General features: G+C 42.0%; 3 protein-coding genes and 1 long non-coding RNA gene across 5 annotated transcripts; 1 reads left to right on the top strand and 3 right to left on the bottom strand.

Annotated features, from left to right (window-relative positions):
* Positions 1 to 10114: 10114 nt before the first annotated feature.
* Positions 10115 to 14704, bottom strand: LOC119561849. The gene is made up of 3 exons (XM_037875331.1): positions 14620 to 14704; positions 10320 to 10464; positions 10115 to 10199 (listed from the first exon to the last, which is right to left on the bottom strand). The coding sequence occupies exons 1-3, from the start codon at positions 14702 to 14704 to the stop codon at positions 10115 to 10117; spliced, it is 315 nt and encodes a 104-aa protein (XP_037731259.1).
* A 21286-nt stretch (positions 14705 to 35990) lies between these two features.
* Positions 35991 to 89583, bottom strand: LOC119561851 (NADPH--cytochrome P450 reductase). Its single transcript, XM_037875333.1, has 7 exons — positions 89533 to 89583; positions 79629 to 79810; positions 69702 to 70044; positions 46607 to 46731; positions 45937 to 46538; positions 36567 to 37215; positions 35991 to 36503 (listed from the first exon to the last, which is right to left on the bottom strand). The coding sequence occupies exons 2-7, from the start codon at positions 79793 to 79795 to the stop codon at positions 36359 to 36361; spliced, it is 2031 nt and encodes a 676-aa protein (XP_037731261.1). The 5' UTR covers positions 79796 to 79810; positions 89533 to 89583; the 3' UTR covers positions 35991 to 36358.
* Positions 89584 to 91405: 1822 nt separating this feature from the next.
* Positions 91406 to 91648, top strand: LOC119561852. Its single transcript, XR_005221471.1, has 2 exons — positions 91406 to 91468; positions 91530 to 91648. It is a non-coding gene; the product is annotated as an uncharacterized LOC119561852 (long non-coding RNA).
* A 23204-nt stretch (positions 91649 to 114852) lies between these two features.
* On the bottom strand, positions 114853 to 116198 carry LOC119561857. 2 transcript variants are annotated; one of them, XR_005221473.1, is made up of 5 exons: positions 116074 to 116198; positions 115791 to 116019; positions 115666 to 115727; positions 115275 to 115606; positions 114853 to 115159 (listed from the first exon to the last, which is right to left on the bottom strand). XR_005221473.1 is itself a non-coding variant. In XM_037875338.1 (4 exons), exons 3-4 carry the CDS (start codon positions 115578 to 115580, stop codon positions 115145 to 115147), a joined length of 321 nt encoding a protein of 106 aa, XP_037731266.1. In that variant the 5' UTR covers positions 115581 to 115727; positions 115791 to 116019; positions 116074 to 116198; the 3' UTR covers positions 114853 to 115144. The 2 variants fall into 2 exon arrangements, 1 of the variants encoding a protein (XP_037731266.1); XM_037875338.1 differs by having other exon boundaries at positions 115275 to 115727.
* Positions 116199 to 144179: the final 27981 nt, after the last annotated feature.

The raw sequence follows: 144179 nt of genomic DNA, 5'->3' as shown, positions 1-144179 counted from the left end.
TCCACCATCGACCTATTTATGGCACGCGGTACATGGTAGAAACTATCAAGAACTTCCAAGTGAGCAGTAAAATATTCTCTGACCATCTTCCGTTGGAAGTTACAGTCATTCAAAAACGGACGCAAGCACAGCGCAGCTTGGACTTCTACCAAGTTTGATTTGGCGAAATCGAAAGAGTGAAAACTATAGGACAAAGTTGGACCGAAACCTGGCAACAAATTGTGTGGCAGAGACTTTAAGCAAGAGTGGTACACGGAGCAGTCTGAGGCAGCTCGAATACTTTCTTTCAACTTGCTAGGGCAGGCCAAATCAACAAACGTAGCAAGTGCAGTGGTAATGTATCATGAAGCAAACGCCGCATACAAGTTAACTTGTCAAAACGCTCGGAAGCAATTTTACATTAACCTAGCGAGATCATTGGATTCCATAGCAGATAGCAGGGCATATTGAAGTACTATTAGGAAACTCAATGGAAACTCATTTGTAAAATCAAAGGAAGTTAATGCAGATGTTCTACGAAAACATTTCCGTGATCTTCTAGCGCCTCCAGACTGGACGCTATCGCTGCACTTTGCAATGCCGTTGGTAAAGAATCATTCTTTAGATGGATGTGTGACAGTACTAGAAGTGGCAAATGTACTTCCAATGTTAAAAGAAAGAAAAGTACCCGGGCCTGACAGGATACCATCGGAATTCATAAAGTACGCTACTCCTCAATTTAAAGCCAGCCTTGTCACTGCTTTCAACAAGTTCTTGGGATCGGAAACAGTCCCAAAGAGCTTTCAAAAAGCTACACCCAAAAAAAAAAACAAAAGTATACACTTAATAAGCGTTGTGTTAAAAGTATACTAAAGTTAGTATAAAAATGTAAATATTAACTCAACACTTATTAGTTTCAACTGTATACTTTGTAGTGTAAGTGCTCTACCAAAGAGTATAAAGCGGAAACCTGTAGTGTTATTTTTAAACTAGTCATATTTGACTATTTGGTTTATAATTTATACTTTTGGTTTCAACAAAAACTTGATGTAGTATAAAGAAAATGTAGTTTCAAGTTATTACAAAATAGTTTCATGCCAACACTTTATAGTATTAAGCTTATACTAATTAATATATGAGTGAGACTCAGTAGCATAAATAGTATACTGAACATTAAATAGTTTTTCATGGTGTGAAACTAGGACAATAGCGATTATTCGAACATATATTTTGGTGTAAAACCTGGACAATAGCGAGTATACGAACACAGAAAATGCTACCGGAGTTGGCGTTGTTTGACGCGTTAATGATGACGCGTTATGATATATATCGGTGAGTTTGGTCCAGCATTCATGTGAAATTTGTGCCGAGTCAAGATGTAAGTAAAATATTTATTCTAAAATTAAAACGTTAAATATTATATTGTCCCTGTTGGTAAATATTGTGTGTATTGTGTATTTTCAGATGCAAGTGCTTTGCGCACGCGTACAGATGCATACTGCGAAGGAGCTAACGAACTCGACGTACCGCCTTTGTGCTGTCAGAACAGCGAGTGCCTTCCGGACGATCTCGGACGACGCAGCGCTCGTCATTGCAGGCCAAGTTCCCCTATGTGAACTGGTGCGGGAGCCAAGAACCAAGAGGAGTGCCAGGATGCAGAGCGTCGACAACTGGCAGGCAGCCTGGGACAACTCCAGCAAGGGACGCTGGACGCTGGACGCAAGGGATAAATAGGAAGCACGGACAGGTAGATTTCTACCTCACGCAGGCGCTGAGTGGACATGGTTGCTTCCGAAGCTTCCTTAAGCGCTTCGGACACGACACGGAGAACGGTTGTCCAGAGTGCGGCAGTGGGATTGTTGAGGACGATCAGTATGTCCTATTTTAATGTCACCGCTTCGGGTCTGATCGCCAAATGCTGATGAAGACCACCGGGGCAAGAGTTCGGCCAGCGACGGCAGCCTACGCAGCGAGGGTACTGCGAACGCTGCGTCGCATCGAGAAGGAGAGGAGAGAAGCTACAGCCTAGGTGGCTACCATTGCGCTAAGCAATATATACGTGTTAGGTAAAGGAATATAAAAAAAAAACACGATGGAGCTAAAAACATGTGTTATGTGTGTTGCGCAAAATATGAATATTTATGAAATAATAACAAAATAATATGTGAAATAGTAATAAAAGAAAAACAACATACAACTTGATTTTATTGGGTTTGGGATACCACGAAAAACAAAATAGTAAAAATTTTATACTACAGGCAACGGTGAAATCGTATAAGTTTTGTACGAAATAGGATAAAATGTGTACTAATGATTTCAATAAATAGCTTAAAAAGTATACTACGGCCCTCTAGATTAGTATAATATGTATACGAAATCGTATAAAACGGAGACTACATAGGATAGCTTTTATACTAAATAGTATAAAAAGTAAACTATCAGCATAAATTTCAGCACACTGAGTGAGTATAAATTGTATACTCCTTAGTGTAACTTTGATAACTTCGAAAGTTTCAGTTTAATACTTTGGGTGTCATAGGGTTAATACGCATCTTATCAAGACATTTTTGACACTCAATAGTTTAGTTTTAATGTACGAATAGTTTAGTTTCTATGATCATTTTTTTGGGTGTACCATTTTTCCCAACTTTAAGAAAGGCGACCCGAAAGTGACATCTAACTACAGAGGAATCTCTTTTCAAAATGCGTTAGCTAAAGTCTTCTCTGCGATGCTACTAGAGCGGCTAAAAAACTGGGTAAAAACTACAATATTCTTACTGAATTCCAAGCCGGTTTTAGAAAAGGATATTCGACAGTAGACAACATTTTCAGTCTTACAAGTATAGCAAGGTCATATATCGACGGCGGGAAAAGTTATACGCGTTCTTTGTAGATTTCAGAGCTGCCCTTGACTCTATAGACAGGAGAACCCTAACCTACAAGCTCAGCAATATCGGCATATCAACGACATTTTTAAACGTCCTACAAAGCTTGTACACGGATAACCTGGCGGCAGTATGGGATGGAGAACAACTATCCGAGTGGTTTACCACGGAAGCTGGAGTAAAGCAAGGATATCTACTCAGTCCCCTCCTGTTTTCCCTTTTTTTAAACGACATAACGGATAGCCTGCCTTGCAGTATTCAAATATGCGGATGGGCGATCAAGGCTTTGCTGTATGCAGATGACATTGTGATCCTCGCCGAATCCCCCGTTGAACTGCAAACAATGATTAATGCTCTGCACAAATACTGTTTGTTATGGGGATTGTTAGTAAAACACCGAGAAGTCGAAAGTTCTGATTTTCAAGAGGCATTGGAGAAGGCTAGCACAAAACGAAAAGTGGAATTTAGGGTCTACATATTCAGCTAGAAATTGTCAAGTCGTATAAGGATCTGGGAGTCTGGATTTACCACAACGGTCGTTTCAACAACCATTTACAGGAGAAACTTCGAGAAGCAAAACTAGCCATAAATTGCACATGGAAATCGCTGCTAGGAAAAAAGGACGTTCCAATGAGTAGCAAGTACAAGCTGTTTAGTGCAGCAATGCGGTCAATCCTTTGTTACGGCGTGCAGGTCTGGGGCATCTCACCTTATGAAGAAGTTGAAAGCCTTCTAAGATTGTTCTTAAAAAAAATATTTCGTCTACCCAGATTTACTCCGAACAGGATGCTATATCTTGAAACATGACTGTCGCCGCTGCATATCTTTACAGCTGAAATGCATTTCAGGTATATCCAGAAAGTGGTAACCATGCCCGAACATAGGCTGCAACGAATTCTAGCGAACTTTTTGGTGCAGGAGCGTAAGCAATGGGTCAATGCCGAGACCTACGGAGAAAGGCTACAGTCACAATGGTCGCAATGGGCGAAAAGTATTTTAGTACATATGGACGAAACCTATAGGACTCAGTTCAAAACGGAATCAAGGAGAAGCACAACTCGGTGACTCATAGGTCCCTTAATTATGATCTGAGACTTGATAACTATTTTACTGACGCTTTCACCGTTGAGAAGATCCGTACCATTTTCATGGCCAGGGGAGAAATCCTCCCACTAAGCTATATCCCAAACGTGACAGCCAGCGACACTGTGTGCCCGATCTTCATAGGACGCTGCCCCATTCTACGGGAGATACGCCTGCTGCATTTTGGTTAGGCACAGCTGCAACTGCGGGATGGGCAATGTTGGTCAACTCTCTACAGCTACATCAACCAGGCTCTAAAGTACCGAAACAACATTTTAACGGAAAGCTTTTAAACACTTCATATTATAAACCCAACACGTAACTCAGCTCACCTAGTTGTTAAACTGATTGGTAGAACGATCTGATATCTGGGAAAGACCCGGGAAGTCAGGTGTAGTACACTTTGCAGTTTTGACACTGGGAAAGCGGAGATCGACAGACGGTTAAAACAACCAAGTCGATATATTTCATTTCCTTTTTTAATTCTTGTTTATATAAAAATTTGTGAATCCTTTTAATTGTACACTTGAAATGCCGTTTGTTCAATGTTTTTTTTATAAATAAAGAATACTACTACTACTACTACTATTACTACTACTAATACTGACTACCAACTTACCCTAGCCGTCGTATACTGCCCTCCTCGCTTCACTATAGCTGAAGATGAGTTTATGCAGTTTTTCAACTCACTATGAGACTACTTCTACTACTAGCAGCAGGAGACTACAATGCCAAGCACACACACTGGGGATCTCGTCTCGTGACTCCAAAAGGAAAGCAGCTCTATAATGCAATTATAAAAGCCAAGAACAAGATCGACTATGTTTCTTCTGGCAGACCAACATTCTGGCCGGCAGACCTAAAGAAACTACCCGATTTAATAGGCTTTGTTGTTACCAAATACATTCCTAAAAATCTGATAAGCGCCGAATGCCTTTCGGATCTTTCATCTGATCCCTCGCCTGTCCTGTTAATTCTACTTCGACATCCAGGAACCTTGGAACAATCGTTAAAATATACTTCACAGAAAACCAATTGGGTTAAAAACAGGAAATATATTAGCTAACACATTGAGCTAAGTCCTCATCTCAACGATGAAGCCAACGTGGACAGCTTTATTAATACACTGGAGTCTGGGTCTCGAATCTCTGCAGCTTGAGTTTCAACACCTCAAACTACAAATACACAATGCAACCAAAAGAAGACAAATCTAAAGTCGAACAGCTCGACCTCGAGAGTGGCAATTCCACAGAACGCCACCTGCTAGGCAAAGCTTAAGACATGCCAGCAAGAACAAGCATATGCCCAGCGCCGCTACATACAGCAATTGTCAACATCTAGTACTAAATACTCACTATGGAGAGCTCACCCAACTCTAGGATCACCAAAAGAAACTGTGATGCCTCTTAGAAATCCCACTGGCGGCTGGGCGCGCAGCGATGCATACAGAGCCAGAGTCTTCCAACCAAATCCTCCCACTAGCGAGTTCACTTTACCGACTTTGCCATATAAGCCTCAGCTTCAACATGAGCCAATAGAGTTTCACCCAAACGAAATCGTTACCATCATCAAAAATCAGATTGTAAGATTGGTATTGACGAGACTAATACATTTCACTTAGAATTTTGTATCTAGCATGAAAATTGTGGGCGCCACAGGCTTAGGTGGTTTGTGGGCGTTAGAGTATGCGTGGCATATTCGCGTAACGAACTTGCGCTGCGTACAAGGCTACGGAATCTAAATCTGAGATCCCAATTCTCTATCTTTGATAGTTTCCGAGATATCCATGCTCATGCTTTCGATTTTTTGAAGATTGTGGGCGTTAAAGTGGGCGTGGCAATCGATAGGTATTGATGAGAACAATACATTTCAGTTAAAATATTTATTCTAGCATCAAAACTGTAGGAGCCACAGATTTGGGCGGTTCATGGGCGTTAGAGTGGGCGTGGCACTCTGCTGAAACAAACTTGCGCTGCGTAAGAAGCTCAGGAATCTGCACGCCAAATCTCAAAAGCCTAGCTCTTATAGTTTCCGAGATCTCAGGGTTCATCCGGACGGACAGACAGACGGACAGACGGACATGGCTATTTTGACTTGGCTAGTGATCCTGATCAAGAGTATATATACTTTATGGGGGGAAACGCTTCCTTCTGCCTGTTACATACTTTCCGACGAATCTAGTATACCCTTTTACTCTACGAGTAACGGGTATAATAAATTGCTTAAATGAACATGGGCATGTCCTAGGGTTCATTAGTGCTCAATATCTAGCACGCATTGAGCGCTTTTTTGAGCACCCTTTTGAGAGCTTTTTTGAGCAGCAGAAAAAGCACACGTTCACTACATTTTCAGAGCTTGTTTAAGCAGCAAAAAAGCACATGTTAAGCACCTTTTCATTGCGAAGCAGAAAATATATTTACACTTTTATTAATTTCTATATTTTTTAATTTATTTATTTCATAATTTAAAAATGTTGGCTCGGGGGTTCCCGGTTCTATCGGAGTCGTTGGCACCTCCTCGCCAGCATCTGGGGTCTTCGTTGCCTTCTGTTAAGTGCAGCTTAGATTCTTTACGCACCGCATTGGGGAGGCTCAGAGGCATCTAGTATTAGAAAAAAAATTTGTTTTAAAAATAGAACGAGACAAGAATAAAAACGAGTGAAAGTAATTGTTATTTGTAAGTTTTATTTATAATAAAAAATATGTTACTTTTGGCATTTAAAATAAAAATTCCATATGTCTTTTAAAAATTAAGCTTTCAAATAATAGTTACTTTCGACCCGAATTAAAACTTTGTAAGGCGTGGCCGAAATTTGGGTAGACCTCCAGCTTTTTAGGCTCTGGAACAAGTTCATCGGATAATATGCTTAAAATGGAACGATTTATGATTCCTTTTTTAATGGACTTACCATCAGCTTTGCCAAAAAATATAAGAAAAAAACTTTAAAAACAAGAGAAGAAATTCTGAATTTTTTGTTTTCGGTCACTTGATTTTTTTTTTTTTTTAATTAACATATAAAAAAAACCACACGATGTAAATATATTTTTGTATTATTTATTAAAAATTTTTTTATTTCGCAGTTGCGGGAAATCTAACACTTTACCATGGACTTAAAGTGGAGATTTCTATTTAAATAGCCATGTTTGTTTACGTATACAAAAGTACAAATTGTGGTAAATTGTTATTAATATTCACTTGTAACGAATTTTAACAACAAACAAAGGTTATAAAAACAAACATCTCTTATTTTTGGTGCCAAGACAGTTTGCAGTCAATAAGATTTTTAAATTCTTTCATTTCTTTTATACCCGTTACTCGTAGAGTAACGTCTGTCCGTCTGTCTGTCCGTCCGGATGAACGCTGAGATCTCGGAAACTATAAGAGCTAGGTTTGAGAGATTTGGCGTGCAGATTCCTGAGCTTCTTACGCAGCGCAAGTTTGTTTCAGCAGAGTGCCACGCCCACTCTAACGCCCACAAACCGGCCAAAAACTGTGGCTCCTACAGTTTTGATGCTAGAATAAAAATTTGAACTGAAATTTATTGTTCTCATCAATACCTATCGATTGGCCCAAAAAAAAATTGCCACGCCCATTTTAACGCCCACAAGCCGCCCACAAACTTCAAAAAATCGTAAATATGAACGCGGATATCTCGGAAAATATAAAAGATAGAGAAATGGGATTTCAGATTTAGATTCCGTAGGCTTGAGCGCAGCGCCCACTCTAACGCCCACAAACCGCCCAAGCCTGTGGCGCCCACAATTTTCATGCTAGATAAAAAATGTATTAGCCTCGTCAATACCTATCGACGCCCACAACGCTTAAATCTGTTTACCGCCGGTAGGTGGCGCATTTCAATCTCGCTTTGCTGCTTGCATATCTCCATTTTCCTTTGGTCCCTTTAGCTGAGTAACGGGTATCTGATAGTCGAGGTACTCGACTATAGCGTTCTTCCTTGTTTTATATGCACCATTTGTTGTTTTTTTTTAATTGGTTGTCCTAACATTTACCAAAAAATGTCGCATTATTTAAAAGCCAAGGGTGCCCAAAAGTATAGCTATTTTAATTGCAGGGCCTCCCTGCCTTCACCCGCATTTTTCCAGCTGAGACATGGCGAGAGAGGGAGAGACCAAAAGTACTTTTGGTGCGGTCTCTTTGCCGCCGTTGCGCTCAGCTCTGTCGGCGTCGCTGGCTGCTCTGCCGAGGTCGCAGTCGACTTCGTGATGATTGGGCGCTTATACTCAATTGCGGAACTGCAGGGTACGCACAAAAATACGGCATGTCAAATACACAATTTTTCGGATGCCTCAAATAATGCATTTCAATGTTGCATGTACATCCGCGTCAAACATCTACATGGTGCGGAAGTTAAATTGCTCACTGCAAAATCGAGAGTGTCAAAGAAGTTGGTACCAAGACTGGGACTTTGCGCGGCACATATATATATTTATATATGTGTGTTCTCTAAAGTCTTCAACATACTTCCACACTTGCTAGAAGTAACTTATAAAAATTTAGTTTCACTTGAACCTTTTGTGTAAGGAATCTCTAATCTTAGTCCCAAGAATATACGGACAGACAGATGGATATGGCTAAATCTATGCGGCTAGTGATCTTTTTATTATCTAAGCAATTATGCGGATATTCCACGGCGACACAAATATATATGACATTTACTGGGATAGGGCCGGTTTCTCGAGTCAAAGTCCCTGGTAGCTATCTGTCCGAAAAACTTAAAGACTAGATAAAGTGGTCGTAAAAGCAAATCGCTTTTCTCGACGCCTTTAATTTTTCTGAACGAGAAACAATTACAGAGTGCTGTTGAACATAAAATTGTGCTGTTTAGTGAAAAGCATGGTTGCATTGACTCCTGCACCAGTTGTTTACGTTTAGCATCAGCTCATTTGTTTATGTTTGGTTTGTAAAACTTTGAAAAATGTCCAGAAAGGAAATTTTGTGGTAAAAACGTTTCATTGTTCGAGCAGCATATCCTCATTGATCTTGTGGACAGTGTAAAGCACATTTTGGAAAATAAAAAGAGTGATGCCGTAACATGGATGGAGAAAGCAGGTGCCTAGGAACGTCTTGCTGAGAAATTCGCTGCCCAATCTGGAATAGAACGGACGTGGAAAAATTTTAGGGACAAATATGACCATCTAAAAAAGAGAACCCGAAGTGAATTTGCCGCCGAGAAACTTGAAGGACACCGAACGGATGGGTGAGTCGCACCCTCCACTTCTGTTTCCGCAATCTCCAAAAGGATAGGCAGCATTATCCAAACTTCCGCCACTGGGTTGAAAAATATGTTGGAGGGTAATGGCAAGTATGATGGATGGTTTAAATAACGTTTAGAATATCTTTCTAATCCGCAATATATATTTGTTCGATCGACGATAAGGATAAAAAACCACCTGCTTTGAACGCCGCTAACAGTAATTGCAGCTTTACGATACCAGTTTACTACAGGTTGTAAAACTGAAGTACATTTTTAAATATAAACTATTGTGTTTACATACCTTAATAATTTTACGAATATCCCGAGCTGCAAGTGGATATGCCGCGTAAGGAAGTGGTGTTTCAAGGATGGAATCAAACAAAGCTAAAGGATAAGAAGGAACTGTGTGTCTCTCGAAAGAGAGGAGCAGAAGAAGACAGACTTGCTTAAGCTTCAGCAAGAATACTATAGGATTGAGAACGAGCGAGCTGCAGAGAAACACTCCAGTGTGTGAAAAGAAGAAAAACAGCTGGCTTAACTCCGAAACATAAGCTTAAAAAACGATCTGCTTGAAATGGAGATAGAACAGACAGAAGCAAGGAAGATATTCAAGTTTGCTGATTAATATTTTTTCTTTATTTTTTACTAATACTGATACTTTGTGATACTGAAATCCGAAAAGACTGAATTCATAGTATGAAATAAGTTATAATCATTATTATTGATAATAAAACAAAAAAAAATCGTACGTTGCGAAGTATTCACGAATCAAAATTTGCCTATGTCTTCCGGTAACATCGTTCTTGTTTTCCTTTACCGTTTCATCAATATTGGCAGTTTCTTCTTGGTTTATATCTTCCTCATCAGATATGGGGCTATTTGCCAATTGTGCAAATATTGTGCAAAACTCCGCATGCGACTACTACTGCATTGCCGTGTTTAAAGAAATCCGCTATCTTTTCAGAACCCCAAAGCAGAGTTCGATTGTATTTCGAGGTCGTATTTCTGACTCATTGTATAGTCTCTCAGCTTCAGTTCTAGGATTTAGAATGGGAGTCATCATATATTAAGTGGTTTTTTATCCTCCATCTCCTAAAATATAATGGTTTTTAAATTCGCCGTTGTCGAAACGATACTTAAGGCGACGTTGTTAAAACTGGTGCTGTCGTGAGAAGATCCGAACACTCAATGAAAAGTATAATTTTCTGTTTCGAAACAATTCTCCGTTGTCTCCACCCGGGGATTGTATACGGACATGCGTGCAATCTATTGCACCAAGAACATTGGGAAACTTTGCTATGTCTTAAAAGTCCATCGCTGTGTCTTCCTTGCTCATCAATTCCATATTAATAAATTCCTGGCCCAGCATTGCAATCGCTTCTGATACTTCTTTGACCGCTAGGGATGCAGAGGGAACTCTGAAACCACAGAAGTCTCCTGCTGTAATTAGGAAGCTGCAGCTTGCTTAGAGTCGTAGAGCCTGTTACGTGGGCATATTAGTGCCCGAGTCCTGACAAGGACTTGGGCCGAGGGAGAGGCGTCCGATATTCTGGCACCATTTGCCGGCATAAGCTACGTCGTATTCGGGTCGTGGGATCTTGGTCAGCCTCTCTTCTCTCCAACATAACGAGAATAAATATTAAAAGTGCCTGGAAAATATTATTAGTTCATAAAGTTCGTCAGTCGTCAGTCCACACTGCCCCACAAGCTTAGCTGTCGCTTGATCGCAATACGATCGGGCTGTGTTTTGGCCATATTCCCTCCCCTTCACACGTTCGTGTGCCAATGGATCGTCGCGGGCCGCGCAATACGATCCCATATTGTCAAGGTTGTCCGTCAAAAGTTATGTCATTGTTCTTGACCTACTCCACTTCTCGCGTCAGCACACCCCTTTAATAAAGCTTTAGCACACCATGATTTCGAATACTTTTTCACATTACAACTTTATTAAATAATATTTAGGTCGGCGTGTGCCGGTGTTGAGTAACATGATATTGGCTATTTCATATGGGGGTTAAATTAATTGACAATTATTGTTTTAGCGGAGAGTATCGATTTTACCACCTGTTAAGGTGCACACATCAGCACAATGCTGACTATTCACGACTACAAACGTCACTCAGAGGGCTCTTGCAATTGTCATACAATTACAAGGCTGATACTCGCCGCTGAAAAATTAGCATTTAATTATTATATATAAAAATGGTAAAATGTATAAAAAGAGGAAAGTATATCTAAATGATTATATATATGAAATAATTATTGGATATGGCTACTATTATATGAACTCCTAAAAGATTAATTCTTTGTCTTAACTAGGAAAGTATTAACATTGCCGAAAAACAAATTCTTATCTAAACGGGAAAGGACAATGACCGTTGGTACGGTGGAGATAATAATTGCCTTTTCGGTTTTATTACAATGGGCAAGTGGTGAAAAATCTAGTCGGAAGGTCTCAATATATAAGTACTCTAATTCACTCACTGTTATTGGCAGTTTGGCTTTGGATAACAAGTATAGAATTCTTACGTTAAACTGTGGATCGTTGTTTATAGTCTTGGCTAAAGCTTCTGAAGTGATCATGGTGCACGGATATATATATATATTAATTATAAGAAAGGAACCGTGTTCCGACGAACTTACCCTCCTTTTAATCCTGGGCGATGAGATCTCGACGCTCCGGATCCTGGGCTTTGGGAGATTTTAGAATTGGTTTATACATATATATGCGTGCAAGACTTGATGGTGGTTTACAAAAACAAAACACAAAAATTACGTTACACAAAAAAATAACACTATCGCTGTATAGGTATGTATGTATGTATGCATCGTATGAGAGTTCCACTGCGGCGCACGTCAGTTCCAATGCTCGACCTGGGGCTGGTCGGTGCAGCTTCAATTTCTTGTTCGGCGTGTTTAATTGGGGGTTCTGCTTACACTTGCATTCAGAAATGCATGTACTCGCAAATTGTTTTTGATTGTTTTTGGCAATTCACTTTTTTGTTTATAGTATTTGAGTGCAATTTCTTTATTAATATTTTATTGTTTCTATTGTCTTTTTGCTGCTTCATTCACTGTATCTGCTCGGCTTATGCTCCGATGTGGGTCACCACTTTCTCCAGGGTGTGATGTTGGTCGCGGCGTCTCTGAACAGACCACTTTAAGGATCACTATAACCAGTAGTAGTCCAGCTATGAGCTTCAGGGTCTTGTTGACATCTTGAATATCATCCCTGTGGTCAACGATCTCTACGTGATTAATCACATTGGCGGTGCTGTCGGCCACTTTGGAAGTTTCGCCGTCCATCTTGGGGTCCTTAGGCCATTCACTTGGTTCACTAGTTCATTTCGTCCTTCGGGATTTTGCTGGTTGACTTCCTCCAGATTGTGGTCGATCGCACGACCGGTTATCGGGACTTTCTCGTGGAGCTTTAGCTAGCCCCCCATATTGGATGAATTAACTAGGTGTTCCCACCTAGGGGTACTGTTTCTCTATTTCCCCTATTTTAGGAGTCAACGGCCGGCTGGTGCACTTTGCCACCTTACTGGAGTTCGGTTACGAGCAGGTCGATCGTGGTCGTTGTTCTGGCCACGCGACACCCATGAGTTGTCGAATTGTTACTGCTGTTTTGCCCTTATCAATCGGAGCGTTAGTCATTAGGGGCCCCTATCCTCAACTTATGGCAGTTGTTTTGCCGGGGTTAATCTTGGTATGGGGGAGGGCGAACGTAACAGGCTCGAAGTGATCGATGCGGCTACGCATGGAATGACTTCGCAAAAGAAATCTTCGAACGGCCATCTCTTTAGATCTCCTTCTTCTCCTTTGTTCTTTTCTTAGGCGCCCATTTACGTGTGGCTTCGACCCACTACTTGATGAGCTAGTCGGGCTTATTACTTTATTATTTTATTATTGTACTTGTTTATTATGTTATTATTATATATGCTGAAAAAGAAAAGATTTCCGGCCTCGCACGGAAACATACATACATACATACATATTTATACCTGTAAATAAAAACATGGCTCATAATAAAATATATAATATAATATATAATTTAACGAAAAATAATATATAAATATATAAAAAAAAAATTAGAAGTAAGTAAAAGCAGTGTTTGCAATTACTACTCCGTAGCAGCGAGATGAATACAAATACTGCTATGCTATTTCTATCGCTCCCTTTTTGACGAGAGCCGTAGCAGAGCCATAGCAGGACAACGAGAAAGTATGTGCTCTGCTCTGGTAGCAGTTTTGTCGCTTGAGAAACTGTAGCAATAGCGGTAGCAGAAAATAAAGTTCTGTGCTCTGCGTAGCAGTAACGGTAGCAAAAAAATTGGTAGCGAGATGAGAGCAGAGCACATGCTATTTTTTCATGTGCTACGGCTCTCGCTTGTGTTTTTTTTTTTTTATTTTCTGCACCTTTCTTATGCACCGATTTTCTTTTACTCGTCACTTTGTTGTTTAAAGAAAATAATTTGGCACTTTTGAGTTTTGATTGACTGCGTAAACATGATACCGGCAAAAAAAGTATCAACATTTTAAAATATTACGAGGAGATAGATTCCGACCACGTTAAATGCAAAACATGTTTCCGAGTTATAAAAAACGACCGTGTTTTTAATTTAAAGAAACATTTACAATTGCATGACATCCGACCTGAGCAGCAAGAAAATGATTCTGGTTGCATGCAGACCAAAAAAAACCGTGGAACCTCAAGTAATTAAAGTTAAAATCAATAAAAAAAATTTAATACATTGGTCTTGTCGGAATCTATCTCCTTGTAATATTTTAAAATGTTGATACTTTTCTTTGCCGGTATCATGTTTACGCAGTCAATCAAAACTCAAAAGTGCCAAATTATTTTCTTTAAACAACAAAGTGACGAGTAAAAGAAAATCGGTGCATAAGAAAGGTGCAGAAAATAAAAAAAAAAAAAACACAAGCGAGAGCCGTAGCACATGAAAAAATAGCATGTGCTCTGCTCTCATCTCGCTACCAATTTTTTTGCTACCGTTACTGCTACGCAGAGCACAGAACTTTATTTTCTGCTACCGCTATTGCTACAGTTTCTCAAGCGACAAAACTGCTACCAGAGCAGAGCACATACTTTCTCGTTGTCCTGCTATGGCTCTGCTACGGCTCTCGTCAAAAAGGGAGCGATAGCAATAGCAAAACGAAATACTACGAGAGTAGCGTAGCTTTTCAAACGCTGAGTAAAAGCTAAAAAGTTCAGAATACAATTGCTGAGTGTGTCATAACCATGGTTTTTGACCGGGGGCTACTCAGCTGAAAAGTGAAAAGTTTTGCCAATTCCCGAAGAAAAATATATTAAAAGTATAAGAATTTTTTTTTTTTTTGTTTTGTTTGTTTTTATTATTATTTTTTTATTTGTTTAACATTTTATATTAATTACAATGTTTTAATCTAAGTTTAGCGGCTCTTTCATGATGGCTGCTACTTCTCGCCTCGCCTGGATACCAAGTTGAGGGCTTCGACTGTAAAGTCTTCTGACCGCGCGGTTCATGCGCCGGCTCATTTTCCATGTTTCCCGTTGTATCCGGGCGATGTGTGTTTGGCTCCTTTGTAGTTGCTCCTGGACTCGGAGCAACTGGTTCTGGTCCTCCTCCTGATCTCGGCTCCGGTGTTTTTATCGGAAAGGGTTGGTCCTGGTCCGCCCGGCTATCCCGGTCTTGCCTGACGGACTCCGCGCAAAAGCCGCTTGGTTAGCATCTGCATCTGTCCCGACTTTCTCGCAGAACCTGCAGGTGGCATCGTGGAATTTGATCGGGCAGGATTCTTCCTTCGAAGGATGCTTCCTGTAGAAGTCTGCTTCTTTGCCACACTTATAACCAGCGCGTGTAATGGGCCTCGGCATCCTTGTCCATTCTCGTAACGCCCTCGCGTATCTTTCCGCTGCCGGTTGAATTCTTCCACCGTGACCGCGTCCGGCAAGTCCTCCAGTGTCTGGAATTCCTCTATTTCGTTGACTGCAGCTCGACTGCGCATGTTTCTTCCAGTATTTCTTAACCAGCGATCCACTCTGAGACCCTCTCTTTTGAGCTCCGCTAATGAGGTTATTGGGGATGTTAGCAGCAATCCCCCCATCTGGGAGTTCATGTTGTCCTTTAAGAGCTCAACGAATTCATCTTCAGCGATTTTGTGCTTGAGCTTGAAATGCAAGTTATGCATATCCGAGACATAATCGCTAAAGGTTTCGTGTGGCCCTTGCTTCCTTTCCATCAGTTCCTTGACTTTCACAAGGTCACTCCCGGTAGTGGAAAATGCCCGTCTCATTTCTTGGGTCAATGAGTAGTAGTCAAAATCGTAATCTTCTGCCTTGTCCTCCATTAACTGCCAATACCATTTCGTGGCTGCACCTGCCAACAGAAGATGGAACTCACGAAAGACTTGTTGGCGACTGAGGTCGTACAATTCTTGCAATCGGTCTACGCGGAACAGGAAACTTTCAACTGTCATGCCGCGACCGCTTCCGTCGAACTTCAGGTTCCATCTGTCTAATCAGACGTCTTTTGGTCTTGGTCCCTGAAACGATGAGTTCCGATCGATCTCTGGGTGCAGTTGGTGACTCGTCTCCCTCTCGTTTGTTCTGGACTGCATGTGGGACGGGGTGTCCATCCGCCTGGGTGTTCTTAACCGGTGCATCTGGCTATCGAGCATGTCCTGCGTTACCGGTTCCAGAGGCGGAGTCTCTTGGTATCTCAAGAAGCTGTCCGTTGGATTCGGAACAGTTCGGGACGGCGAAGGCAGTCCCTTCTGTTCGGGTCTCCTGGGTGTCGGAGACTGAAATTCTGTTATTTGTGCTTTCAGCGCTTCTATCTGGGCACTCATTCCACGCTGCATTTCGTTGCTCTGCCTTAAGAGCTCCATCAACCTTTGTTCACGTCGCTCGGCAGCCTCTAAGTTGTCCTCCTCGTGCCTCTGAAATTGGGGAAGCATACTTGATCTCCCTTTCGGCGGTCCTAGGGGTAGATTCTCCCCACCGGCGGCTCCTTCCATTTCAGTGTATTGGTCCAAATTGTTTTCTTCGGACAGGGTATCTACCTGTCCTGGCTGATTCTGTGCGAGCTACCACGGCTCGCTTTCAGATGAGTCTCCTAGCCTTGGCGCGCTTGCACTCCGGGGTTGGTGGTTGTCTCCGCGCGTTGTTGCTCGGGTCACTCTTCCGGTGCTGGGTTGGAATAAGACCTTCTTCTTGGCCCCCTTCATTTATATGATTGGACCTTCTTTAAAGGCCTCCGCTTTCTTTTTATAGATTGTCACTTTGTGCGGATTAATACACGCACTAAAATTTGTCTTCACTTTTTTGCGTTTTGGTATAAAAGGTTCACGTGATTCTTTTCAAAACACCCGGTCAGCGACGTATACGCTGAATAAGTCGACAATAAAAATGTTTATAAACTGGGGGTGCTTCTCTCTGCATCTCAAGTTTCTCTTCGGTCAAGAACCGTCCGATATTTAAGCCCCAAAAATAAAACAAAATAAATATCCCTAACTAGGGGTGTAGCCGCTTCTACACAACGCGGTTCCGCTAAGCTAACATGCCCTTACTTTCCCTTTTTTTAGACATCCAAATGTTCCAAGCGGAATGGCTGTGTCTAGATAAGGAATCTGTCCAAAAACCCCCTCCCGCCAGTCGTCGGAAAACAAGTTGTTTGACCGATCATTCTCGGGCTCCACAACCGTCTCCTATTTCTCTGGACTCGAACCAAGCAAATGACCTGACCAACTAGCCTAATACGTTGTGGGGCGTCGGCCAGAGAAACTAAAAATCGTCCACCGCCCAAATATGTCAAGGGAAACAGCAAAGACTCGAACCAAGCAAACGACCGGACAAATGCCTAGTACGTTGTAGGGCGTCGGCTTTGCGTTTCCTGTCAGTTCCCCCACCCCCATTCTATCCGGGATCGACAAACGAAAAGTAGACCCGCACCGCAACTGCTAAATGCGTTACCGTAATGCTTGCGCTCCTGCTCTTTCTGGACTCGAATCAATTCAAACGACCGAGCAAATGCCTATTACGTCGTGTGCCGTCGGCCAGAAAGCACCTATAAATTGTATTTACGTTAGTTTCAACAAATAGTCGTTCAGCACGTGGTTTTAAAGTATTATAAAAAGGATAACTCATAGTTCTTGGTTTAAGGAAATTCCGGTAAATTTGTCCATGAACAAAACAGGGAATTCTACGATTGTAAAAGACAAAAATTAAAACATCCTAAAGTCAAGCCACTATCCTGAGACGAAGTTCTGATTGAGCGGCCGCTCAACACTGACAGTCACAGAAGTTGGGGACTTTAGAGTTACTAGCTCGACAAATAAGTAGGTACGCGTATATTTAAAATTATTTAATCTCCCTGCTCTATAAAACAGTCAAATTACCTAGGGCAAAAAAAAAATGAAAGCTTTGCCATACTTAGGTGCATCCACTCCGATACCGCAGGCATCGAGATGGTTGACCCCAATAATATTCCTTAAGGAATATGAAAAATCCTATCGTTGGGCGCCAATTCTGTTACGTGGGCATATTAGTGCCCGAATCCTGACAAGGACTTGGGCCGAGGGAGAGGCGTCCGATATTCTGGCACCATTTGCCGGCATAAGCTACGTCGTATTCGTCGTGTGCCAATGGATCGTCGTGGGCCGTTAGTTATGTCATTGTTCTTGACCTACTCCACTTCTCGCGTCAGCACACCCCTTTAATAAAGCTTTAGCACACCATGATTTCGAATACTTTTTCACATTACAACTTTATTAAATAATATTTAGGTCGGCGTGTGCCGGTGTTGAGTAACATAATATTGGCTATTTCATATGGGGGTTAAATTAATTGACAATTATTGTTTTAGCGGAGAGTATCGATTTTACCACCTGTTAAGGTGCACACATCAGCACAATGCTGACTATTCACGACTACAAACGTCGCTCAGAGGGCTCTTGCAATTGTCATACAATTACAAGGCTGATACTCGCCGCTGAAAAATTAGCATTTAATTATTATATATAAAAATGGTAAAATGTATAAAAAGAGAAAAGTATATCTAAATGATTATATATATGAAATAATTATTGGATATGGCTACTATTATATGAACTCCTAAAAGATTAATTCTTTGTCTTAACTAGGAAAGTATTAACATTGCCGAAAAACAAATTCTTATCTAAACGGGAAAGGACAATGACCGTTGGTACGTTGGAGATAATAATTGCCTTTTCGGTTTTATTACAATGGGCAAGTGGTGAAAAATCTAGACGGAAGGTCTCAATATATAAGTATTAATTATTATATATAAAAATGGTAAAATGTATAAAAAGAGGAAAGTATATCTAAATGATTATATATATAAAATAATTATTGGATACGGCTACTATTATATGAACTCCTAAAAGATTAATTCTTTGTCTTAACTAGGAAAGTATTAACATTGCCGAAAAACAAATTCTTATCTAAACGGGAAAGGACAATGACCGTTGGTACGGTGGAGATAATAATTGCCTTTTCGGTTTTATTACAATGGGCAAGTGGTGAAAAATCTAGACGGAAGGTCTCAATATATAAGTACTCTAATTCACTCACTGTTATTGGCAGTTTGGCTTTGGATAACAAGTATAGAATTCTTACGTTAAACTGTGGATCGTTGTTTATAGTCTTGGCTAAAGCTTCTGAAGTGATCATGGTGCACGGATATATATATATATTAATTATAAGAAAGGAACCGTGTTCCGACGAACTTACCCTCCTTTTAATCCTGGGCGATGAGATCTCGACGCTCCGGATCCTGGGCTTTGGGAGATTTTAGAATTGGTTTATACATATATATACGTGCAAGACTTGATGGCGGTTTACAAAAACAAAACACAAAAATTACGTTACACAAAAAAATAACACTATCGCTGTATAGATATGTATGTATGTATGCATCGTATGAGAGTTCCACTGCGGCGCACGGCAGTTCCAATGCTCGAGCTGGGGCTGGTCGGTGCAGCTTCAATTTCTTGTTCAGGGTATGTAATTGGGGATTCTGTTTACACTTGCATTCAGAAATGCATGTACTCGCAAATTGTTTTTGATTGTTTTTGGCAATTCACTTTTTTGTTTATAGTATTGGAGTGCAATTTATTTATTATTATTTTATTGTTTCTATTGTCTTTTTGCTGCTTCACTTCACTGTATCTGCTCGGCTTATGCTCCGATGTGGGTCACCACTTTCTCCAGGGTGTGATGTTGGTCGCGGCGTCTCTGAACAGAGCGCTTGTACATCTTGACCACTTTAAGGATCACTATAACCAGTAGTAGTCCAGCTATGAGCTTCAGGGTTTTTTTGACATCTTGAATATCATCCCTGTGGTCAACGATCTCTACGTGATTAATCACATTGGCGGTGCTGTCGGCCACTTTGGAAGTTTCGCCGCCCATCTTGGGGTCCTTAGGCCATTCACTTGGTTCACTAGTTCTTTTCGTCCTTCGGGATTTTGCTGGTTGACTTCCTCCAGATTGTGGTCGATCGCAGGACCGGTTATCGAGACTTTCTCGTGGGTGAAGTTGATCCTAGGGAAACGTCAAGACATCCTTCTGGACACCAGCCTTCTTCCAGTCGTGGTCTGTGTTGATGGGAATTGTACTTCTAGACCACTGTCAGGGAGAGATCAGAGCAATTTCTGTCTGACTTCTCTATTTGGCTGGGGTCTTTTATACCGGACTAGAGCTTTCGCTAGCCCCCCATATTGGATGAATTAACTAGGTGTTCCCACCTAGGGGTACTGTTTCTCTATTTCCCCTATTTTAGGAGTCAACGGCCGGCTGGTGCACTTTGCCACCTTACTGGAGTTCGGTTACGAGCAGGTCGATCGTGGTCGTTGTTCTGGCCACGCGACACCCATCAGCTGTCGAATTGTTACTGCTGTTTTGCCCTTATCAATCGAAGCGTTAGTCATTAGGGGCCCCTACCCTCAACTTATGGCAGTTGTTTTCCCGGGGTTAATCTTGGTATGGGGGAGGGCGTACGTAACAAGCCAACAAGAATTTGGTATCTGATTTTAACGCACATGATCTAGTTAATATTTTGAATACATTATTTGGCTATTTTTACGTTATTTAAGGATATTACCGGTTAGTATTAGTGGATATTACGCTATTGACTTTCGCTAATACTTTTTTGCATGTACACCCAGAAAAAAAATCCATTCGAAACGTTCAAAAATCAAGCCCAAACGGAGTCAAAAAGTGCGTAAGCCCGTTTGTAGACAATTCATGAACGGTCGTTCATAAAATTTGACCGAATCTTTAGGGTTGGGTTCCGAACGAATAGTGTCAGTTTAAGAAAATTTCGGGCTTAACTTGAGAACATAAAAATCTAAAAAAAACGAGGCTTGTGTACATGATAGACTTCCTGGACGCCTGGTAGATATTTATTCAATTTCCCACCTTATGTTTTGTTATCGCTAGAATTTAATGTATTTTGGTTATTTTGCTGCTGACAAAGATAATTTATTTATTAATAGAAGTACATATAAACACTAGAAATAATATTTTAATAAAACTTAAAATTAACAACCGTCTTCTCGCGGACTCGAACCTGTGCTACCATGTGTCGAAGGCGAACGCTCTAGCAGCTAGACCACCGAGCGAATTTTTCGAGTGCGGACAATCGGGACACTAGACCTACATACACATACATGTTTTAAATGAACGGTGCTGATAATATAAGAACCGCGTTCTCCCCATTTCTGTCAAGACATTTTTCAGTGAAGCGTTCACAATTATACCTAAATATTCATGATTTGACCACGCGGCGTTCGTTTTTTATGAACGGATCTTAGCGAACGGATTGTTGTCAAATCATGAAAAATGTTCTTGATTTGCTTCGTTCTTTTTTTTCTGGGTGTAGCTTTATTCAATCGAAAACGTTTTATGAAGCTATCCTCGTCCAAGTCAGCAAACAAATCCTTTCTTTCCCTAAACACTCTATCATTATTAAAGTTGACATCATCGCCTTCACCTCCAAAATTAAGGTCCCTGTCCAAATTGAGCAAAACTCTATTCTTATTCATTATGGCTTATATTTTCAGCAAACGTAAAAACAGCTGTCCTATTTTGTCTACCTCTTTGTTGGCTTTGTGAAATCAGCTGTCACTTTATCGAGTTAAAAAAGACTTAACAGGGAGTCTGAGTCCCTATCAAAGTTAGCTCTCACATTGAGGCCCGAGAAATCCAAAATCGCTTAGCAGAGACTTTTTCTGTTCGAGAAATGTTAGCCGGCACCCAAGAAACAGGCCCTTACTAGTTGATTTTAATGTTCGAAGGTATAAAATTCTCGGCAGTTAGTAGAGTACTTTCGTAAAATCAGACACTTTAAATACGATTTCAAACTATTTTGGTACTGTACAAAGCTTGTCAATGTTTTTAAGTTTATCATCTCCGGCAGTTATTTCATCTAAAAGCCTTTGAATTTTATTTCTATCATATTTATTTATTTATTTATTTATATAAAGCTAACTAACAGTGTAAAACTATGAGCTAACTCATAATTAGAGTGCTATCAACTAAGGCTTTCGGCTCGTATACTATATCGACACATGATTCTAAAATGGTATGCGATAAATAGGTTTTACGAAGAAAGGAAAGGATTTGTTTATGTTGATGTTGGTAGGGTTTGCAATGGTGTTAATGGGGGTTTCCGTGTTAAACGTATCTCTTCTGTGTTGGGATGGTGAGGGGCAGCTGATTATTTTGTGGTTTAGGTCTATTAAGGGATCTATCGATATAGTGAGCATTTGTAAGTTTAGTGTGTCCTAGCCGGAGTCGGAGTATGAGTATTTGAGTTTTTCTAGTTTGGTTTGGAGATATGTGACATATGGTTTGCGGAGAAGATTAAAGTATTTGTTTGTACCAAGTAAAAACTCTGTTGTGCAAGTCAGTTTGTTTGGATTTGATGTGGTTTCTTAGGATGTGTAAGATGTCGTTGGCATTGTTGTTTGGGGTGTAGGTGAGCGGAAATTTATGTGCCTCCTTAGCTGTTTTATCAGCATTCTCATTTCCTACTATGCCGATGTGGCTGGGGATCCAAATTAGTTTAATTTTTGGGAAGTGGTTTGTGACGAGATTGTTAGAGGGGAGGGTGTCTTTTAAAGATTCGCTTGTTTTATTATAGTTGGATACTGTTGTGTTGGTGGCTTTAATTATAATTTCCATGTCGTATTTTTTATTATAGTAGTTTTTAATTTGTGTGAAGGGAAGGTTCAATTTCTTACAAAAGTAAATTGTTGGATATTTAAATTTCTTTTTAGATGCTTTAGTAAGGGTTTTAAGGTGAGAGTCAAATGAGTGTATGAGTTTTTTTGAGAGTTTGCCTGTTAGGAGTATTTTACTGTGGTCAAATGAGCTTATATTGGCTTCTATTAGCAGGTTGTTAGTTGGTGTAGTCCTAACCTTTTTAACCTTTTTGACTACTTTAACTCCAAATTTGTTCAGCAGTTTTCCCTTGGCATTTACTTATCATTGAGCTTTCTTGATGATAAGCAAAAAAAGTGTTGTGATCAATATTAATGCAATAAAAAGATTTAAGTTGTAATGACATTACTTTTTGTGTATACACATTTCCGTTAACTAGTTTGTGCTAAGACGGAACGGGCTTAAATAAAAACAAGGAAGAACCATATAGTCGAGTACCTTGACTATCAGATACCCGTTACTCAGCTAAAGGGACCAAAGGGAATGGAGATATGCAAGCAGCAATGCGAGATTGAAATGCGCCACCTACCCGCGATCTCAATATATGGTTATGTGGGTGGTATAGACAGATTTAAGCGTTATGAAAAACTTTTTTTTTGGGTCAATCGATATGTATTGACGAGACTAATACATTTCAGTTAAAATGTTTTAATCAAACATGGGCGTTAGAGTGGGCGCGGCATATTCGCGCAACAAACTTGCGCTGCGTACAAGGCTACGGAATTTAAATCTGAAATCCCAATTCTCTATCTTTGATAGTTTCCAAAATATCCGCGTTGATGCTTACGATTATTTGAAGATTGTGGGCATGGCACCCTGGTGAAACAAAACTTTCGCTGCGCAAGAAGCTTAGGAATCTGCATGCCAAATTCCAATAGCCTAGCTCTAATAATTTCTGAGATCTCAGCGTTCATACGGACGGACGTACAGACGGACATGGCTAGATCGACTCGGCTAGTGATCCTGATCAAGAATATATATACTTTTTGGGGTCGGAAACGCTTCTTTCTGCCTGTTACATACTTTCCGACGAATCTAGTATACCCGTTACTCAGCTTAAGGAAGTGCGAGGGGGATGGAGATATGCTTAAAGCAACTCGGTTTTTTTCAATATAGCCTACAGCGCCACCTATCTTCTTTTTCTATATTACCACTTCTCCTACAGCGCCAACTAGCCTACAGCGTCCCTAGCGGCTTGTTGGCGTATTAGTGAAAACAGCTTAGTTATATTCTGGATTGAATTCCAAAATATTGAATATCATTATAACATTTTAATGACTGGTCCGATTTTAATAGTTGTGCTTGTTTAGGTGTGCTTGTTTTATTATATTTGAATAGTGTTGTGTTGGTGGCTTTAGTTATAATTTCCATGTCGTATTTTTTATAATGGTCGTTTTTAATTGGTGTGAAGGCAAAGTGAAGTTCCTTACAATAGTCAACTGCGGCGTGTAGTGTTGTTTTTAACCTGAGTAAGGTGATTAGAAGCGTTCCCGTATATAGGCAGGCAGTAGTCAAGCTTGGAGATGAGGATGGATTTAATAATTTGGATAAGGGAGGATGTTTTGGTGTTGTATTTAGGAGAGAAATGGTGTTTTATAATGTTTAGGGGATTTCAGAGTTTAGTTTTCAATTTACTTATGTGTGCGGACCAGTAATATCTATTGTTTTAAGTGAGACCTACGATAGTTGTGTTGTTGGGTTTTGGGATGTTTACGGAGCTGGTTCGGATTTTGGATTTGCAATTGTGCTTGCGACAGATGTGTAGGCTTTGGCATTTTTGACTGATAAGGAGGCACTTGAGCAGGAGCTCCAGAGTTTTATTTCTTGGAAGAGGGAAGTGAGATCTTCTGTAGGGTTTTTATGTCTTTTGTGCTGGATGATAAGGGGAAAATCGTCGGCGTAAGAAGTAAATATGAATTGTGGGAATTGTGGTAGATTAGAAAAAGAATTACGAAAATGGGAGAGCCTTGTGGGATTCCGTTGCTGAAAGGAAAACTTTTGGACACATTTTAACCGTTTTTGACAATAATTATCCTACTTGTCATGAAATTCGCTACATATTTGATGATTTGATGACCTAGCTGCGATTCTTGGAGTGGTTGGATTACAGAGAAGATTCCTATTTTGTCAAACACCTTGGAAAAGCCCAGGGAAATAATCGACAGGTGGCGCTTTAAGGAGAGGGATCTTGTTGCTAGGTGGTCTACATATAGTAGACTGTCTAGAACAGATTTACCCCTGTTTAATCCAAACTGGTTGTTGTGAATGAGTTTGTTTTATGGTAACAAGCCACCGCAACCTTTTTGTCTAAGACTTGGCAAGACATGGGCTTAGGGTAATTGGTCTGTACGATTTAAGATCGTTTTGGGGTTTTTGAGGTTTGAGGATGGGAAGGGTGAGGCTGACTTTGAAGACTTGAGGGATGTGAGAATCTAGAATATTATTAAAATGATTGAGAACTTTGGAATATTATGGAATTGGAGATGCAGTCCATGCCAGGGTGGGAGTTTTAGGGAGTTGAGGGCGGATAGAAATTCAATTAAGGAAATGTCTTTTCCTATTTGATTGGCTGATTGACAAGGATGGTAATTTATATAAGTATTTGTGAGAAGTTTGTTTGTCCCAAATGAATCGGGAAAGTTGATATCTTCAGCTTCTTTTGACCTTCTGATTGAAATATAAAACTTCCAAATTAAACCGATGGCTGTGAAACTGGTCAGGAAATATACTAAGTCGACCAAGACCAACACTTTAATACTAACAAATTACCGGGTAACGCAAAACTTAAGAAGAAACAATCTTGATCAGAGCTGTTTTAAGGTCTTTCCAAAGAGTAATAAAAATAAAATATAGGTTTCAATAAGTCTTTAATTTAATAATTTAGTTACTTAATTTTACAAAAAGCTGTTTTGGTAGGGAGTAAGTCGGCATAAGATTTGTTATCATATCCGTTAATACTGATTTAAGTGCCAAAAAGGACATTTTTACACTTACCTGCATGGCAGGCACGCAGTGAACAACCCTAGCCAGTATATACAAGTTTGGGTAAACGAATTTTTTTCCTCCCAGTACACCATAATATGTCTCCCTAAATCGATTATCTTGGGGCTATAGTTTCTGTTTTCACTGCAATCTATTTTCAGGTCATCATTTCATCATCCCAGTTTTCGTCGTTCGAGTCAACTTCAATAGAATTAAGGAACTCGTTCAATACGATTTCTGAATTTGAAGCACTCCTTGATGATGTTGATGGTTCCTCCCTCGGAACAATTTTATTAGTCTGGGTATTCCCTAAACTGTTGAATTGCTGAATTGTTCAAAAATTCAACAGAAAATTTCAGCAATTAAGGGAATGACCCTAAAAGTTCCCTGTTGAATTTTCAATTTTAAGATGACAGCTGTTATATCAGCTGTTTGTCAGGTTGTCAAATTGCCAGTCTGTGTTTACCAAAGATTATGTATAAAATTAAGGAAAATGCCGAAAATAAGCCAAAAAACTAAAATATTAGAACTGCTAACAGGCAGCATCCCATTAGATATCATTTATATGCATATTTTATACGATTGCAATTCCTCCATGTTTACAAGTGACCACAGTTACACTTTTACTTTGAGTCGAGAACAGCGAAAACTCTGGTTTTCAGCAATCAAACAAAATTTTCAACAGCCCCGAGGCTGTTGAATTGCTGAAATTTCTGATAGTTGACTTTGTATGGAACAGCTGATTAACAGGTGATCAAAATTCAACAATTCAGCAATTCAACAGTTTAGGAAATACCCTGATTAATTTATTAAAGTATTTAGTTTTATTAAATTCGCATAACTTATTTATTGTTGTGTTGCTGTGAATAATTTTAATTTGATATTTAATTTATTTAAGCTGGATCCTTCTCGAATCCAAATAAATCGCTGATAGAACGGCTTTGTTCTCCAGCACTAGTTCTGCCATTTTGTACTTTTTCCGGAATGATCTGTGTTTATTTTAACTGCCTTAGCCGGAAAGCTATTTAATCCTTTCCGGAAATCGTTCCTTATGTTTGCAAATGCGTGCTCACATGATCATTAAAAAGTATGATCAAAACATCTACCATTTGCACAAACAAACCCACCTTAGCCAAAGGACAAAATTTGTATATACAATACAGTTCAATAGTACCAGTTGGACATTTGTCGGAAATATTTAAAAGTCATCTTGGAACAACGGAGGATGACGAAACTATTAACTTGGCCATCAAGTTAATATAGTTTCTGTGGTTTAAGTTATAATTAAAAATAATAAATACTCATAAATACTCATACTCAATTTTAGTAATGATCTACTTATGACCGTTTATTGTCCTTTTTTAAAATTTGTTGTCATTTTTTTTGCGTTTTTTTTTTTACTGATTTGTCCAGTTTGCAGGCTGAGTGCTTCCCTTGTCTGAAGGCAATCTTCAACAAGATGATATTGGGAGTAAACATTGTCCTAATAGACATTTTGAGCTCCAGCCTAAGTTTATAGAAATCTCCCATTAAAAGTTGCTCACTCTGAAGTTTCTTCGTGGCAGCGTAGACTGGCTCCAATATATCAACAATACTTTTCATTGCTTTACAGTCCGAATAGTCCAGATTTATAGGTATATTCTTTTCATGCAAACAAAATTGTTTCAACATCGTACAAGTTAAATTCCGACGAGTTGCTACATTAACTTCTGGTTGGGGACACCCTTTGCGAAAGTCATTAAACTATTAATACACGTGTAACAATAAAATAAGTGTACTTATTCATAAAAATATACCTATATTTAGGTGGGCTTAACGTTTTGATCACCTTTAAAGCATTGTCAATCACTTTGTGACAGCCAAGCCGCTTTTAAGAGGATTTTGCTTCTCATAGAAAATCGCTAAAGAGAACAGCGGATCGGCATAAGCAAACCATATCCGAAAGGAAGAAGACGGGCAAATTCAGTTGCACCGACAAAAAATACAATACAATACAAAATCAACGCAAAACTAAATACAATTTGAACAGCAGCATGTGGAATGTTTTTAGCGCCAAACGATTATTTTATTGCTATTATCAAATTGATCAAGGATAAATAAGGACTATTGTGGGCCAACAGTGACGCCTATAATGAACGTTTTGGTGCAACAGGTCTTGCCAAGAAGGATAGCAATATTTATTTTCAAGATGAGTTCCGAGTAGAGCTGTAAAACCATTGACGATAATATCGTTAACATCAATTAATTCCGGTCAACATCCGGAATATAAATCTTCTGGAGTCCATGTACAACAAATTACTACATTTTTGAGAGCGCCAGGCAATACGAAGCCCATTTAAAGCGAAAACTTGATTGGACAGTAGCAAAAATGATCGCCATAGACTATTATTAGTATCGTTGAAAACGAGTGCTTTGGATCCAAAGTACAGAGTACCCAGTCGATATCAGATTCTGGACTTTCATCTCCAGGTTGTTTTATTTTTTTCCTGTTTAATAACAACAGACGGATAAACATCGAAAGCGAACACAAATTATTTGACCCTAACTTGTCAATTTATAATTGATTTTGAACTAAAGTCCGTTCGATTGTCCACAATGCCACTGCTGGGTGAGAAAAATCACAGTGGTCATAGTATTGTAGCAAATTTGGAAGTTGTGTCGAAAGAGTAGAACATTTTGCAAAAAATAATTGCCATTGTGACAGACAACGCGGCTACAATGGTAAAGGTCGGCAAAAAACGCCATTTGGGATGATTTACACATATCATTAATCTTGTCCCTTCAGTTCTGCAGTAGGGACGCGGTGACATGGCTCAAGGCAAAAAGCTTTTTTGTTTTTTTTTTTGTGCCTAAAACGCTGTGCCGCTGTTGACGTCAGCAGAGCAGTCGGCGCAGCGTAGAAGACTGCCCACGAAAACGATCGTGCAACAAAGACAGGCAGATATTCGGATATTTCCCTCTCTTTCTTGTCTTATAATCTGCCTGCACTCCGCGCTCGCAGAGACAAATTTCGGCCGGTCCGTTATTTTTTTTTGCGTCTCTCCGTTATGTTCGGCTAGCGACTAATATTTCGGCGGAAAAATTTTCGTGGAGCAGCGACATGTGAATGCCCTAATATTTTAGGAGCATTATTGTGTATCGAAAATATACAACTTATATTGTTTTATAAAAGTAAATTATTTGATTATAGTAAAATTAAGTAATTTGGATTTACTTATAATGTTATGTTTACTTATTATACATTTTTATTACAATATATTTTTTTAGTGTAATTATAGAAAATTAGTCCGTTAAAATTGATTTCAATACTTAAAACCTTAGTAGTATTAGTATTAACATTTTTAAAAAATTCGTATTGTATTTTTTACTCAAGAAGTACAAATTATATAGTCGGATATATTTCGCCTTAAAAAGGGTATAAGTGCAGTGGCACGCGCCAACAGCGAAGAGAAAACAAAAGAAATCAAGTAAAGGGGTGAGAAGACTTGGTGCATTCTGTTTGAGTGATTGAAAGTGAGATTAAGTTTAAGATGTTGTGCATTGATCTTAGTTTAAAGTACGTAAATTTTGAAGGCATTCAATGGGTTCCGTTAGCCGAAAGTGGATGACGAAATGTTTTGTGCCAATAAAAATCCTGCAAAGTAACCCTTTGAACACAGCTATAAAAGGTAAATATACAATTAAACAAAGAAAACGCATTTTTTAAACATATGTTTTTTCAGGAGCGTTGGCCAAGATTTCAGAGGACCTTGACAAAGGTTTAAGAACGGCGATGACTAACGTTAAAAATAAGCTTACGAAGCAAAATAACAGAAACAATAATTGTACAATTTTTCACAAGTGATTCACTTGGGACGTGTCCCTTGCAAGTGATTTCACAAGTGAAAACTCAAGGAAAAATTCTGATTTTCCCAAGTGATTCACTTGGGACGAGTCACCGGCACGTGACAGGCCATACGAAAAATGAGTATAAGGAACAAGTGAAATCCCGTAGGACTTCGAAAAATTTTCATTTGAATTTTCACTTGTGAAAATGCGGACATCCCATACAATTTTCTATATGGAGCGTCACTTGTTCTTCACTCGTGCACGAGGACATGTCCCAGGTGATTCCCAAGGTGATTCACAAGTGAAACTTTTTTTTGGAACTGAAGGGGTAGTTCAAGACGTTCTTTCATATACAGTTGTAAAAACTGCACGTCTTAAGTGCAAAGCAATCGCGACTTTTTTTAAAAGCAGCATCACTGCTCATGCTAAATTAAGGACTGCGCAAGAAGACAACACATACAGTCTCATACAGGAATTGCACACCAGCTGGAACAGCTCCATCAGCATGGTTAAAAGATTTTTGCAACTGAAAAACAAAAAAGCATCAGTTTTTCTTAATACTCCAAAATCAGAGCAGATCCTCAGCGCAGACGAAATAAACGTGCTGAGTGATATATGCGAGATGCTAAACATTTTTGTCGATGCCACACATCTAGTGTCTGGCGACAAAAAGGTTACCGTTTCCCAAATAAACCAGTGGCCTGCGGACTATTTTCTGCACGAAATGCAACCAAAATACATACCGCAGAGGGAGTCCACATCTGTTTGTTAATGAATGCCAATCCAAAATAAGGATTAAGAGGGTGGACTCAATGCTGGCAGTACACTGAGAAGCCTAACGCTCAGCAATCCCTCTATCCCCATATATATTAGATGGTGATTACGTAATAAATAAAAAATATATTCAAAAATACAAAATAAAAAAATGTTTGCGGACTCACCTCTCGGATTTTTCGAATTTGGTAGAAATCGCTAGGCGGTACCTCTTCAACCCAGCGCCGTCTACGGAATCTGAAAGAATGTTTAGTAAGGCTGGCCAGATCCATTTAGAAAGAAGGAGCTCTTTAAGCCAAAGCATTTAAACACACTGCTGATGCTCAACAAAAAAGAGTGGCTTCTGTAGTAAATAAATTATTTTGTTTGCTTTCTATAACCAATTATTACCAACCAAAGAAAGATAATCTCTTTTGATTTTTAGTTTTTTATTTTGTTTTGTTTTTTAATAAACATTAATATTATAAAACTACAAACATCTTTTCTCTTTATTGTTCATTAATTAAATTCTTTTTTAAATACCTTAAAACAAGCAATCTTATTGTATCTTATTACGTTACGTTAAAAAAAAATATAAACAAAATAATTTGTTTGGCTCGATAGTATCGATGGTTCAGACTACCACCATCGAAAACATTCAGTAGGGGCACTATCAATGTTTTTAGAGCTCTAGTTCCGAGGCGTTGGAGGGCTCCTTGGTTCTGCTCCAACAACAATTTCTTTATAACGGCTCCAACGCAGTCCAAATGCATCCTTCGTAAGATCGTAAAAAATACTGAGTACAAACACTGAATCGATTTGCAAGTTCGTTCCCATTCTCCGCTGAAGCGAGATGTAGCGACTTTTCATGACTCTTTCTAGCACGTGTATTCGTATAGCCTAGTACTCACATCGACGAAAAGCGCGAGCTTACCATAGGAGTGAGCGAGAGGCAAACAGGCGGCTAAAGGTTATCGTCGGGTCTGTTTTTCAGCGTGGTACTCAGATGAGCTAAGGAAATACCAGAAAAAATACCAGATTTCGGGAGTGAATTTTCGATGAACGCCGTTAGCCGCGGCCCAAAGAATAAAAAATTTAATCTTTGGCGGTGTTCGTGCAGAAGCGGTGGGGAATTTAAAAATTTTAAATGGAAGAAAACCCCCAAAAACGGTTAAAGGAGGTCAGTGCAGATGGAAAAGGACGCCTAATCCAAGCTACTGCCCATTATTGTGGGATTTGACCGACAGGAAGCAATACCACAACAGGTGGAAATCCGCAGAGTAGTTGAAGTGCTGGAGGAGATCCACTAGAGAATCCCAGTGGGAAGGAACATGCCGAGTGGGACTTCGCTCTCTACATGGACATCCTGCCGGGCGTGTCCTGGCAAAGAAAGTAAGATCTAGCCAAAATAATTTGGTTGCGTTTTACTAATAGAAGTATCTTTTCAGCAGAACCACCAGAAATATGATCTCCGAAGACCTCTCCATTAGGACTCCGTGCACCATAACCACCAGCTACTTGGCAGCTTAAGCGGAGCTGGAGGACGCGCTGCCTTCGACAGGGAGGAGGAAAATAGGGTGCCCGCTAAGGAACAGTTGGAGAAGCCGTGTCCAGCCACTGCCAGGATGCTGGGGGATTCCTGCAGCATCAGCGGATCAACCCTGTTCCCAATCCGGCTCCCATTTCCTCAAGGTCCAATATGCCTATTGGGACTCGGAGCTGGACTGCGGTGGCGCGGGAAAGATGGCGAAGAATCCGTGGGACAGAAAGGAAGCTTTAAACAATTAATTTACATAAATAAAAACATTCGTTGAACATTCCATCTATTTTTAATTTAATTTCTTTGTGTACCAGCAGACTCCTCCTTTTTAAATTTCTCCAATTGTTTTGTTTTCCGTTTGGCAACAAACCCAGCTGCTTGGCAGTAAGACCATGCTACATGCATTGCGGGTGAACTTTGAAAACTTCGGTCACACTACAAATAAGATTTTTCGACTAGTGAAACTCTTAGCCGATCTGAGTACTAGGCTTATGGAAGAAAAAATGCCTGCCAAAATTGTTATTAAAAATGGATATAGACAAAGAACCGTATACAAAGGTGTTATAAATTCTAAAAAGGCGCCAAACGGTTCAAACTTTTGAAAATTCTCGTGGCATCACTGTTGGCCAACATTAGTTCCTATTCAATTTTAAACTACGCTTGCCTATATGAAAATCCTATCCTTGGTCAAATTGATAATAGCAATAAAACATACTTAGCGTTCAAATTGTATTTAGCTGTGCGTTGTTTCGCATTTTTAACAAGCAACTAAATTTGCACGTACTCTCCCTTCGGATACGGTTTGCTTATGCCGATCAGCTGTTCGCTTCAACGATTATTTATGTAAACAAGAATCCGCTTAAAATTTCAATAGCAATTTTAAGCGACTGTGTATAACAGAAGTATAACTAGAAACAGTGACTTAACCGATAGGTACTTCTGGTATTTAAGAATCGGTCGATAACCAAATTCATGCACCGATAAGTCAGATAAATCAAAATTGTATCTAAAAAGTCAAATTTTGATCGTACAAATAGGGTTGTTGGATTTTGAAAAAATATCGTATCGATGATATTTGCTGTTTGAAAAATATCACACGATGATATTAAGAAATATCATAGAAAAAAATCGATATATCGATTTTTTTGATATTTTTAATGTTCAGCAAAATTTGAAAAATGGTGTCCTGTTGCTGTACATTTGGGTTTTTATAAAAAATAATAAGAAAATAATAGCCAATCCCTCAAACTCAAGCTCCCGCAACATCATTAAGTTCCTAAAAAGTTCAAAAACAATGCACAAAATATAAATAAACATCAATGTAAATACAATTAGAATCTAAGGATCCCATAAATAGTATAATCTTGTAAATATGTATATAATCTCACAGTAAACCCACAACCAAAAAAAAAACCACTGTTAGCGCTTAGTTTAATACTATTTGTTAGCACTAGATAAATAAATAAATAAAATAACAACATTTTTAAGGATTTGGCACAGCCCATTGTTTTCAATTTTTTTTATAAAGATAATGATTACATGCATTTGAACTTATTGTTTTTAATTATAATTCATGAAATTACATACATTTGAACTTATTGTTTTTAATTATAATTCTTGAAATTACATACATTTGTACTTGTATTTAATTATAAATTTATGAAATTGCATAATTTCGCAAACAAATCTGTTTTTAATGTTTTAAGAAAAACTCGTTCGGTTACATGCTGGTCTGTCATACGACTACGGGAGTCACAAACAACACACTTTATGGCAGAAGCCAACCGTTCCGATGAAACCGAACTACCAGGCGTGATCAGGCAACTTAATGCCACCTTCGCTAGCATGGGCATAGTAGATTTTTGTGATATCCAGAAATCCAAAGGATTGGTATCCCAACTACAAAATACTAAAGAAAAGCTGCATTTCCTTTCTTTCGGAACTCTGGACTACAGAGTCTCGGAGCTCTCTGGTCCTGTTGTGCAGATCTAGAAAAGATTCCTGTATGCTTAAAGCGACCATGTCCTGTTCTCCGCAATCCATTTCTTCTACAGACGAAGGCAATATTTCTGATTGCTTTTTTCAACCATCTGCTTTATGATTTCATCAGTGACATTTTTTACGTGAAGAGGCATATCGAAATACATTTTTTTAAATCGAGGATCAAGCATTGTGGCTTTCATGAGTATGTTATTCTGCAGCAAACCACTCAATCGCTTTTGTGATATTTGTAGAAGGGTATCTTTTGTTAGAATGCCCTCAGCGGTAACCATATTAGCTTCTCTTAATTTTGTATTAATCATAGAAATCATAGGGATCACTAAGCTGACGGTCACGTAAGAATCGCCGCTCACATTATCAGTGGCTTCTTTAAAAGGTTGGAGAACATGGCAAAAATCGCGACAAATATTAAGCTCCTCCACTGAGAGCATTTCTGGTGAGTTGCCTGAGGTTCGTCTACTCAAAATAACGAATGCCACTTCGTCAGCTAGTGCAACGAACGCGTTTAGCATATCCAAGCACGAGTTCCACCGAGTGTCCACGCTTTGAACAATGTGCATTTCGCAGAAGTAGCATTTGATTCTGTATAAAAACCTTTAGACGCACTCATTTTCACATACACTTCTCACTTTGCTTTCTGGCTTAAGAGTGACCATACATAAAAAATCGGAAATATCATAAAAAAATATCGTAAAAATCGTCTTTTTTTGCCCAAAAAATATCGCGATGATATTTTTTTAAGAGAAAAATAGCGATATATCGATATTTTGATATATTTCCGACATCCCTACGTACAATAGAGCTGCAGTAAAAATTGGATCGAGCATAAAAAATAATTTTTTGTATTTTTGCTTAATTTTTCCAGCTTCTTGCGGCCAATTTAGTGATGCAAACAAATAAAAACAACAAAAGAAATATATGTAATAGTGTTTAAATTAGTCCGTTGCGTTGAAATATAGACAAAACTATATGATAGCAATCAAAAATAAAACTCGAAGTCTTTTTGAATACGTCACAACCGGAGATGATAAAATTAAAATCATTTACAAGCTTGGTTCAACGTCGAGCTCGGAGAGCCAATTTTCTCACGACTCTCCTGTGGCCAACTTCAGACTACCAAGCGCGATGGCCATGGACAGAAACAGTTGGAAATCACTTCTTGCGAGATCCGGACTATAAAGTGGATGCAAAAGAACCTCCCATCCGAGCTCCCGGAGCTTCTGGCGCGTCACCAAAGATATGTGTGGCCTGGCGATGTCCTGATGGAAGACAATTCGACCTCTGTCGATCAAAGATGGCCATAGGGGAGCAGCTCATAGTGGATGACTCCCTGCCAATCCCCCCAAACACACAGAAGAACTTTCCTGGCCGTCAATTCAGGCTTGGCCACCGTCTGGGCCGCTTCATCGCTTTTCGACCACGACCGTTTGCGCCTTACGTTGTCGTAAGTAACCCACTTTATACCGCCAGTAACAAGACGCTTCAAAAACGGGTCAATTTGTTTGGCACCCATACGAGCTTCGAGCTTCTTAGTGACTTTAAGCTTCTTCAAATGGTTAATAACGGTTTGATGACTCATGCCCAGCTCTTGACTGATGCTACGGCTGCTACTATGCCGATCTCTTTCGACCTATGCAGCGATTTTATCGGAATTTTCGACGACAAGCCTCCCGGTGCGTGGCGCATCTTCGACCACCTCTACACCAGAACGAAAACGTGGAAACCATCGTTGTGCGGTGGAAATGGAAACTGTATCGGGTCCATAAACTGCACACATTTTATTGGCGGCTTCAGATGTATTTTTGCCTTTATCGTAGCAGTACTGTAAAATATGCCGTACTTTCTCTTTATTTTGCTCCATGTTTGCGAAGCTATAACTCACGAACTACTAAAAAGAAACAACATTCAATCAAAGCGCGTGAAAATGGCTTTCCAAAAAGGTGTAGCATGACCAAATGTGATGAATAAAACTAGAACTACGTGATTGCAGCGACAACTAGCGAAAATACCGAAAGACGACAGCCTAATATATATTATGATGATCAGTACTTCTCATCTGCAGTGGTGCAATTGGGCGCCTGGTACTGTTCCAAACTTTGCTATTGCTTGATTTGTTGGGTGCTGGTATCGTTAAGTAACAATGCTTACGAACTTACACTATCTATTGCCGACAATGTTATACCTACTTAGAAGTTAATTTTAAAAGCTTCGAACACTAAAATCAGTTCGTTAAAGTTTTTTTAGTTATAAAGTTTAATGTTAACGTTCAAATGCTTAAGAGGCTATGCCTTCTTATCCAAACAAGTCCCAGTAAATGTCAAATATATTTGTCTCTTTCAAAGTCTCAATAGAATGCTTTAATGAATGACCCAAACAATGCAGTGGAATAACCGTATTATAAAGTGCTAATGTAGTGCTAATCCATTCTAATTTCGCCTGTTAACATTTTGTAGACAGTTCTCAATCAAACTCCGCTTTGTGGGTTATCCAGCCATAAGAAACTTCAACGGTATTTTTTTATTTATAAGTGTCATTTCTAAAATTGCACATGTTTTGTTTTTGTGTTGCAATCACCAAAAGGATACAAAATAAAATGCTCTTAAAATGGACTCAATCTAATCTGCACTTGTACAAAGCTACTTAAATCGATAACTTGTTACTTTGCTCATTTCGTTTCTTAGATTCGGTCATAGTTTGTCCCTCTAAGCAGAGTCATTTAAACTAGGTATATTTAATCATTCCTCATTTGATTGTTGAACTGCACAAAGCAGTTCCCAAACCAAAAATTACGCTTACATTTTACAATGAAATAGAAAACTACGAATTTCGATTGGCTTTTGGATCAGATTAGCTCCAGACATCGGCCGAGTAGCGCTTCTGAGCCTCCATCTTCTTTATATACTGCACGGCGTCAACCTCGCTCATGTTTCCTTTAGTGGACAGAATCTTCATTAAAATGTTTCTTACGTCCACCGCCATGTTCTTCGCATCACTGTATAGGAAGATAAATTTATAATATACTTTATGGATACATCTCTGCCTTAAAATAACCTACCCGCATATGTAGAAGTGCCCTTTGCTCTCGCCAATCACGTCCCATATTAAATCTGCATCCTGTTCAAGCAGGTGCTGTACATAAACCTTATTTGACTGGTCACGAGAAAAAGCGGCCCTCAAGTTAAGTGTACCCTTCTTAACCCACTCCTCCAACTCGGCTTCGTAGATGTAGTCCTCGCTGCGCTTACGACAGCCAAAGTAGAGGATCGACTCGCCGACGCTCTTGCCCTCATCGCGCAGGTACTGTCGTTCCTGAATGAAACCACGAAAAGGGGCCAAACCCGTGCCCGGTCCTACCATTATGATAGGCGTCTCAGGCTTCGTAGGTAGACGGAACTGCGACTTGCGAATAAATATCGGCACCTTTACTTTCTCGCCGCTCTGGGGTTGCTTATCCCTCAAATAAGTAGTGGCCACTCCCATATTGGTACGTCCTGTTGGAGTCTTATATTCTACTAGGACGGCTGTAACATGCACATCTGTGGGATGTAGTTTAGCAGAAGAGGAGATGGAATAGTAACGGGGCTGTAACCGGGGTAGCAGCTCGCAGACGTGGTCTATGGGAGGGCGGCAGGACTTGACATCTTCCAGAATGTGGATAACGTTGCGGCACGCGTCTTGGATCCAGCTTTGATACTTCTCCTTTCCTGCGGAATGTAAGTTTGTTTTACAGAAATAATAATATACAAAAAAGGAAGCTAGCTTCGGCAAGCCGAAGTTTCTCTTTCCCTGCAGAACGCTATATAACGACCTTGTATTATTACTTTTACATTAATTATCCGATCGCTCCTATGGCAGATACAAGTACATTATGAAGACGTCCGACTTTTTAAAAATTTTCTTCGAAATTCTGAAGTATTAAAAGAATGATATTCCCAAGAGTTTAAGTTAATATGTCAAAAAGTACTTATTTTATATTATAATTTTTTAGCATATTTTTTGGATCATTCCTATGGGAGCTATAGGATATAGTTGTCCGATCCGAAATAAGACTTTTGTTGAGCGACTAGTTTGCGTAGAAACAGACAGACGGACGGACAGACGGATAAGGCTAGCTCGACTCGTCTAGTGATGCTGATCAAGAATATATATACTTTATGGGGTTGGTAACGTCCCCTTTACTGCGTTGTAAACTTCTGACTGAAATCATCATACCCTCTGCAAGGGAATAACAAGAGGGAACGCTATAATCAATGCCATCGACTTAGGTTAGTTAGACTTAGGTGTGAGTTTTAAAAATGATTATATTATATTTACAATAAAACTCAGGCAATAATCATTATTGAGGAGTATAAAGAAAAAGAATCCATCTATAACGATTACTTAGAAATTTGAATTTATAAAACTGAAAATAGTACTCAAAAAGCCATTGCGGCCATTGTATTATGAATTTGAATATTTTTGCTCTTGTTGGTTTGTCCATGTAGTTTTAAATTTATGTAAAAAAAAAAACAAATTATTTTAACACTAAGTCCTTTTTTGTATTTAAAATTAAAAATTGAAATATTTGTAGGAATTTTGATCTTATAACATTTCTCAAACCAAGTTAAAGATGAATATCATCACACAACAGAACATTTAGTAGCTATATTAAGAGAGTATCTTGCACCTTACGCAACGGTAAGAATTTTTGTACCGTTTGTGTCCAACCGAAGTAGACACTGCTGGGTTACGCCGTGGGACGCTTTGATGGCAGAACGATGATCGCGTCACGTCGATGGTTACTGCGATGCCGGACCACAGGCGATGCGGGAACTGCGCTCAGGTTGAGCTAACGGAGGTTAGTTGCGTTGAGAACTGATTTATTATTGAATATATACATGTTTATATACTACTTGGATAACAAGGAATTTTAGTGTAAGCAATAGTGAAATGAGTTGTATTCTAGAGTAGGTCAGTGAATTTCGATTATGCTAACAGTTTGCGCTGAGGCTCTGCTGACACTGCAGAATGAGCTGACCGACAGATAAAGCTTTTCCGTGGAGACTGAAATTGTCCCCTCTTAGAAAGCATTAATATGGCATGTTTATAGTATGTAGAATTCCTGAAACAACGCTTAGATGTGTCTTGGTTAAATTTAAAAAGTCATTAAAACTTCAGAAATCCTGTAGTTGAGATGATCAGAATTTTTCTCGTTTATTATCTTGCATTTTTTTTTCAGCAAACTGCAAGGAACCATTTCTTGTAGCGGTTGATCTTCGTTCTGATGAGTCAGATTCGATACTTCTATTTTTGGATTTAACGAACTCAGCGTGGGTGAATCATAAAATAAAAGAGACAAAAGGTACAAGTCCTTTTGTCTCTTTTATTTTATGATTCACCCACGCTGAGTTCGTTAAATTATTCCTTTCTTCATCAAGAGAAATCTCAGTCATCCGTGTGCCTTTTTTGTTAGTTCGCAAGTTCTGTTATTTGTATTAACATCTTCTTCATCAAATTGGTTGTCATCAACCAGATTTTTATCTTTCGTTAGCTCACAAGCCGGATTGTGACTAGCTTGATCTTCTATTCCTTCTTCTAAAATAGTTTTTATTTATGTTTCAAAAGAGACTTCTTTCTTAAGAAAGTCCGAGACTACACAACCAAGCCTTGTGTATTGTGCAAGAGGTTGAGTCATAGTCTAAGAAATTTTCCAGTCATTAAGCAGGGATAAGCTCCATGCCCCAAGTTTAGGTCAATGGGTCCAGGTTGCCGAAAGTCAGGATCTGCTAGTGGCAGTCCGTCGAGAATATTGCAATCGGTAATGACGGTTGGTTTGTAATGACTGTAGGAATAATAAATACTTCTACTAGATTTTCAAAACATGATGAGAGCTTTAGTATTGATCTAATTGCTGTTGTTATTTTTCCTCCGATTCCAGATATTTTAATCGTTAACGACATTTTTGTAGTTGACCGGTTGGCCCTTGTAATGATACCTTGGCGGTCGCGAGCAAAGTATATCCTCTTGGATTGTCGTAGCCTGCAATGGTTGCTGCGCCGGCCACTGAATTGCTAGTCGGCCCTTGGTGTAGCAGTGAATGATGCCGTTGCTGGCAGACTCGACAAGTGGCCGGTGATCCACAGTTTTCAACCTTATGAGCTGTAGACAAACAATTTGTGCATGCTCCTACTTGAATAATGGCTTGGCATAGTGTTTTGGGGTCCACTTCCTGGAAACGGGTACATGACTGACTGATGGCTGAATGTTGCTGTAGGTTGAGCGCTTATGGGTTAAACGGCTACATGCTCTAAGATTATGTGGTCCTAGGTGCCAAATCTTACAGCTCTCTGATGACTGACTGATGGCGGAATGTTGCTGTACGTTGAGCGCTTATATACTACTTGGAACACGGAATAAGCTATGTTCTAAAGTAGGTCAGGGAATTATGATTATGGTAGCAGTTTGCGTAGTTGGATCGGCTGACACTGCAAAATGTGCTGACGGCATTGGAGGGTCAGTGTACCGTAGAGTCGGTGAGTTACTGAGACATATAATATGCTGATCAGCAATTATCATCAGCAGTGGGTGCTACTGAGCGCCAGGTTCTGTTTCCAACTTGGCTACTGCTTGATTTGTTGGGACTGGTCATGTTGAGCACCCTTGGGTACGAACATTCTCCCCCCATTGAGGGGTATCCTCAATTAAGGCGTGATGTCGGTCAGCCCTTTGCCGAATTGTAAAGAAAGCACCTAACAAATCACTGACCGTGGAGGATCCTTCCTTCAGCTGCGGAGGTTCATGTTTGTGATTCAGGTCCTTCATATCTTCTTGATGCTGCTTGACAATCCCCTTTGCGATAAAATTGACATTACCGTGGGGACTGAAATTGTGCCCTCGTAGAACCTTATCGTTTGGCACGTCTATGGTATGTGGACTTTCTGCAACAAAACTCAGATATTTCTTGGTTAAATTTAGAAATGTTGAACAAAAGTCAGACTTATTGTAGGTTTTATGATGAGAAGTCGGTTCTGTCAGCTTCAATGAACCATTATATGTTGCGGTTCATTTTATCTTTCGTTGGCTCACAAGCAGAGTTCGGTCCTGCAAGATCGTCTACGTCTTCTTCCAAATTAGGGTTGATTTCCGTATCAGATGAGGGTTCTTTATTGAGAAAGCCTGTGGCTACATTGCCTAGTCTAAGAAGTTCACCGGTCATTTAACAAGAAAATAAACCAACCCCTAAGTTTAGGTCAATGGGTCCACGTTGCCGAAAGTCAGGATCTGCTAGCGGCAGTCCCTCGGGAATATTAAGACCGTTTGTAATCGATAATGACGGTTGATTTGTAATGACATTGGCAATAATAAATACCTCTCTTAATGTTTCAAAATCGGATGTACATGACGATAGCTTTAGTATTGACCTAGTTGCTGTTGCTCCTTACCCTTCGATTCCAGATATTTCAAGAGAACGTGAAATTTCTTTAAGAAACAGCAGATCTGCCATCCGTCTTGAGATAAGACACACTTGTGATCCGGTAGCTATTACAGCGTTTTCCCTGGGATTGTCGTAGTCTGTGGTGGTTACTATGCGACACACTGGATTGCTTGTTGGTCCTTTATGTAACATTAAATGATGCCGTTGCTGGCAGACGCTACAAGAGGCCAGTAATCCACAGCTTTCAACCTTATGAGCTGTAGACAAGCAATATGTGCACTTGGGATCCATTTTCTGAAACCGGCTTCACGCCGGTGACAATTCTTGCAGTTTTTTTCGTTGTGGACTGATTGATTGCGGACTGTTGTTGTAGGTTTTGGGTCTATCGTCTAAAGCATGCAACGTCAGTACACCCCCTTCAATTTCCGTTGGTGTGTCCGCGGAATTTTCCAGTGTCGATAGGGTCTGTGGGGTGCAGTGTAAGTTTCGTATGGTAAGCCGCTTTCTGCTTTGATATTTCATGTTTAACCGGCGGTATGCGAAAATCCCTTTTGATGTTTTTGTTCCGATTATACCATGGTGGACCAGTGATTGTGAGCGTTGCTGTTGCTTGCGTTCCCCAAAGCTGGGAGCCGTAAGTCCAAATGGGCTTTAGAGTGGAATTGTAGAGCAGAACCTTGAAGTCCAGACACAGGGGTGATCGAGAAATTATAATCCAGTGTAATGTGATTCTCATTGTAGTCTTCTCCTGATATAAAGCGATCTCCGAGTGAATTGTAGACGTCCAAGAATTTCCCTTCCGTTATTGTTTCCTGATTATAATTAAATAGGTGTAGCTTGGAAATAATTTTTTGTTGTTGTTCGATCCGTTTCCTGACTAAGATTTCGAAGTATAACCTCTTATTTGGAAGTTGTATTTACTTGTAAGATGCGTTTCTGCCAGCAGCACGTCTACGTGGTTTTCAAAGAGAAATTAAGTTTTTTCAAGTTTTTGCCGTGAAACGCCGTTGGCATTTCACATTTATATTCGAAGGCAAGACAACGATTGTTTAGATTGTTGGGATGCGAGCATCTTTACTAGAATGTTTTGATTTTGCATGAAGTTTTGCATTGTTGTTTTCATGAAGAACATAAAGTCCATCATACTTTGTTGTAAGGTTAACTACACTGCTTCGATAATGTTTGGTATTTGTCCTATTGCTTGCTGAAGGGTTATTATATTCGGTTCGCAATCGAGCTTGTCGGATCAACGTCGGATTTATTAGTCCTATTTTCAGGGCACTGGCGTATGTCATTCCCCATTTGTGTTAAGGGGGCCAAATGATAATCTGGCTGCTTTCCAAAAGAAAACGTCAGCTGTGGTTTGAGTTTGCACGTACTCATTCTATTCGAGGTATTGTTTTTCTTAATGCTCTGATCTCTGGCTCCGATTCGACCTAAAAGAGTGGTTACGGATTTTATTTCTGTTTATTATATTTATAATATTTTTGACGAACAAGCCTTTTTCTTTCAAAGCCTTTTTCGTTTAAAGCCTCTACTATCTCAGTGGTGGATACGTCAGGCTCTATGCCTTTTAACACAGCTTGCAAGCCCTTCCTGTTCTTTATCTGATACGTTTAGTAGGGGTTTGTAGTCTCATCCAGGTAGATATTTGGTGATCTTCTGTCTTAGTTTAAAGCATTGTTTCGTGATTATTCCCTTTAACAAGAGAGGAGTAACATAAAAATTGTCATTCACGACCAGTGAACAATTTTCTTTACTAGGGCATCCGAGTTCTGTTCCCTTATGTGGAGTGAAAACTTTAAAGATTTTTTATTCGCGTTTATACAAGTATGCGAGGGAGTGTCAGCGAGCCCAGGACAGGGTTAAGCAGTTACGCCGTATACAGCCAACACCGGCCAAAAAAAAGGGGGTGGCAAGCGAGTCCGTCTCATGAAGGAGCAAGCCCGGATCATCGAGGGGAAATTACAAGAACGGCTCAAAGAGCTAAATACGTTACTCCATAGGTGGAAGAGCGGAAAAAGAAGTTAGTTCACCCCTGATTTTGTTGTAGCACTTGCAACGCGTTTACGCGGGGTGCGCACTTTTGGTGTAAAATAAATACAAGTAAATTTATTGTAACTTGTCGTTTGCGATGATGTAAACTGAAAATTGTGAATTTTTTAATTAACCAGCCTCATCCACATATATACATATCATATATGTCGTCTGCACATAATCCCATAATAATTATACCCGTTACTCGTACAGTAAAGGGGTATACTAGATTCGTTGGAAGGGATGTAACAGGTAAACGAAATGGTTTCCGACCCTTTATATATTCTTGATCAAGATCATTAGCCGAGTCGATCTAGCCATGTCCCTCTGTCCGTATGAACGCTGTGATCTCGAAAACTATAAGACGGCAATATTGGGAATAGGCATGCAGACATTAGTGTTCTTATCAATACCTATAGATTGACCCAAAAAAAGTTTGCCACGCCAAACTACGGAAACTATCAAAGATAGTGAATTGGGATTTCAGATTCAGATTCCGTAGCCTTGCACGCAGTGCAAGTTTGGTACGCGAAAATGGCACGCCCACTCTAACGCCCACAAACCGCCCAAACCCGCGGCGCCCACAATTTTCATGCTAGAAAAAAAATTTTAACTGAAATGTATGGGTCTCGTCAGTAACTATCGATTGACCCAAAAAAAGTTACCCTTGCCCACTCAAACTCCCAAAAACCGCCCAAAACTGAGGCGCCCTCAATTTTCATGCTAGAAAAAACTTTTTAACTGAAATGTATTAGTCTCGTCAATACCTATCGATTGACCCAAAAAGTTTGCCACTCCCACTCTAACGTCCATAACGCTTAAATCTGTCTGCCGCCCACATAACCATAAATTGAGATCGTGGGAAGGTGGCGCATTACAATCTCGATTTGCTGCTTGCATATCTGCATCTCCCTTTGGTCCCTTTAGCTAAGTAACGGGTATCTGATAGTCGAGGTACTCGACTATAGCGTTCTTAATTTTATTTAAAGTAATAATTTAGTTTTTAATTATTTTTATATATTTTATATACCACAACAGTCGAATAAAAAGTGCCTTAAACCGCAAACACGTGTGCCGAGCACAAAATTAAGAAAATAAACATAGATATAGAATAATTCAAAAATATACCTTCCTTATTTGCTCAATACCATCTTCGATTTTACTAAATATAAATATTAGAAAGCGTAGTGAAATAATGTCAAGAACACAAGTGAATATAGATTCAGTAGTTTTAGTCAAACTAGATATTTTCAACAGAACTCGGATTCTAGTTATCTCGAAAAAATAGACCTATACCAGTCTATGAATTCGAATACAAATATATTTCAAAATTCGGATTACCGTTTTCACTGTTAGTAAATTGCCATTCAACAGAAAAAGCAATTATATTAACAACAGTTCCCAGTGTGTGTGTCGTTTCCGTGATTGATAATAACCAATAGGAAAAATTATAAAATTTAATGAATAACAGATGATTCCAAAGACATAGTCAATGGTTCAAGATGGGAACTATTTTTTGCAATGCCGTCATGTATTGAGATCCTGTTCCATCAAATTATCATGTAATACTAAACAGGGTTCGTGGAAAATTTAGGCTGAGTACCTGTGTAAATAGAAATCTCAAATTTACTTCGCTGGTTGGGAGGGCATCGATTGTAAATTGCAAAAGAAATGACAGAATCATCTGTAGCAGCGTGCGATGAAATGCTGAACAGGGCAGTAAACCGATACGAAGAGAAGTAGGATTCGAAAAAGTGCCGATGGTGGCGTTAATGTCAGTGACGTCGACTGTTGGGGTTTTCTTTTATGAATCTTTAGATGGAGTAGATGTGCGCAATGGTTCTCCTTCTGAAAAATGAACAACCGTAGAGACCAAGTGGGGTTCGGATCTATCCTTTTGAATAAATTGGCACACTTCTACTGATTGTGACCTAAATTGATTATTAAAAACAGTTTGAGAACCCTGCTACGGTTAATATCAACGTATTTTTTTTTGTTATAGAATTGCAAGTTAATATTACATAAACGCTTATCTTTTCCGCCACATATATTTTGCCCATGTGCAGAGAACGTTTGTTTGGCAGAGCTTCGAATAGAACACAAGTGGAAGCCAAACCAATAATGTGCCTCTTCCTCTTTTTGTTGTTCTTGATTATTGTTGCCCTTCTTTTCAGTCACTTTCGTTTATATAACGGTATCAAGGTCGAAAAAAGGGTAGCTAGCTTGATCGGAAGTTGATTCACCTGGAACTGGATTTTGAGGTTTATCCACCCTTTTTCCGCTGATTGGTACTCACATTGGCCATAGCATCAGAAGATTCCGGGAAGGCTTTTGAAAATTTAGCAGTTCTACTTAAATAACTACTTTTAAGTTCACAGAGTTCGTTCATAATCTTATCTGTCTTGGAGTGAAAGTCATTGCTCACGACGCATCTGTCCAACTGCCAAATCTGATTATTTATAGTTGTTAAAAGTTTAATTGATTAACACAAGCGGTGTAGAACTTGCGGCGACAAAATGAAGTACAACGAACCGCCTTAAAGCCGCGAAGCTGTGCAGCTGTAACTTAAGCTTTGCCTTTCGCGCTCGAATTAGAAGACATAGTAGTATAGTCAAAACAAAAAATCTCTAATCTCTCTCTCTGCGGGAGCGGGCCCAATAAAAAATATTAAAGAAATTTATTTATTAAGTCTGATGTATAATCATTTTTAGTCACTAAGTTTGATATCAGAACTTTTGTGTGCTGAATGTGCAATCGCTGCGACATGTTACCTCGTTAAGAAGTGTATTTATTTGATCTGACTTGGACCTGGCTTGTAAATTTTTTTACTAAAAGTTCAGTCACTAAACACATTACAAAAAGCATTTTTTTGTGAAAAATATCTGAGAAATTAAACTGTCCCAATTTGCAGACCGTCCCAACTTATAGAGTAGTACTGGTCCAGCTCCTACAAGATTTATAAATATTTTCTTACCTTCCGGACTAATAGAGGCCATGTTGCGCAGCAGCTCCTTATCCTTCTCGTCTGTACAATACTCGGCAAGCTCCTTGAGAATGTGGGTTCTTGGTATGGCAGTAATTTCCAAATAATGTGTCAGAGCTGTGCGATAGGTAGTAGGACAAGGGAATGGGTGTTTCTTGCTGCTGTCCGTATCGGTGTTTATCAGCGAGAACACAGTGTCCAGATTGGCGCTGCACAGCTGACCGAGTATCTCCACCAAGCTCTTGTCGTTAACAGGGTACATAGCCACGTGATCGCCAGCGTCATACCGCATTTTGGAACCATCGATGCTCATTTCTATGTGCATGCAGGACCGTACGCCGCCCTTATGAAGCTCTCGGTTTACCTTGATGGGTGCCAGGAAGGGATTTTTGGCGTCGAAGGGCGGACGCTGGTTCTGCATAGAGTGCAGTCGGGCGATCTCTCCCTTGTAGATGCGGTCAGGCTGAACATCTGGTTGTTCAAGAAGACGGTATTGACGGATGAGCACTTCTTCGCCGCCGCCCTCGATGCCGAAATAATCGCACACTGCGGGCCAAAAACGGTCCTTCCACGTGATAAAGTCATCCTCGATGCTGTCGGGAATATAAAGCGTGAGCAAGGCTATCTATCCTATCTATATATCCACGACTTCTGTACTTACTTGGCATCATCGTCTCCCAGTCCTAGTTCAAAGACTTTATTGGCGCCCAGTTCCTCCAGCCGCTTATCCACATAGATAGCCACCTTGTTATAGTGCTCGTATGTCTTGTTTCCCAAGCCAAAGACCTTGGATAAAGAAATACATAGTCAGAAAAGCTAGGATATTTTTATATTCGCGCTCAAAGTTTAGCCCTTTTAGGGTATATTATGTTTAACCAGTATTCGATTGTAAGTATTAAATTGCTTATAGGATCATAAAGACATTTAACCAATTAAATTCATTTTAAGTGCCAACTAGGAAATAACAATAAAAATATAAACCCAAAATAATTGAGTTCTCTATTTTACTACTTTTTTTATTGCAAGCGCAAAGGCAAGAATTACTCAATATTTTATAGAAATCTATTTCCAACTACAGTTGAACTTCCATAACTGATAGAGGAGCCAAGTTCAAATTCCAAATTTTACGGGGGAGTCAATCTCTGGGCGCAATTAGGGGAAAACTTGTGTTGAAGGTTATGTAAATCTCCCAAAAGAAAAGCACTAGCGCCATCGCAGAAAGTAGACCTCACATACTCCTGAAAATGTTTCACAAGTGCATGCAGAATAAAATTTTCCCCGAGTAGTGTAAGGTTCAGAGGCTTGTCCTGATAAGCAAAGGAAAGGGAGACCCCACAACTCCATCAGCTTACCGACCTCTCTGTATGCTTAACACAACTGGAAAGCTACGTAAAAAACTGATTAAGTGGCGGCTAGGTGGTTTTATCAGTTTTTCACGTAGCTTTCCTGTTGTGTTTAGCATACAGAGTGCCCTTTCGAGAAGGTAATACGGCTTCCGCCCAGGCTGGTCCACAATCGGGGCAATTCAACCATTTTTCGAGACCCATTCTGCTTTTGGCGACATTAGATGTTAACAAGAAAGGAAGTTAACTTCGGCAAGCCGAAGCTTATATACCGTTGCAGCTATATTTATTAAATTTAAAAACACAAAAAATGATATTCCCAATAGTATAAGATAAGCTATAATTTGTTTCATATTTTTTTCCTACCAATTTTCCGATCGTTCCTATGGCAGCTATATGATATAGTCGTCCGATTTTGATAAAATTAAATTCGAAATTCAGAACTAATTTAAAAATGTTATTTCCAAGCGTAGGAGGTTATATGTTAAAAACACCGAAGCTATAATTTGTTTCATATTATTTTTCTACCAATTTTCCGATCGGTCCTATGGCAGCTATATGATATAGTCGTCCGATTTTGACAAAATTAAATTCGAAATTCAGAACTAATTAAAAAATGTTATTTCCAAGCGTTGGAGGTTATATGTTGAAAAACACCAAAGCTATAATTTGTTTCATATTATTTTTCTACCAATTTTCCGATCGTTCCTATAGCAGCTATATGATATAGTCGTCCGATTTTGATAAAATTTAATTAAAAATTCAAAACTAATTAAAAAATGTTATTTTCAAGCTTAGGAGGTTATATGCTAAAAAACACCAAAGATATAATTTTTTTTCCGATTATTCCTATGGGAGCTATAAGATATAGTTGTCCGATCCGGCTGGTTCCGACTTATATACTACCTGCAAAAGATATAAGGCTTTTGAGTAAGTTTCAGCCCGATAGCTTTAAAACTGAGAGACTAGTTTCCGTAGAAACGGACGGACAGACGGACATGGCTAGATCGACTCGTCTAGTCATGCTGATCAAGAATATATATACTTTATGGGGTCGGAAACGTCTCCTTCACTGCGTTGCAAACTTCTGACTGAAATCAATATACCCTCTGCAAGGGTATAAAAATACGTCAGATGGGTGGACATGATCGAAGCGCTAAATAGGCGCCTCCATATTCCCCAATACCTATCGCGTCTAATTCGGAGTATAGAATCGAAAATTAATTTATCGCTCAAAAACATGGGGAAATGTATGGACAACCCACGGGAGCAGCACAAGGATCTATTCCCGGGGCGGAACTGTGGAATATTAGCTACGACGATATCCTCAGTTCAGAAATGCCTGATAATGCATTTCTGGAAGGATACGCGGATGACATGGACTGCATTAGCTAATTTTAGTCACAAGAAATCAAACAGGGGCCAAACTGGACTCAAGCTCACGTTTGGGCCGCAAATTAATTACGTGAAAATAAAGGCTGCAGAGATAACTAGGTAACTGAGTAGACTGATGGAAGCAAACTGTTAGTGAACCTGATACTATTATATGGCTGCGAAGTATGGGCTGAAACACTGTAGACTAAATCCTTTATTGGTTACTCAGAGAACCTGTGCCATCCGAATATTAAGCCCCTATCGCACGATATCACCACTCGTCTTAGTGCCGATAGACGTATTAGCTAGAGAAGCAAGTGCCTGCACGAGCCTCTCAAGTGGGAGAAGCGTCATGACATTTCCAGGGGTCGCGAACGTACGTAATGAAAATAAACGTTTTCTGAATTTTTTTTGCTATTCGATAGCATTTTGTTAGCTCTTAGCTTAATGTAAATGATGGGATTTAATGAGCTATCATTTTCATAATATTGGCAAAAAACATGCGGTCGCGAACGTAATCTAGTGTAATGCTAATATCTGCGAATCGGGACGGAATATTCTAAAGTCATAACTTTATTTTAAAATGGATTCATGTAGCTTTCATTCGAGTCTGTTCCCAAGAAAATATCTCCATTTGTTTTTTTTTTTATTGAATTAAGTACCGATCGTACCGAACGTACAATTTTTCCATGTTGTTTTTTTTAACAGTTAATAGAAATTTTTTTGACCTTTTTGGATTTTTATCTTCTTATTAGATTGCAACAAAGAGATTTGCTAGAAAAAATTCAAACAAATCATATGTTTTCCTTGCGAAATATTTTATCATAAAAATGTCTTTAAAAGTGCTAGAAATAAAAAAAGGACATTTTTCAGTTTTCAGGGCAATTTCTTTAACAAAACAAATGAAATATGCTTTGGTTCCACTGTATTATGAAAATATGGCCATTTAATTGTAAAAATACGCAAAAAATACGATGATTATGAAGATTTTTTTACATAGTTTTTTAACATTTCAGCAAAGATTTACGGTGTGTTTTAGTTCTGGGGCTTGAATGGTTCCCATTATACCATTTAGCTTAAGGGTTTTGAAACTTTAGACGACTCTCTATCAGATTTTTTTGGTTTATAATCGTGGTAAAGCTTCCAAAATAAATTAATTTTGTATTTCGTATAAAATTGCATCATAATTTCTGAGCTATCAAAGTGAACACGTTGATCCTGTATGGGTTTACATTATGATATGGTACCATCGTTATAGTACGAGAATATGCCCATACCATGATACTTGCTTCACCATTATTATTCTTTGCAAATGTGAAATGGAAACTCAATTTTGGATTTGCAGGTGATCTGATGTGAATTTTAAGTCTTTTTCATCTAAACATAAGAAATTTTCAGCCGCCAGACCATAAAAGTGTTTCCCTTTTATTGTGGGCCTTATTTAAGACTCGTCCTTCAAAATCACTCATGCTCTGCAGTCTAGGGAGATTTTTTTTTTCGACGTCAAGCGCATACTTTTTGTTTATGTACATTATATCCAACTTTTTATGTACTTACATATATTTAAAATAAAATAATTCAACTTGATAGGCGGCTTAAACGGGACCTACTTGCATTCATGCACATGACTTTTTAAGAGTTGTTGGGTCATTGCGGCTTTCGCACTGCGTTCTTTTCTTTTGTGTTCTTGTTTAAGGTAACTACTAGTCATTATTTGAAAGAATTCGACGATTCAACTTAACTTATCTTTTGCATTGACTTTTTGAATGTCCTTCTATTTTTATCATTACAGTGCGCTTACTGAGCCATTGGGAACACTAACACTGTGAGCAAATGAAGTTTTAAACCGAAAACCGTTAATGGTGCTATTTTTGTTTTCGCATAATTTTGCACCTTTTTTGATAAATGTATCGAAGTTTTAAAAACAATCCGCATTGTGGGCGTAACCACTTTTATTTTAGCTTAAAGATATGTAACCCTACTTACCCTAACAAACATAATAAATATATTGCAAGAAATGACCATTTTGTAGTACAAAGAAGAATTGCCTACATATTGGTGCTACACTGTACATATATCGAATAACGATAGCATTTCTGCATTATGCGGCCTTACTATTTCTTTTATATAATTCTTTCCCTTTATACTTGGTTCCTTGAGTAATAAACACGCGTGTCTGCTAACTGCTAAAAGATCCGCAACAAAGTGTTTTTATTTGTTTTTACTGAAAACTACTGGAAATATACAAAGGAGAAATATCTGTGTTTCACTGTGTAAAGGATCTGCGGATTGATCTGATTTATTAAGATTTTCTACAGTTATCTAACCCCAAGCGATACAAAGAAGCTTTCCAACATAAAATAGATGACTTTGAAGACATAGCTCGGCATATGCATGGAAGCCTTATAGTAGCTGGTGACTTCAACTCTAGAGCAGAAGAATGGGGCATGCGCCAACGACCAACACCAGAGGCCAAAAAATACTTAATATGTCAGCAAGAGTTGGACTGGTAGTCGTTAACGTGGGCAGAGCTACGACGTTTCAGCGAATGGGTCAAATAAGCACAATACCGGATATTACGCTAGCATCTGAGAAATCTGTGCACAGAATATTAGACTGAAAAGTCTTAGACATCTACGATGGAAGCAATCACGAGTACATATCTTTCAGTACTGAAGAGCTCACCATGTATGAAATCAAGTACGAACTAGTCACCGATGGAACGTTAACCGACTAAAGACCCTCTTAATACGAGAAATGGACAGGAGCCAAATCGAAACCAATAAGAGAGCTAGCGCGGAGAGCGTGGTGAGAAGCACTATGTCCAGTATAGAAAGAGCTTGGGATGCTGCTATCGCAGAGAGCAGACTCGATGTACTATAAAATATGTACGTGTCTGTCTTGGTTGGTCTTGATAAGCTAAGGAAAGCAGTGTCAGATGGTCGGACATGATTGATTCGCTGAACAGACGTTTCCATATCCCAGAATACCTGATGCGGTTAATAGACAGCTATCTACGAAATCGATAACTGACCTATCTGACAAGAGGAGACGAAAAATTGATGGGAGCAGCTCAAGGATCCATACTCGGACCGGAACTGTGGAATATCAGTGATGACGATATCCTTAGCACAAAAATGCCTGACGACGCAGCACGCAATACTGAGTACGCCCAACGGGCACTGATTCGAGTAAACGAATGGATGGACTCTCGTAGTTTACAGCTGGCTTATGAAAAAACTGAGCTATTGCTAGTCACCAGAAAGCATATGCCACTGGAGATGGAAATAAGGCTCACCGAGACAACTATTTGGACACAGTAGTCAATAAAGTACCTTGGGGTCAGGCTGGACTCAAAACTGACCTTTGGATCACAAATTAATAACGCTAGAACCAAGGCTGCAGAAACAACAAGATCCCTTAGTAGACTTATGCCAACATCGGTGGACCAATATCATCTAGACGAAAGTTGTTAATGAATACGAACAACTCCATTATTCTGTATGGATGGGAAGTGTAGGCTGATTCGCCGAAAGCAAATTGCAGAATGAAGACTTTGTTGGCTATACAAAGAACCTCTGTGCTGCAGCACTCGTCTTAGCATGCGTGATCCCGATAGACTTGCTGGCCAAAGAACTCAAGAGCCTGTACGACCTCCTATAAGCTGGAGAAACATCTAGACAATCGATTTTGGACCCAAAAAGAGAGACCCTCAATATCTGGCAAGAAGGATGGGATCGCTAAGGCACTGGAAGATGGACAAAAAGACTTATCCCCGACCTTAAAAGCTGGGTGGAGAGACGACACGGTGATGTAGACTACTGCGTTACCGAAGTGTTAACAGGTCACGGCTACTTCAGTTTCTTTCTAAACAAGATGGGCAACGCTAAATCCGAGGCCGACAACGCAAAACACTGTGTGTTCTATTGTACGAAATTCGCCCAGCAACGACAAATTATGACTTTAGTCACCGACACGTGCGAAAGCGATGAGAACTGGAGGGCAGTAGCCGCTTTTATCGGGGACATTCTGCGCTCGAAGAAAAGGGCCCTTAATGAAAGGGTATAAAAAGGGCAGGTTGAACGCAAACCATCAGACGGGCTCTGGCCTCTCCTTGGGATGAATATCTACTGTGGTATATATTGGCATTCAAGTAGAGACGAGCCTTACAGCTATGTATGAGTAGATGATGAACGCACGACACAGGCCCCACTTTTAAGTAAGGCGAAAGCTTTTCCGAAATGGATAAAGGTCTGATAAGGGGGATTTTTTATTATTATTATTTGTATTATTACGAGGGCTTCTATTAAAGTTTCTAGTCTAGGTCATTTCTTGTTAGGACCAATTGACATTTTCCCAAAAAAGTTTGTGCTTTTATCGATTAAAGTTCCAAGCAACTTTTTCAGTTGTAACCTCGATCGATATCGATTAGCGATTAATCAAAAACTTACCTCGGCAGAAAAATGGAATTACCTCGTGAGCATATTCGTGCAATCATTTTTCACAACCTTCGACGATGAACTGAAATCTTTGTATGGCGATGAAGCACCATCCTATAGCATTGTGGTTCAAGGAATAATCGGGGCCGACGCTCGCTCGAAGACGAAAGACGAAGACTAAAATAATTATATCCCCTTTGGTACTCTTATAATTCGTGTTTCCCCAAAACCTTTTAAAATAACACGAGTTTAATAGTTTGCGGTAGACGAAAACACAAATATCAAACGATTTGTCAATGCATTTTTAATCATGAAAGCCAAAGGTAGACAATTACAAGGCTCCGAAAGGAAGATTATCTTAAAATCATATTTGGCGGAATCATAGGTCGTGTACACTGCAGAGTCATTAATAATTATATTACGACCGGTTCTATAAGTCCCAAGGTTCGTGAAGGCCGCCCATGCCGATTAACAAAAAGGGAAAAAAGAAAGTAATATTTATGGTGCAACACAATCCGAAATTGAATTTCCGAGAACTGCAGCAAGAGGTGGAAAGTCGCTTTTATAAAACCGTTTCATATTAGACTATGCGAAGGATTAAAAAAAAATCTGGATACACGATCTGCGTGGCTAGAAAAAAACCTTATATTTCTAAGATAAATCGAGAAAAAAAGAGTTCAATTTGAAAAGGACTATATTCCCAAGCCTCCAGAGTTCTGCAAGTCCGTAATTTTTTCACACGAAAGCAAGTTTTACATATTTGGAATGAAAGGTAAATTAATCTGGCACAAGAGCAAAGAAAGGCAAAACTTACTTCCAACTGTGATACATGGAGGAGGTGGAACTATGCGATGGGGGTGTATGGCTGCTAACGGCGTTGGAAATCTGCGCTTCATCGATGGTGTTATGGACCATAAGATATATATCCAACTGTTGAAGAATAATTTGATTCGAAGTGCAGCAAAGATTGGATTACTAACGAGATTTATTTCCCACAAGATAAGGATATTAAACATACAGCCCATACTATACCAAGGTTTTCATTGGCCGCCACGCAGAGAATAGCAAATTTAATCTTTCACCTTGTTTCTGTGCCGAAACAATAATTAAACAACAGAGACGCTGTATCGAGAACGCTAGAATGTTGGGCTTTCTGCACATCGAAACTTTGTTTCATGGGAGTGCACGCCCACGCTAACGCCCATAACGCTTAAACCTGTCAAGCGTTCACATATTGAAAAATGTGAGTCGTTGGAAAAGCCTTTTAGTTTTAAATGTAATCTGGTCAACATATTAAAAAAAAAAAAAGAAGGAAGAACGCTATAATCGATTACCTCGACTATCAGATACTCGTTACTCAGCTAACAGGACCAAAGGGAGATGCAGATATGCAAGCAGCAAAGAGAGACTGTAATGCGCCACCTACCCGCTATCTCAATATATGGTTATGTGGACGGCGGACAGATTTAAGCGTTATGAACGTTAGAGTGGGCGTGGCAAACTTTTTTTTGGTTCAATCGATAGGTATTGACGACAACAATACATTTCAGTTAAACATTTTTTCTTGCACAAAAACTTTAGGCACCACAATTTTGGGCAGTTTGGGGGCGTGGCACCCTGATGAAAAAAACGTGCGCTGCGCAAGAAGCTCAGGAATCTACATACCAAATCCCTTTCAAGCTTTTGTAGTTTCCGAGATCTCAGCGTTCATCCGGACGGACGGACAGACGGACATGGCTAGACGGACATGGCTATATACTTTATGGGGTCGGAAACGCTTCCTTCTACCTGTTACATACTTTCCGACGAATCTAGTATACCCTTTTACTCTACGAGTAACGGGTATAAAAATACAAAGTACCAAGAACTGTTGGTAAACATCTTATTAGTTTTTTTATATATTTATCTGACTTGGTTTTCCACGAATCTTTGCTCTGGCACTGCTGAAACATTTATGAAAGGTTATTAAAAAGGTATTTTGCTTTTACTCCACATTTTTAGTGAAAACAAGGAAGAACGCTATAGTCGAGTACCTCGACTATCAGATACCCGTTACTCAGCTAAAGGGACCAAAGGAAAATGGAGATATGCAAGCAGCAAAGTGAGATTGAAATGATCCACCTACCGGCGGTAGATAAATTTAAGCGATGTGGGCGTTAGAGTGGGCGTGGCAAATTTTTTTTGGATCAATCGATAGGAATTGACGAGACCAATACATTTCAGTTACAATTTTTTATCTAGCATGAAAATTGTGGGCGCCACAGGCTTGGGCGGTTTGTGGGTGTTAGAGTGGGCGTGGCATATTCAAATAACAAACTTGCGCTGCGTACAAGGCTACGGAATCTAAATGTGAAATCCCAATTCTCTATCTTTGATAGTTTCCGGGATATCCGCGTTCATACTTACGATTTTTTGAAGTTTGTGGGCGGTTTGTGGGCGATAAAGTGGGCGTGGCAAATTTTTTTTTAGGTCAATCGATAGGTATTGATGAGAGCAATACATTTCAGTTAAAATTTTTATTCTAGCATCAAAACTGTAGGAGCCACAGTTTTGGGCGGTTTGTGGGCGTAAAAGTGGGCGTGGCACTCTACTGAAACAAACTTGCGCTGCGTAAGAAGCTCAGGAATCTGCACGCCAAATCTCAATAGCCTAACTCTCATAGTTTCCAAGATCTCAGCGTTCATCCGGACAGACAGACAGACGGACAGACGGACAGACGGACATGGCTAGATCGACTCGGCTAGTGATCCTGATCAAGAATATATATACTTTATGGGGTCGGAAACGCTTCCTTCTGCCTGTTACATACTTTCCGACGAATCTAGTATACCCTTTTACTCTACGAGTAACGGGTATAACAAGGAAGAACGCTATAGTCGAGTACCTCGACTATCAGATACCCGTTACTCAGCTAAAGGGACCAAAGGAAAATGGAGATATGCAAGCAGCAAAGTGAGATTGAAATGATCCACCTACCGGCGGTAGATAAATTTAAGCGATGTGGGCGTTAGAGTGGGCGTGGCAAATTTTTTTTGGATCAATCGATAGGAATTGACGAGACCAATACATTTCAGTTACAATTTTTTATCTAGCATGAAAATTGTGGGGGCCACTGACTTGGGCGGTTTGTGGGCGTTAGAGTGGGCGTGGCACATGCGCTGCGCTCAAGCCTACGGAATCTAAATCTGAAATCCCATTTCTCTATCATTGATATTTTCCGAGATATCCGCGTTCATATTTAGGATTTTTTGAAGTTTGTGGGCGTTAGAGTGGGCGTGGCACTCTACTGAAACAAACTTGCGCTGCGTAAGAAGCACGCCAAATCTCAATAGCCTAGCTCTCATAGTTTCCGAGATCTCAGCGTTCATCCGGACAGACGGACATGGCTAGATCGACTCGGCTAGTGATCCTGATCAAGAATATATATACTTTATGGGGTCGGAAACGCTTCCTTCTGCCTGTTACATACTTTCCGACAAATCTAGTTTACCCTTTTACTCTACGAGTAACGGGTATAATTATCTCACGAACAAATTATGCGAATTCTTAAAAATATTATTGTAAAACCTACTTTAAGTGAAATCAACTACAATTATTAGGAATTTTGGCTCGTCACCTTACGCTACACTCCACTACGTAAGTCACAGCTTTCTCTCAGACCTGTCTTCATCCATAATTATAGAATTGAAAACTTTATAATAACGACGGATTGCAAGCAAGAACAAATTTGGAGTTTATATTTTGTTAAGAAAAACTTAAAATAACGTTTTTCAATTTTTAACAAAATTTGTCCCTTTCGATAATTTTTGAAAAAATTAAAAGGTAACCCTATTTCATTACGTAACAAGCCTGTGAGTAGAATTTTTGGACAACCATATTTGAAAAAGTAATACATTAAAATCCTGATCGAAAAATAAGTGTTATACATTAAAACTTATCGGATCGACATAGTTTTGTTTGTATTTTACTCATCGAATACACTTAATTTTAAAACAAAATAAATAGTATACGTGACCGCTCGGCAGACCAGTTTTAGCTACTTAATAGGATTTTGCGATGTACTGTTCTATATACATATTTCCGCAACCACTCGCCAGAACTGAAAGCGCACTATTTCCAGACAAGGTTAAACAGGTGCAGCCTAATATGTTTTTTGTATGCTTGATGATTGCAACGTCCGTGCTCTGGTCACTTCTACCGATGTCCTAGATCTGCTGAATATTGTTAACATTTTGCGTATCTCGCTTCCCTGGTTCTTCATTCTGCACATTCGTTAGTCTTTCTTAAAAATAGAAAACATAAAAATTACTGTAAAGTACAGCTCCTTTTTATTGACGCCCGAAATAATGTACTTTCCAATTTGAAGTAATCGGCCATCGGTTTTCATTTCATCTTCCCTGGTATCTTTCTTCTATGCTTCTGTCCTAGTAAAATCGTTCTTCTTGCTTGTCGCTATAGCCCCAGGGTTTAACGACGTTAAAGAAAATATGCTTTCAGTCAGAAGTTTGCAACGCATTGATGGAGACGTTTCCAACCCCATAAAGTATATATATTCTTGATCAGCATCACTAGACGAGTCGATCTAGCCATGTCCGTCTGTCCGTTCGCTTCTACGCAAGCTCTCAGTCTCTAGTCTCTCAGTTTTAAAGCTATCGGGCTGCAACTTTCCCAAAAGTCTTATTTCTATTGCAGGTGGTATAAAAGTCGTAACTAGCCGGATCGGACAACTGTATCCTATGGCTACCAAAAGAATGATCAAAACATATATATATTTTCAAAAATGTAAAAAAAAAGTATAATTTACATATTAATTTCTACTCTTGGGAATATCATTCTTTTAATATTTCCAAATTTTGAATAAAATTTAAATCAAATCGGTCGACTTCATCATTTATATAGCTGCCATAGGGTCGATCGGATAATTAATGTAAGAATAGTACACAGACCGTTACATTTCGTTTTCGGTAAACAAACATTATCTTAAAATGTGTGTAATTAGTTTTTAGTTTTCTAAAAATCGAAAAGCTCTGTACATATAACGCTCCTACGGAAACGATCTGCAAGGGTATAGAAACTTCGGGGTGCCGATTCTTAATTTCTTGATTTTAATAAAAATGCGTTTGGAAAAAGGATAATGGTTGCCACTGCAACTGCAGCATTGGGTATAGCAATCGGAAACACGTAACAATCAAAAAGGCCTGACTTTGTTTATAACTAAACTATTATCGATATTTCACTCATCGATACACGGCAGCAGCAATGTATCATGTTTAAAAGAAATACCTTACTATTATTACTGTCCCTTTTTACTAACCATGATGCAAGAACTTTTGCATTATGATCAGTAGTTAGAACGCGACCACCCAGTCGTAAGTTGCGGAACGTGTTTTAAAAAAACATAGTTCTGGGTCGTACCTTTTTTACGCAAAACAGCACGCATGCAAATTTTCCAAGGCAAATGTGCGTGCTGGGTGCATTCTATTGCGGTGCCTTCTAGAAGTGTTTCAGAATAATGCATCCAGAAGCATGCCCAAACACCCGATTCGGGAACGTATTCCGAAACAAATAGTTCTGGGTCGTATCTTTTTTACGCAAAACAGCACGTATGCAAATTTTCCAAGGCAAATGTGCGTGCTGGGTGCAGTCTTTTGGGTGCCATCTGGGTGTATTTCAATATAGTGCATCCAGAAGCATGCCCAAACGGTATTTCGGGAACCTAAAAATAGTTCTGGATCGTATCTTTTCTACGCAAAACAGCACGCATGCAAATTTAACTAGCAAATGTGCGTGCTGGGGGCAGTCTTTTGAGTGCCATCTGGGTGTATTTCAATATAGTGCATCGAGGTGTATTTTAGAGGGAATGGAAAAAAAAAACTCAAACCCGAAGGTTGCCGATGCCCATTTTTTTTACAATCGTCTTTTTTCGGTACTGTTTTCTTGACAAACAAATAATAAAGACAAAAGGGAACACGCAAGGAAGCGCGCGGTTTTTCTTGTCTCTTGCATTTCTCGTCAGTTGCATTTTTAGTTCTGAAAAGTGAAGTTCGTGCCTCGTGTTTTGAAAAAGTTTGTTGCTTTCTGCCACCAATTTTACATCAATATTTTCACAGGTAAGCAAAGTGTAGATAATCTAGTTCAATATGAGCACAACAGTACATTGAACATTCAAACTAATAACAAATTAAATTAATAAAATAATAATTATTTGAATGTAAATCGTACAAACAACAGTGTTAATGTGACAAAATAAATATATTGTATATTTGTAATATATATACACATGTTTAAAAATATATAATATTAAATTTCCCCTATATCTTTCAGAATCGCAACAAATGAATGGGCACACCAAGGACTGAACTGCGTAAATGATAAAAGTACATCAACAAGAAGGAAGCAGCAAAGCCCCGTACAGAAGGAGAGTGACTCCGATCAAAAATTAGTTGAGTTCTTGAGTATTGAAATAAAAAATAAATATGAAATTGAAATCCAGTCTTATGTATTCCTGGGGAAAACTTCCAGATATTTGATTTTTGAATGCTTCTAGGTGCATTCCTGGGTACATGTTACAGGTGCATTAAAAAAGAGTACACCCAGAAGGAGTTTAGTATGTTGCTTCCAGGTGCATTAAAAAAGAATACACCCAGAATGTGTTTAGTATGTTGCTTCCAGGTGCATTAAAAAAGAATACACCCAGAAGGTGTTTAGTATGTTGCTTCCAGGTGCATTAAAAAAGAGTACACCCAGAATGTGTTTAGTTTGTAACTTCCAGGTGCATTCCAGATATATGCTTCCAGAAGCATGCAACGGGTGCATTCTTTTTTGTCCCGCACCCGTGTAAAAAGAATGGACAGACTCATCACTTCCGGAACACCTTTTTGATGCCAGTTCATAATGAAAGAACGCATGCTGGAATGCTGTCATTTACGACTGGGCAATGTACCTTTATACTCATGTTACGGCCTTATTCCTTGTGGTGAAGCATGTTTTCAACTAATTCACAATAACTTTTAGTTTTATTATTTCCAAGAAAATTTAAAACTATACTTTTTAAAGAATTCTAAGCTTGAAATTCGGTTTCAGTCATTGAATTCATAAAGTTGAAGTCTTTTACCAGAGTTCTAAATTGTGGACCGTCGAAAATTCCAGCATTTAATTTTACCTTACTAAATTTGGGAAATTTGTTTGCAACATAAACAAGCCTTTGTTGTCCTAAAAGTTGTGCTCGCACTAACAAAACTGTATCGTTAACTTCTTTTAGTCTGGGTTTTTGGTGAGTCGCATCAAAACCTTTATCGTCATCGCAGGGTTTTTTTTATCAATATGGGTATTCTTAGGGATATTATTAAGTTGGTTATGCAAAGTTGGGTAAAGTACGTCGTGATGGAGCCATGGTCTTCATTGCTGGATTCACACTGGCATACGTGTTATTTCGGATTTATCTTGGTTGGGAAAAATAGCAGTCCTCGGTGTGATTATTTTGCTCGACCCAAATCATAGGTATCTCTAATCTCATATGCTTTGTTAGGTACCCATTGTTTATTTTCCTTTATTTTAAATTAAAATAATTGTTGGACGTTAATACATCAAGAGCAGTAAAAACAAGTGGATCAACGAAATGCGATAGAGCTCATATAGACTAAAATTAGTTGATTAATTGCGCGTTAGTCTAACAGAAATATAAAAGGTTAGACGATCAAAACACCTCTGATAAGATTATGCATAACAAGAAAGGAAGTTAACTTCGGCTTGCCGAAGTTTTGTTTACCCTTGCAGTTATAAAAAATAATCAGTGTTAGTAACACCATGTTAAATTTTTAAGGATTTTTGCTAGCTTCAGTGATATTTGTGTAAAATTAAATTCGTAATGCTGAAAAGTTAAAATATTCTATATCCCAGATAAAAAGAAAATACGATCAATATCAACAAAGCAAAGTTTTTTAAAAATAATTCTATTATTCTACGATTTACTAGAATAGGGAAATTAAGCAATAGTAATCTACTCGAGCAAGAAGACAACCTGCCGTTTTAAACGCATTTCAAACTACGTAAGCGGAAAAATGAAGAAATTGTTTTAATACCGATTTGTGGCAAATGTTTTGCGGAGTCCCGCTGGCGTTATTGTTTAGGGAAAAGGTGGGTGAGTATTTATGGGGCTATTTAGCTGTTTTATCAGCATTTTTTTTTTTCCTGATGCCGATGTGACCGGGGATTTAAATAAGTGTGATTTTTGTGTAGTAGTTTGTGATAAGGTTTCTGATGGCTGAGGGATATTGGGGATGGTTGTTGGAGTTTAGAGTCTGAGCAAATAGAATGTTTGACTGGGGTTTTTAATGCAAATTGGAATTCTTAAAAAATGGCAAATAGATCACTAGAGAGAACTGATTAGTATTGGGGGAGGAGTCTTAAATTGATTTCGTTGGTATCGCTGGAATCGCTAAAAGTTTTAGAGCTCGTAAGAAAAGGTCTCACTAGTGCCTACTGTTCGAAAAAAACCGCTCAAAAGCGTACTCCATGCAGAGCTGTCACCGAAAAACCCTAAAACTTCGATTGCCTTTGGCCTGCTCCTCGTTCAACCGATGAGAGATTCCCTCGGTACTCGTAAATACTCGGCAAAAGGTCTTTTGAGCTTGCATGTGTTTCTCGTATAGCTCGGTAAAACATTTTTTTGAGCAGCCCTAATGAAACGCAGGGGTCATCCCTTTTTCCACATTTCTGAATGGAATTTAGACTGTGCAGTCAAAATTTTCATTTGGTTACCATTAACGGCCAACATAAAGGATTTTTACGGCCACCTTAAATTTAGCCATCGCAATGCTACCCTGCAGTACTATTCACCGCTTTTTAGGCACTGTAGCACTGCTAAAACATCATCAGCGAGCACTTAATCAGCGCTGATTCATCACCGTCGTTTCGTTTCTGCTGACGTTGCGTTCCTTTCTGCCGGCGTCGAAGTCATCTGCGTGATGGTTTTCTGCCAGTGCTGAATTGTGGAAATGCATGGTACCTTAATCCCAAGTATCGGTGGACAGGTAATTTTCGTTGCCATGCATTTATAAATGGTTTCAATAATTTTGCTATACCATTTTATAAAAACAGAACTATCTTTTAAAATATATGAATACTAATTTAGTTTGGCTCCTGTCGTTTTTTTCCCATCGGCTATTAATGCACACGAGTATGCGTATTATGCACAAACAATAACGCTAACTTTGACTTGCCGAATACACTCAATGACTTTGAATTAGAATGCTAAAATAAAATATTTAACAGACAGTCAGGAGAACAGACTGATGCTGATCATAAATATATTACTTAATGTATAGCGTCGGAAACGTCTTCTTTAATACGTTGCAAATTTCTGCCTGAAATAATACTCTCACAAGGGTATAAAAAAGACCTATCACTTTCATTTTTTTTCTCGCTCTCTGTATCTCTCTCTTTATTTTTTTCTCACCCTTTAAAGATTTGCCTGTCATAAAATATCTGAGGCAACAACATAAGGCATCACAAAATCATAAATAACAGGAAAGAAAGTTAACTTCGGAAAGCCGAAAATTGTATACCCTTGCCGTTATAATTATTCAATTTAATTCGAAATTCTTACAAATACAAAATATGATATTCACAATAGTATAAGATATGTATATCAAAAAATACCGATGCTATAATTTGTTTCATATTATTTTTCCACCAATTTTCCGATCGTTCCTATGGTAGCTATATGATATAGTCGTCTGATTTTGATCAAATGAAATTCAGAACTAATTAAAAAATGTTATTTTCAAGCGTAGGAGGTCAAATGTTAAAAAACACCAAGACTATAATTTGTTTCATATCATTTTCCCACCAATTTTACGATCGTTCCTATGGCAGCTATATGATATAGTCGTCCGATTTTGACTAAAATAATTTCAAAATTCAGAACTAATTAAAAAATGTTATTTCCAAGCGTAGAAGGTTATATGTTAAAAAACACCAAAGATATAATTTTTTATAGTTTTTTTTTTCGATTATTTCTATGGGAGCTATAAGATATAGTTGTCCGATCCGGCTGTTCCGACTTATAAACTACCTGCAAAAGAAATAAGACTTTTGTGAAAGTTTCAGCCCGATAGCTTTAAAACTGAGAGACTAGTTCGCGTAAAAACGAACGGACAGACGGACATGGCTATATCGACTCGTCTAGTGATGCTGTTCAAGAATATATATACTTTATGGGGTTGGAAACGTCTCCTTCACTGCGTTTCAAACTTCTGACTGAAATCATAATACCCTCTCCAAGATATAAATACATTTAGGAAATGACATAACAAATGTACATTTAAAAGGATTGTAAACCCTTTCAATAAATAAGATAGGAATAAATTTATATCGACTTTGTTAATTAAAAAGTCTGTCGATCTCCGCTTTCCAAAAGTCAAACGTTGCAGTGTAATACACCTGAATTCCCTGGTCTTCCCAGATATCAGATCGTTTCACCAAGCAGGTGAGCTGAGTTCCGCGTATGAATAAGCGTTAGAGTATTTAAAATTCTCCCATCAAAAAATGTTGTTTCGGTACTTTAGTGCCTGGCTGATGTAGTTGTAAAAAGTCAACCAACATTGCCAATCCAGCGTGTTGTATACATCCCGCGGTTGCAAATTTTCCTTACTCAAATGCAGCAGGTGGATTTTCGTAATATGGGGCAGAGTAATATAAAGTGCACGATGTTATCCTGCTCCCTCATAATGCAGATAGGACACACAGTGTCGATGTCTGTCACTTTTGGGATAAAGATCAGTGGGAGAATTTTTCATCCGGACATAAAAATAGTGCGGATCTTCTCCAGTGAAAGCGTCAGTAACTTAGTTTGGTTTTGAACTGAGTCCTATACGTTTCTTCCATCTTTAATATAATATTTTTCGGCCATTGCTACCTTTGTGACCTGTCGCCCAACTGTAGCCTTTCTCCGTAGGTCTCTGCAGGCGTATCCATTCCATGACCCATTGCTCTTGTTCCGGCATCAAATAATTGGCTAGGATTCGCTGCTGCTTATATTCGGGCATGCTTAAAACTTTCTGGATATACCTGAAATTCATTTCAGCTGTAAAAATAATCTATTTAATGTAAATAGCATAATTTATTGTCTACGGCTCACGCAGAATCACAAAGTCATCTGCATACAACAGTGCCTTAATCGCCCATCCGCCTTTTTAAATAAAGAAATAAAGACCTTATTGGTCCTTTTGTTGTTTGGCTCTTTTACTGACGCTCAATACATGAATAACAACAAACGGTTTTATTGGAACCGAGCGGTCAGAAAAGGTCCAATTCATATGTTACGGTCTACTAAAAACAAGAGACTGAGAGCACGAACGAAACGAAAAAGTGGTTGTTGCTTAGACTCTGAGCGATTGAGTCGCAATTTTTAAGGTCTTTGTTAAAATACCGTAATCATTATAAGTTTTTTACAAAAAACTCAAGCTATAATGAATATATATGTTCTTAAATTTTTTTTTTTGCTTAAAAATATAACTTTTATAAGTTTTATTAATTATAATAATCAAAAAAATTTAATCAAAACGATTTTTGAAAAATATTTTTGCATTTAATATTAGTTTTGTTTGTAGAAACTTTTGGAATCAACAAAGTTTAGATTCAAGACGATAGAAAAACGTTTAAAAAGTTGATTTTTACAAAAATTCATCGTTTTTATAAAGTACTGAATGGGTTAAGAAAGCCCAATAAGCTTTTGTAACGATGTCTTCACCACTTTGGTGGATAAATTACCGTGGCATGACTACGCGGGATGGAGAATGTTTCAGCGAGTTTCTTATGCGATTGCGTCAGCAGGTGAGGAAGTGTAATTTTGGTACTTCCAAAACAGAAATAGATGAGACAGATAAGGATAAACTAATTGATTCTTGGGCACCAGCTGAGTTGAAGAAAAAGTTGCTGTCAACTGATTAGTTCTTGGATGGATTCATATCTGTTTGTCTAATTGAGGAACAGGTGAGCAAGCAGACGCAATCAATGTCATCAACGTCATCAAATAGATGCTAAATCTGTATGGTCAATAAGATAGCATCGCGCACGGCTAAGTGGAACAACACCAACGTGGAGAGCGGCATATGTGTCCGAAATGATCATGATTCAAATAGTTTGCTTTGTCCAGTGAAAAATGCAAATTGTAACAGATGTTTCAAAGTCAGGCACTTTGCTAAGGGATGTCGTACTACTGTAAAGAGATCAGGCGGAAATCATCGAGGAGATACAAAGCGGCGCTATAGAGATGAGGCACCATTCCGAGCAGTGAGTGGCGGTCAACAATTTCACAATCCCTATTTACTAGTTGCGAATAAATGTGACATGGGCGAAGTCATTTCTTGCCGAGTTGGTGGTTTACCAATTACCATGGTCATCGATTCCGGATCCAAGTATAACTTATTAAGTCAAGATGATTCTAACTATCTCTATATCTGAGTCGACAAATCAATTTCGGGCATATGGTGCCGATCAGTTGTTACAGATTTCATGTGTGTTTGAAGCACCGATTGCAGTTGGACGGAATGCTGAGTTTATTGCAACCTTTTATGTAATAAAAAAAAGGGTAGGCAATCGCTGCTTGGTCGGAAAACGGCCATAAAACTCAACGTGTTGAGACTGGGCATAGCTATAAATCGAGTCGAAAAGTTGGAACCTTTTCCAAAGTGAAATAATGTATCTATTATTGGGTGGGCAAGAAAGTCATGTCGTTTTTTTTAGTAATCGTTTTTAATCTAATTTATTTACGACTAATCGAGCACCAGGGTCACACTTTTTAGTATCGTTTTAAAGCTTATTGTCTTAGGTACTATCGACGAAAATTTGGTAATTATTCGATAACATTTGTGGAAGCTATAGCAAATTAAACATGGAGGACCAAAGTGAGCATTTTCGGCATATTTTGCTTTTTTACTTCCGAAAAGGAAAAAAAGCGGTCGAAGCTCGCGAAAAATTGTGCGAAGTGTATGGTAAAGATGCCATGAGTGATCGCCAATGTCAGCGCTGGTTTGCCAAATTCAGGCTTGGAGATTTTGGAGTTAAAGACGCCCCACGTTCTGGTCGACCATCGGCCGTTTTTGACGAACAAATTCAGGCTGTGCTGGATGAAAACCGGCGCTATTCAACGCGGGAGATGTCAGAGAAGCTCAGTGTGTCGCATACAACGGTTGAAAACCATTTGAAGAAACTTGGCTACGTAAGCAAGCTCGATGTTTGGGTTCCGCATAACTTAAAGGAAATTCACCTAACTAAGCGTATCAACATCTGCTATTCTCTGCTGCAACGGATTAAAAACGATCCTTTTTTGAAGCGGATCATTACTGGCGACGAAAAGTGGGTTGTTTACAATAATGTCCAACGAAAAAGATCATGGAGCAAGAAAGATGAGCCAGCCCAAGCCACATCAAAGGCCGATATCCATCAGAGGAAAGTTATGCTGTCTGTTTGGTGGAATTGGAAGGGTGTAGTGCACTTTGAGCTGCTGGGACGGAATGAAACCATCAATTCAGATGTGTATTGTCGCCAGCTATCCAATTTGGCGGAAAAAATTAAAGAAAAGGAGCCGGCACTAGCTAATCGCAAGGGTATAGTCTTTCACCATGACAACGCTAGGCCCCACACATCTTTGGTCACTCGGCAAAAATTAACGGAGCTGAATTGGGAAGTGCTACCACATCCACCTTATAGTCCGGACTTAGCACCTTCAGATTACCATTTGTTTCGCTCTCTTCAAAACTCTTTGAATGGTAAAAACTTTGATTCAGATGAGGCTGTCGAAAACCACTTGTCTCGATTCTTTGCTGGAAAAGACCAAAAGTTCTTCGAGCGCGGAATTATGCAGCTGCCCGAGAGATGGTCATTAGTGGTCGAACAAAACGGCCAATAGATAATTGATTAATTATAAGTCCTGATATAAATAAATCATCTTTGAAAATATTGAAAAAAAACGACATGACTTTCTTGCCAACCCAATAGTTTGTCAATTGATCCACATGTTAGGCTTGTGAAGCAACCAATGCGACGCATCCCAGCCGCCATTGAGGACAATGTAAAAGAAGAGCTAGAATTGGCTTTATCTTAAGATATCATAGAGCCAGTACATGGACCGAGTGATTGGATTTCTCCAATATTTATCGCAAACAAAGGTGATGAGAATATAAGGCTGTGTATTGATATGCGCCAAGCGAATAAAGCAATCCAACGGGAAAATTACCCATTACCAACATTCGAGTCGTTTTTAACGAATCTTGAGGACGCTAAGTATTTTTCTTGACTGGATTTGAAAAGTGCTTATCAATAACTCGAGTTGCATCCAAATAGCCGAGAAAATACTACATTTATAACACCACAAGGATTGTACTGATACAAGCGTCTACTCTGCGGTGTTAACTAAGCACATCAGACATTTCAAAAACTGCTGGAGGAACGATTAGCGAAATTCCCGAATGCATTAAATTATATTGATGATGTAATTGTCTTCGGGAGGTCATTGGAGGAACACGACAAAATGGTGGAGATAGTAGGAGTTATCTTCAAGGAAAACAAAATATTTCTCAACCAAGATCAATGCGTAAGGAAAACACAGCTACTTAAGTTCCTCGGGCATATATTATCTGACACAGGCATTTCTGCTGATCCAGAGAAAGTAGAAGTAATTAGGGCTTTCAGGTCGCCAAAGAAAAAAGAACTTCGGAGATTCTTAGGCCTGGTCACGTACGTGGCAAGGTTCTTGCCAGATTTGGCAGATACAACAGAACCGTTGAGAAATTTGCTCAAAGCGGATGAGAAATTTCTGTGGAACCAACTTGAACAGCAAGAATTTGACAAATTAAACTATTTTATTTTAATTTTAATGTTATTTTAAGTCAAAAACTGGTTTAATAGGTGATGCCAGTCCATTAGCGCTGGGAACGGTCTTAATACAGTTTGATGTAGAAGTTCTGATGTTGAGAAACGATATTTGCAAACGGAAAAGGAAAGTCTGGCATTGTTATGGAGCGTGGAAAAATGTCATTACTATGTTGCTGGTTTGGAATTCGAGTTGGTAACTCACCATAAGCCATTGGAAACGATTGATTGGAATGGAGAGGAAAACATATTCCATCTGATTTCAATTTATACTCCCACATCTTTAAATATGTATATCCGAGATTTCCGAAATAAGTACAAGAGACGAGGAAGTACTAGATGCCATGAATTGACTGCTGGAGCTCTGCAACTTTCGAGTATTGGTAGTATTCTATAAGGAGGAAGCCGTCTGATCATCCCCCAACAACTACAACAGAGAGTTTTAACACAAGCTCATGAGGGACATCCTGGAAAATCAGTAATGAAAAGGCAACTAAGATCAAAAGTATGGTGGCCAAAAATCGACAGGGATGCAGAAAAATTTGTCAAGGATTGTCGTGACTATATAATGGTATCTTTACCAGATAATCCAGTCCCAATGAGACGTCATTCATTTCCGAATAGCCCATGGGTATGGGTAGCCACTGATTAGTTAGGACCGTTCCCAAATAATGAGCACTTGCTAGGTCTCATCGATTACTATTCTAGATACATAGCAATACAATTTGTAAAATCAATAGAATAAAAGGTGCTTATTCAAGAGATGTCCGAAATTTTTAGTAGATTGGAGTGTCCAAAAAAGTTAAAAACAGACAATGGCAGGCAATATGTGAGTGTAGAGTTTAAACAAGAAAGAACGCTATAGTCGAGTACCTCGACTATCAGATACCCGTTACTCAGCTAAAGGGACCGAAGGGAAATGGAGATATGCAAGTAGCAAAGCGAGATTGAAATGCGCCACCTACCGGCGGTAGACAGATTTAAGCGTTATGGGCGTTAGAGTGTGCGTGGCAATATTTTTTTTGAATCAATCGATAGGTATTGACGAGACCAATACAGTTCAGTTAAAATTTTTTATCTAGCATGAAAATTGTGGGCGCCACAGGATTGGGCGGTTTGTGGGCGTTAGAGTGGGCGTGACATATTTGCGTAACAAACTTGCGCTGCGCACAAGGCTACGGAATCTAAATCTGAGATCCCAATTCTCTATCCTTGATTTGAAGTTCGTGGGCGATTAAGTGGGCGTGGCAAACTTTTTTTTTATCAATCGATAGGTATTGATAAGAACAATACATTTCAGCTAAATCCAGTTTTATTCAAGCATCAAAACTGTAGGAGCCACAGTTTTGGGCGGTTTGTGGGCGTTAGAGTGGGCTTAGCACTCTACTGAAACAAACTTGCGGTGCGTAAGAAGCTCAGGAATCTGCACGCCAAATCTCAATAGTCAAGCTCTCATAGTTTCCGAGATCTCAGCGTTCATCCGGACAGACGGACATGACTAGATCGACTCGGCTGGTGATCCTGATCAAGAATATATATACTTTATGGGGTCGGAAACGCTTCCTTTTGCCTGTTACATACTTTTCGACGAATCTAGTATACCCTTTATTTTACGAGTAACGGGTATAACAAAACCCGATACTCTGTTTCAAATATAAGGCCAAGAGCAAAATGCTCTTACGTTCGATTAGATAACGGTGATTCGATTGATATCGCTGGAACTCACTGCGTAATTTAGCCCGGTCAGGTCGACATCACCGTTTGTTATCCACTCGTAGAACTCCATGGCGTTATCCGTGGGATCTCCCTCGCCGTAGGTAGCTAGGCAGAAAACTGCCAAGGAATTAGAAATGTCTTTTAGCTGCAGCAGCTCCTCCATATCACATTCCTCAGGATCGGCAACCATGCCTTTGAGTCGATAACGAATACCCTCCTTAGCCAAGCGGCCGGCGAACTCTTCACCAGTTCCAGTCTGCGAGCCATAAAAAACGACTAGGCTGCGTTGGGAGGCTTTGAGTTTCTTGACGAATGAATTGTCAGCTGCACTGGTGGTGCACACTGTTGTTGGTCTAAAAAAAAATCATAGAAATACATTAAATAGTGCTCTTAGATACAAACACACTTAACTTGCCACTTAACTTCTCCAATAACCAGTCAAAAGTTATGCAATTTAAAAATATTCAGGGTTACTTGTACCTGTATACGTTCCTAGTCAACCTTTGTGTTCCATTTTTACCTTAAAAATTTTTACCTTAAAGAAAAAAACGGAACAATACCCGTTTGATATTTTCTCCTCAATTTTCACATATCACTTTAAGCATATCAAATTGATACGAATTCATAGCCATATGATTCAATACCATATCAATTACAAATGTTTATATGAATCCGTATCATATTGATATGAATTCGTATCAATTTGAAATGTTTATTATATCAAACGTAACATCGAAAAGTCTTCGAAAAAAAATGGCAGAGCCTTCGCATTTTTGTGCTTTTATGGTATTTATTATGGTATTACATATACTTTTTGACCGAATTGCCGCGGTCACTCTAACATTCGGCTTAATGTTTTTATATAAAAGTGGAACATTTTGCACTGTTTATTTTATTTTGCGAATGGTTAGTATCTCAAATCTAATTGTATTTAATTGATGTTAGTCTAATTCGAATTTCTTTACTACTTGGACAACGCAACATGCTTTTTGGTGGCTGGACTGCACTACAACAAAGTCAAATGGTTGGCCAGGATGCCTATCTGAGCAAGTTGGCGTCCGCCACTTCACTGGGAGTCATCTATCAAGGACAGGAGAAGGCTGTTCTAAACCTACATATATGAATGCTAAGTTTAATGTACCAGAAATAAATTAAAAATAAATAATTTGAACAAATTTAAAGGATTTTTTTTTATTTTTATAAAAGCTAAAAAGTTAAACCACAGCACGTTAATATAAATCTTACAACCATATCAACATGTTATGAAAAACGCTACAGTCGATGGCCTAGACTATTAGATTCCCGTTACTCAGATAAAGGGGGTGCGAGAGGGATGGAGATATGCTAAATGCACCCTTCAGTTCTGCAGTAGGGACGCGGTGACATGGCTCAAGGCAAAAAGCTTTTTTTGTTTTTTTTTTGTGCCTAAAACGCTGTGCCGCTGTTTAAGTCAGCAGAGAGCAGTCGGCGCAGCGTAGAAGACTGCCCACGAAAAGATCGTGCAACAAAGACAGGCAGATATTCGGATATTTCCCTCTCTTTCTTGTCTTATAATCTGCCTGCACTCCGCGCTCGCAGAGACAAATTTCGGCCGGTCCGTTATTTTTTTTTGCGTCTCTCCGTTATGTTCGGCTAGCGACTAATATTTCGGCGGAAAAATTTTCGTGGAGCAGCGACATGTGAATGCCCTAATATATAAGAAGCCTTATTGTATATCGAAAAAGACAACTAATATTGTTTTATAAAAGTAAACAATTTGATTATAGTAAAATTTAGTAAATTGAATTAACTTATAATGTTATGTTTACTTATTATACGTTTTTATTACAACATAATTTTATAGTGTAGTTATAGAAAATTATATATATAATATATATATATATATTAAAATTGATTTCAATATTTAAAACATTACTAGTATTAGTATTAACATTTTTAAAAAATTCGTATTTTATTTTTTACTTAAGAAGTACAAATTATATAGTCGGATATATTTCGCCTTAGAAAGGGTATAAGTGCAGTGGCACGCGCCAACAGCGAAGAGAAAACAAAAGAAATCAAGTAAAGGGGTGAGAAGACTTGATGCTTTCTGTTTGAGTGATTGAAGGGGAAGCATCCATTTTAATTGTGCGCAGCAGAGTTACTTTAATCGTTTAGTCAATATAATAAAGTCAGGTAAGTGCTACATTAAGTTTAAGATGTTGTGCATTGATCTTAGTTTAAAGTACGTATATTTTGAAGGTATTCAATGGGTTACGTTAGCCGAAAGTGGATGACGAAATGTTTTGTGGCAAAAAAAAATCCCGCAAAGGGTTTATACACAGCTCTAAAAGGTAAATATACAAATAAACAAGTAAAACGCATTAAACCGCTAACGGAACCCATAAAACACCTTTAAAATTTTCGTACTTTGAACTGAGATCAAAGCACAACATCTTAAACTTAATGCAACACTTACCTGACTTTATTATCTTCAAAAAATACCGCTTTAAATAAACACATAAATGTGTGTTTAACTCAAATAGCCTGCTCTTCTTCCTTCTCTTTTAATAACTCAAACAGAATTCACCAAATCTTCTTCTCACCCCTTTACTTAATTTCTTTTGTTTTTTCTTCGCTGTTGGCGCGTGCCACGTGCCACTACACCTATACCCTTCCTAAAGCAAAAACAATCTGACAATATTATTTTTACTCCTTGATTAAAAAATACTACGAATTTTTTTTTAAATTTTAATATTATAATGTTTTAAATATTTAAATTAAATTTATCGGACTAAGTTTCTTTAAAAAAAAAAATTTATATTGTAATAAAAATGTATAATAAGCGCTGCTGCACGAAATATTTCCGCCGAAATGTTAGTGCTAGCCGAACATAACGGAGAGACGCAAAAACAATAACGGATCGGCCGAAATTAGATTATAATCGGCAGATTATAAGACAAAGAAAGTGAGGGAACCACCGAATATCTGCCTCTCTTTGTTGCACGACCGTTTTCGTAGGCAGTCTTCCACGCTGCGCCGACTTCTCAGCTAACGTCAACCGCGGCAATGCCTGTGACGGTGTGCAATCGCATAACTGGTTATAACTTTTTAATTAATGGTCCGACTTGAATAATTTTTGGCATGCTAAATTAAATTTGTTAAAAATATAGTTATAGTCGTTTTTGGGCGTTAGAGTGGGCGTGGCACCCTGCTGAAACAAACTTGCGCTGCGCAGGAAGTTCAATAATATTTTATAGTTTCCGAGATCCAAGCGTTCATACGGAAATATATATATATATTATGGAAGCATAAGGGACGAAATTGATAGGAAAAGCACCCGATTGATGACCAGTTTTACGATTTTATTTTCTCTGTGTAGGTACGCATTTTTATAACGGCCCTGTTCCAGTTTTCACTTCCGAAAGATTTACACGGACTAAAATTTCCCACACGTTTTCCGAGACTTACTATCTGAAGAACTGCACGTATTCGAATTTACCTCTGTTAACTTTCAAAACATTTCTCACGTAAACTTTCAGACAAGAATTCGGATGGCGGACGCCAACACGAAAATTAGTTCTTAAAAAATAGTGCGATAACGAAACTTGATGTTTAATATTAATTATCGCGTCATCTAAAAACTAACTGATCCTAGTTAATAAAAAAAAATTGTTATCTAAAAATATTTCTTTCTTGGCAACTTTGCAGCACTATTGTGAACATTTTTTAATACTGCCACAAATCTTCCGCCTAAAATTTACAAATATATTTAGAATATTCCCTAAACTATTATATTTTGTTTAGCTTTTTATAAGCTGCTCCAAACAAATTTCAGCAACTCAAAAACCTCAAAACTGTTAACTTATTTCATTAAAAATCCATGGCAACTCTGTAACATTTTAGTATAACCAGAAAGAATAGTTATACCCGTTACTTGTAGAGTAAAAGGGTATACTAGATTCGTCGGAAAGTATGTAACAGGCAGAAGGAAGCGTTTCCGACCCCATAAAGTATATATATTCTTGATCAGGATCACTAGCCGAGTCGATCTAGCCATGTCCGTCTGTCCGTATGAACGCTGAGATCTCGGAAACTATAAGAGCTACAATACTGGGATTAGGCATGCAGATTCCTGAGATTCCTGCGCAGCGCAAGTTTGTTTCAGCAGAGTGCCACGCCCCCTCTAACGCCCACAAGCCGCCCAAAACGGTGGCTCCTACACTTTTGATGCTAGAATAAAAATTTTAACTAAAAAGTATTGTTCTCATTAATACCTATCGATTGACCAAAAAAAAAGTTTGCCACGCCCACTTTAACGCCCACAAAATTCAAAAAATCGTAAGTATGAACGTGGATATCTCGGAAACTATTGAAGATAGAGAATTGGGATCTAAGATTTAGATTCCGTAGCCTTGTACGCAGCGCAAGTTCGTTACGCGAATATGCCACGCCCACTCTAACACCCACAAACCGCCTAGGCCTGTGGCGCCCACAATTTTCATGCTCGATAAACAATTTTAACTGAAATGTATTGGTCTCGTCAGTACCTATCGATTGACTAAAATAAAACTATGCCACGCCCACTCTAACGCCCATAACGCTTAAATCTGTCTACCGCCGGTAGGTGGCGCATTTCAATCTCGCCTTGCTGCTTGCATATCTCCATTTCCCTTTGGTCCCTTTAGCTGAGTAACGGGTATCTGATAGTCGAGGTAATCGACTATAGCGTTCTTCCTTGTTTTTTCTATTATCACTGTGAACGGTAGTCCAAGTAGTGACAAAGGAGAGTGTGCAAAGGCGACTATTATACACGAGAAAATTAAAATCTACTCCGATCGTAACCATGATGCACTGATCGAAAGGTATTGCAAAAACTAAAAGGATTGCATACCAAGGCTTTCAGAAAATCAATTGGTTTGGGAGAAAGATCGGTGAAAGTGTAAAATTGAAAATATAGAAAATTTGATCTGTTGGGGATAAATGCTCAAGATTATTAGGCTAGTTGTATTCAAACTCAAAATACGCGTCGAGTGACACCTCATTTGCTTAAATCTGATGCACCGTTCAGATTTTGGAGGACTTCTAAAAATGAAAATTTTTTTTTTTTGTCAGTTTGGCAGTTTGTTTCAGAACGTTGTTATAGAGTCCTGAAATTTAAGATGATGTTACCCAGCTTAATAAAAGAAACTTTAGTTCTAGCACTTTTGGAAAAACTCGATATTTAGGCGAAAAAACCTGTAAAAAAAGCTAAATTTCGTACGCCCGTAACTTGTTAACTACTAACTCTGCAGGCGTGTGCTATATGTCTTTAAAAAGGTTTTTAAAATGCTTACCACGCTTTCCTCACGTGATTTGTCTAAATACCATAATTTAAACCTATTGTAACAATTTTGTTTACGATTTGTAAAGGTTTTTTTTTGATTATTTCTCAGAAACGACACAAAAAATTTTTGGTTTAACTAAACACAGTATAGCCCTTAATTTTCCTCAGCTTTCGATATATAACACATTGTTGTAAAGTCATGCTTGAATTATTAATCATCAAAAATGGCTACTTTAAACAGTTCAGAACAACTAACGATGCCTGAGCATTGAATTTTGTATATGCGGATCCAAACTATATTTTAGGTTCATGGAATCATTTAAATTGTTTTAACAGTTACATATATGAAACTTTAGTTCCACGACTTTTGGGAAAGTATGTCAATTATATGGATGATGCTTAAAACAAAAACTTCTGATATCAAACAGAAACACCTCTTAACTAGGAAAAGGGTCGTGACGATCACACCTTCAAGATACAAAACTACTGATATCAAAACGAAAAATTGTTATACATTTGACAATAAATACACTTCCTCAAATTTGCGCATTCGATACGCTGCAATAGAAAATGCCTGTGACGGCAAAAAGCTCCAATGGGTTTGGCATCCAATTTTATACCCTTGCAGAGGGTATATTGATTTCAGTCAGAAACTTGCAACGCAATGAAGGAGACGTTTCCGACCCCATAAAGTATATATATTCTTGATCAGCATGACTAGACGAATCGATCTAGCCATGTCCGTCTGTTCGTCCGTTTCTACGCAAACTAGTCTCTCAGTCTTAAAGCTATCGGGCTGAAACTTTCCCAAAAGTCTTATATTTTTTGCAGGTAGTATATAAGTCGGAACCAGCCTGATCGGACAACTATATCTTATAGCTCCCATAGGAATAATCGGAAAAAAAATTTTTAAAAATTATATCTTTGGTGTTTTATAGCATATAACCTCCTAAGCTTGGAAATAACATTTTTTAATTAGTTTTGAATTTCGAGTTAAATTTTATCGAAATTGGACGACTATATCATACAGCTGCCATAGGAACGATCGGAAAATTGGTGGACAAATAATATGAAACAAATTATAGCTTCGGTGTTTTATATATCATATAACCTCCTACGCTTTGAAATAACATTTTTTAATTAATTCTAAATTTCGAATTAAATTTTATCAAAATTGGACGACTATATCATATAGCTGCCATAGGAAAGATCGGAAAATTGGTGGGAAAATAATATGAAACAAATTATAGCTTCGGTGTTTTTTTTACGTATAACCTCCTACGCTTGGAAATAACATTTTTTAATTAGTTCTATATTTCGAATTTAATTTTATCAAAATCGGACGACTATATCATACAGCTGCCATAGGAACGATTGGAAAATTGGTAGGAAAATAATATAGCTTCGGTGTTTTTTGACATATTATCTTATACTATTGGGAATATCATTTTTAGTGTTTTTAAATTTAATAATTATAGCTGCAAGGGTATACAAGCTTCGGCTTGCCGAAGTTAACTTCCTTTCTTGTTATTTCTGCGATACCTTTTGATTGGTGTATCATATGTTATGATCGGACCATCGCAGCAGATTTTTAATTCGCCTCTCCCATACTGCGATAAAAAAATGAATGGGTGACATTATATTTGTAAACTAAAACATATGTTACCTGAAATGCAAAATTTGTTTTACGTTTATCGGTATATTACTGTTAAATTTGTAATACACTCCTAAAATTTTTTCAAAATACTAGAAAAATCGCCCTAAACATGAAATCGCCCTAACATTAGGAAAAATCGCCCTAGATATAGGCAAAATCGCCATAGAAAATATGTTTTAGGGTTAGTTTTCTAAAATGCCTTTTATTTATATATTATATTTCGTAGAACAAAAACTCATCTAAAATCGCCCTTGAAACTAGAAAATCGCCCTTGAAATTTGAAAATCGGTGGCCTAGCGGTCTAATGCGTTGAACTTCCAAAGTTATCTAATTGGCGTGAGTTCGAGCCCACAAAGAGTAAAATTTTTTTTTGTGCAAGTTTTTAGAATTGAATTCTTAAACAACTTTGTGTGCAATGGCAAACAAAATTTAGAACACGTAAAGCTAATAAACAACAAGAAAGGAAGTTAGCTTCGACAAGCCGAAGTTTGTATACCCTTGCAGTTATAATTATTAAATTTAAAAATACAAGAAATGATATTCCTAATAGTATAAGATAACATGTCAAAAAACACCGAAGCTATAATTTGTTTCATAATGTGTTCCCACCAATTTTCCGATCGTTCCTATGGAAGCTATGATATAGTCGTCCGATTTTGATCAAATTAAATTCGAAATTCAGAATTAATTAAAAAATGTTATTTCCAAGCGTAGGAGGTTATATTGTAAAAAACACCAAAGAATTTTTTTAGTTTTTTTTTTCGATTATTTCTATGGGAGCTATAAGATATAGTTGTCCGGTCCGGCTGTTCCGACTTACACTGATCGGCATAAGTATTTTCACAAAACAAAAGTTAAATATATTTAATGTAACATATTTAAGGTAATTTAATTCCCGTTTGAATGATACAATACATTTCTTAACCCATTCAGTACTTATTTAAAAGGGCAAATTTGGTTAAGCATCTACTTTTTAAACTTTAGTCCTCGACCTGAAAACTTAAATTTTTTGATGCAAGAAGTTTGCTCAAACAAAAATAATAACAGCAAAACAGAATTTTTCAAAATCATTTTGCTTATATTTTTTATGATTTTTTTTTAGCTTTAAAACTGTGAGACTAGTTTGCGTAGAAACGGACGGACAGGCGGACATGGTTAGATCGACTCGTCTAGTGATGCTGATCAAGAATATATACACTTTATGGGGTCGGCGGAAACGTCTCCTTCACTGCGTTTCAAACTTTTGACTGAAATCATAATACCCTCTGCAAGGGTATACAAATAATGTAAAGTACATTAAAATAATAGTTTTTTAATGTATTTAGTCCAACTGGGTAAAATAAAACATAATTTGTTGTCATTAGTAAGAATATTTCTTAGAATTAAATAGAGAATTTGTTCTTAGAACAAATTGAGATATGAACCCTTTTTGCGCGTCGCCTAGCGCGATGTGTCTGTGGTGCTGCGGTAGTGCTCTCAACTGCGAACCCAGCGGTCGTGAGTTCGATTCTCGCTGCGACCACGAAGATTTTTCTCGAGAAGTTGTTACATATTTACGTATGTTTTTTCTCTGATTCTGTTTAATGACTACTTTCAGTTCATATTACTCTAACTAGCAGTTTACCAACTTGCGTGGAGCGGCCAAGTAATAACCTTGCCTTTTCACCCTCTCAAATTATAGGAAGTCAAATGGTCCTAAAAAAAATTCATGGAAAAAGTGCCACAGATAATGTTTGCCAAGAACCAGCAAACATGTCCAAGCACGACTTTTTATAAAAAGTTGTTTTTATTTTTAGGGCACTTGCTCTTGTTTTTAAGGCGCTTTACCTTTAAAACAAGAAAAACAACATACATTCAAGAAAAGTTTTCTTCAATTTAGGGCAATTCACCATTAAAACAAGAAAGTCACCATAATCTCACAAAAATACCGCCGGTGATGCTTAAAATTTTTTTTTATGTTTAGGGTATTTACCTTTGAAAACAGAAAAATCGCCCTATATTTAAGAAAATTCATCTAAGAATTTTTTTTTATTTTTTTTACCCAGTCGTCATTGACACCCGTTTTAGGGCGATTTTACAGTAAAATTTATATGAGTGGAGTAAGCCTGGCACTTTGCTGAAGCAAACTGTGCAAGAGTCTCTAGAATCTTAATGCTTAATCCCAATTTTGTAGAATATATGTATATACCATGTGGGGTCGGAAACACTTCTTTCCACCTATTACAAATTTTTCGACGAATGCAAAATACCGTTTACTCTGCGAGTAACGCGTATAATATATTATCCACCATAATTTGGGGGCTAAATTTAAAATAGGTTTTTTTAATTTCAAAAATGTATACCGCTGCTCCGACCATGATTATTTTTTTTGTGAACGGTGCATATTATTTTCAAATACCATACAAAATAACAGACCTCCGGATTGAATTTTAATTAACGTTCGTTAGCCGCCACGCAAGGAATAACAAACTTAGTCTTTCACTGTGTGCCGAAACAACAATAAAGCAACATAGACGCTGTGTCGGGAACGCTAGAATGCAAGCAAATTCTTGGGCTTCCTGCACAGCGCAAGTTTGTTTCATCGGAGTGCCACGCCCACGCTATCGTCCAAAACGCTAAAACCTGTCTAGCACCCACGTTTTTAAAAAATGTGAGTCGTTTAAAGATCCTTTTAGATTAAATTGTAATTTGGTTAACATACTAACAAAAAAAACAACAACGGGAAACAAGTTTAATCCAACATAAATTGCTTACACTAACAAAAATATATATTTTTTTAAGTTTGAAGTACGCGCCTAAAACTACAGACCTCTCCCCTGAACATCGGATTATGGCGACTCCGTATCTGTTCTTACCAGATCGGTTTTATTACGTAACCTATTGAAAATGCCTCTAGGATTAGGCACCTTTTGGATACGGCATGTGCCGAGAGAAATGCATCGTATTCTGCATTTTCGAAATGACTTTATACTTACTGAATGGAATAGCTCCGAGACGGCTCCTCTTCCTTCTTGCGGCTGCGCAGGAAGTAAAATGCAGCTGCACCAATAAATACCACGAGTAGGGCCACGTCCAGTAGTCCCAGGAAAGGTTCGTTACCGCCGATTGCGGTTGCTTCGTCAATCGATTGCTCGCTGACCATGTTGGAAAGTGTATACTGTAAAAAGAGCACATGATTCACGCTTTAGTTTTCGCTTTGCATAACGTTTATTTAGCTCGATTTGCATGCCCGCACTTTGGACACGCACTCTAATGTATTCCACGTAAGCCAGAACCTACGAAGCATCGTCTGTAACGGTAATCAGCTTTCGCACTTATCTTAACACGATAACACCGAATGACATTGAATACGGGTTTTTACTCGAGTATACCTTGGGCGTCGTTGTTGTAGTTGCTGTTTTACTCCTAATTAATATCGCATATCAATCGCACATGGAGTTGTGAAATTACAACTAAAACCATGAATTAGATTCGCTGATATAGCAACGCAACGTCAACTTGGCTTCACAGAGCACTGCCTACTGACAGTTGCAAGCAACAGGTTTTATACATGGCGCTTTACAGATACAGTGTCCCACTAAAATCATGATACACCAGACGATTTTAAGCTTAATTGCGAAATACTTGTTTATTGAAGGATTAACAATATCACAAAAAATAACAATATCAACACTTCCATCCAGATAACTTAAAAAATAACATATTTGGTTTAATTTAACGATCACTTGTCTAATCTTTTTTGATATTTGTAACGGGACTTTTTATATCCGTTAATCGTCGAGTATAGGGGAATATTAGATTCGTCGGAAAGTATGTAACACGAAGAAAGAAGCGTTTCTAACCTTAACTTCTTTTAATTTTAAAATCTTGATCAGGATCACTAGTCGAGTCGATCTAGTCGATCTCCATGTCCGTCTGTCTGTCCGTCCGTAAAAACGCTGAGATCTCGGACACGGTAAAACCAAGACAGTTGGGACTTGGCATACGGATTCTTGAGGATCTTGCGCCACGCCTCCTAAAGCACACAAGCGCTCGTTACGCTTAGGCCTTTCTAGCGTCCACATTTTTAAAGATTTTGTAAAATTCGAAACTTATAGGCAAATAAAGAAATCGACACTAGATGGCGCTGTTGCGAGATATGCAATCTTGGGAACAGTTGCTTTGCTGCTTGCATATCTCCATTTCCCTTGCACACCTCTGAGCTGAGTAACGGGTGTCTGATATTGTTTCTTTTTCTTTGCAATGATTTATTTTGCATTGCAGCCGCTGTACAATTAACAAAAATGTAGTTTAAGCTAGTAAAATGCTGGGTAAAGCTCACGGTAGACGAACGGAAAACAAATTTAAGTTTACACATACACATAAAAGAAAGGAATTTCTATGCCGATGTTGCTATAATTATGTCCGATCTGATCTGATCTGAGTGGGAGAAAATGGACCCATCCTACTTGGCACCTTTTGTTTCATCTATGCCAAGACGACTTATGACACCATAAAAATGAAGGGATATCCCACGAAATGTTAAATTTAAATATATTCATTTGCGTATTTATACGTTTTCCCTTTTTTGTTTGTGATATTGTAAAAAAAAGGGGAAACAAACATACGTCATACTTAGTTTGTCCTTAATTAAAGGAGTAATTTGCAAATTTGCTTGAAATCGACTGGCGTATCCTGACATAAGTGGCACACTCTATGATGAAAGCGAGTAATTCTGGGAGGCTCCGGTTTTCTCTTTACTTTTAAGTTTTCAGAAAAACTTTTCGTTTTTGTTTTTACGTGCTCTCCGATGACAACATCGGAATGTTTCATTTTCTCACCGCTTCTTTCTGCTTAGACATCTGTTTGTGTATGTTAAGATACATTTATCGGCCTTCGTCAAAACGAAAGTTGTTGGTGATTATAAATATATTTATAATATAATATGCCACGAATGGCTACTGTGATGGTGGCAAATTAATGTAAATCAGTAATCCTTTTTTTATGCAACTAAGAACGAGTTTAGGTTAAAAAAAAAATTTGTCGTTTGCGTAAACCAAAGCACCAATTTTTAGTTTGAAAAATTAAAACGAAAACCGGAGTCCGGCTGATAATGATTAGTTATTTCCAAGCCGTTCCAAAGTTTAATATTGAGTACCAAAAATGTTTTTAAGTAACAAAACAACCCAAAATTCAATAAACTTTATATACATTTTCTTTGCATATTGGAAGGAAAAAGCATACAAATTTATAGATTTTAACTTGTATTTACTTATTGAGCTTTATAGAATATGCAGTCCCAGGGGATATTAATTGTTTGGATATTTTTATGGGATCTGGGTTTTAAAAGTATACAAATTTCAGCTTTAACTTGAATTTGACCTAACGATTTAATGTTGCTAATGCGTTTCTACGTGTGTGTACTTTGTATAGACTCGCGGTCATCAAATGGCAGAAAATAAATATTAAACACATGCCTAGCCAGGCGAGCGAACATGCGAAGTATATGCAAATCGACCGTAGTACCGTGGTTCGAATGAGGAAGTGACGTCACTGCAATGGACGAATGCGCAATAGCTTTTAAGGTTTTTAGGATTATTTTGCTGTAGACTTGATTTTGTTCTTTGACAGTTTTCTAAAAAGCACTGTTCCAGCTCTGAATTCGTTCATTAATTCGAAGCCCCTGGAAGCCAAATACTACTAAAAAAATCGTGATAGTCTAAACCACCATTTAATAGACTTTTATTTGCAAATTGTTTTAAGCTATCATTGCCATTAATCTTCAAATTTATAGATACAATCGCTATTTCATTGTGAAACCCACAAAGTTAATTGAAGACTTCTGCACACGTCATGTTAAAAGAGTAGACAACAAGATATTACTGTGGACGACTGTCCACGTAGTGACAAATTGCCCCAGAAGTGTGCTTACGGAGACTTTTATATGAAGCAGCAAAATTACAAACCTGCTACGATAGAAATAAGTAATATATTAATCAAGAGATATTGATATTTCCTTCCAATTTTGACGCTAAGGCATTCTAAAGTATATGGGCCCATAACGCAAAAGTCTGTCAAGCGCCCAAACTTGTTAAGGTCTTGCATGGTCATTAGTACCGCTACCATTTTTATTTCAGTCAGAAGTTTGCAACGCAGTGAAGGAGACGTTTCTGACACCGTAAAGTACATATATTCTTGATCAGCATCACTAGGCGAGTCGATTTAGTCATGTCCGTCTGACCGTTTCTACGCAAATTAGTCTCTCAGTTTAAGAGCTATCGGGACGAAACTTTCCCAAAGGTCTTATTTCTATTGCAGGTGGTATATAAGTCGGAACGAGCCAGATCAGATATTTCTACCCCATAACTGCCATTGGAATAATCAAAAAAATATTTTTTAAAAATGTAAAAAACTTCGTTGTTTTTTGATAAATTAATATCATTCTTTTAATATTTCAGAATTTCGAATACAACTTAAATGTATTATGCGATCTACTAAATGAATACAATTTCTTAATTTTTTTTACATTCGGCACGCTTTATCAAAATCGTACAGCTAAACCCAAGCATATTGAAAGCAATAATTGATTAAAAAGTGACTACTCAGATAAAAAATTAAACTTATTAAATAACGCTTAGACTAATACCATTCTTGGCACGCTGCTAGATATTAATCAACTTAATAAAATAAAAATTACACTAAAAACTCTTTGAAAATGTGGGCGCCTCAAGCTTTTAAGATTTATGGGTGTTAGAGTGGGTGTGCCATTCGTTTAAACCAAGCATGGACTACATAGACACTAACTAGTGCTATTTTTGTGTTTTCCATTTCGCAAACGGCGAAAACTGTTATCCCTATAACATGTTTATTAATGTTAAGATTTTAAAAAAGTTTAAAATGGGTATATGGGAAAAAAATAATATTTTAGAAATTTAATAATCGTTAAAAAATTGTATACCAGAACTTATGTACATATGTTGAATGTGTACCTTGTTAAGGTGTTTTTCTTTGATAAGAATGACAAGTAAAGTCCACAAAAAGTGAACATTTAAAGCATTAAAGGGTTTCAGGGTTTCAATTCTAGAAAAAACTATCATCAACGCCTTGAGAGCATTTTAATTGTAAACCAGAGGAATCAGATTAAAACAGAAAGAGAGCTAACTTCGACAAGCCCAAGGTTTTAATACCTGTACAGTTTTATGACTAAAAATATGATTAAAATAGAATAAATATTTAAATTTTAACATTTAACAACGAAATATAAAATACATTTTTTCTCCTGATCAGGGTATAGGTAAAATATCTCGATATCTAAAGTTTCATGTTGATAGCTTTAAAACCTTTAAAAATTTTTCAAAAATATAAAAACATGTTTTAGCCAATCGTCTGATCAGCACGCTCTTTTACACCGATAAAGGCATAAGAAGCATAAGCATAAGAAAAACACGATATAATTAAAAAATTTTTTTTTTGATTATTCCTATGGGAACTATAAGATCCGATCAGGCTGGTTTCGACTTATATACTACTTGCAAAAGAAAGAAGACTTTTGGGAAAGTTTCAGCCCGATAGCTTTAAAACTGAAAGATTAGTTTGCGTAGAAACGGACGGACATGGCTAGATCGACTCGTCTAGTGATGCTGATCAAGAATATATACACTTTATGGGGTCGGAAAGGTCGCCTTCACTGCGTTGCAAACTTCTGACTGAAATCATAATACCCTCTACAAGGGTATAAAAATACATAAAAATTGGTAAATACTTTTTAGGAGTGCTCTAAGTAAAACAATACATTGTATTTATTTGAATAATGGAACTCAACTCAAAGTTATCTTAGTTTTTAGCGCTTTATCATGTAATTAAAGTTTCCATTGTTTAATCAAAACTAACGCCCAGGTGATGACACCACACTTAAAACTCTGTGCGATAATGCTGAGAATCTCGCTTGCTAAATACGATTTCAAAATCCCTTTACCACAATGACAGTCACGAATTACTTAATTGGATCGACGGAGAACTTATACGGTAGGAATGACTTGACATTTTAAAGTCGCGCACTAGTATTTGTTCTTATCGTAAATTAAGCCTAGTAAACAGCCAGATTCCTTTGAATGCATTTAATTCTTCTTAGCAAACATCGATATTTATTAGTAAAGATACAGGTGTAAGGGAAATCCGGAATCTTGATATATATTTATGTATATTTCCGATGTGTATTGTCCGACTCACAACATTTCACTAAAAACATAAATATATTATATATTTATATGAAAATTAGTTATACATTTTAGAGAAAATGTGCATTTCTGTTTACGAAATTGAATTTATTGGGGGTGCCAATAAAATTAGCCTTAAAATATTGATGCACATAAGAAACTCGTTAAACGATTTTTGTGCCACGTCCGAGTATGTTATACAAATCAAAAAAGGTAGTTGGATTGAAATGTTTTTTGTGTATCCTCATAAAAATACACAATACAAACCGTGGGGATCGAAATTGAGTACATGTTTGCCATTATTGGCTGTTGTCCCGCCTAAAAAAGTTATTATCAATGCAATTGGACCCAAATTATTAGTTCTTAGCATATTAAATGTTATATAAAACCTAACAAAAAAAACTTATTCTTTTCATAAGAAAAACAAGGAAGAACGTGCCTCGACTATCAGATACCCGTTACTTAGCTAAGAGGACCAAGGGGAGATGGAGATATGCAAGCAGCAAAGCGAGATTGCAATGAGCTAGCTATCTGCATTCTCAATATATGGATATTTGGGCGGCAGACAGACTTAAGCGTTTTGGGCGTTGGATTGGGCGTGGCGAACTATTTTTGGGTCAATCGATATGTATAGACGAGACAAGTACATTTCAGTTAACATTTATTTTTAGCATGAAAACTATGAAACTTCTGTGCAGGAATCTCTAGAATCTGCCTGTCTAATCCCAGTATTGCAGCTTTTATAGTTCCCGAGATCAAAGCGTTCATACGGACATGGCTTGATCGACTCGGCTGTGATCCTGATCAAGAATATACTTTATGGGGTCGAAAACGCTTCCTTCTACCTGTTACATACTTTCCGACGAATCTAGTATACTCTTTCACTCTACAAGTAACGTAATAAAATAATAAAATTATTGGCTGATCCGACCAATATATGACTCCCTGCGTATATGACTCCCAAGTCGCATTTCTTATACAAGTTACGAAATATTGGTAAAGCTATTTAAAGAAATAAACATGTAAAAATTACAAACACTCACTGTTTAACACCATTTTCGGCATATGTATACATAAATGTTATTATTAATTTAATTCTTATATGTTTAAATAGTTTTTATCAATCACCGATAAATATTAATGATCAATTTTAACGACGTTAACAAAAAAAAACCAAAAACCAAAGTTTCGCAGCACTGCCCAAGGGAATAACATGAACCTGGTTACGTTGGTCAAATTCAAATTTCATGCTCAATTATGTTACCGGCCTAGCAGTTCAAAGCTATCATAAATAAAACGAGAGATATCGCTATAAGATACCCGTTACTCAGCTAAGTGTACTGGGAGCACTCAGGGAGTGTAAGGGAAATAGGGATATACAATTAGCAAAGCGCCTGTTCCCAAGATTGCACAATTTATTTGCTTATACTAACTCTTTAATGAATGGCCCGAATTGAACCAACTGTCGCAAGTAGTCGGACATTGATAATCAAAACAAATTCTCATCTAAATTTGTCGAAAATGTTAAAAAATGTGGGTGCAAGATGTATTGCACAGTCAACATATTATTTATTGGACTAATTTGTTTCCAATTGTAATCGATAAACATTTGTTTTTTCTAAAAATAACATATAATAGCAAAATTTTAAGGCCCATATTGATATAATGCAGGGGTCGGCAGCGGCCTATCTAGTGAGCATAGGGAAGTGTTCTGCCCATCCTCTGCTCGCTCACGTATAACTTAGATCAGTGGTCGGCACACACATACCATCACAGTTTGCCTTGCATTAGTGTAAGTGTAAAAAACACGAAGTTGGCGCGCAGCGCTCTGACGCCTGACGTTTCTCTGTTTTGCACTGAAATTCTCTGCCGCAGAAGCAAAAAAACACGCCGAAGCTGAGAAAAAAAAGACCCGAAGACTCATGCCGAAGTCATACGAACATCTACGTTATACGTGAGCGAGCAGAGGATGGGCAGAACACTATCCTATGCTCACTAGATAGGCCGCTGCCGACCACTGACTTAGATGTTCGTATGACGTCGGCAAGGGTCTTCGGATCTTTTTTCTATCAGCTTCGGCGCGCTTTTTTTTTGCTGCTGCGGCAAGGATTCTCAGTGCAAAACAGAGAAACGTCAGGCTTCAGAGCGCTGCGCGCCAACTTCGTGTTTTTACACTCACACTAACGCAAGGCAAACTTGTGATGGTACCCTGCAAGCAAAAGGGCGATATTTCTATCGCCTGTCGTCCAGAAGTCACTTCTTAGTAACTTCTGCGCGATAGAAACGCGATAGAACACATTTTACAAAAACAAAATATACATGTATCGCGAAGAAGTAACTTCCAAGTCACTTCTGGACGATAGAAAGGCGATAGTACACATTTTACAAAAACAAAAAGGGTCGGGATCGCGAAGAAGTAACTTCTGAGACACTTCTGCGCGATAGAAAGGCGATAGTAGTGAGTAAAACACGCGATAAAAAGAGGTCGCGGTAATTTTCCGTTACCCCTTTTTTTTCAGAAAATTTTTGGGTCTTCATTTTGACCCACGCCGTTATTTTTCGCCCGAGCGTCATTTCGTTGCGTGATATGTCTGTGGACAGTGCGGTTTTGTATCAAATTTGTGCGTTTTAAAAATATAGCTTTGTTTTTTTCTAAATGTTTTTAATTGTTTTTAATTGCGTGCGAAATTACGTGCTTATCGTGAGATGTACGAATATGTAAACCTTTATTCGGACAAGCTAGCTGTGGACATTACTTGGTGTGTAACTGCGGAGAAACCCAGCATCCAACGATTCTCAACATATTTCATTGTAAAAGGTAATGTCTTCTAGTTCATTTTTACTTAGAGTGAACAAAAAACAATTTTGGTTTCTGTTTCTTTTAGAAATGGTTATAAGTAAATTTCTTATGTCGACGGAGCTGGACCTAAATAACATTGTTCAGCAAAATTTCCTACATGCCATGGACCGTGTATACAAGCGGACAAAGCACGTATACAAAAAATAAATGCAAAATATTAAAAGTAAAAAAAAATATGTTTTTATTCAAGATTTTCCAATTGGGAAAGACTCTTCTAGGTATCTTCTACAAGCATATGTAAAGTCACTTTTGAGTGACTTCCATAAGTGACTTCGGCGACACTTCCAGAAGTTACTTCGGCGATATCGCATTCGGATCGCGGGAGTGACTCCCTTCGGGAAGAAATGTGCCACTTCGGCGACACTTCTAGGAGTGACTTCGGCGACACTTCCAGAAGTGACTTCGGCGATATCGCATTCGGATCGCGGAAGTGACTCCCGTCGGGAAGAAATGTGCCACTTCGGCGACACTTCTCGGAGTCACTTCGGCGTCACTTCCAGAAGTGACTTCGGCGACACTTCCAGAAGTGTCGCCGAAGTGGCACATTTCTTCCCGACGGGAGTCACTTCCGCGATCCGAATGCGATATCGCGGACGATCGTTTTCATCTTCTAGAAGTCACTTAATAGTGCCTTCCGCGATAGAAAATGCTTGCAGGGTATGTGTGCCGACCACTGATATAATGACATGTGCACCTAATTAGCACACATTGGATTTAAACTAGGAAATGTTACTTTGAAAATTTTTTTTATAAAAAAAAAGTGTTTGGATTCTTATTTATGAATAGTCTGGGCAAATGTGACTTGCCACAAAGTTCGAAGTCACCATCAAAGCTAAAACCAGTTTTAAAGCTTTAACGGTACAGTAACAGCTATTTTGGGCTTAAGATCCTTCAAAATGTCTTTGAAAAATGTTGATAAATATAGTTTGTTCATGAGATATCAAGTCGTTACCGCGGTAAAAAAAAATTAAGAAAAGTCGGGAAATATAATAAACCAAACTAAAGTTACCCGAGACATTTACTGTTAAAAGATAATAAAAAAAAATATGTTTTTCTTCTTTGTGTGATAGTAGATAAAACAAACAACAAAATGTTGTGTTTCATAAAGAACGGCCACCAACTTACCAAGATAGGCATAGCGACATTTTATTATTTATATAAAAGTAGTCTGTATAAATTTTTATGCAATTCATGATTTTTGCCAAGCCAATTCTGATTTTATTTTCATCACTATGTGTATCTTGGTAAGTTGTTAGCCGATCTTTATGAATTTGGACAGCTCTGTACATACAATGCTTTCACGGGAAAGACGTGCAAGGGAATAGAAACTTCGACTTGCCGAATCTAGCTTCCTTTCTTGTTAGTTATGCAGTTGCTCTACGACTCGTATTTAAACTAATACAAATTCAATTCTGCGTACATAAGGAAATCAATCTAAATTATACTCAGATGGGCGGGAGTAAGCTAGATATATATCACACAAAGCTTTGTGGCTGCCAGAGATAGAGACTGAGCAAGTTTAGCAACAGGTACTGAACTTTAAACTTGTGGGACTCAGATTGCTCTATCTGTCCTTGTCGCCGCAACCTTGACCGCCAATACAACGCTTGTAGCATTAAGATTATCTAAACATCAGTTAATTATGGATTACGGTGTTAATTTCGTGGTCTTGTGGCTTGGCTTCCCAACAAAAGTACTTATCGAAAACTTACAGACACTTGTTTTTACAAAGCGCCTCTTGTGGTCTTATTTTTTTTTAGTCCCTCTACCCGTTTTATGATTTTCACAGTTTAACTGCAGAGCGAAACCGCGGTCTTAACTTACATTAACTTTATTCAGATAATGCGGTGGTGAGATGTGAGAAGGGAAGTCACAATTAGAGGTGCAGAAACATCGATGGAAACATCGATTCATCGATGTTTTTCAAATTTCTAAAAACATCGATGTTTTTTTGGACCATCGGTTTTTCTAGGGCCCTCACAGTTCAAAGAAGAAGAAATACAAAAGCACGCTAAAGGTTTGTAATTGGTTACATTTTTCCTATTTTGTTAATAATAATGTTTAATTATTTACTTGCAACTATAGGAAGTAATATCGGTGGTGTAGGCGCGACGCTGCTTAAAATTTCAGCGATGGATAAGTTCTTAAATATCAGATCGCCGTACCCGGTATCGTTGACCAACTTATGTTTGTTAACAAAAATTATCAAAGCTTTACAAAGTAATCCTCTTGAATCTAAGATGATCTCAATGGACTGAACTTTTGTTTTTAATTTTATTTCTTAGCATATTACTTGATTAAATGAATTGTTTTTCTAGTCTTAATACAAATTCCATCAATATTTTTTAAATTATATTTTATAATACCATTACGGAAAACATCGATGTTTTTTGAAAAACATCGATGTCTGCAAACATCGATGTTTCTGCACCTCCAGTCACAATTATTAGATGTGGAGAAACATCGATGTTATAAAATTTTTTAAACACATCGATGTTTTTGTTACATCACCAATTTGAGAGAAACGGTGCGGAAGGTATGTAAGCGAAAAATGTGTTTATAAATTAAATTATTAGTTGTTTAACATATTTTTCGATTTTCCATGAATATATATTTTCGTAACTAAGCTATATATAATACTATAGTATGATCTCTTAGAATACTGATGATCTTTATTCCCGGTATACTAGATTCGTCGGAAAGTATGTAACTGGTTGTAGGAAGCGTTTCCGACCCCATAGCCATGTCAGTCTGTTCGTCCGTATTAACGTTGTGATCTCGGAAACTAAAAAAGCTAGAAAGTTGCCCTTCAGTTCTGCAGTAGGGACGCGGTGACATGGCTCAAGGCAAAAAGCTTTTTTTGTGCCTTAAACGCTGTGCCGCTGTTGACGTCGGCAGAGCAGTCGGCGCAGCGTAGAAGACTGCCCACGAAAACGATCGTGCAACAAAGAGAGGCAGATATTCGGATATTGTCTTCTCTTTCTTGTCTTATAATCTGCCTGCACTCCGCGCTCTCTGAGACAAATTTCGGCCGGTCCGTTATTTTTTTTTTGCGTCTCTCCGTTATGTTCGGCTAGCGACTAATATTTCGGCGGAAAAATTTTCGTTGAGCAGCGATATTGAATGCCCTAATATTTTAGGAGCATTATTGTGCATCGAAAATATACAACTTATATTGTTTTATAAAAGTAAATTATTTGATTATAGTAAAATTAAGTAATTTGGATTTACTTATAATGTTATGTTTACTTATTATACATTTTTATTACTATATATTTTTTTAGTGTAATTATAGAAAATTAGTCCGTTAAAATTGTTTTCAATATTTAAAACATTAGTAGTATTAGTATTAACATTTTTAAAAAATTCGTATTGTGTTTTTTACTTAAGAAGTACAATTTATATAGTCGGATATTTTTCGCTTTAGAAAGGGTATAGGTGCAGTGGCACGCGCCAACAGCGAAAAGAAAACAAAAGAAATCAAGTAAAGGGGTGAGAAGACTTGGTGCATTCTGTTTGAGTGATTGAAAGGGAAGCATCCATTTTAATTGTGCGCAGCAGAGTTACTTTAGTCGTCTCTTTAAGTTAATATAATAAAGTCAGGTAAGTGCTACGTTAAGTTTAAGATGTTGTGCGTTGATCTTAGTTTAAACTACGTATATATTGAAGGTATTCAATGGGTTCCGTTAGCCGAAAGTGGATGACGAAATGTTTTGTGGCAAAAAAAATCCCGCAAAGGGTTTATACACAGCTCTAAAAGGTAAATATACAAATAAACAAGTAAAACGCATTTTTTAATCATATCCCCATAAATTTTTAAGGAGCGTTGGTAATGGATTCGGAGGACCTGGACAAAGGTTTAAGGAAAGCGATGACCAATGTATAAAGCCAATAACGTAACATAAAACTAGGCTTACTATAATAATTGTCCTTTAACAGATAACCTAAATAACACTATTTAATTAAAATCATAAGTGAAAACTCATGGAAAAATTCTGATTTTCCCAAGTGATTTCACTTGGGACGTGTCACTTGCAAGCGATTTCACAAGTGAAAACTCATGGAAAAATTCTGATTTTCACAAGTGATTCACTTGGGACGTGTCACCGGCACGTAACAGGCCATGCGACAAATGAGTATAAGGAACAAGTGAAATCCCGTGGGACTTCGAAAAATGTTCATTTGAATTTTCACTTGTGAAAAAGCGGACATCCCATATAATTGTCTATAAGTTCTTGTACTTGTTCTTCACTTGTGCAAGAGGACATGTCCCACAGGATTCACAAAGTGATTCACAAGTGAAACTTTTTTTTTTGGAACTGAAGGGTGGCTATTGGGATTTGGCATGCAGATTCCTGAGCTTTGTTTCAGCAGGGTGCCACGCCCACTCTAACGCCCACAAACCACCCAAGACTGTGGCTCCTACAGTTTTGATGCTGGAATAAACATTTGAGCTGAAATGTAATTTTCTCATACATTCCTGTCGATTGACCTAAAAAAAGTTTGCCACGCCCAACTTAACGCCCACAAACTTCAAAAAATCGTAAGTATGAACTCTGATATCTCGGAAACTATCACGCAGCGCAATTTTGCTAAGCGAATATACCACGCCCACAAACCGCCCAAGCCTGTGGCGCCGACAATTTGCATGCTAGCAAAACAATGTTAACTGAAATGTGTTAGTATCGTCAATACCTATCGACTGACCCCAAATAACTGCCACGCCCACTCTAACGCCCATATAACAATGAGCTCAGTAACGGGTATCTGATATCCGAGCGTTCTTCTCCAAGGGAGAAGCGATTGAAAAAAACGTAGTATACGATATATTTCGGAAAAATAAATATTTATATCGTAATATTTTTTGTCAAATGTTGTGACAATCGATATTTTTATCTTATCTGCACACAGCCACATAAAAATCGTTCTTGCATTTTTAAGCGGATTTCTCTTCACATAGATAATCGCTTAAGCGAACAGATGATCTACATAAGCAGACCGTATTCGAAGGGGGAAGACGCTCCAATTTAAACGTTAGCATGTGGAATGTTTTTAGCGCTAAGTGATTATTTTATTGCTATTAGTAAATTGATCAAGGATCAGATTCCCATTTAGGCAAGTGAAATGTGAATTAGTGAAATGAATTTGGACTTTTGTGGGCCAATAGTGAGGTCACTAGATTTTTCAAAAGTAAGATCCGTTTGGGCCCTTTAAAAGTGAGGGCTCATTCGTGTGTGCATAAACACATTTTCATGAACTCAACCCCAAAGCGTGAAATTGTGACAATTAAACTTAAGTAACTCTATATAATTATCGTAGTTGTCTGATCGATAGAAACACATAAGTACGCCTTACTTCTAACATGTTGTTTTTTCATTCAGTTCATGTTTTATTTTGCCGAAAGAAAAAATGTTATACTGGCTTGCACACATGTTTACTTTAGAACTAGCAAGTTAATTACATGCAAAAGCCTAGTAATTAGATCCACTGAGAGTTTCACTAGTCGAAAAATCGTATTCTTTGTAGTGTGACCAACATTTTCAAAGTTCACCCGCAATGCGTCTGGCATGGTCTTACTGTTAAGCAGATGGGTTTGGTTTTTTTGACAAACGAAAAGTTGGAGCAAATAAAAAAAAATCGAATCTGCTGGGGCACAAAAAAGTAAAAATAAATTAAATGTTCAAAGGATGTTTTTTATTTAAGCTAGTTGGTAGCTTTAGGCTTCCTTCCCGTCCCATAGATGCGTTGCCATCTTCCCCGTGCCATCTTCAGTCCAGATCCGAATCCCAATATGCCAGCATGGAATTCGCCCAGCCTCCTGGCAATGGCGTAATGTCTCCTCCAGCTGTCCCTTAGTGGGCGCCTATATTTGCTCCTTTCTATAGAGGCCAGTGCGTTCTCCATCTTCGCTTTCCTGTGATTTCCCAATGGAGAGATCGGCGGAAATCGTTTTCGTGGTTCTGCCAAAAAGATACTTCTATTAGTACAATGTAACCAAATTCTTTTCGCCAGAACTTACTTTCTTTGCGAGGATACGCCCGGCAGGATGTTCATGTAGGGAACGAAGTCCCATTCGGCATGTTCCTTCCCACTGAAATTCTCTAATTGATCTCAACCAACTTTTATGCGGATTTTCCTTGTTGTGGTGCTTCCTGTTGGTGAAGTCCGACAATAATTTACAACAGCTTGGAGTAGTCGACGTTTTTCAAATGCACTGACCTCCTGTAGGGTTTTTTTTTTGAAGATTTTCTTCAATTTTTATATCCGTTACTCGTAGGGTAAAAGGGTATACTAGATTCGTAGGAAAGTATGTAACAGGCAGAAGGAAGCGTTTCCGACCCCATAAAGTATATATATTCTTGATCAGGATCACTAGCCGAGTCGCTTTTGCCATGTCCGTCTGTCCGTATGAACGCTGAGATCTCGGAAACTATAAAAGCTACAATACTGGGATTAGGCATGAAGATTCCTGAGATTCCTGCACAGCGCAAGATTGTTTCAGCAGGGTGCCAACGCTAAAAGGGAGCAAACTTTTCCTTATGTTTTCTCATTAGACTAGTCTAATTGTGTGCCGAAGCGGCTTTTATTTTTTTGGAATTTTACAAGTGTCTTCCAATTGTCAAGCGACCATCTAATTTAAATTTTAAAGCTGAGTTTTTTGATAGAGACACTCGACTAAAGCGTTCTCTCTTGTTTATTTATAAAAATTAGTAGAATATCGTCTGTTTTTTGCCTTGTTGTGGTACTTTAAGCTGACCAAGTCAGCTTGCTACGCTTCAGTTCTGCAGAAGGGACGCGGTGACATGGCTCAAGGCAATTAGTTTTTTTGTTTATTTTTTGTGCCTAAAACAGAGAAGTCGACGCAGCGTAGAAAACTGCCTTCGAAAACGGTCGTGCAACAAAGAGAGGCATTTAGTCGGCGACTAACATTTCGGCGGAAAAAATTTCCTGGAGCGACATGTGAATGCCCTAATATTTTAGGAGCATTATTGTCTATCGAAAAAAACAACTAATATTGTTTTATAAAAGTAAATTAAGTAAATTGATTTTACTTATAATGTTATGTTTACTTATTATACATTATTATTACAAAATAATTTTTTAAGTTAAGTTATAGAAATTTAGTCCGTTCAAATTGATTTATATATTTAAAACATTTTAATATTAACATTTAAAAAAACTTGTATTGTATTTTTGACTCAAGAAGTAAAAATTATACCGTCGGATATTTTTCGCCTTAGAAAGGGTGTAGGTGCAGTGGCACGCGCCAACAGCGAAGAGAAAACAAAAGAAATTAAGTAAAGGGGTGAGAAGAAGACTTAGTGCATTCTGTTTGAGTGATTGAAAGGGAAGCATCCATTTTAATTGTGCGCAGCAGAGTTACTTTAATCGTAACTTTAAGTTAATATAATAAAGTCAGGTAAGTGCTATATTAAGTTTAAGATGCTGTGCATTGAGGCGATGACGAACGTGAAAAACAAACTAACCAAACAAAAAAACAGAAATATTAACAATAATTGTCCCCTTATTGAAAATCTGAATAATACGATCTAATTATAATATATATTATAATATATATATAATATATATATATATATATATATTATAATTATAATATATATTATAATATATATTATAATAATAATATATATGAATAGCTTTATTAAAACTGCATAGCTTCCCTTCAGTTCCAAAAAAAAAAGTTTCACTTGTAAATCACGTGGGACATGTCCTCTTGCACAAGTGAAGAACAAGTGACGCTCCATATAGAAAATTGTATGGGATGTCCGCATTTTCACAAGTGAAAACTCAAATGAAAATTTTTCGAAGTCCTACGGGATTTAACTTGTTCCTTATACTCATTTTTCGTATGGCCTGTCACGTGCCGGTGACATGTCCCAAGTGAATCACTTGTGAAAATCAGAATTTTTCCATGAGTTTTCACTTGTGAAATCACTTGCAAGTGACACGTCCCAAGTGAAATCACTTGTGAAAATCAGAATTTTTCCTATGAAAATAAAGAATTTAAAATACATACATATTTAATTTCATTTTAATTAGATGGTATTACTTAAATTTTCAAAAATTGGACAATTATTGTTTCTGTTTTTTTGTTTCGTGAGCTTATTTTTAACAATAGTCATCGCCGTTCTTAAACCTTTGTCCGGGTCCTCTTTAAACATATGTTTAAAAATGCGTTTTATTTGTTTATTTGTATATTTACCTCTTATAGCTGTGTTTAACTGTTTGCAGGATTTTTATTGGCACAAAACATTTCATCATCCACTTTCGGCTAATGGAACCCATTGAATACCTTCAAAATTTACGTATTTTAAACTAAGATCAATGCACAACAACTTAAACTTAATGTAGCACTTACCTGACTTTATTATATTAACTTAAAGAAATGATTTAAGTAACTCTGCTGCGCACAATTAAAATGGATGCTTCCCTTCAATCACTCAAATAGACTGCATCAAGTCTTCTCACCCCTTTACTTGACTTCTTTTGTTTTCTCTTCGTTGTTGGCGCGTGCCACTGCACCTATACCCCTTCTAAGGCGAAAAATATCTGACTATATTACAACTATATATACAATATGAATTATTTGAAAATGTTAATACTAAAATGTTTTAAATAAAAAATCAATTTTCACGGACTACATTTCTATAACTTAACTAAGAAATTATATTGTAATAAAAATTTATAATAAGTTAACATAACATTATAAGTAAATGCAACTTACTTAATTTTACTATAATCAAATAATTTAATTTTATAAAAAATATTAGTTGTTTTTTTTCGATAAACCATAATGCTCCTAAAATATTAGGGCATTCACAAGACGTTGCTCCACGAAAATTTTTCCGCCGAAATGTTAGTCGCTAGCCGAACATAACAGAGAGACGCAAAAGAAATAACGGATCGGCCGAAATTTGTCTCTGCGATCGCGGAGTGCAGGCTGATTATGAGACAAAGAAAGAGAGGGAACCACCGAATATCTCTCCTCTCCTTGTTGCACGATCGTTTTCGTAGGCAGTCTTTTACGCTGCACCGACTTCTCTGCTGACGTCAAAACAAAAAAGCTTTTTGCCTTGAGCCATGTCACCGCGGCCCTACTGCAGAACTGAAGGATAAGAATACTGAAAAAAAGATATGCGTGTGTGCGTATATATATACCCTTCAGTTCCAAAAAAAAAGTTTCACTTGTGAATCACCTTGCGAATCACATGGGACATGTCCTCTTGCACAAGTGAAGAACAAGTGACGCTCTATATAGAAAATTGTATGGGATGTCCGAATTTTCACAAGTGAAAATTCAAATGAAAATTTTTCGAAGTCCTACGGGATTTAACTTGTTCCTTATACTCATTTTTCGTATGGCCTGTCACGTGCCGGTGACACGTCCCAAGTGAATCACTTGTGAAAATCAGAATTTTTCCACGAGTTTTCACTTGTGAAATCACTTGCAAGTGACACGTCCAAAGTGAAATCACTTGTGAAAATCAGAATTTTTCCTATGAGTTTTCAATTATGAAAGTAAAGAATTTAAAATACATACATATTTAATTTTATTTTAATTAGATGGTATTATTTAAATTTTGAAAAATTGGTCAATTATTGTTTCTGTTTTTTTGTTTCGTAAGCTTATTTTTAACGTTAGTCATCGCCGTTCTTCAAACCTTTGTCCGGGTCCTCTAAGTCCTTGGCCAACGCTCCTGAAAAAACATATGTTTAAAAATGCGTTTTATTTGTTTATTTGTATATTTATATTATAGCTGTGTCTAACCCTTTGCTGGATTTTTATTGGCACAAAACACTTCGTCATCCACTTTCGGCTAGCGAAACCCATTGAATACCTTCAAAATATACGTACTTTAAACTAAGATCAATGCACAACATCTTAAATTTAACGTAGCACTTACCTGACTTTATTATATTAACTTAAAGAGACGATTAAAGTAACTCTGCTGCGCACAATTAAAATGGATGCTTCCCTTTCAATCACTCAAACAGAATGCACCAAGTTTTCTTCTCACCCCTTTACTCGATTTCCTTTGTTTTCTCTTCGCTGTTGGCGCTGCCACTGCACCTATACCCTTTCTAATGCGAAAAATATCCGACGGTATAATTTTTACTTCTTGAGTAAAAAATACAAAATGAATTTTTAAAAAATGTTAATACTAAAATGTTTTTAAAATTGAAATCAATTTTGACGGACTAAATTTCTATAACTAAACTAAAAAATAATATTGTAATAAAAGTGTATAAGTGAACATAACATTATAAGTAAATTCAATTTACTTAATTTTACTATAATCAAATAATTTACTTTTATAAAACAATATTAAATGATTTTTATTTATATAAAATAATGTACCTAAAATATTAGGGCATTAACATGCCGCTGCTCCACGAAATTTTTCCGCCGAAATGTTAGTCGCTTTTTTTATATCGAATGTACTGTACTTAGGATTATGCACAATCTATATTACAAACACATTGCAGCACTAGGCCACAATGTTTAAATACAAATCCAAGACCTAAGCAGTTTTTCAGTTGAGTCGGCATGTCTGGCATGCGCGAAGGATCTTTCGCCATGTGAACATAGTACCTCCTCTTTGCCGCGGTGACTCTTCGTCGTCAATTACTTATAAATATAAATAGATAAGTGCTGACCGCTCTTTAGTGATCAAAATGTAAAAGAACCAAGAGATATTCAATAAACAAAAACCAAACCAATATGTTGAGGCTGTGTAAATCATAAAATGGAATCGGAGGCTAGATGGGTGCAGCTTAAATGGGGACCGTGACAGGGGGTCGAGGAATCAGGATCAGGAATGAGGATTGAATCAACACTAACACCAACCACATCCAAGGAAGATCAGCGGCTATCCACAAGAAGAAGAAGAACAAGAAATGAGAACTAATGAAGAAAATATTATAATGAAAAGTTTATATGAATACAAACAGTTAAGTAAATTTACAACACTTATTGATATATATGGTACGCCTGAAATGGGGTTAGTTGATACAAAAACAGTGGACTCCATTGCTAATTTCATTAATCAAACCGTATTAACAAATATTGATTCGAGTTTAAATAATATATTATTATATATTATTATTATTATGTATTATTCCGTCGTCGCTAAAGAAGAGCGGTGTCGTCGACTTGCGGTGGGAACGGGGCTTTCGGGCTGGTTTTGATGCTGTTGCAGCGGACTGCTGCTGGGGCCGGCTGTAGGGGAGAAACACTCGAAGACGCGAGCGCGAAAGACCCAAGTTCAAGAGAACGCACACGCGAAAGATCTTCGTAATAAAAATAGTTGGGTAATAGAACTATAACTAACTTAAGCTCTAGTGCGCAGTGGAGACTTCATGGCAGGGAGGTCGAAAAAGAGCGGGAGAGCGGTGAAATGGGATAGAAGGGGCTTGAACATTCCGCGACATTCCGACCTCCTTGCAATCGCTCGCGTTGCAAAAAAGGAGAGAGGCGCCAGAGAGCATCCACCCGAATACCATCTTTTGGTATACTGGCAGTCCCACGTCGACCATGTGGCTAAATGTCCTTGGGGTAAACATCACCGTCAAGGATCAGGGAGATGGTTGCTGGCCAATGGAACCGCTCATCCGCGAGCGGATTTCCCGAAACTTCTCGACTTCCCTCTCACTAAGCGCTCGGATGGGAGTCCAGATCCGCGCATTCGGCTCGTTTTTAAAGACCACCTTGAGTTTGATCGCCTAGTCTACCTTGGACCGAATTGTTGCCCCGCATATTCCTTCATCTCCCAGTTTGGTCGTCGGCAAGCGAAAAGCGAAGGCCAAGGATAAGTCGATTGAAGTCGTCGGTGTGCACGGGTCGATAAGTGCGGCGGTGTCGAATGTCTTCTCCCCGGTCTCGACGATAACCAAGGCAGTCGGGAGGGCGTTGACGTTCTGACGCTGGAGAAGTGCCGCGAGCGACGGAGCAGGTGCCAAGTATGCTGAGCGTGGTGGAGCGGCATGCATTTGGCGAGTTGGCGGATCTTGCTAGCGCGAACGCTGCTGAGCAGCGACCCGTTGCTGGGAGCCGGAATTTTTCCGAGAAGTGTGCTCAGGGACTTGGAGCCGCGTAATGCGTAGTACTTATTGATCAGAACTGCCCGCAGTCACTTCTCTTCTCCCAGCCTGAGGAACCTCTGACACTTCCGAAGAGGATGGATTCCACGACATACTTCGCATCGGTAGGATTGAGTACCTCGAGTATGTCTGCTATTCAATGCCTGACAATGAAAAAAATAAGCAAACAGAGCTGATTTAGACTGAAGTGGGTAATGGTTACGGACTTAGGATTTTGGGAAGCACGGTTCCTTACTAGGAAGTTTTGGAAGGCTCTCCTGGAAGTAGAACCACTAAGGTCACTGGACATTTGGCAATGCCGCGTGCCTTACGAATTTCGACTACACGGACGTTGCCATCGGCTCCCGGAAAATCTGAGTCTATTCTACCGAGTCGCCACTCATTTGAGGGCAGATTGTCGTCATTGATTTCGTCCTGATTTTCTGTGGAAAATTGCCACTTGTTGCGTTTGTGGAGCTCTTTAAGGTACTCATCCTTTCATCGAGCACGGAATTAAGGATGGAGAGCCTTTTACTTCGGGTTCTACTATGGACAGAAGAGGTCCGCCGACAAAAAAGTGTCCTGGTGTCAACGCTAGCAGATCGGTAGGATCCTCTGACATGGGAGATAGCGGTCTGGAGTTCAGACAAGCCTCGTTTTTTTTCTAGGAGGGTCGAAAGCTTTTCAAAAGTATATTTTCGCGTTGCTGTGAATTTGTAGAACAAAGTCTTCCACCTTCCCACAGGCCTACCAAATGGGGTGCCCCAGGCGGAATAAATTGCCAGTTGAGCTGCTGATGACCATACGCTGATGACTATTGCACGAAGTCTCGGGAAAGCACGGGCGCACCGCCGACGAAGGTCTTCCAAAAGTTGGAATAAACTTGGCGAGATCACCCTCTTCTGGATACGAACCGAGCGAAGGCGGCAAGAAATTTCTCAGTCGATAAGTCGGATGTCGGCTCTAGATGGATGGCCTTCGTAGAAAAGCAGACAAAAACCAACACATATCCCTTTGTGATGAAACGAGCTTTTTCGGTGTAATTGTTTATATCACCTGTACTTGTGTACGTGAATGGTCGAAAAAAAGACACTCTCTCTTTCTTCAAACTTCCCATCATCTACATTCATTCGTATGGTAGGATTATTGGATGTCGTTCATCATAACGCAAATTTTCGGAGGCCGTTACGCGGCCGTATGCCCTGACTAGACCTTTTAGATCTAAAAAGGGGTTCAAAGAGTTCAATTGACGTGGACACAGGACGCTTTTACAAAGGGTCATGAGACGTTCAGGCTGACTTCGGCCGTCTCGAACAACAGTAGAGCTCCACACAGCTCCAGCCTAGGAAGTGACAGCGTTTTGACTGGCGACACACGCGTCTTGGCCATGAGAAAGTGCACCACCGTCGTATCCCCCATCTCTATGCGTGGATAGATCGCAGCTCCGTATGCTTTTTGCGAGGCGTCACAGAATCCCGGATGCTCTACGTGGAACTCTGGATGGAGGAAAACCCACCTTGGAACTCGGACCTTATCTAGGACCGAATAGCTCTGAAGAAAGCTTTTCCATCTTTGGCACAGTTGAGTTGGAAGTTCATCATCCCAACCGATATCCTGAACCCAAATCTCTTGCATAAAGATTTTGGCACGCACAACAAATGAAAGCGAGCCAGACTGCTGGGTCAAGCAGCTTGGCTATTTGGGAAAGGACCTGGCGTTTCGTGGCGGAGATCTCCGTTGCAAAATCTAGTGGGATGAAAAAAAATTCATCGGACGTCGCTTTCTAACGTACCCCAAGAGTTTTGGCTGTGCTTTCCGTGTCCATCTCAAGGAAGTCTGTGGTCAGAAGATGATCGCTTTGGATATGAGCAAATGCTTCTTTGTGGTTGGAGGTTCGTTTTCTGAATCGGAAGACCGCGGAATCAAGAGAACTTTGTAGCTCAGAAAAAATGAGCCGAGTGTCCTCTGCGGAGTCAGCTCCCGAAGGACGCCGCCTACATACATGTGATGGCGAATGACGTTGCTCGCTCTTAAATGGCTGAGCTGCACCTCAGTCGAATCTAAAGGTACCGTCTGTAACTCAAAATCTCAAATAGAATAGGATGCGTCGGATCTACCCAGATCTGTCGATACAATTTCTTGATATCGGCGCTGCAGACGTATCGGAAATGTCGCCAGTTCAGGATCTGGATGGTAAGATCGGACTGTAAGACGGGGCCAGAATAAAGGATATCATTTAAGCTGACCCCTTTCTCTGAAAGGCTAGAGGCATTAAATACCACATGTAGTTTGGTGGTCGAACTTTCCGGCCTCAGCAGGGCAAATCTGATTTTGCCTTGGAGCAGGCACTGGTCCTGTTAGGATCCATCCGAAAATGCTTTCTCAACCAAGGAGAGAGCCAGAGATGTTCGGCCAGGTATCCCTTAGGAGTATCGGCCCCGATCACAATGTCTATTTGTGCGCTGAATCTGACAAGATGGGAGGTTTCCAGCTAATTCAAAGTAATTTTGGACTGTGGAATCCGTGGACACGGTAGCAGTGGCAACAAATCAATTGGAGCAATTTAAAAAAGAAGAGTCTGCTAGTGCACAACAATGAAATTTAAGCAAACATAAATGGAATGTTTAACGAATGTTTTAGTATAGGTAAATAAGTAGTTAAAAGCTTCCTTCTCGCCCCACGGATGCTTCGCCATCTGTAGTCCAGCTCCGAATCCCAATAGGCATATTGGACCTTGAGGAAGTGCGAGCCGGATTGGGAACGGGGGTTATCCATTGATGCTGCAGGAAGTCGCCCAGCACACTGGCAATGGCTGGTAATGGCTCCTCCAGCTGTCCCTTAGCGGGCGTCCTTTTTTCCTTTACCCTGTAAAGGCCTGCGCGTTCTCCATCTCCGCTTTAGTTGCCAAGTAGCTGTGGTGGTGGTGGAGTCCTGTGTTTCCCCAATAACGAGCTCGTCGGAGATCGTATCACTGGTGATTCTGCTAAGAAGTTACCTCTATTAGTACAACGAAACAAATTTCTTCTGGCCAGAACTTACTGTCTTTTCGAGGACACGCCCGGCAGGATGTCCATGTAGGGAGCGAAGTCCCACTCGGCATGTTCTTTTCACTGGGGTTCTCTAGTATACCTCCTCCAGCACTTCAACTATTCTGCGGATTTGCCCTGTCGGTAACTTCCCTTAATAATAGGCAAGTGCTTGTTTTCGGCGTCCTTTTTTATCTAAACTGACATCCTGCAGGCGCTTTTGGAGTTTTCCTTCCATTTTTAATTTTTTATATCCACACCGCTTTCTTACGAACACCACCAAAGATTAAATTTCTTATTCTTTGGGCCGCGCCTAATGGCGTTCATCGAAATTCACTCGGTAAATCTGGTATTTTTTCTGGTATTTCCTTAGCTCATCTGAGTACCGCGCTGAAAAACACACATGGCGAAAAGCGTTAGGGCGTATTTGCCTCTCGCTCACTCCTACGGTTAGCTCGCGGTTTTCGTCGATGTGAGTACTAGGCTTCTCTAATAATTTGAGGGGGAAATACCAAATATCCAAACAATTCCAAATGGATTGGTGGATAGTATTAATTACAATTACAATACTACTTGTCACCGGTGGAGTACTATTTTACTACTACTATTACTACTCTGGAATAATAATCTGTGGAGGAAAAATTACCAAATACCAAATAATTTTGTAGATGGTGGATAGTCTTTAATTCTTATTTATGCTCGGAATTTCGGAAACATGCGTAAAGCCTAGTACCCAGATCGGCTAAGCGTTTCACTAGTCGAAAAATCGTATTATTTGTAGGGTGACCGAAGTTCAAACGGAAAACAAATCAATTGAAACAATTTCAAAAAGAAGAGTTTTTAATTTTAATTTTTACGCAGTTTTTGAACGAACACTACCAAAGATTCAATTTCTTATTCTTTGTGCCGCGGCGAAAAATGGCGAAGTAATTTATAATTACCGTTGTCGGATTTAATCGATCTCGGATTTCAGACAAATCGTACAGAAAGTCAAGCGAATTGATTTTTCGAGTGGCTGGCTGACTGCAGACCAGCAATTAATACGATTTACTTATCTGGCCAAGGCTTCGGCTCGGTGGATCAAAATGTATAGAGGTGCGGGGGTGCGTTCCGTCGTCGCTGAAGAAGTGCGGCGTAGTCGACTTGCGATGGCAACGGTGCACTGTGGCTTGCTTCGATTGACAGCTGTAGGGGAGAAACACTTGAAGGCGCAAGCGCGATAGACCCAACCCTTCAGTTCTGCAGTAGGAACGCGGTGACATGGCTCAAGGCAAAAAGCTTTTGCTTTTTTTTTTGTGCCTGAAACGCAGTGCCGCTGTTGACGTCAGCAGAGAGCAGTCGGCGCAGCGTAGAAGACTGCCCACGAAAACGATCGTGCAACAAAGAGAGGCAGATATTCGGATGTTTCCCTCTCTTTCTTGTCTTATAATCTGCCTGCACTCCGCGCTCGCAGAGACAAATTTCGGCCGGTCCGTTATTTTTTTTGCGTCTCTCCGTTATGTTCGGCTAGCGACTAATATTTCGGCGGAAAAATTTTCGTGGAGCAGCGACATGTGATGCCCTAATATATAAGATGCCTTATTGTACATCGAAAAAGACAACTAATATTGTTTTATAAAAGTAAACAATTTGATTATAGTAAAATTTAGTAAATTGAATTAACTTATAATGTTATGTTTACTTATTAAACGTTTTTATTACAACATAATTTTATAGTGTAGTTATAGAAAATTATAATATATAAATAAAAACGAAAGAAATCAAGTAAAGGGCTGAGAAGACTTGATGCATTCTGTTTGAGTGATTGAAAGGGAAGCATCCATTTTAATTGTGCGCAGCAGAGTTACATTAATCGTTTAGTTAATATAATAAAGTCAGGTAAGTGCTACATTCAGTTTAAGATGTTGTGCATTGATCTTAGTTTAAAGTACGTATATTTTGAAGGTATTCAATGGGTTCCGTTAGCCGAAAGTGGATGAAGAAATGTTTTGTGCCAATAAAAATCCTGCAAAGGGTTAAACACAGCTATAAAAGGTAAATACACAAGTAAACAAATTAAACGTATTTTTTTAAAATATATTTTTTCAGGAGCGTTGACCAAGGATTCAGAGGACCCGGACAAAGTTTTAAGAACGGCGATGACATATGTTAAAAATAAGCTTACAAAAAAACCGAAACAATAATTGTCCATTAGTTGAAAATTTGAATAATACCATCTAATTAAAATGTATTTAAATATGTATTTACTTTAAATTCAATATTTTAATAATTGAAAACTCATAGGAAAAATTCTGATTTTCACAAGTGATTTCACTTGGGACGTGTCACTTGCAAGTGATTTCACAAGTGAAAACTGATGGAAAATTTCTCATTTTCACAAGTGATTTCACTTGGGGCATGTCACATGCCAGTGATTTCATAAGTGAAAACTCATGGAAAGTTTCTGATTTTCACAAGTGATTCACTTGGGACGTGTCACCGGCACGTGACAGGCCATACGAAAAATGAGTATAAGGAACAAGTGAAATCCCGTGGGACTTCGAAAAATTTTCATTTGAATTTTCACTTGTGAAAATGCGGACATCCCATACAATTTTCTATATGGAGCGTCACTTGTTCTTCACTTGTGCAAGAGGACATGTCCCACGTGATTCCCAAGGTGATTCACAAGTGAAACTTTTTTTTTGGAACTAAAGGGAAGTTGAACAGAATGCACACGCCCAAAAAATTCGTTATAAAAAAGTCGTGGAAACGACCGTGGTAAGATGAATACGAACAATTGTATCAGGAAAACAACTGAAAAGAACCATAATTTGAAAATAAGGTACTTTTAATAATTAGAATGTTGCAGTTGGAGTCAGATGGGAGGGACTTTATCGATAGGTTAGGTCGATAGGGCGATAGTTGCAGCAGCGGGATGAGTCTGGCGGGCGATCTGGCCATTTGAATTACTTTAAATGGACCATGTATCCAATGACCCAATTTTGAGATAGCCCATGTAATATGGCGGGGGGTATGAACGATGATCAGCAGATGTCGAGATAGTCGCGGCCATACTGTTCATCCAGGTAGACGCAGCTAGCAGCGTGATACTACGAATTTTTCTTTGTGCTTAAAATTAAATAGTGAGTGAAGTTAAAGTCATATAGTGGTTCAGTATTTAATATTTATCATTTATGAAGGCAGCCGGGGTCCCAATACAAAGGGCCCCGGAATATTTATTTGGAGTTCTGCTGACATATGCGCGACTTCACCATACCTGCCAGTCCGACTTGGCTGCCAAGCAAACTGTGTCCGTTCGACCGGTATCAACGACCAGCCAGGAAAGCCTTTCACAGTCGACGCCGACGACATCAAGAATTTCCCGATGAGTCCGTTCCGGTGTGCCGCGTCCTCCTCATCTCGGGAACTTCCAGCGGTCGCATCGCGGCGCTGAGAAGTATCGCCGTTTTGCCTGGCAGCCGAATCCCGGGCTGCCATTGCATAACTCACCGGAGAGCGCCGTTTTCCTGTGTGGAGATCCGTATCGCTGTTGGCCTCCGGCGAAAAGTCTTCCGCCCGGGCTATCATTGCCTCCAGGCCCGGCCCAATAGTGGCTGAAATTTAGAAAAATTAAATACACGTGAACCTTGATTATATGTATTGATATCTACTTCCCTGTTTGTGAATTTATCCGGAGTTAGTCCCGAGAGCCTTATTTGTCCTCGTTGTTTGCCTAAAATTTAAAAGGCCGCGAGCATTAGTTTTAAATGGTATAGCTTACAGTGCAGTTACGTACCTTTTTGGCCTGTCCCTTCTTTTCCCTTGGAGCTCCTCAGGATTAGGTGACCCATACACATACGCATCGCGTATGTTCCTTTGAGGGCCGCGTTTCCATGCGAGCTCTACCAATACATGACTGGTAGAGCATAGTTTCCGCGGCGCCTGTACCCTTTTCCAGCAAAACCAATCCTCTGCTTTGACCGCGTAAATATTGAAGACGGCGGCCAGGTTTCGGTCTTAAAGGCTGAGGAAGGATAGATCTGTTAAGAGGAGCATGTATATAAACGATTGTACTTACGATATTTATTAAACCTTTGTAATACACACAATGTGTGAGTAAATTTTCCCAGTGGGGGAGATGGAACCGCCGTAGTCGCGAGGAGGGGGCTCCTGCCGACAGAGAATGGGCGGCGCCCTGCAGCACCTCGAGGGCACCCATGGTTGGGTGGGAGCGCTTGGCTAGGTCAGCGATAGCCACCAAATGTAATCCATTTTTCCGTCAATATTTGTAGTTTTTTTTGGTTTGTTTACGTTTTTTGTCATTAGTGATGACCGATAGTTTAGTAATGTGAGACCGTGAAGTTATCGATATTTATGTTGCGAGCTGTGGAATTAGGGGTACTCTGCCCTGAGAAAAGACTGAGCTAGCGGCACTGCCACCGAAAAAAGCAGTTCGTAACATATTGGCGCCCAATTTAAACAAAATAAATTGTCGAGGCGATGACGTCTCGCTCATTTATGACCCTGACGCCCCCGCCATCACGACCTATGTCTTGTGATGGTGACGGGGAAGTCAGCTGTGTAGGGAAGTTGGAAGTAGAACGGGAGGCGGGTCGGCGCACATTGCCGACGATTTGCTCCTGGTCACAGGTTTACCAGTGAACCGGTGATGGCATCTTGGAGCAAACCAAGATTCGCATATCGGGATGCACTGAAGAAAATCTGTGATAGGGTAGATTTAAAGCTTGTATTGTGTTATTTATTTATTTTAAATGTTTTTTGTTAGGATGTTGGGTTCCTGGGTTTTTCTCCCCGTCCTGGATTTCTAATTTTATGTCGGTTGTAAACTTAATTGCGTAATCGTGACCCGTAGTAACCCTACGCGCTGCACGGTTACCTCGATAGAAAAAGAGGGTGGGAAAGAAAGGCCAACAGGAGCCAAACCAGCCGATGTCCTTAACTGGCGGCTATCACCACAGGTGATAGCTAGTCCAGTTGACGAACGGCTAGGCGGTGACGGGAAAATTGGAGTTTGGAGAAAGCGCAAGAAATTTAGGTCGGAAGCCCACCGGCGAGGGTCAGTTCCATCTCCGCAGGTCCAGAGTAGTAGAAAGAAAAAAATAATAAAAAAAATAGGACATTTTGAAAGGTGTTGGAAAGTGAGGAAGATTTGTTTATTGTTATTTATTTTTGCTATTAGTTATTTTCGTATCTATTTTGATATTTATTTTATTATTTATTATTGAATTTATTTGTTGTCTTATTTATTTATTTATTTATCATATTATTTATTATCATATTATTAGTTATTAAGTATTTATTTCAAAATTCTTGGGAAACATGTCCGAGGGTAAGGACGTCAGGGATAGGCACGGCCACCAGCTCAGGTCGATGGGTCCTCCGGGCGACGACAAGGACGATGTCTGGTCCACGGACGTAGAGGGTGCTGCGGAGTTGCCGCGGATGTCGCTGGCTGGGGCTTTACCCAGAACGCCGGTAGGCGGTAGTGCGGTGGATCGGATTAGGGATCAACCGGCGGACCTGGAGCACCATCGGTCGCCCAGGGTCCTTGATTTTAAGGCAATCTTCGAGGCTCAGGATCAACTTCTGGTTCCGGAGCAGACGGGTCCACAAAAGCTGAACATGGAACGGGATACTGCGGCGGAGTCGGCGATGAACGCAGCTCTCGCACAAGCGGCCCAAACCTATCGGGCATCGCAGGAGTTGGGAGTTAGCCAGGCGTTGAGGGAGGAGATCAAGAACGGATTCATGGACATGATGAAGTTGTTGAACGAAGTCCTTAGGTCAGGCGAAAGCAAACCGCAGCCACTCCAGGAGGGCGCGAGTCGCCAAGTATCGGTGGTGCCCACTCCGTCGTGTCCAGAAGGCGGCGCAAATGGCCCACCGGAAATTCAGCAGCGGCAGGAGAGAGGAGGATGCTACCGAAGGCCGCCGGAATCGCCTCCCAGGCAGCGACCTCTACCGCCGGTAAATGACTCTCCGGGGATAGACAGTAGCCTGAGCCAGGAACCGGAGTACCATCCGGCAGGCAGGAGTGATCGCCACGCACGGCCGTGGCGCATTGAGGACCGCAGGACGGCAGATTTCCGGGACGAGCAGCGGTTGTACGCCAACGCCGGAACCGGCAACGGAAACCGCTACATCCGAGTGAACCGCTGGAACCTCTCCTTCAGCAGCGAGGACGATGGCCATTACGTAGACGATTTCGTGTTCCGTCTAGAGTTCCTGCAGCGACAGAATCAGTGTCCGTGGAATGAAGTTCTGCGGAACTTCCACGTTCTCCTATCGGGCAGAGCAAAGGAGTGGTATTGGGAACACGTACGCCAATCCAGAGTGGGCACTTGGGCCCAGCTGCGCAGGGCTCTGATGGATCGGTTCCGTGGTCATCAGACGGAGCACGAAAGGATGCACGAGCTACGTCAGCGTAAACAACAGCCGGGAGAGAGCGCGGATGAATACATCCATTCAATGCAGCAACTCGCCTCACGCCTAAAAAAACCAATGCCAGAGCGGCAGTTGGTGAAGGTGGTGAAAAAGGGCTTGAGGAACCGCATCGCTAGGTACGTTTACGCGATGGACATACTCACGGTGGACGAACTTCGGGAGGAGTGCGTCGAAGGAGAGAAGAGTTTCGGTCGTCGAGGGCGTGCTGCTTACTTGCAGCAAAGCAAGGTACGGGTCAGCGAGGCGCTCATACCGGACGAAGTCGATGAGCAGTAACACCTCGAAGTGGATGAGCTCCGTGGACGCGTCCGAAAGCCATTTAGGCCAGGTTGCTGGAATTGCGGGGCTGCGGAGCACGGATTCCAGGATTGCGAGGCTACGGAGTGGAGGAGATTCTGTTTCCGGTGTGGCACACTGGGCGTGATTTCACCGAAATGTCCCGATTGCGCGGAAAACGGTCGGCTGGCAGTCCGAAAGCGGGAGGGACTCGCCCAGGTTGGAATCCCGCGAAGTAGTTCCGAAGAAAGAAGACGAAAACAAGAATATACATAGTCCGTCTAATAGTCATAAGTATTTGCTAAGATACCTGCCGGAGGATGAGAGGCTTCGCCGTTATATGGAGGCACGGAACCGGATCTTTGCGGAGCATCAGCTGAGCGGCATGCGTCTAGTCTCACTGAGAGTCCAGAAGGCAAGGGAGCGCTTCAGGATGAGGAGATCCAGACGACGAGAGGTGGTGGCGGCCGTTAAACGCATAGATTCCACCGATCCTCGGCCCTTCGCCGACGTGGAGACCTTGGGCAAGCAGCTCACCGGCTTGTTGGATACAGGCGCCAGCGTAAGTGTGCTGGGCAAAGGCTGTCGAGAGCTGGTGGAGACGCTGGGAGTTACCGTCCAACCGTATTTTTCGGTAGTCCGGACGGCTTCTGGCGAGGATCGATTCATCATCGGACGGTTGGAGCTGCCTGTGAGGTACAAAGGCGTAAGTAAGCCGGTCACGTTCTATCTGTGCCCATACCTGGAACAAACTGCGTACTTCGGAGTCGACTTCTGGCGAGCCTTCGGATTAGCTCCAGCCGTCGTAAAGAAGCCGGCGACAAGAGGCGTCAAGGCAGCGGAGGAAATTCATGCCAGCCAGATGGAGCACTATGCCGACCAGGAAGATGAGGACGAGGTAAGGGAGGAACCCGAATCCTGGAGCCTTTCTGCGGAGGAAAAGAAGCGTTAGGCAAGGTCAAGGAGGAGTTTCTTACCTTTGAAAGGGACGGTCTCGGAGTCACCAGCATGGAGAGGCATTCCATTGAGCTGATAGAAGGAGCTCGGGTCCTTAAGGATCGTCCGTATCCGATGTCTCCGGCGAAGCAGAATGTGGTCGAAGATGAAATCGACAAGATGTTGAAGCTGGGTGTCATCGAGGAGAGCAAAAGCCCGTGGAGCAATCGCACAACAGTGGTGTCGAAGCCAGGGAAAGACCGGTTCTGCCTGGATGCCCGGAAGTTGAACGCCTTGAATATTAAGGACGCATACCCTCTGCCCAGCATTGAGGGAATCCTCTCCAGAATAGATGAGACGCATTACATCTCCAGCGTTGACCTGAAGTTTGCGCTTTGGCAGATCGAACTGGATGAGAAAATCCATGAAGGAAGTACGTGCCTTCCTCGGCACAGCGGGATGGTATCGACGGTTCGTTAAGAACTTCGCTACGCTAGCCGCACCACTCTCCGAGTCCTTGAAGAAGGCTGGAAACACAAAGTTTTCCTTAAGTCCCAGCGCCACCCAGGCAGTGGATGACCTGAAGTTGGTCTTGACGAGCGCGCCGGTCCTGGTTCAAGCGGATTTCAAGAAGCATTTCTACATCCAGTGCGACGCATCCCACGTTGGCGTCGGCGCGGTATTGTTTCAGCGGAACCAGGACGGAGACGAGCAGCCCATCGCGTTCTTCTCGGCCAAGATGAACAAACACCAGTTGAATTATTCGGTCACGGAAAAGGAGTGTCTGGCGGCCATCCTAGCCATTCGGAAGTTCAGACCGTATGTGGAAGGGAAGCCGTACACTTGCATTACTGATCATGCCAGCCTAAAGTGGTTGATGACGATGAAGGATGAAAAGGACGACTCGCAAGGTGGTCTCTCCAGCTGCAGGGCTACGATTTCAGCATTGAACATCGCAAAGGCAGCGAGAACGTAGTCGCCGACACGCTATCCCGCATCATCGAGGAAGTCCGGATAGATCCAACGGAGTTACTGGGATTCGAGACGACCGAATTTGCTGCGGAGGACTACATGGAATTAGTGCAAGACGTGGAGTCCAACAGGGAGCACTTACCGGACCTCAAGGTGGACGACGGACTCATCTTCAAGCGCATGAGTAATCCCAAAATGGACGAGGAATTGGAAGGATCCGAATGGAAGCTGTGGATCCCGCAAGGCCTGACACACAGCTTGGTAGAGCGTGCTCATTCGGACCCCAAGGCTGGCCATGGTGGGATGACGAAGACCTTGGAGATCCTGCGACGCCAGTTCTATTGGCCAGGGATGACTATCCAGGTACGGGAATATGTCCGGCGTTGCGAGGTTTGCAACGAATCCAAAGCGCCAAACTTCCGGATGCAGGTCGGAATCGGAAGAAGGGTAGAGACGGAGAGGCCATTCCAGAAACTGTACATCGATTTCCTGGGCAAGTATCCGAGGTCCAAGAGTGGACACGCCTGGATATTCATCGTGGTGGACCACTTCTCCAAGTACAAGGCGATGAAGGAGGCGACGGCGTCGAACGTTGTAAATTTCCTGGTAAACGAGGTATTTTACAAGTTCGGGGTGCCTGAGACGATACATTCGGACAACGGCAAACAGTTCGTATCCAAGGCGTTTGAGGAGATGGTTGATGGCTTCGGCATCCAACACATGAAGACTTCAGTATATTCACCACAGAGCAATGCCGCGGAGAGGGTAAACCGAAATGTCTTGTTCGCAATTCGCAGCATCTTGGACGAAGATCACCGGGAATGGGATGCACATCTGCCAGAGATTGAGGTGGCCATCTGAAACTCTGTCCACTCAGCCACAGGGGAAGCGCCGTTCTTCACCGTATTCGGCCATCACATGTTCCTTAACGGTTCCAGCTACAAACTAGCCAGACGACTTAGGTCTCTGGTCGATCATGAAATGGCCGGAATGCAGACCAAGGACAAGCTTCGGGTAATCCACGCCAAGGTGCAGAAGCAACTGGGGGTGCATACCAGATGAGCCGGCAGCGCTACGATAAGCGAGCCCGTACGCTGCTCGCCAAGCCAGGCCAAGAAGTCTTCCGCCGCAACTTCGTGCTGAGTGATTTCAGCAAATCTTTTAACGCCAAATTTGCTCGCAAGTTCCTTAAAACCAGGGTGGTCAAATCCGTCGGCAGCAATGCATACTTGCTGGAGGACCTCCAAGGCCGCAGTCTGGGAGTGTATCACGCCAAAGACATCCGGTTGTGATCTGAAAGGACAAAACAAAGTATACGAGCATCGCGATCACATCTGCAATACTTCCCGTCATGCGTGGGCCCCGCGTTAGGCGCCGATCGAACTGCAGGATGATATCAGTGCCGTGTTGAATCCCATCGCATCTCCAAAGCTACCAATTATTTCATCGTTCTGCTGAAACTCCGGGCAGAGCCTCTCGATATCTTTGGTTGATGTTGCAGTTGGAGTCAGATGGGAGGGACTTTATCGATAGGTTAGGTCGATAGGGCGATAGTTGCAGCAGCGGGATGAGTCTGGCGGGCGATCTGGCCATTTGAAGATTAATCCCGGTTCGCTCTGGGATTACTTTAAATGGACCATGGATTGGATTACTTCCAATGACCCAATTTTGAGATAGCCCATGTAATATGGCGGGGGGTATGAACGATGATCAGCAGATGTCGAGATAGTCGCGGCCATACTGTTCATCCAGGTAGACGCAGCTAGCAGCGTGATACTACAAATTTTTCTTTGTGCTTAAAATTAAATAGTGAGTGAAGTTAAAGTCATATAGTGGTTCAGTACTTAATATTTATCATTTATGAAGGCAGCCGGGGTCCCAATACAAAGGGCCCCGGAATATTTATTTGGAGTTCTGCTGACATATGCGCGACTTCACCATACCTGCCAGTCCGACTTGGCTGCCCAGCAAACGGTGTCCGTTCGACCCGTATCAACGAGCAGCCAGGAAAGCCTTTCACAGTCGACGCCGACGACATCAAGAATTTCCCGGTGAGTCCGTTCCGGTTTGCCGCGTCCTCCTCATCTCGGGAACTTCCAGCGGTCGCATCGCGGCGCTGAGAAGTATCGCCATCTGGCAGCCGAATCCCGGGCTGCCATTGCATAACTTACCGGAGAGCGCCGTTTTCCTGTGTGGAGATCCGTATCGCTGTTGGCCTCCGGCGAAAAGTCTTCCGCCCGGGCTATCATTGCCTCCAGGCCCGGCCCAATAGTGGCTGAAATTTAGAAAAATTAAATACACGTGAACCTTGATTATATGTATTGGTATCTACTTCCCTGTTTGTGAATTTATCCGGAGTTAGTCCCGAGAGCCTTATTTGTCCTCGTTGTTTGCCTAAAATTTAAAAGGCCGCGAGCATTAGTTTTAAATGGTATAGCTTACAGTGCAGTTACGTACCTTTTTGGCCTGTCCCTTCTTTTCCCTTGGAGCTCCTCAGGATTAGGTGACCCATACACATACGCATCGCGTATGTTCCTTTGAGGGCCGCGTTTCCATGCGAGCTCTACCAATACATGACTGGTAGAGCATAGTTTCCGCGGCGCCTGTACCCTTTTCCAGCAAATCCAATCCTCTGCTTTGACCGCGTAAATATTGAAGACGGCGGCCAGGTCTCGGTTTTAAAGGCTGAGGAAGGATAGATCTGTTAAGAGGAGCATGTATATAAACGATTGTACTTACGATATTTATTAAACCTTTGTAATACACACAATGTGTGAGTAAATTTTCCCAGTGGGGAGATGGAACCGCCGTAGTCGCGAGGAGGGGGCTCCTGCCGACAGAGAATGGGCGGTGCCCTGCAGCACCTCGAGGGCACCCATGGTTGGGTGGGATCGCTTGGCTAGGTCAGCGATAGCCACCAAATGTAATCCATTTTTCCGTCAATATTTGTAGTTTTTTTTGGTTTGTTTACGTTTTTGTCATTAGTGATGACCGATAGTTTAGTAATGTGAGACCGTGAAGTTATCGATATTTATGTTGCGAGCTGTGGCACTAGGGGTACTCTGCCCTGAGAAAAGACTGAGCTAGCCACCGAAAAAGGCAGTTCGTAACAAGAAACATAGCAAAGCCCCTGTTAATTTATGATTTTGAAATTGAATATATAAAAAGGTTCGGCTTAGTATTTTCCCCACTTAAACTTGTCTACAAAATTGTAAAGTATTCTCAAAAGTAGACTAGCACCCATTGCTAGTAAATATTATTGTGAAATAAATTATGCACAAGAAATATTGATAAAAACGAAACAAGAAAGGAAGTTAGCTTCGGCAAGCCGAAGCTTGGATACCCTTGCAGCTATAATTATTAAATTTAAAAACACAAAAAAATGATATTCCCCATAATAGTAAAATATAATATGTCAAAAAACACCGAAGCTATAATTTGTTTGTTGCAATTGGAGTCGAGTGGGAGCGACGTTATCGATAGGTTAGGTCGATAGCTGCAGCAGCGGGATGAGTCTGGCGGGCGATCTGGCCATTTGAAGATTAATCCCGGTTCGCTCTGGGATTACTTCAAACGGCCCATGTATCCAATGACCCAATGCTGAGAGAGGCCATGTAATATGGCGGGGGGCGATGATCAGCAGATATCGTGATAGTCGCGGCCATACTGTCCAACAATCAAGGCAGATGCAGCTAGGAGTGACAGTATAAATTGTCTTTGTGCTTAAATTGATAACCGGGGTCCTAATACAAAGGGCCCCGGAATATTTATTGGAGATCTGCTGACACCTGCACGACTTCGCCATACCTGCGAGTCCGACTTGGCTGCCCAGCAAACGGTGTCCGTTCGACCCGTATCAGCGACCAGCAAGAGGAGCCTTTCCCAGTCGACGACGACGTCCACATTTCCCGGTGAGTCCGTTCCGGCGTACCGCGTCATCCTCCTCTCGGGAACTTCCAGCGGTCGCATTGCGGCGCTGAGAAGGATCGCCATTTGTCTGGCAGCCGAATCTCGGACTGCCATTGCATAACTCACCGGAGAGCGCCGTTTTCCCGTGTGGAGATCCGGATCACTGCTGGCCTCCGGCGAGAAGCCTTCCGCCCGGGCTGTCATTGCCTCCAGGCCCGGCCCAATAGTGGCTGAAATTTAGAAAAATTAAATACACGTGTACCTTGATTATATATATATTGATATCTACTTCCCTGTTTGTGAATTTATCCGGAGTTAGTCCCGAGAGCCTTATTTGTCCTCGTTGTTTGCCTAAAATTTAGAAGGTCGCGAGCATTAGTTTTTAATGGTATAGCTTACAGTGCAGTTACGTACCTTTTTGGCCTGTCCCTTCTTTTCCCTTGGACCTCCTCAGGATTAGGTGACCACACACACGCGCATCGCGTATGTTCCTTTGAGGGCCGCGTTTCCATGCGAGCTCTACCAATACATGACTGGTAGAGCATAGTTTCCGCGGCGCCTGTACCCTTTTCCAGCAAAACAAAAATCCTCTGCTTTGACCGCGTAAATGTTGAAGACGGCGGCCAGGTTTCGGTCTTAAAGGCTGAGGAAGGATAGATCTGTTAAGAGGAGCATGTATATAAACGATTGTACTTACGATATTTATTAAACCTTTGTAATACACACAATGTGTGAGTAAATTTTCCCAGTGGGGGAGATGGAACCGCCGTAGTCGCGAGGAGGGGGCTCCTGCCGACAGAGAATGGGCGGTGCCCTGCAGCACCTCGAGGGCACCCATGGTTGGGTGGGAGCGCTTGGCTAGGTCAGCGATAGCCACCAAATGTAATCCATTTTTCCGTCAATATTTGTAGTTTTTTTTGGTTTGTTTACGTTTTTTGTCATTAGTGATGACCGATAGTTTAGTAATGTGAGACCGTGAAGTTATCGATATTTATGTTGCGAGCTGTGGAATTAGGGGTACTCTGCCCTGAGAAAAGACTGAGCTAGCGGCACTGCCACCGAAAAAAGCAGTTCGTAACATATTGGCGCCCAATTTAAACAAAATAAATTGTCGAGGCGATGACGTCTCGCTCATTTATGACCCTGACGCCCCCGCCATCACGACCTATGTCTTGTGATGGTGACGGGGAAGTCAGCTGTGTAGGGAAGTTGGAAGTAGAACGGGAGGCGGGTCGGCGCACATTGCCGACGATTTGCTCCTGGTCACAGGTTTACCAGTGAACCGGTGATGGCATCTTGGAGCAAACCAAGATTCGCATATCGGGATGCACTGAAGAAAATCTGTGATAGGGTAGATTTAAAGCTTGTATTGTGTTATTTATTTATTTTAAATGTTTTTTGTTAGGATGTTGGGTTCCTGGGTTTTTCTCCCCGTCCTGGATTTCTAATTTTATGTCGGTTGTAAACTTAATTGCGTAATCGTGACCCGTAGTAACCCTACGCGCTGCACGGTTACCTCGATAGAAAAAGAGGGTGGGAAAGAAAGGCCAACAGGAGCCAAACCAGCCGATGTCCTTAACTGGCGGCTATCACCACAGGTGATAGCTAGTCCAGTTGACGAACGGCTAGGCGGTGACGGGAAAATTGGAGTTTGGAGAAAGCGCAAGAAAGTTAGGTCGGAAGCCCACCGGCGAGGGTCAGTTCCATCTCCGCAGGTCCAGAGTAGTAGAAAGAAAAAAATAATAAAAAAAAGGACATTTTGAAAGGTGTTGGAAAGTGAGGAAGATTTGTTTATTGTTATTTATTTTTGCTATTAGTTATTTTCGTATCTATTTTGATATTTATTTTATTATTTATTATTGAATTTATTTGTTGTCTTATTTATTTATTTATTTATCATATTATTTATTATCATATTATTAGTTATTAAGTATTTATTTCAAAATTCTTGGGAAACATGTCCGAGGGTAAGGACGTCAGGGATAGGCACGGCCACCAGCTCAGGTCGATGGGTCCTCCGGGCGACGACAAGGACGATGTCTGGTCCACGGACGTAGAGGGTGCTGCGGAGTTGCCGCGGATGTCGCTGGCTGGGGCTTTACCCAGAACGCCGGTAGGCGGTAGTGCGGTGGATCGGATTAGGGATCAACCGGCGGACCTGGAGCACCATCGGTCGCCCAGGGTCCTTGATTTTAAGGCAATCTTCGAGGCTCAGGATCAACTTCTGGTTCCGGAGCAGACGGGTCCACAAAAGCTGAACATGGATGGGGATACTGCGGCGGAGTCGGCGATGAACGCAGCTCTCGCACAAGCGGCCCAAACCTATCGGGCATCGCAGGAGTTGGGAGTTAGCCAGGCGTTGAGGGAGGAGATCAAGAACGGATTCATGGACATGATGAAGTTGTTGAACGAAGTCCTTAGGTCAGGCGAAAGCAAACCGCAGCCACTCCAGGAGGGCGCGAGTCGCCAAGTATCGGTGGTGCCCACTCCGTCGTGTCCAGAAGGCGGCGCAAATGGCCCACCGGAAATTCAGCAGCGGCAGGAGAGAGGAGGATGCTACCGAAGGCCGCCGGAATCGCCTCCCAGGCAGCGACCTCTACCGCCGGTAAATGACTCTCCGGGGATAGACAGTAGCCTGAGCCAGGAACCGGAGTACCATCCGGCAGGCAGGAGTGATCGCCACGCACGGCCGTGGCGCATTGAGGACCGCAGGACGGCAGATTTCCGGGACGAGCAGCGGTTGTACGCCAACGCCGGAACCGGCAACGGAAACCGCTACATCCGAGTGAACCGCTGGAACCTCTCCTTCAGCAGCGAGGACGATGGCCATTACGTAGACGATTTCGTGTTCCGTCTAGAGTTCCTGCAGCGACAGAATCAGTGTCCGTGGAATGAAGTTCTGCGGAACTTCCACGTTCTCCTATCGGGCAGAGCAAAGGAGTGGTATTGGGAACACGTACGCCAATCCAGAGTGGGCACTTGGGCCCAGCTGCGCAGGGCTCTGATGGATCGGTTCCGTGGTCATCAGACGGAGCACGAAAGGATGCACGAGCTACGTCAGCGTAAACAACAGCCGGGAGAGAGCGCGGATGAATACATCCATTCAATGCAGCAACTCGCCTCACGCCTAAAAAAACCAATGCCAGAGCGGCAGTTGGTGAAGGTGGTGAAAAAGGGCTTGAGGAACCGCATCGCTAGGTACGTTTACGCGATGGACATACTCACGGTGGACGAACTTCGGGAGGAGTGCGTCGAAGGAGAGAAGAGTTTCGGTCGTCGAGGGCATGCTGCTTACTTGCAGCAAAGCAAGGTACGGGTCAGCGAGGCGCTCATACCGGACGAAGTCGATGAGCAGTAACACCTCGAAGTGGATGAGCTCCGTGGACGCGTCCGAAAGCCATTTAGGCCAGGTTGCTGGAATTGCGGGGCTGCGGAGCACGGATTCCAGGATTGCGAGGCTACGGAGTGGAGGAGATTCTGTTTCCGGTGTGGCACACTGGGCGTGATTTCACCGAAATGTCCCGATTGCGCGGAAAACGGTCGGCTGGCAGTCCGAAAGCGGGAGGGACTCGCCCAGGTTGGAATCCCGCGAAGTAGTTCCGAAGAAAGAAGACGAAAACAAGAATATACATAGTCCGTCTAATAGTCATAAGTATTTGCTAAGATACCTGCCGGAGGATGAGAGGCTTCGCCGTTATATGGAGGCACGGAACCGGATCTTTGCGGAGCATCAGCTGAGCGGCATGCGTCTAGTCTCACTGAGAGTCCAGAAGGCAAGGGAGCGCTTCAGGATGAGGAGATCCAGACGACGAGAGGTGGTGGCGGCCGTTAAACGCATAGATTCCACCGATCCTCGGCCCTTCGCCGACGTGGAGACCTTGGGCAAGCAGCTCACCGGCTTGTTGGATACAGGCGCCAGCGTAAGTGTGCTGGGCAAAGGCTGTCGAGAGCTGGCGGAGACGCTGGGAGTTGCCGTCCAACCGTATTTTTCGGTAGTCCGGACGGCTTCTGGCGAGGATCGATTCATCATCGGACGGTTGGAGCTGCCTGTGAGGTACAAAGGCGTAAGTAAGCCGGTCACGTTCTATCTGTGCCCATACCTGGAACAAACTGCGTACTTCGGAGTCGACTTCTGGCGAGCCTTCGGATTAGCTCCAGCCGTCGTAAAGAAGCCGGTGACAAGAGGCGTCAAGGCAGCGGAGGAAATTCATGCCAGCCAGATGGAGCACTATGCCGACCAGGAAGATGAGGACGAGGTAAGGGAGGAACCCGAATCCTGGAGCCTTTCTGCGGAGGAAAAGCTGGCGTTAGGCAAGGTCAAGGAGGAGTTTCTTACCTTTGAAAGGGACGGTCTCGGAGTCACCAGCATGGAGAGGCATTCCATTGAGCTGATGGAAGGAGCTCGGGTCTTTAAGGATCGTCCGTATCCGATGTCTCCGGCGAAGCAGAAGGTGGTCGAAGATGAAATCGACAAGATGTTGAAGCTGGGTGTCATCGAGGAGAGCAAAAGCCCGTGGAGCAATCGCACAACAGTGGTGTCGAAGCCAGGGAAAGACCGGTTCTGCCTGGATGCCCGGAAGTTGAACGCCTTGAATATTAAGGACGCATACCCTCTGCCCAGCATTGAGGGAATCCTCTCCAGAATAGATCAGACGCATTACATCTCCAGCGTTGACCTGAAGTTTGCGTTTTGGCAGATCGAACTGGATGAGAAAATCCATGAAGGAAGTACGTGCCTTCCTCGGCACAGCGGGATGGTATCGACGGTTCGTTAAGAACTTCGCTACGCTAGCCGCACCACTCTCCGAGTCCTTGAAGAAGGCTGGAAACACAAAGTTTTCCTTAAGTCCCAGCGCCACCCAGGCAGTGGATGACCTGAAGTTGGTCTTGACGAGCGCGCCGGTCCTGGTTCATGCGGATTTCAAGAAGCATTTCTACATCCAGTGCGACGCATCCCACGTTGGCGTCGGCGCGGTATTGTTTCAGCGGAACCAGGACGGAGACGAGCAGCCCATCGCGTTCTTCTCGGCCAAGATGAACAAACACCAGTTGAATTATTCGGTCACGGAAAAGGAGTGTCTGGCGGCCATCCTAGCCATTCGGAAGTTCAGACCGTATGTGGAAGGGAAGCCGTACACTTGCATTACTGATCATGCCAGCCTAAAGTGGTTGATGACGATGAAGGATGAAAAGGACGACTCGCAAGGTGGTCTCTCCAGCTGCAGGGCTACGATTTCAGCATTGAACATCGCAAAGGCAGCGAGAACGTAGTCGCCGACACGCTATCCCGCATCATCGAGGAAGTCCGGATAGATCCAACGGAGTTACTGGGATTCGAGACGACCGAATTTGCTGCGGAGGACTACATGGAATTAGTGCAAGACGTGGAGTCCAACAGGGAGCACTTACCGGACCTCAAGGTGGACGACGGACTCATCTTCAAAGGCATGAGTAATCCCAAAATGGACGAGGAATTGGAAGGATCCGAATGGAAGCTGTGGATCCCGCAAGGCCTGACACACAGCTTGGTAGAGCGTGCTCATTCGGACCCCAAGGCTGGCCATGGTGGGATGACGAAGACCTTGGAGATCCTGCGACGCCAGTTCTATTGGCCAGGGATGACTATCCAGGTACGGGAATATGTCCGGCGTTGCGAGGTTTGCAACGAATCCAAAGCGCCAAACTTCCGGATGCAGGTCGGAATCGGAAGAAGGGTAGAGACGGAGAGGCCATTCCAGAAACTGTACATCGATTTCCTGGGCAAGTATCCGAGGTACAAGAGTGGACACGCCTGGATATTCATCGTGGTGGACCACTTCTCAAGTACAAGGCGATGAAGGAGGCGACGGCGTCGAACGTTGTAAATTTCCTGGTAAACGAGGTATTTTACAAGTTCGGGGTGCCTGAGACGATACATTCGGACAACGGCAAACAGTTCGTATCCAAGGCGTTTGAGGAGATGGTTGATGGCTTCGGCATCCAACACATGAAGACTTCAGTATATTCACCACAGAGCAATGCCGCGGAGAGGGTAAACCGAAATGTCTTGTTCGCAATTCGCAGCATCTTGGACGAAGATCACCGGGAATGGGATGCACATCTGCCAGAGATTGAGGTGGCCATCTGAAACTTTGTCCACTCAGCCACAGGGGAAGCGCCGTTCTTCACCGTATTCGGCCATCACATGTTCCTTAACGGTTCCAGCTACAAACTAGCCAGACGACTTAGGTCTCTGGTCGATCATGAAATGGCCGGAATGCAGACCAAGGACAAGCTTCGGGTAATCCACGCCAAGGTGCAGAAGCAACTGGGGGGTGCATACCAGATGAGCCGGCAGCGCTACGATAAGCGAGCCCGTACGCTGCTCGCCAAGCCAGGCCAAGAAGTCTTCCGCCGCAACTTCGTGCTGAGTGATTTCAGCAAATTTTTTAACGCCAAATTTGCTCGCAAGTTCCTTAAAACCAGGGTGGTCAAATCCGTCGGCAGCAATGCATACTTGCTGGAGGACCTCCAAGGCCGCAGTCTGGGAGTGTATCACGCCAAAGACATCCGGTTGTGATCTGAAAGGACAAAACAAAGTATACGAGCATCGCGATCACATCTGCAATACTTCCCGTCATGCGTGGGCCCCGCGTTAGGCGCCGATCGAACTGCAGGATGATATCAGTGCCGTGTTGAATCCCATCGCATCTCCAAAGCTACCAATTATTTCATCGTTCTGCTGAAACTCCGGGCAGAGCCTCTCGATATCTTTGGTTGATGTTGCAGTTGGAGTCAGATGGGAGGGACTTTATCGATAGGTTAGGTCGATAGGGCGATAGTTGCAGCAGCGGGATGAGTCTGGCGGGCGATCTGGCCATTTGAAGATTAATCCCGGTTCGCTCTGGGATTACTTTAAATGGACCATGGATTGGATTACTTCCAATGACCCAATTTTGAGATAGCCCATGTAATATGGCGGGGGGTATGAACGATGATCAGCAGATGTCGAGATAGTCGCGGCCATACTGTTCATCCAGGTAGACGCAGCTAGCAGCGTGATACTACAAATTTTTCTTTGTGCTTAAAATTAAATAGTGAGTGAAGTTAAAGTCATATAGTGGTTCAGTACTTAATATTTATCATTTATGAAGGCAGCCGGGGTCCCAATACAAAGGGCCCCGGAATATTTATTTGGAGTTCTGCTGACATATGCGCGACTTCACCATACCTGCCAGTCCGACTTGGCTGCCCAGCAAACGGTGTCCGTTCGACCCGTATCAACGAGCAGCCAGGAAAGCCTTTCACAGTCGACGCCGACGACATCAAGAATTTCCCGGTGAGTCCGTTCCGGTTTGCCGCGTCCTCCTCATCTCGGGAACTTCCAGCGGTCGCATCGCGGCGCTGAGAAGTATCGCCATCTGGCAGCCGAATCCCGGGCTGCCATTGCATAACTTACCGGAGAGCGCCGTTTTCCCGTGTGGAGATCCGGATCACTGCTGGCCTCCGGCGAGAAGCCTTCCGCCCGGGCTGTCATTGCCTCCAGGCCCGGCCCAATAGTGGCTGAAATTTAGAAAAATTAAATACACGTGTACCTTGATTATATATATATTGATATCTACTTCCCTGTTTGTGAATTTATCCGGAGTTAGTCCCGAGAGCCTTATTTGTCCTCGTTGTTTGCCTAAAATTTAGAAGGTCGCGAGCATTAGTTTTTAATGGTATAGCTTACAGTGCAGTTACGTACCTTTTTGGCCTGTCCCTTCTTTTCCCTTGGAGCTCCTCAGGATTAGGTGACCACACACACGCGCATCGCGTATGTTCCTTTGAGGGCCGCGTTTCCATGCGAGCTCTACCAATACATGACTGGTAGAGCATAGTTTCCGCGGCGCCTGTACCCTTTTCCAGCAAAACAAAAATCCTCTGCTTTGACCGCGTAAATGTTGAAGACGGCGGCCAGGTTTCGGTCTTAAAGGCTGAGGAAGGATAGATCTGTTAAGAGGAGCATGTATATAAACGATTGTACTTACGATGTTTATTAAACCTTTGTAATACACACAATGTGTGAGTAAATTTTCCCAGTGGGGGAGATGGAACCGCCGTAGTCGCGAGGAGGGGGCTCCTGCCGACAGAGAATGGGCGGTGCCCTGCAGCACCTCGAGGGCACCCATGGTTGGGTGGGAGCGCTTGGCTAGGTCAGCGATAGCCACCAAATGTAATCCATTTTTCCGTCAATTTTTGTAGTTTTTTTTGGTTTTTTTACGTTTTTTGTCATTAGTGATGACCGATAGTTTAGTAATGTGAGACCGTGAAGTTATCGATATTTATGTTGCGAGCTGTGGAATTAGGGGTACTCTGCCCTGAGAAAAGACTGAGCTAGCGGCACTGCCACCGAAAAAAGCAGTTCGTAACATATTGGCGCCCAATTTAAACAAAATAAATTGTCGAGGCGATGACGTCTCGCTCATTTATGACCCTGACGCCCCCGCCATCACGACCTATGTCTTGTGATGGTGACGGGGAAGTCAGCTGTGTAGGGAAGTTGGAAGTAGAACGGGGGGCGGGTCGGCGCACATTGCCGACGATTTGCTCCTGGTCACAGGTTTACCAGTGAACCGGTGATGGCATCTTGGAGCAAACCAAGATTCGCATATCGGGATGCACTGAAGAAAATCTGTGATAGGGTAGATTTAAAGCTTGTATTGTGTTATTTATTTATTTTAAATGTTTTTTGTTAGGATGTTGGGTTCCTGGGTTTTTCTCCCCGTCCTGGATTTCTAATTTTATGTCGGTTGTAAACTTAATTGCGTAATCGTGACCCGTAGTAACCCTACGCGCTGCACGGTTACCTCGATAGAAAAAGAGGGTGGGAAAGAAAGGCCAACAGGAGCCAAACCAGCCGATGTCCTTAACTGGCGGCTATCACCACAGGTGATAGCTAGTCCAGTTGACGAACGGCTAGGCGGTGACGGGAAAATTGGAGTTTGGAGAAAGCGCAAGAAAGTTAGGTCGGAAGCCCACCGGCGAGGGTCAGTTCCATCTCCGCAGGTCCAGAGTAGTAGAAAGAAAAAAATAATAAAAAAAAAAGGACATTTTGAAAGGTGTTGGAAAGTGAGGAAGATTTGTTTATTGTTATTTATTTTTGCTATTAGTTATTTTCGTATCTATTTTGATATTTATTTTATTATTTATTATTGAATTTATTTGTTGTCTTATTTATTTATTTATTTATCATATTATTTATTATCATATTATTAGTTATTAAGTATTTATTTCAAAATTCTTGGGAAACATGTCCGAGGGTAAGGACGTCAGGGATAGGCACGGCCACCAGCTCAGGTCGATGGGTCCTCCGGGCGACGACAAGGACGATGTCTGGTCCACGGACGTAGAGGGTGCTGCGGAGTTGCCGCGGATGTCGCTGGCTGGGGCTTTACCCAGAACGCCGGTAGGCGGTAGTGCGGTGGATCGGATTAGGGATCAACCGGCGGACCTGGAGCACCATCGGTCGCCCAGGGTCCTTGATTTTAAGGCAATCTTCGAGGCTCAGGATCAACTTCTGGTTCCGGAGCAGACGGGTCCACAAAAGCTGAACATGGAACGGGATACTGCGGCGGAGTCGGCGATGAACGCAGCTCTCGCACAAGCGGCCCAAACCTATCGGGCATCGCAGGAGTTGGGAGTTAGCCAGGCGTTGAGGGAGGAGATCAAGAACGGATTCATGGACATGATGAAGTTGTTGAACGAAGTCCTTAGGTCAGGCGAAAGCAAACCGCAGCCACTCCAGGAGGGCGCGAGTCGCCAAGTATCGGTGGTGCCCACTCCGTCGTGTCCAGAAGGCGGCGCAAATGGCCCACCGGAAATTCAGCAGCGGCAGGAGAGAGGAGGATGCTACCGAAGGCCGCCGGAATCGCCTCCCAGGCAGCGACCTCTACCGCCGGTAAATGACTCTCCGGGGATAGACAGTAGCCTGAGCCAGGAACCGGAGTACCATCCGGCAGGCAGGAGTGATCGCCACGCACGGCCGTGGCGCATTGAGGACCGCAGGACGGCAGATTTCCGGGACGAGCAGCGGTTGTACGCCAACGCCGGAACCGGCAACGGAAACCGCTACATCCGAGTGAACCGCTGGAACCTCTCCTTCAGCAGCGAGGACGATGGCCATTACGTAGACGATTTCGTGTTCCGTCTAGAGTTCCTGCAGCGACAGAATCAGTGTCCGTGGAATGAAGTTCTGCGGAACTTCCACGTTCTCCTATCGGGCAGAGCAAAGGAGTGGTATTGGGAACACGTACGCCAATCCAGAGTGGGCACTTGGGCCCAGCTGCGCAGGGCTCTGATGGATCGGTTCCGTGGTCATCAGACGGAGCACGAAAGGATGCACGAGCTACGTCAGCGTAAACAACAGCCGGGAGAGAGCGCGGATGAATACATCCATTCAATGCAGCAACTCGCCTCACGCCTAAAAAAACCAATGCCAGAGCGGCAGTTGGTGAAGGTGGTGAAAAAGGGCTTGAGGAACCGCATCGCTAGGTACGTTTACGCGATGGACATACTCACGGTGGACGATCTTCGGGAGGAGTGCGTCGAAGGAGAGAAGAGTTTCGGTCGTCGAGGGCGTGCTGCTTACTTGCAGCAAAGCAAGGTACGGGTCAGCGAGGCGCTCATACCGGACGAAGTCGATGAGCAGTAACACCTCGAAGTGGATGAGCTCCGTGGACGCGTCCGAAAGCCATTTAGGCCAGGTTGCTGGAATTGCGGGGCTGCGGAGCACGGATTCCAGGATTGCGAGGCTACGGAGTGGAGGAGATTCTGTTTCCGGTGTGGCACACTGGGCGTGATTTCACCGAAATGTCCCGATTGCGCGGAAAACGGTCGGCTGGCAGTCCGAAAGCGGGAGGGACTCGCCCAGGTTGGAATCCCGCGAAGTAGTTCCGAAGAAAGAAGACGAAAACAAGAATATACATGGTCCGTCTAATAGTCATAAGTATTTGCTAAGATACCTGCCGGAGGATGAGAGGCTTCGCCGCTATATGGAGGCACGGAACCGGATCTTTGCGGAGCATCAGCTGAGCGGCATGCGTCTAGTCTCACGGAGAGTCCAGAAGGCAAGGGAGCGCTTCAGGATGAGGAGATCCAGACGACGAGAGGTGGTGGCGGCCGTTAAACGCATAGATTCCACCGATCCTCGACCCTTCGCCGACGTGGAGACCTTGGGCAAGCAGCTCACCGGCTTGTTGGATACAGGCGCCAGCGTAAGTGTGCTGGGCAAAGGCTGTCGAGAGCTGGTGGAGACGCTGGGAGTTACCGTCCAACCGTATTTTTCGGTAGTCCGGACGGCTTCTGGCGAGGATCGATTCATCATCGGACGGTTGGAGCTGCCTGTGAGGTACAAAGGCGTAAGTAAGCCGGTCACGTTCTATCTGTGCCCATACCTGGAACAAACTGCGTACTTCGGAGTCGACTTCTGGCGAGCCTTCGGATTAGCTCCAGCCGTCGTAAAGAAGCCGGTGACAAGAGGCGTCAAGGCAGCGAAGGAAATTCATGCCAGCCAGATGGAGCACTATGCCGACCAGGAAGATGAGGACGAGGTAAGGGAGGAACCCGAATCCTGGAGCCTTTCTGCGGAGGAAAAGCTGGCGTTAGGCAAGGTCAAGGAGGAGTTTCTTACCTTTGAAAGGGACGGTCTCGGAGTCACCAGCATGGTGAGGCATTCCATTGAGCTGATGGAAGGAGCTCGGGTCTTTAAGGATCGTCCGTATCCGATGTCTCCGGCGAAGCAGAAGGTGGTCGAAGATGAAATCGACAAGATGTTGAAGCTGGGTGTCATCGAGGAGAGCAAAAGCCCGTGGAGCAATCGCACAACAGTGGTGTCGAAGCCAGGGAAAGACCGGTTCTGCCTGGATGCCCGGAAGTTGAACGCCTTGAATATTAAGGACGCATACCCTCTGCCCAGCATTGAGGGAATCCTCTCCAGAATAGATCAGACGCATTACATCTCCAGCGTTGACCTGAAGTTTGCGTTTTGGCAGATCGAACTGGATGAGAAAATCCATGAAGGAAGTACGTGCCTTCCTCGCCACAGCGGGATGGTATCGACGGTTCGTTAAGAACTTCGCTACGCTAGCCGCACCACTCTCCGAGTCCTTGAAGAAGGCTGGAAACACAAAGTTTTCCTTAAGTCCCAGCGCCACCCAGGCAGTGGATGACCTGAAGTTGGTCTTGACGAGCGCGCCGGTCCTGGTTCATGCGGATTTCAAGAAGCATAACTACATCCAGTGCGACGCATCCCACGTTGGCGTCGGCGCGGTATTGTTTCAGCGGAACCAGGACGGAGACGAGCAGCCCATCGCGTTCTTCTCGGCCAAGATGAACAAACACCAGTTGAATTATTCGGTCACGGAAAAGGAGTGTCTGGCGGCCATCCTAGCCATTCGGAAGTTCAGACCGTATGTGGAAGGGAAGCCGTACACTTGCATTACTGATCATGCCAGCCTAAAGTGGTTGATGACGATGAAGGATGAAAAGGACGACTCGCAAGGTGGTCTCTCCAGCTGCAGGGCTACGATTTCAGCATTGAACATCGCAAAGGCAGCGAGAACGTAGTCGCCGACACGCTATCCCGCATCATCGAGGAAGTCCGGATAGATCCAACGGAGTTACTGGGATTCGAGACGACCGAATTTGCTGCGGAGGACTACATGGAATTAGTGCAAGACGTGGAGTCCAACAGGGAGCACTTACCGGACCTCAAGGTGGACGACGGACTCATCTTCAAGCGCATGAGTAATCCCAAAATGGACGAGGAATTGGAAGGATCCGAATGGAAGCTGTGGATCCCGCAAGGCCTGACACACAGCTTGGTAGAGCGTGCTCATTCGGACCCCAAGGCTGGCCATGGTGGGATGACGAAGACCTTGGAGATCCTGCGACGCCAGTTCTATTGGCCAGGGATGACTATCCAGGTACGGGAATATGTCCGGCGTTGCGAGGTTTGCAACGAATCCAAAGCGCCAAACTTCCGGATGCAGGTCGGAATCGGAAGAAGGGTAGAGACGGAGAGGCCATTCCAGAAACTGTACATCGATTTCCTGGGCAAGTATCCGAGGTCCAAGAGTGGACACGCCTGGATATTCATCGTGGTGGACCACTTCTCCAAGTACAAGGCGATGAAGGAGGCGACGGCGTCGAACGTTGTAAATTTCCTGGTAAACGAGGTATTTTACAAGTTCGGGGTGCCTGAGACGATACATTCGGACAACGGCAAACAGTTCGTATCCAAGGCGTTTGAGGAGATGGTTGATGGCTTCGGCATCCAACACATGAAGACTTCAGTATATTCACCACAGAGCAATGCCGCGGAGAGGGTAAACCGAAATGTCTTGTTCGCAATTCGCAGCATCTTGGACGAAGATCACCGGGAATGGGATGCACATCTGCCAGAGATTGAGGTGGCCATCTGAAACTCTGTCCACTCAGCCACAGGGGAAGCGCCGTTCTTCACCGTATTCGGCCATCACATGTTCCTTAACGGTTCCAGCTACAAACTAGCCAGACGACTTAGGTCTCTGGTCGATCATGAAATGGCCGGAATGCAGACCAAGGACAAGCTTCGGGTAATCCACGCCAAGGTGCAGAAGCAACTGGGGGTGCATACCAGATGAGCCGGCAGCGCTACGATAAGCGAGCCCGTACGCTGCTCGCCAAGCCAGGCCAAGAAGTCTTCCGCCGCAACTTCGTGCTGAGTGATTTCAGCAAATCTTTTAACGCCAAATTTGCTCGCAAGTTCCTTAAAACCAGGGTGGTCAAATCCGTCGGCAGCAATGCATACTTGCTGGAGGACCTCCAAGGCCGCAGTCTGGGAGTGTATCACGCCAAAGACATCCGGTTGTGATCTGAAAGGACAAAACAAAGTATACGAGCATCGCGATCACATCTGCAATACTTCCCGTCATGCGTGGGCCCCGCGTTAGGCGCCGATCGAACTGCAGGATGATATCAGTGCCGTGTTGAATCCCATCGCATCTCCAAAGCTACCAATTATTTCATCGTTCTGCTGAAACTCCGGGCAGAGCCTCTCGATATCTTTGGTTGATGTTGCAGTTGGAGTCAGATGGGAGGGACTTTATCGATAGGTTAGGTCGATAGGGCGATAGTTGCAGCAGCGGGATGAGTCTGGCGGGCGATCTGGCCATTTGAAGATTAATCCCGGTTCGCTCTGGGATTACTTTAAATCACCATGGATTGGATTACTTCCAATGACCCAATTTTGAGATAGCCCATGTAATATGGCGGGGGGTATGAACGATGATCAGCAGATGTCGAGATAGTCGCGGCCATACTGTTCATCCAGGTAGACGCAGCTAGCAGCGTGATACTACAAATTTTTCTTTGTGCTTAAAATTAAATAGTGAGTGAAGTTAAAGTCATATAGTGGTTCAGTACTTAATATTTATCATTTATGAAGGCAGCCGGGGTCCCAATACAAAGGGAGTTCTGCTGACATATGCGCGACTTCACCATACCTGCCAGTCCGACTTGGCTGCCCAGCAAACGGTGTCCGTTCGACCCGTATCAACGAGCAGCCAGGAAAGCCTTTCACAGTCGACGCCGACGACATCAAGAATTTCCCGGTGAGTCCGTTCCGGTTTGCCGCGTCCTCCTCATCTCGGGAACTTCCAGCGGTCGCATCGCGGCGCTGAGAAGTATCGCCATCTGGCAGCCGAATCCCGGGCTGCCATTGCATAACTTACCGGAGAGCGCCGTTTTCCCGTGTGGAGATCCGGATCACTGCTGGCCTCCGGCGAGAAGCCTTCCGCCCGGGCTGTCATTGCCTCCAGGCCCGGCCCAATAGTGGCTGAAATTTAGAAAAATTAAATACACGTGTACCTTGATTATATATATATTGATATCTACTTCCCTGTTTGTGAATTTATCCGGAGTTAGTCCCGAGAGCCTTATTTGTCCTCGTTGTTTGCCTAAAATTTAGAAGGTCGCGAGCATTAGTTTTTAATGGTATAGCTTACAGTGCAGTTACGTACCTTTTTGGCCTGTCCCTTCTTTTCCCTTGGAGCTCCTCAGGATTAGGTGACCACACACACGCGCATCGCGTATGTTCCTTTGAGGGCCGCGTTTCCATGCGAGCTCTACCAATACATGACTGGTAGAGCATAGTTTCCGCGGCGCCTGTACCCTTTTCCAGCAAAACAAAAATCCTCTGCTTTGACCGCGTAAATGTTGAAGACGGCGGCCAGGTTTCGGTCTTAAAGGCTGAGGAAGGATAGATCTGTTAAGAGGAGCATGTATATAAACGATTGTACTTACGATATTTATTAAACCTTTGTAATACACACAATGTGTGAGTAAATTTTCCCAGTGGGGGAGATGGAACCGCCGTAGTCGCGAGGAGGGGGCTCCTGCCGACAGAGAATGGGCGGTGCCCTGCAGCACCTCGAGGGCACCCATGGTTGGGTGGGAGCGCTTGGCTAGGTCAGCGATAGCCACCAAATGTAATCCATTTTTCCGTCAATATTTGTAGTTTTTTTTGGTTTTTTTACGTTTTTTGTCATTAGTGATGACCGATAGTTTAGTAATGTGAGACCGTGAAGTTATCGATATTTATGTTGCGAGCTGTGGAATTAGGGGTACTCTGCCCTGAGAAAAGACTGAGCTAGCGGCACTGCCACCGAAAAAAGCAGTTCGTAACATATTGGCGCCCAATTTAAACAAAATAAATTGTCGAGGCGATGACGTCTCGCTCATTTATGACCCTGACGCCCCCGCCATCACGACCTATGTCTTGTGATGGTGACGGGGAAGTCAGCTGTGTAGGGAAGTTGGAAGTAGAACGGGAGGCGGGTCGGCGCACATTGCCGACGATTTGCTCCTGGTCACAGGTTTACCAGTGAACCGGTGATGGCATCTTGGAGCAAACCAAGATTCGCATATCGGGATGCACTGAAGAAAATCTGTGATAGGGTAGATTTAAAGCTTGTATTGTGTTATTTATTTATTTTAAATGTTTTTTGTTAGGATGTTGGGTTCCTGGGTTTTTCTCCCCGTCCTGGATTTCTAATTTTATGTCGGTTGTAAACTTAATTGCGTAATCGTGACCCGTAGTAACCCTACGCGCTGCACGGTTACCTCGATAGAAAAAGAGGGTGGGAAAGAAAGGCCAACAGGAGCCAAACCAGCCGATGTCCTTAACTGGCGGCTATCACCACAGGTGATAGCTAGTCCAGTTGACGAACGGCTAGGCGGTGACGGGAAAATTGGAGTTTGGAGAAAGCGCAAGAAAGTTAGGTCGGAAGCCCACCGGCGAGGGTCAGTTCCATCTCCGCAGGTCCAGAGTAGTAGAAAGAAAAAAATAATAAAAAAAAAGGACATTTTGAAAGGTGTTGGAAAGTGAGGAAGATTTGTTTATTGTTATTTATTTTTGCTATTAGTTATTTTCGTATCTATTTTGATATTTATTTTATTATTTATTATTGAATTTATTTGTTGTCTTATTTATTTATTTATTTATCATATTATTTATTATCATATTATTAGTTATTAAGTATTTATTTCAAAATTCTTGGGAAACATGTCCGAGGGTAAGGACGTCAGGGATAGGCACGGCCACCAGCTCAGGTCGATGGGTCCTCCGGGCGACGACAAGGACGATGTCTGGTCCACGGACGTAGAGGGTGCTGCGGAGTTGCCGCGGATGTCGCTGGCTGGGGCTTTACCCAGAACGCCGGTAGGCGGTAGTGCGGTGGATCGGATTAGGGATCAACCGGCGGACCTGGAGCACCATCGGTCGCCCAGGGTCCTTGATTTTAAGGCAATCTTCGAGGCTCAGGATCAACTTCTGGTTCCGGAGCAGACGGGTCCACAAAAGCTGAACATGGAACGGGATACTGCGGCGGAGTCGGCGATGAACGCAGCTCTCGCACAAGCGGCCCAAACCTATCGGGCATCGCAGGAGTTGGGAGTTAGCCAGGCGTTGAGGGAGGAGGTCAAGAACGGATTCATGGACATGATGAAGTTGTTGAACGAAGTCCTTAGGTCAGGCGAAAGCAAACCGCAGCCACTCCAGGAGGGCGCGAGTCGCCAAGTATCGGTGGTGCCCACTCCGTCGTGTCCAGAAGGCGGCGCAAATGGCCCACCGGAAATTCAGCAGCGGCAGGAGAGAGGAGGATGCTACCGAAGGCCGCCGGAATCGCCTCCCAGGCAGCGACCTCTACCGCCGGTAAATGACTCTCCGGGGATAGACAGTAGCCTGAGCCAGGAACCGGAGTACCATCCGGCAGGCAGGAGTGATCGCCACGCACGGCCGTGGCGCATTGAGGACCGCAGGACGGCAGATTTCCGGGACGAGCAGCGGTTGTACGCCAACGCCGGAACCGGCAACGGAAACCGCTACATCCGAGTGAACCGCTGGAACCTCTCCTTCAGCAGCGAGGACGATGGCCATTACGTAGACGATTTCGTGTTCCGTCTAGAGTTCCTGCAGCGACAGAATCAGTGTCCGTGGAATGAAGTTCTGCGGAACTTCCACGTTCTCCTATCGGGCAGAGCAAAGGAGTGGTATTGGGAACACGTACGCCAATCCAGAGTGGGCACTTGGGCCCAGCTGCGCAGGGCTCTGATGGATCGGTTCCGTGGTCATCAGACGGAGCACGAAAGGATGCACGAGCTACGTCAGCGTAAACAACAGCCGGGAGAGAGCGCGGATGAATACATCCATTCAATGCAGCAACTCGCCTCACGCCTAAAAAAACCAATGCCAGAGCGGCAGTTGGTGAAGGTGGTGAAAAAGGGCTTGAGGAACCGCATCGCTAGGTACGTTTACGCGATGGACATACTCACGGTGGACGAACTTCGGGAGGAGTGCGTCGAAGGAGAGAAGAGTTTCGGTCGTCGAGGGCGTGCTGCTTACTTGCAGCAAAGCAAGGTACGGGTCAGCGAGGCGCTCATACCGGACGAAGTCGATGAGCAGTAACACCTCGAAGTGGATGAGCTCCGTGGACACGTCCGAAAGCCATTTAGGCCAGGTTGCTGGAATTGCGGGGCTGCGGAGCACGGATTCCAGGATTGCGAGGCTACGGAGTGGAGGAGATTCTGTTTCCGGTGTGGCACACTGGGCGTGATTTCACCGAAATGTCCCGATTGCGCGGAAAACGGTCGGCTGGCAGTCCGAAAGCGGGAGGGACTCGCCCAGGTTGGAATCCCGCGAAGTAGTTCCGAAGAAAGAAGACGAAAACAAGAATATACATAGTCCGTCTAATAGTCATAAGTTTTTGCTAAGATACCTGCCGGAGGATGAGAGGCTTCGCCGTTATATGGAGGCACGGAACCGGATCTTTGCGGAGCATCAGCTGAGCGGCATGCGTCTAGTCTCACGGAGAGTCCAGAAGGCAAGGGAGCGCTTCAGGATGAGGAGATCCAGACGACGAGAGGTGGTGGCGGCCGTTAAACGCATAGATTCCACCGATCCTCGACCCTTCGCCGACGTGGAGACCTTGGGCAAGCAGCTCACCGGCTTGTTGGATACAGGCGCCAGCGTAAGTGTGCTGGGCAAAGGCTGTCGAGAGCTGGTGAGCGTCTCCACCAGCTCTCGACAGCCTTTACCGTCCAACCGTATTTTTCGGTAGTCCGGACGGCTTCTGGCGAGGATCGATTCATCATCGGACGGTTGGAGCTGCCTGTGAGGTACAAAGGCGTAAGTAAGCCGGTCACGTTCTATCTGTGCCCATACCTGGAACAAACTGCGTACTTCGGAGTCGACTTCTGGCGAGCCTTCGGATTAGCTCCAGCCGTCGTAAAGAAGCCGGTGACAAGAGGCGTCAAGGCAGCGGAGGAAATTCATGCCAGCCAGATGGAGCACTATGCCGACCAGGAAGATGAGGACGAGGTAAGGGAGGAACCCGAATCCTGGAGCCTTTCTGCGGAGGAAAAGCTGGCGTTAGGCAAGGTCAAGGAGGAGTTTCTTACCTTTGAAAGGGACGGTCTCGGAGTCACCAGCATGGAGAGGCATTCCATTGAGCTGATGGAAGGAGCTCGGGTCTTTAAGGATCGTCCGTATCCGATGTCTCCGGCGAAGCAGAAGGTGGTCGAAGATGAAATCGACAAGATGTTGAAGCTGGGTGTCATCGAGGAGAGCAAAAGCCCGTGGAGCAATCGCACAACAGTGGTGTCGAAGCCAGGGAAAGACCGGTTCTGCCTGGATGCCCGGAAGTTGAACGCCTTGAATATTAAGGACGCATACCCTCTGCCCAGCATTGAGGGAATCCTCTCCAGAATAGATCAGACGCATTACATCTCCAGCGTTGACCTGAAGTTTGCGTTTTGGCAGATCGAACTGGATGAGAAAATCCATGAAGGAAGTACGTGCCTTCCTCGGCACAGCGGGATGGTATCGACGGTTCGTTAAGAACTTCGCTACGCTAGCCGCACCACTCTCCGAGTCCTTGAAGAAGGCTGGAAACACAAAGTTTTCCTTAAGTCCCAGCGCCACCCAGGCAGTGGATGACCTGAAGTTGGTCTTGACGAGCGCGCCGGTCCTGGTTCATGCGGATTTCAAGAAGCATTTCTACATCCAGTGCGACGCATCCCACGATGGCGTCGGCGCGGTATTGTTTCAGCGGAACCAGGACGGAGACGAGCAGCCCATCGCGTTCTTCTCGGCCAAGATGAACAAACACCAGTTGAATTATTCGGTCACGGAAAAGGAGTGTCTGGCGGCCATCCTAGCCATTCGGAAGTTCAGACCGTATGTGGAAGGGAAGCCGTACACTTGCATTACTGATCATGCCAGCCTAAAGTGGTTGATGACGATGAAGGATGAAAAGGACGACTCGCAAGGTGGTCTCTCCAGCTGCAGGGCTACGATTTCAGCATTGAACATCGCAAAGGCAGCGAGAACGTAGTCGCCGACACGCTATCCCGCATCATCGAGGAAGTCCGGATAGATCCAACGGAGTTACTGGGATTCGAGACGACCGAATTTGCTGCGGAGGACTACATGGAATTAGTGCAAGACGTGGAGTCCAACAGGGAGCACTTACCGGACCTCAAGGTGGACGACGGACTCATCTTCAAGCGCATGAGTAATCCCAAAATGGACGAGGAATTGGAAGGATCCGAATGGAAGCTGTGGATCCCGCAAGGCCTGACACACAGCTTGGTAGAGCGTGCTCATTCGGACCCCAAGGCTGGCCATGGTGGGATGACGAAGACCTTGGAGATCCTGCGACGCCAGTTCTATTGGCCAGGGATGACTATCCAGGTACGGGAATATGTCCGGCGTTGCGAGGTTTGCAACGAATCCAAAGCGCCAAACTTCCGGATGCAGGTCGGAACGGAGACGGAGACGGAGAGGCCATTCCAGAAACTGTACATCGATTTCCTGGGCAAGTATCCGAGGTCCAAGAGTGGACACGCCTGGATATTCATCGTGGTGGACCACTTCTCCAAGTACAAGGCGATGAAGGAGGCGACGGCGTCGAACGTTGTAAATTTCCTGGTAAACGAGGTATTTTACAAGTTCGGGGTGCCTGAGACGATACATTCGGACAACGGCAAACAGTTCGTATCCAAGGCGTTTGAGGAGATGGTTGATGGCTTCGGCATCCAACACATGAAGACTTCAGTATATTCACCACAGAGCAATGCCGCGGAGAGGGTAAACCGAAATGTCTTGTTCGCAATTCGCAGCATCTTGGACGAAGATCACCGGGAATGGGATGCACATCTGCCAGAGATTGAGGTGGCCATCTGAAACTCTGTCCACTCAGCCACAGGGGAAGCGCCGTTCTTCACCGTATTCGGCCATCACATGTTCCTTAACGGTTCCAGCTACAAACTAGCCAGACGACTTAGGTCTCTGGTCGATCATGAAATGTCCGGAATGCAGACCAAGGACAAGCTTCGGGTAATCCACGCCAAGGTGCAGAAGCAACTGGGGGGTGCATACCAGATGAGCCGGCAGCGCTACGATAAGCGAGCCCGTACGCTGCTCGCCAAGCCAGGCCAAGAAGTCTTCCGCCGCAACTTCGTGCTGAGTGATTTCAGCAAATCTTTTAACGCCAAATTTGCTCGCAAGTTCCTTAAAACCAGGGTGGTCAAATCCGTCGGCAGCAATGCATACTTGCTGGAGGACCTCCAAGGCCGCAGTCTGGGAGTGTATCACGCCAAAGACATCCGGTTGTGATCTGAAAGGACAAAACAAAGTATACGAGCATCGCGATCACATCTGCAATACTTCCCGTCATGCGTGGGCCCCGCGTTAGGCGCCGATCGAACTGCAGGATGATATCAGTGCCGTGTTGAATCCCATCGCATCTCCAAAGCTACCAATTATTTCATCGTTCTGCTGAAACTCCGGGCAGAGCCTCTCGATATCTTTGGTTGATGTTGCAGTTGGAGTCAGATGGGAGGGACTTTATCGATAGGTTAGGTCGATAGGGCGATAGTTGCAGCAGCGGGATGAGTCTGGCGGGCGATCTGGCCATTTGAAGATTAATCCCGGTTCGCTCTGGGATTACTTTAAATGGACCATGGATTGGATTACTTCCAATGACCCAATTTTGAGATAGCCCATGTAATATGGCGGGGGGTATGAACGATGATCAGCAGATGTCGAGATAGTCGCGGCCATACTGTTCATCCAGGTAGACGCAGCTAGCAGCGTGATACTACAAATTTTTCTTTGTGCTTAAAATTAAATAGTGAGTGAAGTTAAAGTCATATAGTGGTTCAGTACTTAATATTTATCATTTATGAAGGCAGCCGGGGTCCCAATACAAAGGGCCCCGGAATATTTATTTGGAGTTCTGCTGACATATGCGCGACTTCACCATACCTGCCAGTCCGACTTGGCTGCCCAGCAAACGGTGTCCGTTCGACCCGTATCAACGAGCAGCCAGGAAAGCCTTTCACAGTCGACGCCGACGACATCAAGAATTTCCCGGTGAGTCCGTTCCGGTTTGCCGCGTCCTCCTCATCTCGGGAACTTCCAGCGGTCGCATCGCGGCGCTGAGAAGTATCGCCATCTGGCAGCCGAATCCCGGGCTGCCATTGCATAACTTACCGGAGAGCGCCGTTTTCCTGTGTGGAGATCCGTATCGCTGTTGGCCTCCGGCGAAAAGTCTTCCGCCCGGGCTATCATTGCCTCCAGGCCCGGCCCAATAGTGGCTGAAATTTAGAAAAATTAAATACACGTGAACCTTGATTATATGTATTGGTATCTACTTCCCTGTTTGTGAATTTATCCGGAGTTAGTCCCGAGAGCCTTATTTGTCCTCGTTGTTTGCCTAAAATTTAAAAGGCCGCGAGCATTAGTTTTAAATGGTATAGCTTACAGTGCAGTTACGTACCTTTTTGGCCTGTCCCTTCTTTTCCCTTGGAGCTCCTCAGGATTAGGTGACCCATACACATACGCATCGCGTATGTTCCTTTGAGGGCCGCGTTTCCATGCGAGCTCTACCAATACATGACTGGTAGAGCATAGTTTCCGCGGCGCCTGTACCCTTTTCCAGCAAATCCAATCCTCTGCTTTGACCGCGTAAATATTGAAGACGGCGGCCAGGTCTCGGTTTTAAAGGCTGAGGAAGGATAGATCTGTTAAGAGGAGCATGTATATAAACGATTGTACTTACGATATTTATTAAACCTTTGTAATACACACAATGTGTGAGTAAATTTTCCCAGTGGGGGAGATGGAAGAATGAAGGGAGATGGAAGAAACAGAGAATGGGCGGTGCCCTGCAGCACCTCGAGGGCACCCATGGTTGGGTGGGATCGCTTGGCTAGGTCAGCGATAGCCACCAAATGTAATCCATTTTTCCGTCAATATTTGTAGTTTTTTTTGGTTTGTTTACGTTTTTGTCATTAGTGATGACCGATAGTTTAGTAATGTGAGACCGTGAAGTTATCGATATTTATGTTGCGAGCTGTGGAATTAGGGGTACTCTGCCCTGAGAAAAGACTGAGCTAGCGGCACTGCCACCGAAAAAAGCAGTTCGTAACATATTGGCGCCCAATTTAAACAAAATAAATTGTCGAGGCGATGACGTCTCGCTCATTTATGACCCTGACGCCCCCGCCATCACGACCTATGTCTTGTGATGGTGACGGGGAAGTCAGCTGTGTAGGGAAGTTGGAAGTAGAACGGGAGGCGGGTCGGCGCACATTGCCGACGATTTGCTCCTGGTCACAGGTTTACCAGTGAACCGGTGATGGCATCTTGGAGCAAACCAAGATTCGCATATCGGGATGCACTGAAGAAAATCTGTGATAGGGTAGATTTAAAGCTTGTATTGTGTTATTTATTTATTTTAAATGTTTTTTGTTAGGATGTTGGGTTCCTGGGTTTTTCTCCCCGTCCTGGATTTCTAATTTTATGTCGGTTGTAAACTTAATTGCGTAATCGTGACCCGTAGTAACCCTACGCGCTGCACGGTTACCTCGATAGAAAAAGAGGGTGGGAAAGAAAGGCCAACAGGAGCCAAACCAGCCGATGTCCTTAACTGGCGGCTATCACCACAGGTGATAGCTAGTCCAGTTGACGAACGGCTAGGCGGTGACGGGAAAATTGGAGTTTGGAGAAAGCGCAAGAAAGTTAGGTCGGAAGCCCACCGGCGAGGGTCAGTTCCATCTCCGCAGGTCCAGAGTAGTAGAAAGAAAAAAATAATAAAAAAAAAAAGGACATTTTGAAAGGTGTTGGAAAGTGAGGAAGATTTGTTTATTGTTATTTATTTTTGCTATTAGTTATTTTCGTATCTATTTTGATATTTATTTTATTATTTATTATTGAATTTATTTGTTGTCTTATTTATTTATTTATTTATCATATTATTTATTATCATATTATTAGTTATTAAGTATTTATTTCAAAATTCTTGGGAAACATGTCCGAGGGTAAGGACGTCAGGGATAGGCACGGCCACCAGCTCAGGTCGATGGGTCCTCCGGGCGACGACAAGGACGATGTCTGGTCCACGGACGTAGAGGGTGCTGCGGAGTTGCCGCGGATGTCGCTGGCTGGGGCTTTACCCAGAACGCCGGTAGGCGGTAGTGCGGTGGATCGGATTAGGGATCAACCGGCGGACCTGGAGCACCATCGGTCGCCCAGGGTCCTTGATTTTAAGGCAATCTTCGAGGCTCAGGATCAACTTCTGGTTCCGGAGCAGACGGGTCCACAAAAGCTGAACATGGAACGGGATACTGCGGCGGAGTCGGCGATGAACGCAGCTCTCGCACAAGCGGCCCAAACCTATCGGGCATCGCAGGAGTTGGGAGTTAGCCAGGCGTTGAGGGAGGAGATCAAGAACGGATTCATGGACATGATGAAGTTGTTGAACGAAGTCCTTAGGTCAGGCGAAAGCAAACCGCAGCCACTCCAGGAGGGCGCGAGTCGCCAAGTATCGGTGGTGCCCACTCCGTCGTGTCCAGAAGGCGGCGCAAATGGCCCACCGGAAATTCAGCAGCGGCAGGAGAGAGGAGGATGCTACCGAAGGCCGCCGGAATCGCCTCCCAGGCAGCGACCTCTACCGCCGGTAAATGACTCTCCGGGGATAGACAGTAGCCTGAGCCAGGAACCGGAGTACCATCCGGCAGGCAGGAGTGATCGCCACGCACGGCCGTGGCGCATTGAGGACCGCAGGACGGCAGATTTCCGGGACGAGCAGCGGTTGTACGCCAACGCCGGAACCGGCAACGGAAACCGCTACATCCGAGTGAACCGCTGGAACCTCTCCTTCAGCAGCGAGGACGATGGCCATTACGTAGACGATTTCGTGTTCCGTCTAGAGTTCCTGCAGCGACAGAATCAGTGTCCGTGGAATGAAGTTCTGCGGAACTTCCACGTTCTCCTATCGGGCAGAGCAAAGGAGTGGTATTGGGAACACGTACGCCAATCCAGAGTGGGCACTTGGGCCCAGCTGCGCAGGGCTCTGATGGATCGGTTCCGTGGTCATCAGACGGAGCACGAAAGGATGCACGAGCTACGTCAGCGTAAACAACAGCCGGGAGAGAGCGCGGATGAATACATCCATTCAATGCAGCAACTCGCCTCACGCCTAAAAAAACCAATGCCAGAGCGGCAGTTGGTGAAGGTGGTGAAAAAGGGCTTGAGGAACCGCATCGCTAGGTACGTTTACGCGATGGACATACTCACGGTGGACGAACTTCGGGAGGAGTGCGTCGAAGGAGAGAAGAGTTTCGGTCGTCGAGGGCGTGCTGCTTACTTGCAGCAAAGCAAGGTACGGGTCAGCGAGGCGCTCATACCGGACGAAGTCGATGAGCAGTAACACCTCGAAGTGGATGAGCTCCGTGGACACGTCCGAAAGCCATTTAGGCCAGGTTGCTGGAATTGCGGGGCTGCGGAGCACGGATTCCAGGATTGCGAGGCTACGGAGTGGAGGAGATTCTGTTTCCGGTGTGGCACACTGGGCGTGATTTCACCGAAATGTCCCGATTGCGCGGAAAACGGTCGGCTGGCAGTCCGAAAGCGGGAGGGACTCGCCCAGGTTGGAATCCCGCGAAGTAGTTCCGAAGAAAGAAGACGAAAACAAGAATATACATAGTCCGTCTAATAGTCATAAGTATTTGCTAAGATACCTGCCGGAGGATGAGAGGCTTCGCCGTTATATGGAGGCACGGAACCGGATCTTTGCGGAGCATCAGCTGAGCGGCATGCGTCTAGTCTCACGGAGAGTCCAGAAGGCAAGGGAGCGCTTCAGGATGAGGAGATCCAGACGACGAGAGGTGGTGGCGGCCGTTAAACGCATAGATTCCACCGATCCTCGACCCTTCGCCGACGTGGAGACCTTGGGCAAGCAGCTCACCGGCTTGTTGGATACAGGCGCCAGCGTAAGTGTGCTGGGCAAAGGCTGTCGAGAGCTGGTGAGCGTCTCCACCAGCTCTCGACAGCCTTTACCGTCCAACCGTATTTTTCGGTAGTCCGGACGGCTTCTGGCGAGGATCGATTCATCATCGGACGGTTGGAGCTGCCTGTGAGGTACAAAGGCGTAAGTAAGCCGGTCACGTTCTATCTGTGCCCATACCTGGAACAAACTGCGTACTTCGGAGTCGACTTCTGGCGAGCCTTCGGATTAGCTCCAGCCGTCGTAAAGAAGCCGGTGACAAGAGGCGTCAAGGCAGCGGAGGAAATTCATGCCAGCCAGATGGAGCACTATGCCGACCAGGAAGATGAGGACGAGGTAAGGGAGGAACCCGAATCCTGGAGCCTTTCTGCGGAGGAAAAGCTGGCGTTAGGCAAGGTCAAGGAGGAGTTTCTTACCTTTGAAAGGGACGGTCTCGGAGTCACCAGCATGGAGAGGCATTCCATTGAGCTGATGGAAGGAGCTCGGGTCTTTAAGGATCGTCCGTATCCGATGTCTCCGGCGAAGCAGAAGGTGGTCGAAGATGAAATCGACAAGATGTTGAAGCTGGGTGTCATCGAGGAGAGCAAAAGCCCGTGGAGCAATCGCACAACAGTGGTGTCGAAGCCAGGGAAAGACCGGTTCTGCCTGGATGCCCGGAAGTTGAACGCCTTGAATATTAAGGACGCATACCCTCTGCCCAGCATTGAGGGAATCCTCTCCAGAATAGATCAGACGCATTACATCTCCAGCGTTGACCTGAAGTTTGCGTTTTGGCAGATCGAACTGGATGAGAAAATCCATGAAGGAAGTACGTGCCTTCCTCGGCACAGCGGGATGGTATCGACGGTTCGTTAAGAACTTCGCTACGCTAGCCGCACCACTCTCCGAGTCCTTGAAGAAGGCTGGAAACACAAAGTTTTCCTTAAGTCCCAGCGCCACCCAGGCAGTGGATGACCTGAAGTTGGTCTTGACGAGCGCGCCGGTCCTGGTTCATGCGGATTTCAAGAAGCATTTCTACATCCAGTGCGACGCATCCCACGTTGGCGTCGGCGCGGTATTGTTTCAGCGGAACCAGGACGGAGACGAGCAGCCCATCGCGTTCTTCTCGGCCAAGATGAACAAACACCAGTTGAATTATTCGGTCACGGAAAAGGAGTGTCTGGCGGCCATCCTAGCCATTCGGAAGTTCAGACCGTATGTGGAAGGGAAGCCGTACACTTGCATTACTGATCATGCCAGCCTAAAGTGGTTGATGACGATGAAGGATGAAAAGGACGACTTGCAAGGTGGTCTCTCCAGCTGCAGGGCTACGATTTCAGCATTGAACATCGCAAAGGCAGCGAGAACGTAGTCGCCGACACGCTATCCCGCATCATCGAGGAAGTCCGGATAGATCCAACGGAGTTACTGGGATTCGAGACGACCGAATTTGCTGCGGAGGACTACATGGAATTAGTGCAAGACGTGGAGTCCAACAGGGAGCACTTACCGGACCTCAAGGTGGACGACGGACTCATCTTCAAGCGCATGAGTAATCCCAAAATGGACGAGGAATTGGAAGGATCCGAATGGAAGCTGTGGATCCCGCAAGGCCTGACATACAGCTTGGTAGAGCGTGCTCATTCGGACCCCAAGGCTGGCCATGGTGGGATGACGAAGACCTTGGAGATCCTGCGACGCCAGTTCTATTGGCCAGGGATGACTATCCAGGTACGGGAATATGTCCGGCGTTGCGAGGTTTGCAACGAATCCAAAGCGCCAAACTTCCGGATGCAGGTCGGAATCGGAAGAAGGGTAGAGACGGAGAGGCCATTCCAGAAACTGTACATCGATTTCCTGGGCAAGTATCCGAGGTCCAAGAGTGGACACGCCTGGATATTCATCGTGGTGGACCACTTCTCCAAGTACAAGGCGATGAAGGAGGCGACGGCGTCGAACGTTGTAAATTTCCTGGTAAACGAGGTATTTTACAAGTTCGGGGTGCCTGAGACGATACATTCGGACAACGGCAAACAGTTCGTATCCAAGGCGTTTGAGGAGATGGTTGATGGCTTCGGCATCCAACACATGAAGACTTCAGTATATTCACCACAGAGCAATGCCGCGGAGAGGGTAAACCGAAATGTCTTGTTCGCAATTCGCAGCATCTTGGACGAAGATCACCGGGAATGGGATGCACATCTGCCAGAGATTGAGGTGGCCATCTGAAACTCTGTCCACTCAGCCACAGGGGAAGCGCCGTTCTTCACCGTATTCGGCCATCACATGTTCCTTAACGGTTCCAGCTACAAACTAGCCAGACGACTTAGGTCTCTGGTCGATCATGAAATGGCCGGAATGCAGACCAAGGACAAGCTTCGGGTAATCCACGCCAAGGTGCAGAAGCAACTGGGGGGTGCATACCAGATGAGCCGGCAGCGCTACGATAAGCGAGCCCGTACGCTGCTCGCCAAGCCAGGCCAAGAAGCCGCAACTTCGTGCTGAGTGATTTCAGCAAATCTTTTAACGCCAAATTTGCCCGCAAGTTCCTTAAAACCAGGGTGGTCAAATCCGTCGGCAGCAATGCATACTTGCTGGAGGACCTCCAAGGCCGCAGTCTGGGAGTGTATCACGCCAAAGACATCCGGTTGTGATCTGAAAGGACAAAACAAAGTATACGAGCATCGCGATCACATCTGCAATACTTCCCGTCATGCGTGGGCCCCGCGTTAGGCGCCGATCGAACTGCAGGATGATATCAGTGCCGTGTTGAATCCCATCGCATCTCCAAAGCTACCAATTATTTCATCGTTCTGCTGAAACTCCGGGCAGAGCCTCTCGATATCTTTGGTTGATGTTGCAGTTGGAGTCAGATGGGAGGGACTTTATCGATAGGTTAGGTCGATAGGGCGATAGTTGCAGCAGCGGGATGAGTCTGGCGGGCGATCTGGCCATTTGAAGATTAATCCCGGTT

Source organism: Drosophila subpulchrella, unplaced genomic scaffold (genome assembly GCF_014743375.2).
Source record: "Drosophila subpulchrella strain 33 F10 #4 breed RU33 unplaced genomic scaffold, RU_Dsub_v1.1 Primary Assembly Seq379, whole genome shotgun sequence".
In the NCBI taxonomy this organism is placed as follows: domain Eukaryota; kingdom Metazoa; phylum Arthropoda; class Insecta; order Diptera; family Drosophilidae; genus Drosophila; species Drosophila subpulchrella.
The sequence above is the reverse complement of the archived record's forward strand: the minus strand, read 5'-3'. Positions and strand labels throughout refer to the sequence as shown.

What these genes read in the sequence shown, in the direction of transcription:
- LOC119561849 (XM_037875331.1), bottom strand. Translation starts at nt 14,704, where the DNA reads ATGGAAAATGAGCCGGCGCATGAACCGCGCGGTCAGAAGACTTTACAG. An exon ending in GTATCCAGGCGAGGCGAGAA is followed by an intron (nt 10,465 to 14,619) that starts GTAGCAGCCATC and finishes TGGACTTTTAAG; the next exon opens with ACATAGCAAAGTTTCCCAAT. An exon ending in ATCTTCTCACGACAGCACCA is followed by an intron (nt 10,200 to 10,319) that starts GTTTTAACAACG and finishes TCTAAATCCTAG; the next exon opens with AACTGAAGCTGAGAGACTAT.
- LOC119561851 (XM_037875333.1), bottom strand. Translation starts at nt 79,795, where the DNA reads ATGGTCAGCGAGCAATCGATTGACGAAGCAACCGCAATCGGCGGTAAC. An exon ending in TCTCGGAGCTATTCCATTCA is followed by an intron (nt 70,045 to 79,628) that starts GTAAGTATAAAG and finishes ATTTTTTTTTAG; the next exon opens with ACCAACAACAGTGTGCACCA. An exon ending in GGGCACTTCTACATATGCGG is followed by an intron (nt 36,504 to 36,566) that starts GTAGGTTATTTT and finishes CTTCCTATACAG; the next exon opens with TGATGCGAAGAACATGGCGG.
- LOC119561857 (XM_037875338.1), bottom strand. Translation starts at nt 115,580, where the DNA reads ATGACAGCCCGGGCGGAAGGCTTCTCGCCGGAGGCCAGCAGTGATCCG.